The sequence below is a fragment of the Acinonyx jubatus genome, chromosome B4, assembly GCF_027475565.1.
Source record: "Acinonyx jubatus isolate Ajub_Pintada_27869175 chromosome B4, VMU_Ajub_asm_v1.0, whole genome shotgun sequence".
Lineage (NCBI taxonomy): Eukaryota > Metazoa > Chordata > Mammalia > Carnivora > Felidae > Acinonyx > Acinonyx jubatus.
Window position 1 is genome coordinate 29331549 of NC_069387.1, and position 131785 is coordinate 29463333.

The 131785-nt window shown below is 37.4% G+C and overlaps 1 protein-coding gene and 1 long non-coding RNA gene across 5 annotated transcripts; one reads left to right on the forward strand and one right to left on the reverse strand.

Moving 5' to 3' along the window:
* Window positions 1–44013: 44013 nt before the first annotated feature.
* On the reverse strand, window positions 44014–90513 carry ITGB1 (integrin subunit beta 1). 3 transcript variants are annotated; one of them, XM_027073767.2, is made up of 17 exons: window positions 90248–90513; window positions 72930–72996; window positions 69891–69976; window positions 66926–67148; window positions 65039–65209; window positions 64294–64532; window positions 61412–61567; window positions 60541–60636; window positions 60114–60203; window positions 58277–58417; window positions 57892–58091; window positions 55951–56189; window positions 55508–55730; window positions 54661–54893; window positions 52360–52526; window positions 51339–51419; window positions 44014–45217 (listed from the first exon to the last, which is right to left on the reverse strand). In XM_027073767.2, the coding sequence occupies exons 2-16, from the start codon at window positions 72994–72996 to the stop codon at window positions 51345–51347; spliced, it is 2406 nt and encodes an 801-aa protein (XP_026929568.1). In that variant the 5' UTR covers window positions 90248–90513; the 3' UTR covers window positions 44014–45217; window positions 51339–51344. The 3 variants fall into 3 exon arrangements, with proteins under 3 accessions (XP_026929568.1, XP_053081486.1, XP_026929569.1); XM_053225511.1 differs by lacking the exon at window positions 90248–90513 and adding an exon at window positions 89788–89810; XM_027073768.2 differs by lacking the exon at window positions 51339–51419 and having other exon boundaries at window positions 90248–90511.
* Window positions 74708–83861, forward strand: LOC106967347 (uncharacterized). Of its 2 annotated transcripts, none has more exons than XR_003425309.2 (3): window positions 74708–75463; window positions 77942–78085; window positions 82010–83861. It is a non-coding gene; the product is annotated as an uncharacterized LOC106967347 (long non-coding RNA). The 2 variants fall into 2 exon arrangements; XR_001428926.3 differs by having other exon boundaries at window positions 74715–75463; window positions 82084–83861.
* Window positions 90514–131785: the final 41272 nt, after the last annotated feature.

Below are 131785 nucleotides of genomic sequence, written 5' to 3' on the forward strand. Positions count from 1 at the left end.
GAACAAAAATGTCATATTCCATCTCATTTGTATACTCCTACAGCATGAATGTCCTTTTAGTGTAAACTTGGAAGTTATAATATTAACATTAACTCCTCAAAATGATTTAAGTTTTTATAAAAAGATCACATTGTAGGGGTGCCTAGGTGGCTCAGTCAGTGCAGCATCCGATATTTGATTTCAGCTCAGGTCATGAACCCAGGGTCATGGGATCTAGCCCCATGTTGGGCTCTGCGCTGAGCATGGAGCTTACTTAAGATTCTCTCTCTCTCTCTCTCTCTCTCTCTCTCTCTCTCTCTCTCTCTTCTTCCCTCCCTCTGCCCCTCTCCCCCTTTCACATGCTCTCTCTCTTTTCTAAAAAAGAAAAATTAAAAATAGTTTTTTAAAAAAGATAGCCTTGTGTAGAAAAAGCACTGGTTAAGGGATTATTCAGTGTCAGTTGTGCCTCAGTTTTATCAGGTTTTCATCATCCTGACTTTTTTCTCGATCAAATCCCTAAGCATTTCATTATAATGAGGCTTATATAATTGCTTTAGCCATGCAAATTCTATGAAATTTTTGATTGTACAATTCAGACATTGTGTTTTTCTCTTTTACTATAATAACAAATGCTAATTAAATTCATACTACACACACAAACAACCACACATTAATGTTTACCTTTTAAAGTGTTTGGGGATTTTTTTTTTTCTATAGAGAATGATGTAGGACACTTGACATATAATGTTGGAAGAGAAAAAATAATTGATAAAATCAAGATACAACATAAAAGTCACCCTGGTGACAAGTATTTTTCAAGTCTAATATTTATAGTTTATGTCTTTTTTTTGGATTTTATTATGTATGGATCATTAATGACAACAGTAAGTATATATTATTACATGGGTAAAAATCTTCATGAATTCCCTCTTATAATTAATTAAACTTTAGTATTTGCTATCAATAGAAAATCAGCTAGATATTATTAATTTTAAAACTCATTCACTTAGAAAGTGAACCATAATATCCAGTGCTTTAGTGACCTTAGAATATACTCAGTGTAGTATTTCTCACTGCTAGTCTACTCACTTTCTGTTGCTGGTTTGGAAAGGAAAGTTGCTTTAAACTGGAAAAAACAGTAAGGGCTAGTTGATGAGTGTTATGAGAGGATTATAACAGTTATTTCATTGGTTAGCAATTCCCTGTACATAATTAAGTTGGTATGTGAACTTACATCTCTATTAGAGTAGTTGTCTACTCACAGATTACACTACTGCTTCTAATCCTGGAGTAACACTATTAGATACGTTTCTCTCTGGTGCAAGAAATATTGTAGTCATGACTTTTGCAGAAACAATGCTGAAATATAGCATTTGGAAATAGTTGAATCTCAAATATAAGCACCAAAATATGTGTTCTTAGTGAAATTTAAGATTAAGGCAAGATTTCTGAAACTTTGCTTTTGAATGCTTTATTTATTTCATTATATCACACATTTATTTCTGAAAAAAAACTAGTTAAAATAGTCAAATATCTTCTCCCACTCAGTATATTGCATTTAATTTATTGATTTTTTTTTGTTTTTGTTTGTTTGTTTTTGCTGTGCAGAAGAATTTTATTTTGATATAGTTACAATAGTTTATTTTTGCTTTCCCTTGCCTCAGGAGACATACCTAGAAAAATGTTGCCTCAGCCAATGTCAGAAACATTATTTCCTGAGCTCTCTTCTAGGATATTTGTGGTTTCAGCCTTCACATTTAAGTTTTTAATCCATTTTAAGTTCCATATGCCATGAGATGGATGGAGCTAGAGAATATAATGCTAAGTGGAAAAAGTCGGTCAGAGAAAGACAAAAACCATGTGATTCTGCTCATATGTGGAATGTAAGAAACAAAACAAATGAGCAATGGAAAAAAAGAGAAAGAGAAAGACAAACCAAGAAATAGACTCTTAACTACAGGGAACAAACTGATAGTTACCAGAGGGGAAGTATGTGGGGGATGGGTGAAATAGATGATGGGAATTAATGAGGCACTTGTGATGAGCACTGGGTGGTATATGGAATTGTCGAATCACTATATTTATTGTACACTTGAAAGTAACATAACATTGTATGGAAACTAACTGGAATTAAAATTTAAAAAATGAAGCAAATAAATTTTTTTAATGTTTTATTTTTGTTTTTGAGAGAGAGAGAGAGAGAGAGAGAGAGCATGAGCGGGGGAAAGGGCAGAGACTTTGGGCGGGGGGCTGCGGGGAACAGAAGATCTAAAGCAGGCTCTGCACTGACAGCAGCAAACCCAATTCAGGGCTCAAACTCATGAACCTGAAATCATGACCTGAGCTGAAGTCAGATGCTCAAGTCACTGAGCCACCCAGGCGCCCCACAAATAAAAATGACCAACTCAAACAGCTTATGACTAAGGCATTATAAAAATGAAACTGTTTGAATCAAGCAGTTAAATTTGTTTCGTGCTTTACTCTAGCAAATTTGATAAAGTATGAAGAGTAATTTTTCTGTCTTTAATTTTCAGACTATTTTTGTTTTGGTACTTTCAATTACTATTTTCTTCAATGTTCCTTATTATTAGGAGTCCTTGTCAATTTCAAATAATAACCTTTGGCAAAGCAATGAAGTACTCTTACCTACATTTAGTCAATTTAAAATACCATATCCTTTAAGAACAAAATTTATTTAGCTAATTAATCTATGCTTATTTACTAATTGTGAATTTATAATTAAATGTTCTAAGCAAAATTTGGAAGAAATTGCTAAGAGGAAAGGAGTTAAAACAAGACTATAGCTCAAATATAGAAATGAATATTCATGTTTAAGGTAAAGTGAGTTTGGGTTAAAGGTCAAGATTAAGAAAGATGTTACCTAAAAGTACAGAACAAAAAAAGGGAGGGAAAATGAAAAAGTAGTTTATAGAAATTGGAATGATAGACAAGTGACCACTCAGATATGAAAAGAAGGGACCCCTGGGTGGTTCAGTCAGTTAAGTGTCTGACTCTTGATTTTGGCTAAGGTCATGATCTCAGGGTCATGAGATCCAGCCCCATGTAGAAGCCAGCTGGGATTCTCTCTCTCCCTCTGTCTGCACTCCCCCACTTGTTCTCTCTCTATCCCTGTCCCTCTCTCAAAATAAATAAATAAACATTTAAAAATATGAAAAGAAAAATTACAAATGCAAAAATAAAAACTAATACATGGAGACTAGGGAGTAGTATGCAAATATTTGCAATGTCTTTGTGAAATTTTTTTCATTTTATTTTAGGTGTGAATTTATTCAAAAACAGATATATGTCCACACAACATCAAGAAGATTTTTTTAACAGTCACATTGCACCACGTAAATTCTCTACAAACAGGATCAGTTTTTCAACCTTTGACACTCAAGGTAAAATATATAACAATGTAAAATAACTAATTACCTGGAATACTTTTTGTAGCATGATTTTTCATTTCACTTTTTATGAAATGTTTTAAGCATTCATAAAGTATGTAAAACTAATATATAGTTTTTAAAAAAGTCATTCTAATGGTTCCTACTCTGTGCTGTTATAATCCCATTCCCTTCTTTCCCAGCTTTCACATCTGCCACCATAAGCCATATATAATAATGATGTTCTATACCAGTACTTTCCAAAATACTTGATTATGCCCTCTTTTTTATTTCCCTTTATTGTGAAATTACCCACCTTGTCTTCTCCCCCACCTCCCACATTATTCCAGGACATCCACTTTATAAAATTATGTACAACACACACACACACACATTTTTAGCATAAATCTGCAAGTTAAATGCTTTTACTTCTTCTCTTTTTGTTTGTGTTGCTTTCCTGAGCATATTTTATGCCATCTCAGCAATAGTTTTTAAAATGCATTTTTAGGGTCACCTGGGTGGCTCAGTCAGTTAAGCGTCTGACTTCACCTCAGGTCATGATGTCGCGGTTTGTGAGTTCAAGCCCAGCATTGGGCTCTGTGCTGACAGCTCAGAGCTTGGAGCCTGCTTCAGATTCTGTGTCTCCCTCTCTCTCTGCCCCTCCCCCACTCATGCTCTGTCTCTCTGTCTCTCAAAAATAAATGTTAAAAATTAAAAAAAAAATAAAATGCGTTTTTTAAATGTAGCATTTTAGTTAGAATTAGGTCATTAGGATAGCTAGTCTTCTGTACTACCTGCATCCAAAATTATATTCAGTATTTAATACCAAGATGTACCAAAATATTTTCATACAATCTAGTCTTGATACTTTCATGAAAATAAGGTGAAGAATAAACATAAATTTCACAGTATGGGGCCATTACCCTAACATGCACTAAGGTTTTTATCTTTAGTGACTTGATCCCCCCCAGCTTTTGTTCATATTTGACAAATGTTAATGACTAGTTTAGAATTATGGCTTGAAATAAATAATGTCAACAGTATTTTATTTTCTCACTTACAAACTCTTGCTAAGCCTCTCAGCCTGTGGCTTCAGTTTAATTCTAGCCAATGAGTAAATAATATAAGGCTTATACTTATTTGTTTAAATGAAAGTGTTCTGCAACAGCACGTTACTTTTAAAATCAGTAGGATTTGTAAAAAAAAATCTAATAAACTTTAACTGAATTAGTGAGGGGAAACTAATGGTTTATGCCTATAGTTCAGATTGTCAAAGATATCCTTATGGATGCATCCTTCTAAATTAGATTACATATCAAATACAAAAATGAGTATTCTGGTCCCAAATAAAACAGCATTTGGATAAAGGACAAAATTAAGGAAGATGCTGAGAATAAGAAACTCTATCCTTCTAACAAAAACTGTGTATGCCACCCTCTATAGCAGGTAAAAAACAGTGAAGGCTGTACTGCTAATTATTCTGATTTACATAGGAAAAGGAAGAAGAGCTTTTGTACATCTATATTTGCAAATACTAAAAGCACTACTGCATTAAAATGCTACAAAAGAAAAGAAAACCTTTCTCAATGAGAAGGGAGAAAGCTTTCTAAAAAGCACTTTGATATAATTAGATATATCAGAGAACTAAAAACAATAAGTGACATTTCCTGTAAAATATTTGGCAAGAGAGAAGGAGGATCACAGTGATGACATCAACATTGCAGGGGTTTTGTTTCTTTTTTTCTTTTTTTGCCATCTCCCCTCCCCCTGTCCCACACAAGGAAAACCAAGTTGATGATCATCCACAGATGAGAGACGGTTTGTTGAGCCCAGGAGTCCATGGAAGTAGTTCCAAGCACACTGTTGGAACAACAACAAAATCTGATATTGGATACATTGTAGAGGGCAAAAGGAACATTTTGACTTTACTGCACCACTCCTTCAGGACAGCCATACTTCATTGTCAAGAGAGCCCTTTTCATCCCGGGATTTCTTGCATGGGAAAGAGTGAGAGCATGTAAGTACCCAGCTTCTTTAGGTATGCAGGATACTGTCAAAAAGACCCATTTCTCTCCTGTCTTATCCAGAGAACTGAGTCATGAGCTGCATGACCAGAGGGCAGAGAACGGCTGAGAGAACGGCAGCCAAGGCTCAGAACTAAATGTATAAAAGGATTGTGACTGCTGAGTGGGTCAAGGACTCAATCAGGAGGCCCACACATCAGCTGCTGAAAATACCTCACCTGTGGATCCCCCACACCTGACCCACAGGCACCTCCAGCACTTCATGTGTCTCACCCACACAAACTCCACCCTGTGACTGGCTCCCTGAGCATGCTCCCAACCACAAGAGTGAGCTTTGACAGACAGTGGACACCCACAAAAAGCAGACCTGGAAGAAACCATAAAGTTGAGCAGTCAGCACTGCCATAAGGAAAACAAAAAGGAGGACTTGAGCAACCAGTCTGTCTTTATAGCACAGAAACAAGGCTTAAGAATTCTCCCACAAAAGAGAGCAAAAGGTATGGAACAGGCATACCCATAAAAATGGTCTGAAAAACCTTAAGAAACCCTAGCAGGGCTGACAGAAGGGATTTCTCTCTGGAAGCCAGTCAATTAGCCTGGAGGAGGTGACTACTTTTAAAAATGTAATGACAGCAGAGAGCACACTTAGGAACATGAAAAATCAAGGAAACATGTTACCATGAAAGAAATACAATAATTTTCCAATAACTCAAAAAAAATGAGATTGGCAATTTAACTGATAAAGAATTCAAAATAGCTGTTTTAAGGAATCTCAGTGAGCTACAAGAAAACACAGAAAGGGGCACCTGGGTGGCTCAGTTGGTTAAGCATCTGACTCTTGATTTCAGCTCAGATCATGATTTCACAGTCCTAAGACTGAGCTCCATATTTGGAGGCTGGGGGGCTCTTTCTCTCTTAAGATTCTCTCTCTCCCTCTCCCTCTGCCCCTCCCCTGCTCACACATGTGTGTATGTGCTCTCAAAAAAAAAAAGTTAAAAAAAAAACACAGAAAGCATCTCAATGACAGCAGGAAAAGAATATACAAAGAAAATGAGAAGTTTAATGGAGAAATAGAGATCATAAAAAGAATCAAACAGAAATTCCAGAGTTAGTAGCAAATCCAGCATAAGACAGAATTTGTAAAGTAGAAGACAGTATTAAGATTATACAAAGAAGAGAAAATAAACGAATGAAGACTATATGAACTATGGAACACCAATAATCTGACTAATATATGGATGATTAGAATAGCAGAAGAAGAGGAGAGGGACAAAGCTTATGTAAAGAAATAATGGCTGAGAACTTCCCAAATCTAGGGAGATATTTGAATATCCAAGTTCACAAAAGTAATAAATCAGTACAAAACTTCAATCCACAATAATATTGGCCAATACACATTATAATAAAACTGTCTAAAATCAAATACAATGAGAGAATTTTAAAAACAGTAAGAGGAAAATATTTCTTGCATACATGGGAATCCTCTTAGGCATTAGAAGCAATGTCTGCAAAAACATTGCAGGCCAAAAAACAGTGGGATGATATATCAAAGTGTTGAAAAAAACAACTACCCAAAAAGAATACCAGGCAAAGTTGCCTACCAGAAATGAAGGTGTAATAAAACTCAAAAACAAAGAGAAGCTGAATTGGTTTATCACCACTAGAAAGGCCTTACAATAAATGCTGAAAGGAGTTCTTTAGGCTGAAATGAAAGGACACTAATTATGACATGAAAACATACAGTAAAATAGTAAAGACAAATATATAGTTAAATTCAGAAAACTCTAATGCTGCAGTATGGTAAAATATTAACCTTTTAACTGTAAAGGTTAAGGGGAAAAGGTATTGAAAATAACCACAGCTATAGTAATTTGTTAATGGATACACAAAATAAACAAAGGTAAATTATGACATCAAAAACATAAAAGGTAGGAGGAAGAGTGGCATACCAAAATTGTAACAAATGTCATTCCTGACTGTACTTCCTCAAAGAAGAAGAAAAACTAAAATCTATTCATGGACAGGACACCACTGAGAAAATCCTAGAACATTGGGGTGAAGGTGAAGCACCACTGTCTCCACATCATAGAGACCAAGACCAATTGCATTAGAAAGATAGGAAAAGTGGCTACACACTGACCATATTGCCTCTTCCCCATGCCCATTGGAGAACTACATTGAGAGATTTCCCCTGAGCCCCATTTCTCCAGTTGGAAAAGAGAGCCCAGGATGAACATTCAGCTCCTATAGCATTGTGTCACCTGTTGGGAGCCCCCACTCTGGTCTCACACCATGAGGATTGTGGGGTAATCCAGGGGACTTGGCCACTGGGAATCTGTGACAGGGAAGGGAGAAATTGCTTGCAAAAACCTGCACTCAGACCTTGGCAGATTGAGTTCCTACCTGTAGTACCAAAGTAGTATCCTTACCACAGGTTTGCTCATCTGCAGAGCCAAGACAGTGACATAATCTCACCAGGGAACTTGGTGAGGAACAGGTCTGTATGACTTGGGTTCTTAAAAGAGGAATCTTGCTAGCCCTGGAGCTTGGTCTACCACTGCCCAGAGAGGGGAGCTAAGTCATAGCATCGTTCACCATTGAGTATATCTCTTGCCCCACCTGACGAGGAAGACTGGTAAAACACCTGGAAGCTGTGTGGTTCAACACCAACTGAGCAGAAAATGACAGACAGAACTGATTATTTGCAGAGCAAAGCCAGCGGTAAATTTGGCCAGGGAACATGGGGAACAGTCATCTTGAGTCAAGATCACAAAGATCTGGACTTGAAGTCAGTTTCCCTATTTTGCCTAGAAAAGGGAACTAATTTGTAGCCCCACCAACGACCATGCCCAGCCCATTCCAACTAGAAAACCTGATTGGGAACACTAGGAAGGCTGTTTGGAGCAGGTCTGCCCATTCTGCCTAGGCAAGGGAGCTCATTCATAAACCCTGCCCACTGCTGAGTGTAGCTCTTAGACCAACCTAACCAGAAAGCCTAGATAGAACAACTAGAGGCTCTGTAGCCCAGACACACTTGAACAGAGGATACAGCAGGCATAACTGGTCTTTGGCAGAGCAAAGCCAGTAGCACTATTTGGCCAGGGAAATGGGCACAATTTACTTGAGTCAAGACCACAAAAAAGACCCTTGCCACTTATGGAGCCAGTTCTGCTCCAGCCAGGCAGGGAGACTATTCTTTGTTAAAAAATCTATCAAAAAACAAAACAAACAAAAAACACCAAAGCTATATCCAATCAATGAATTCAGTAAAGTTGCAGGGTGCAAAATTAACATGCAAAAGTCAGTAGCATTTCTACACTTTAACAACAAATTATCTGAAAAAGAAATAAAATGATCCCATTTACAATAGCATCAAAAAAATTAAATAGTTAGGAAGAAGTGTAACCCTGGAGGTAAAATACGTCCACACTAAAAACTACAAAACATTAATGAAAGAAACTGAAAAAAAAAAAGAAAAGTATCCCATGTTCATTAATTGGAAGAATTAATATTGTCAAAATATCCATACTACCCAAAGTCATCTATAGGTTCAATGCAATTCCTATTAAGATTCCAATGGCATTTTTTTACAGTATTAGGGAAAACAACCCTAAAATTTATATAGAATCACAAAGACCCTAATTAGTCAAAGCAATCCTGAGAAAGAACAAAGCAAGAGGCATCACACTTCCTTATTTCAAGCTCTATTATAAAGCTATAGTAATGAAAACAGTTGGCATAAAAACAGATACACCAACCAAACAGAATTGAGAGCCAAAAAATTAACACATTCATATATGGCCAACTACTATTTGACAGAGGAGCCAAGAATACTCAAGGACACATGTAGGGTCAAAGTGAAGGAAAAAGATATTGGTGGAAACCAAATGAAAGCAACGTAGCTATACTTGTATCAGGCAAAATAGACTTAAATTCAGAAGCAGTAACAAGAAGACAGAATGATAATTATATATTTATAAAATTGCAAATTCATCAGGAGAATGTAACAATCATAAATTTTTATTCACCCAACATCAAACACCTAAATATATCCAGCAAGTATTAACAGATATGAAGGGAGAAATAGACAATAATATAATAATAGTATGAGAATTCAATACCTCACTTTCAACATCATACACCCATAGATCATCCAGACAGAAAATCAATAAGGAGACATTGAACTTGAGCTGTACTTTAAACCAAATAGACCTAACTGACATATAGAGAATTCCGTACAATAGCTGCACAACACACATTCTCATATCCTTCCCAAATACACACACAGCAGTCTCCAGAAGAGATCATATGATAAGTCATAAAACAAGTCTTAGACTATCTAAGAAGATTGAAAATTACCAAGAATTTTTTTCTGACTGCAGTGGTATGGAATGAAAAATCAATAACTGAGTGAAAACTAGTAGATTCACAGATATGTGTAAAGTAAACAACACATTCCCAAACAACCAATCAAAGAACAAACAAAATGTAAAATGAATAAATAACTTGGAACAAATGAAAATAGAAATACAACACACCAAAACTTAAGCATGAATCAAAAGCAGTTCTAAGAGGTAAGTTTATAGGGGTAAACATCTGCATTACAAAAAAAGGAAAGAAAGATATCAAGTAAAAAACTTTTTACCACAAGGAACTACAAAAGAAGAAAATGCTAAGCCCAAAGTTAGCACAAATAAAGAAATAGCAAAGATCAGAGTGGAAATAAAGACCATAAAAATAATAAAAAGATCAATGATGATAAGAAATGGGTTTTTTTGAAAAGGTAAAGAAAATTGACAAAACTTTAGCTAGACTAAGTATTTTTTCTACAAAAAGAAAGACTCAAAGGTCAGAAATGAAAGAGTAGACATTAAAATGATACTATAGAGATTCAAAGATTATGAGATACAATGAATAATTATAAGCCAAAAAATTGTACAACCTAGAAGAAATGGATAAATTCCTAGAAACATATCATCTACAAAGACTGAATTGTAAAGAAATAGAAAATCTAAGTAGACCAATAATGATAATATTGAATCAGTAACCAAAAACAACCCATCAAAGAAAAGTCCACACCTAGATGGTTTCACTGGTGAATTCTACCAAACATTTAAAGAATAATTAATGCCAGTCTTTCTCAAACACTTCCCAAAAATTGAAGAGAAAGACATTCTCTCAAGCTCATTTTACAAGGTTAGCATTACCCTCATACCAAAGGACACTACAAGAAAAGAAAATTATGACCCTGAGAAATAATATCCCTGAAGAAAATTGAAGCAAAAATTCTCAACACAATTCCAGCAAAACAAACTCAACAGTACACTGAAAGGATAATATTCTGTGACGAATTGGGATTTATCCATAAGGTGCAAAGATGGATCTACATACATCAATCATTATATGTGATACACCACATTAACAAAATAAGGTAAAAATCACATGATCACCTCAATAAATTCAGAAGAGACATTTGACAAATTTAACATCTTTTCATGATAAAAACTCTCCATAGGTATGGAAGGAACATATCTCAACATAATAAAGGTCATTATGACAAGCGCACAGGTGAAAGATTGAAAGGTTTTCAGCTAAGATCAGGAAAAGGTGCCCATTCTCATCATTACTATTCAACTTAGTACTGGAAATTTTAGAGCAATTAAGCAATAAAAAGAAATAAAAGGCATCCAAATCAGAAAAAGTGAAGTTTGTAAATGATATGATATTATATAGAGAAAATCCTAAAGATTCTACCATAAAAGTGTTAGGACTGATAAGTGAAGGCAGTAAAGTCGAAGGATACAAAATCAATATACACAAATGAATTGCATTTCTATGCACTAAAAATGAAATATCTGAAATAGAAATAAGGAAAACAGTCTCATTCACAGTAACATCAAAACAAATAAGTATTCGGAATACTTTATTCAAAATAAATTATTTATTCTTAATAAATTTAAACAAGGTTGATAATAATCTAAGCATAACAACGATAACATTTTAACGAAAGAAATTGAAGAAGCACAAATAAATGGGATGATACCCTAGGTTTGTGGATTGGAAGTTAATGTTTTTAAAATGTTTATACTATCCGGAGCACCTGGGTGGCTCAGTTGGTTGGGCGACTGACTTCAGCTCAGGTCATGATCTCACAGTTTATGAGTGCGAGCCCCACGTCAGGCTCTGTGCTGACAGCTCAGAGCCTGGAGCCTATTTCAGATTCTGTTTCTACCCCTCTCTCTACCCCTCCCCTGCTCATAATCTGTGTCTCTCTGTCTCTCAATAATAAATAAACATTAAAAAAATTTTAATGTTTATACTATTCCAAAAAGTCATCTATAGATTCAATGCAATCTCTATTAATACTTCAATGGAATTTTTCTGAAAATAGAGAAAACTATCTTAAAATTTGTTTGGAACCACAAAAGACCCTGAAGAGCCAAAACAATCCTGAGAGAGAGCAAGCTAGAGGCATTACACTTCTTTATTTCAAACTATATTACAAAGCTATAATAATCAAAACAGGATAGTACTGACATAAAAACAGACCATATACCAAAGGAACAGAATCAAGAGCCTGGATAAATCTTCATATATATTAATATTTGACAGGGAGATAAGAATACTTAATGGGAAATAATAGTGTCTTAAGTGAATGATGTTGGAAAATTGGTTATCAATATGCAAGAACAAAAAACCATATTTTATATCATTAACAAAAATTAATTTGAAATAGATTAAAGATTTATGTGGGATCTGAAACCTCAATACTCCTAGAAGAAAACAGGTAAAAAGCTCCTTGACATATACGTTGGCAATGATATTTTTGACATTACACCAATAGCACAAGCAACAAAAACAAAAGCAGGTGGAACATCAAACTAAAATTTCTGCTCAGCAAAAGGAACCATCAACAAAATGAAAAGGCAACCTACAGAATGTGAGAAAATATTTGAAACCATCTATCTGATAATAACTTAAAACCCAAAGTATGTAAGGAACTCTTACAACTCAGTAGCAAAAAAAGGAGTAGGAGGGACAGGGGGGAGGAGAAGGAAAAACCCTAAAACTAAACAATGCTATCATAAATGGTGAGAGGATGTAAATAGACATTTTTCAAAGAAGACATACAAAGAAGCCAATGGGTACATAAAAAAGTGCTTGACATCACTAATCAAGGAAATGCAAATCAAAGCTACAATGAAATATCATTTCACACCCATTAGAATGGTTATCAGCAACAAGATAAATGATAAAAAAATGTTGGTGAACATGTAGGGAAATGGTAACATTTGCACATTGTTGGTGGGATTGTAAATTGGTGCTACTATGGAAAACAGTATAGATGTTCCTTCTAAGATTGGCATGTGGAAAAGCCCAATGTACAAGCAATTTTGAAGTCTCTGTTTGCATTTGTTAGCTTTTGTTCCATTTACTAAAGTTATATAGCCAAGATCAGAGTTTTATGAGAGGATATGAATACCAGTAGTCAAGAACACATCAAGGCCATTATTGAAACCAATCCACCATAGTATGTCCTCTGATTGCAAATATTATTGATACCCCTCCCATGCAAAATACATGTGCTCTTCCCAAAACCCCACAAATTTGTATTAAAATTTTGCACTAGGGCCAAAGATCACTTTTTTTTTATCTATAATCATTTTCAGAGGCAGCTCCTCTGATGTGACTCCCTGCAAAACACACACACACACACACACACACACACACACACACACACACTTACACACAAATACAGTAACAATACAGGGATAGGCCCTTCAGTAGCCAGTCCTCTACAAAAAGGTGGCTCCCCCCAAAAAAAAACAAACACGCACATAGCAGTCAATGATCCATACAGCATACAGTTATGTTGCCTTTTCCATCATTCAATTATACTATATTTTAATTATATTGTAATTTTCTCAACAAAAATATGCATGCAAAAAAGAAGAGAACCAGGGTATTGGGAGATCCTAGGATGAAATGCAGACTGGAACATATGGAACATACAAGTATATGACAATTGATGTCACCATCATGATAGCATAACATGTCCCTTCTTTCGTGCCCCCATTCTCAACGACAAAAATTTGGCACCCATTCATGAACAAAAGTACAACTGAAGTTATGGGACCCAGCATCATACACCAAGGGACCTGGAAAAGCCTTGCCCACCTGTGCATCAGGTAATAGGCAGACAAACCTCCATCTTGGCTGTGGACTCTGAGGTAGCTCATGAATGGTTCCAACCCCTCTTGGCCACAGTCAGGGAGCATCTGAAGAACACCGACTTGACCAGTCACCCACAGACAAGAGAGCTTTGTGGAAGTCCTGGTTTCTAGATAAGAAATTCCATTACTTTGTTGGAGCAAAAAATAAGATTTTGGACACATTGGATTGGATAAGAAGAATAGTTTGACTCTGCCTGCATCACATGTCCCCCAACATGGTACAGCTAAGGCCAAGTGAGACTTTCTCATCCCATGATTTCTCCCACTGTGAGGGAAGGGAGAATAGGTTAGTTGTGCAGGACACAAAGCATCCAGCATACTAAATTATGGGGTGAGAGGAGATCAGGAGAGTGGCAGATACGATTCTCAGAAAGCATTAAAGGGATATAGTTATGCTGTCTTGTGGATTCCCATCAGGAAATCCACCCATGAGATGCTGGGAAAGCCTCACTTGCAGATCCCCCCAACTAGTTGCAGGCATCCCCAGTAACAACCTTATCTCACCCACATCTCCCCCAACTCTGCAGCCCACTCTCTGTGCATGCTCCTGAAAGTGCTTTGTTGAACAGCTAGGAGCACTTGCAGAAAACAAGCCAGGTTCTGTGGGCTAGAGAAAAACTACAACTTGAGCTGTAGGGAAACAACTTGGCCTTAGGGAAAACAAAAGGGAAACTAAACTGGCAGCGCTTGGTCTGGTCTGTTGCAAGATCCAGAGAAAATATACAAGTTTAGGAATTCTGCCACAGGAGGGAGCGAGAAGTATGGAGTGGGGTTGTGCAGTCAAGATGGGAGAAAGCCTCTGGATTTCTAGCAGAGCTGATGAAAGGCAGTCCTTCCCTGAAGGCAGTTAGTAATGGAGAAGGTGACTACTACTTCAAATGTAAGACAGCAACACAAAACTCCAAGGTATATGAAAAATCAAGGAAACACGATACCACCAAAGGATTACAATAATCTTCCACTACCAAACCCAAAGACACAGAGATCTAAAATTTACCATATAAAGAATTCAAAATAGTGGTTTTATTATATAAGTATATATGGGAAATAAATTCTATATAAAATATAATTATATATTATTTGTATATAAAATATAATGTTCATAATAGAATTGAATATATATAATGGAATACTATTCAGCTATAAAAAAGGAAATCCTGCCATTTTCAGCAACATGGATGGACCTTGAAGGAATTATGTTAAAGTGAAACAAGTCACACAGAGAAAGACATACAATATGATCTCATTTATATGTGGAATCTAAAAAAAAAAAAAGCTGAACTCATGGAAACAGAGAATAGAATGGTGGTTACCAGAGGCTATAGGTTGGGGAAATGAGGAGATGTTGGTCAAAGAGTACAAACTTCCAAGTTAGAAGATGAATAAGTTCTGGATATTTAATGCACATCATGTACAAAACAGATGAACATAAAGGAAGGGAAGCAAAAGTAATATAAAAACAAGTAGGGAGACAAAACATAAAGGACTCTTAAATATAAAGAACAGAGGGTTGCTGGAGGGGTTGTGGGAGGAGGGATGGGCTAAATGGGTAAGGGGCATCAAGGAATCTACTCCTGAAATCATTGTTGCACTATATGCTAACTTGGATGTAAATTAAACAATAAAATAAAATAAAATAAAATAAAATAAAATAAAATAAGTAAATAAATAAATAAAGCACATCGTGATGATTATAGTTAACAATACTGTATTATATGCTTGAAAGTTGCTAGAAGAGTAAGTGTTAAATGTTCTCACTACAAAAAGATATGGTAATTATGTGATGTAATAGAGGAATTAGCTAATGCTATGGTAGTAATCATTTTGCAATAGATAACTGTGTCAAACCAACACATTGTACACCTTCAACTTATGCTATATTATATGTCAAACATATCTCAATAAAGCTTGAAAAAAACAACAAACGCATGACATAACCTTACTGAGAGAAGTAGAGAAAAATGAGTGCTCAAAGGAACTGGAAAAGAGTGCTTTGAGTGGATACTGTAAGGCTAAAGACACAAACAACTGCATAAATATTGTACTCTAGTTGGTAAATTTGTTTCTCAGAGAGGTACAGGTTAGCAACTATATAAAAAAAAACACTTGAATGAGGCACAAATTGCATATCAGAAAATCTATCCCATCTTAATTGTATGAGTCAAGGATTTTAGTAGATTTATCTAGGTATGCAGTCACCATCTTAATTCAGTTTTAGAACATTTTTGCCATTCCCACAGGATCCCTAATGATAGTTAAGTTAGTTCTCACTCCCCGTCCCAGGCAAACCACTAATCTGCTTTTGGTGCCTATCAATTTGCCTTTTCTGGACATTTCATATGAATGGAATCAAAGAATACATGGTGTTTTGTATGTAGCTTCTTTCAGTGAGCATGATTTTGAAGTTCACCCATATAGTAACATGCATCATTTTTATTGCTGAATAGTATTCCTTTCTATGGCTGTAGCACATTTTTTCCCTCAGCATTATTGCCACTTTTATTTTATTTTATTTTTAATTTTTTTAACGTTTATTTATTTTTGAGACAGAGAGAGACAGAGCATGAACGGGGGAGGGGTAGAGAGAGAGGGAGACACAGAATCTGAAACAGGCTCCGAGCTGTCAGCACAGAGCCCGACGCGGGGCTCGAACTCACGGACCACGAGATCATGACCTGAGCTGAAGTCGGACGCTTAACCGACCGAGCCACCCAGGCGCCCCTTATTGCCACTTTTAATGACAATTTGAAAAAGTAAAATTAGGATTATTACATCTTACCTCTGTATCTCAAACTTTAAAAAAAATTTTTTTATGTTTATTTTTGAGACAAAGAGAGACAGTATATGAGCAGGGGAGGGGCAGAGAGAGAGGGAGACACAGAATCCTTATCAGGCTCCAAGCTCTGAGCTGTCAGCACAGAGCCCGATGCAGGACTCAAACCCATGAACCATGAGATCATGACCTGAGCCAAAGTCGGATGCTTAACTGACTGAGGCACCCAGGCATCCCTGTATCTCAAACTTTTAATTATTATTTCTGAAAGAGATATTTGAAAGGTTAAGAGAAACATTGAGATGAAACATATACTTAATTTTCAAAGCCTTAAACAAATAATTGAGTTAAATTTGGTTCCTAGTGATACAAATGAAATACTGTAACATTGTTCTCCAAGTACACTGAAGTGTAGCACATATTCTTTATCCATTCTTAGGCTGATGGACATTTAGGTTCATTTCACTTTTTGGCTATAATGAATGTTGCTCTCAATATTCCTATGTTGGTCTTTGTGAAGACGTAAGTTTTCATTTCTCTTAGGTGGATATCTAGGAGTAGAGTTGCCATGTTGTATGGTAAATTTATGTTTAACTATTTTTTAATGTCAAACTTTTCTAAAGTGGCTGTACAATTTTACCTACAGACAAGCAAGGTATGAATGAATTTATTTCTTCATAGTCTTTCCATCATTTGGCTATTGTCCATCCTTTTGATTATAGACATTCTGTTGGATGCGAAATGGCATTTTATTGTGGTTTTCATTTACATTTTCCTGAAAAATTATTTTGGGAATCTTTTCATGTATTTAGTACCCATTTGTATATGTCTTTGGTGAAATGTCTTTTAAAACTTTTTAATTTTTGCCCATTTGTAAAGTTTAATCTTTTAAGTTCTTAAAATGTTAAGAGTTCTTTATATATTCTGGATGCAACTTCTTTATTGGATACATAATATGAAATTATTTTCTTTTAGTCTGCAGCTTGTCTTAACTTTCTTTATTACATATATATATGTAATACATATATATGTATATATATATATACACACACACATGTATACACATATACACATGTATATGTATATATATATACATATATATGTAATACATGTAATACATGTATATATATATATACATGTATATGTATTATATATATATATGTGATTACTTTGAGAGAGAGAGAGAACATGAATGGGGGAAAGTTGTAAAGGGAAAGAGAGAGAATCTTAAGCAGGCTCCATACTCAGCACAGAACCTGACGTGTGGCTCAATCCCACAACCCTGGGATCATGGCCTGGGCCAAAATCAAGAGTCAGGCACTCAACCGACTGAGCCACCAAGGCATCTCTCATTTTAACTTTTTAAAAAAGGTTTTATTTATTTTTGATAGAGAGAGACAGAGCATGAGCAGGGCAGGGGCAGAGAGAGGGTGAGACACAGAATCCAAAGCAGGATCCAGGCTCTGAGCTGACAGCACAGAGCCTGATGTGGAGCTTGAACTCAAGAACCATGAGATCATGACCTAGCTTAAGTCAGACCCTTAATCCACTGAGCCACCCAGGCACCCCCCTCATCTTAACTTTCTTAATGGCAGTCAAAAGTTTTAAATTTTTATGAGGCCCAATGTATTAAATTTTCTTTTATGAATCATGCTTTTAAACTTGTATTTAAAAAACATTGTCTAATTAAAATCTCAAGATTTTCTATTTTTCTAAGACATTTATAGTATAACTATAACATTCAGGGATGTAATTTACTTTGAGTCAATTTTTATATATAATGAGAAGTTACTACCTAGTGTCATTTTGTATCAGCCTGAAGTATTCTATTTAGCATTTCTTCTAAGACATTTTTGCTAATATAATAAGAAATATTGTTAGTTTTTTTTTAATCTAGGAATGTTTTCATTGTATCTTGAATAATAATTTTGCTGGGTATTAAATTCTTGGTTGTGAATTTTTGTTTTCAGTACTTGTTTTTTAACATTTATTTATTTCAGAAAGAGAGAGACAGAACACAAGCAGGGAAGGGGCAGACAGAGAGGGAGACACATATTCTGAAACAGGCTCCAGGCTCTGAACTGTCAGCACAGAGCCTGACACAAGGTTCAAACCCGCAAATTGTAAGATCATGACCTGAGCCCATACTCAGCCTGGCCCGTGCCACCCAGGCGCCCCTTGTAGCACTTTTAATATGTCATTCCACTGAGTTCTGTCCTCCATTGTTTGTGATAGAAAGTCAGATGTCGATCTACTTAATAGTTTTATTGATATATAAGCCACATACCATTCATTTCACTCATGTACAGTGTGTAAATCAATGGCTTTTAGTACATTCACAGAGTTGTGCTTCCATTACCATGTTCAATTTTAGAACATTTTCATTATGTGGAAAAGAAATATTCATACTCCAAGTCATCACCCACCAATCTAATTTCTGTCTCTATAAAATTTCCCTACACTGGCCATTTCAAAGAAATGGAATTTATATAGATGGTTTTTTGTGACTTGTTTTTTTTATAACTTAGCTCTGATCTCTAAAACTATCCTTCTTGGGGCGCCTGGGTGGCTCAGTCGGTTGAGCGCCCGACTTCAGCTCAGGTCATGATCTCAGGGACCGTGAGTTCGAGCCCCGCGTGGGGCTCTGGGCTGATGGCTCAGAGCCTGGAGCCTGCTTCCGGTTCTGTGTCTCCCTCTCTCTCTGCCCCTCCCCCGTTCATGCTCTGTCTCTCTCTGTCTCAAAAATAAACGTTAAAAAAAATTAAAAAAAAAATAAAACTATCCTTCTTAATGTATATTTCTTTACTAATTAATCATCTCAAAAATTTAGTTATTTCAATTTTATTGGCAAGTGTATCAAAATTAGTTACAAATGTAATCTAACAGTTAATATATTTTCTAATATTTCTAGAAAGATCTGAGTACATTTCACCCCATGTGAATAAACCTCCAAAAGCATATCACAGAACATCTAGGGCTGGGTCAACCATTTATAAAACCATCCAGTTTCCTTCACTAAATAAAGAACCTTCAGGTAATTTTAATTCTTAGTGTACAATGTGATTTTTTTTTAATTAGTAAAGCATTAATTATATGGAAATAACCAGATTGTACCAGTCTTAGTCATATAACCAGCTTAGCAAAACATAAGTGAAAGTAAACACTGATTAAGCTCATCTAACATATATGCATTTTTATATATCTCTTCCTTCCCTGTCACCACTAAATTGGAGTTCCATTTTTTTTCAACCTTCTTTTCTTGCTCACTATTATAGATTCTGCAGATGGCTGAGATAAATGCATCTTATAATCCTCCTTTTTATATTTATACATTTTCCTTTTGTCCAACCCCAGGCAGGATCTGCAACAGAGAAACTCAACATGAGGGTAAATTGGAAGGAAAATAAACATTATTTTTACTTTTCCCTTTTCCTTCATTACTATCTCCCCAGCCAATATCTAGGAACTAATTTATAGATGCCATTTCTTATTATGGCTCCAGAGGCATTATATAATCATCATCTTAGTATATTTCCTATAGATACTGAGTTTAAAGGTTTTTTTTTTTTTAAATGTAGACTATTTTTATTTGGTCTATTATATTTTTCTAAAGTCCCAAGTAATTATACATACTACCAATACTTTGGCCAGTTTTTCTTTCTCACTGTGCATCTTTATCTCAACATTTGTCCATTGGCTACTTTTTACCATTCTATGGGTATGTAATTCAGAGATAAAATAAATTTGACTATTAAGTAAGGCATGATTAGCCAAACAAGAATTCTGTAAATTCAGAAAAATTAATTATAATATGCTTTTTAGATTCAGATAAGCTCTCCTCTTCTTAACTGCCAGACAATGAGATCAGTAGTTTTATAGTATATGTACATTTTAGACAAATGTAATTTCTTTTAGATTCACCTGCTACTTCATATAACCTACAATACTGCTTTCCATTTATTAGCTCCTACTTTACCAACAATTTGGGTTTTCTCTCCTAAGCTAAAGCTTTCCCTTTGATAGAGGCATTAATTATAAGCAGTTATATTGCCTTAAGAAACAAGAAAGAGAAAGAGAATAGCAACTAACAAATAGTCTGAATAATTCACTATCTAAATTTCTATTCCATAATTAGAGAAAAATAATAGTAGTTTTCTTTTATGGATAGAATAGAAATGATTCTATTATAAATGTTTTTATTTTCTATCAAACTATCAAGGCTTTTAATCTAAAAATAATAACAGATAGACATTTTTAGAGCAAACACCTGCCTTAAGGAAATGAAAAAATTAAAAATGTTTTATTTCTTTGTACAACATATATTGTAGAAACTCAATGCATTAACTTAGTAAATTTTTCCCACTAACTTTGAGAAAATACCATCTAAATACCCCACATTCTGTTTATTTTAGTGTATTTTTCTTGAAATGAGCAACCTGATACTATTTTCCTTATACATAGTTTTGTTTTTAACTGTTGAAAGTATGTATCTTAATAACAGTATTTGTAAATGTCTGTTTCCATTAACACTAGATCTTTCACTGTAGTAATATAAAACTTTTTAATAAAGATATACTGTTTTATATAGAGATAAAAACTTTATATGAGAATTTATCAATTTAATTGTTTAAGTATTTTTTACTGTCATACTGAAAAAAACTCTTCTAGCATTTTTTTAAAAGTTTATTTATTTTAAAAGAGAGACAGTGTGCATGCATCCATGTGAGTTGGGGAGGAGCAGAGAGAGAGAGAGAGAAAATCCAAAGCAGGCTCCACACTCTCAGCTCAGAGTCTGATGCGGGGTTCAGACTCACAAACTGTGAGAGCATGACTTGAGCTGAAATCACGAGTTGGATGCTAAACCAGTTGAACCACCCAGGTGCCCCTCTTCCTCTGGCATTTCTGTATACAATATTTCTAATATTTCTTGATTTGTACTCTTACTGTTTTTTGTTTTGTTTTGTTTTCAAGTATTTATTTATTTATTTATTTATTTATTTTGAGAGAGAGAGAGCATGAGTGGGGTAGGGGCAGAGGGAAAGGGAGAGAGAATCTCAAGCAGGCTCCATACTGCCAGTGTGAAGCCTGAAGTGGGGCTTGAACTTACCAACCTTGAGATCATGACATGATTGGAAATCAAGAGTTGGCCACTTAACTGACTGAGCCACCCAAGAGCCCTGGTTTTGTTTTTAAATATCAAATACCCAGCAAGGAAAAACCAGAGAGAAAATATTTGTGTTAGGAAAGCTGCTTTAAATTATTTTTAAAATTTAAGGAAGCTGTGTTTTAGAAGTGGATTAAGATTTATTTTAAATTTTTAAAAGTTGAAATCAGATCATTTATAAGCTAATTTAGTAATATTATTTTCATCTTCTAGGGCATCCAAAAAATTCTATCTTAAACAAAAAAAATGTTGAATTTACAAATACTCTGCTTGCTGTGATGTCTACTACTAAAAAACCTATCTATGAAGGTAAAAAAAAAAAAAACAACAACACTGCTTTACAAAGACAAATGAAATAAAACTTTGTATTATGTTTCCATTGTTTTTATTTACCAATCACCTTAAACCAATGGACCCCCTTCTCCAGAAAAACAAATGTTATGAACCAAGTATATTTTTCTAAACCTTTCTTCAAACGTGTGTTTGACATACACACACACACACACACACACACACACAATCTATATATATATATGATATATATATATCATATATATATATATATGATATATATATCATATATATATATATATGAGTTTGCTGGTTCTGTACATAATAGAATCATTTGTATAGATCCTTCTTGCTTCCAATCCAGATAAACTGATAATATATATCTCTTTTATATCTCATACCTTTAAGTTGCTACATGATATTCTATAATGTGAATGTGCTATACTTTATTCAACCATTCTTCTACTAAATGACATTTAGATTCTTCTCAAATCGGGTTTTTTACTACTATAGGCAATGGTACAATAAATATCACTGTACATATTTATCTATGTTACGGTGATTGTATTTCTATAAAAGAGAGCATGTAAACATGTATTACATTAAAGATATACATGTTTTTTATTTTAATATATGTTTCCAAATTACTTTTCAAATGATAATAATTAATAATTCTGATAGCAATTTCATGAATGACTTATTTCTCAGTATGTTAATAAGCCCTAGACTTTTCATACATTGGAAAACTTAATACTGTTAAGCTATCAATACTATGTAATCTACAGTTTGAGTGTGATAAGTATCAAAAATCCCAGCAATGTATTTTTAAGGAAATAGAAAAATCCATCCTAAAATTCATATGGAATTTTAGAGATCCTAAACAGTCAAAATGATCTTGAAAAAAACAAAGTTGGAGAACACACAGTTCATTATTTTGAAACTCACTACAAAGCGACAGTAGTCAAAACAGTATGGTACTGACATAAAGACAGACATACAAACTAAGGCAATAGAATAGAGGACCCAGAAATAAACCATCACATTTATGGTCAAATGACTTTGACAAGGAGACCAAGACCATTTAATGGGAAAAGGAGAATTGTAAAACATATGGTGTTGAAGAAACTGGATGTCCACATGCAAAAGAGTGAAATTAGATCCCTACCTTATGCCTTACCTTACAGCTTAAAATAGATCAAAGACCTAAAACTAAGTGCTAAACTATAAAACTCTTGGAAGAAAACATAGGGTGAAATCGTAAAGACATTGTATTTGACAATAACTTCTTGGGTATGACACCAAAGGCACAGTCCAACAAAGAAAAAATGGACAGGTTTTATCACAATTTTAAAATTATTCATCAAAAGACAAGGCTAATAAAGTAAAAAGGAAACCGACAGAATGGGAGAAAAATATTTGCAAATCATATATCTGAATAGCAGTTAACAACCAGAATATACAGAGAACTCTTAAGCTCAACAATGAAAACAAAAAACTTGATATAACAGTGAGCAGAGGACTTTGATAGACATTTCTCCCAAGAAGATATAAAATAGCCAATAGACACATGAAAATATGGTAAATATCACTATTCATCAAGGAAATGCAAATCAAAACCACAATGAGATATCACTTTACATCCAGAAAGGTAGCTATTATGAAGGGAAAAAGAGGAAAAAAGAAAGAAATATTGGTGAGGATGTGGAGAAATTGGGACTCTTATGCATTACTGTTGGAAATGTGAAATGATGTAACTGCTATGTAAAGCAGTATGGTGGTTCCTCAAAATATTAAATATGGCATTACCATATGATTCAACGATTCCATTCCAGATATATACCCAAAAGAATGAAAGCAAGGACACGAAATGATCTTTGTTTATAGCAGCATCATTCATGATAGGTAAAAGAAGACTTTCAAACGTCCAACAGTGGTTAATGGACTAAAAAAAAAAATGTGGCATATGTGTGCAATGGAATATTATTCAGCCTGAAAGAGGAAAGAAAACCTGATACAGCATGGTTTAGCATATAACATGGATGAATATGAAAGACATTATACTAAGTGGAATAAACCAAACACAAAAGGACAAACACTGTATGATTGCACTTACATGAAGTATCTTAACATGGTCAAATTCATAGAGATAGTAAGTATAATGATGGTTTCCAGGAGCTGGAGGAAATGGGAATGGAGAATTATTTTTTAATGGGTAGAGTTTCAGTTTTATAAAATGAAAAATTCCTGAAGATGGATAGTGGTGATGGCTGCACAGTGTGAATATACTTAATGCCACTGAAGTATATACTTAAAAATGGTTTAAAGGGTAAATTATATATTATGTAGATTTTACTGCAATTTTTAAAATAAATAATTAAAAAATAAAAATAAATGCATACTAAAAATGTTTTAAATTATGGTTATTTACATTTAATGAGAACTAAGCATATTTTAATATTGTTATTATTAGATATTTTAATTTTCTCCAAGAATCACCTACTTATTATATTTCTGGTAGTTGCTTTTGTTATTGCAGAAATTTTTTTGTGTAATAGGATTTAATATTTTTAAAATTTTCTCTCAATTCAAATTTACAGAGAAATTGAAGGACTTCCAGAAGGAATTCTCATATAGCCTATACCCAGATTCATCAATTGTTTATATTCTGTATTTTTGTCTTATCATTTTCTCTATGTTCATATATATATGATATAGATAGATTAGATAGATATAAATGTGTGTCTATCACAAACATATTATTTTCTCTGAAATGTATAAAGGTAACTTGGAAGAAAGTGACCATGTTCTCATCTCCATACCTTCAAATCTAAGCACACAATAAACACTATAAAAATAAATGAAAATTAAATATCAATGTAGTGATTAGTTAACTCACCACACTCAGGGTCAGGGAGGAAACACTGACCACAGGAAGCAAGGAGAGCCTCTGCAGACAACTGGCCTAAAGGATAGAGCAGCGAGAACACAAAGCAGAGCACATGCAGCACACACCAGAGATATCCCCCTGAAGTGTCAGGCCCTGGGCACTACATGACCTATTCATAAGGCCATTACTTTCAGGAGCAGAAGACATGACTGGCTTTTCTAACACAGAGAAGAAGGCAGAGGCCTTGACAATGCAAAGATGGAGGAATTTATCACAAATGAAGGAAAAAGATAAAGCTACAGCCAGATATCTAAGTGAAACAGATATAAGTAACACGCCTGATGGAGAATGCAAAACAGCAATCATAAGGATACTCACTGAGCTTTAGACAAGAAAAGAAGACACCAGTTGAGACCCTTACGGCAGAGATTGAAGAGTTAAAATGGAATCAGAAATGAAGAATACTATGAATGAGATTAGAAACAGGCTTGATGCGATTTTGGCAAGGAAAAGGGCAGAAGATGGCGGTGTAGGAGGACGCTGGCTTTACCCCGCGTCCTGCTGATCACTTAGATTCCACCTACACCTGCCTAAATAACCCAGAAAACCACCAGAAGACTAGCAGAACGGAGTCTCCGGAGCCAAGCGCAGACGAGAGGCCCACGGAAGAGGGTAGGAAGGACGGCGAGGCGGTGCGCGCTCCACGACTGGCGGGAGGGAGCCGGGGTGGAGGGGCGGCTCGCTGGCCAAGCAGAGCCCCCCGAGTCTGGCTGGCAAAAGCGGAGGGGCCTGACAGACTGTGTTCCGACAGCAAGCGCGACTTAGCGTCTGGGAGGTCATAAGTTAACAGCTCTGCTCGGAAAGCGGGAAGGCTGGAGGACAAAGGGAGGGAGAGTTGCTGAGCCCCCAGACGACAGAGCTCAGTTTGTTGGGAAACAAAGGCACTCTCCAGCGCCATCTCCCTCGCCCATCCCCCAGCCAAAATCCCAAAGGGAACCAGTTCCTGCCAGGGAACTTGCTTGCTCGGGCAAACACCCAACGCTGTGCTTCTGTGGAGCCACCCCTCCAGCAGCGGGTCTGACTCCCTCCCGCTACCACAGGCCCCCTCCTGAAGTGGATCACCTAAGGAGAAACGATCTAAGACTGCCCCTCCTGCCCCCATGCACCTTGCCTACCCGCCCCAGCTAATACGCCAGATCCCCAGCACTACAAGCCTGGCACTGTACAAGTAGCCCAGACGGGACACACCACAACACAGTGAATCCCGCCCCTAGGAGAGGGGAAGAGAAGGCACACACCAGTCTGACTGTGGCCCTAGCAGTGGGCTGGGGGCAGACATCAGGTCTCAATGCGGCCCCACCCACCAACTCCAGTTATACACCACAGCACAGGGGAAGTCCCCAGCAGGTCCTCACCACTCCAGGGACTATCCAAAATGACCAAACGGAAGAATTCCCCTCAAAATAATCTCCAGGAAATAACAACAGCTAATGAACTGATCAAAAAGGATTTAAATAATATAACAGAAAATGAATTTGGAATAATAGTCATAAAATTAATCGCTGGGCTTGAAAACAGTATAGAGGAGAGCAGAGATCTATTGCTACAGAGATCAAGGGACTAAGGAATACTCATGAGGAGCTGAAAACGCTTTAAACGAGCTGCAGAATAAAATGGAAACGACCACGGCTCAGAATGAAGAGGCAGAGGAATAGGTGAAGTAGAAGATAAAGTTATGGAAAAAGAGGAAGCTGAGAAAAAGAGAGATAAAAAAATCCAGGAGTATGAGGAGAAAATTAGAGAACTAAGTGATCCACTAAAAAGAAATAATATACGCATAATTGGTATCCCAGAGGAGGAAGAGAGAGGGAAAGGTGCTGAAGGGGTACTTGAAGAAATTATAGCTGAGAACTTCCCTGAACTGGGGAAGGAAAAAGGCATTGAAATCCAAGAGGCACAGAGAACTCCCTTCAGAAGTAACTTGAATCGATCTTCTGCACGACATATCATAGTGAAACTGGCAAAATACTAGGATAAAGAGAAAATTCTGAAAGCAGCAAGGGATAAACGTGCTCTAACATATAAAGGGAGACCTATAAGACTCGGGAATGATCTCTCTTTTGAAACTTGGCAGGCCAGTAAGAATTGGCACGAGATCTTCAACGTGTTGAATAGAAAAAATATGCAGCCGAGAATCCTTTATCCAGCAAGTCTGTCATTTAGAATAGAAGGAGAGATAAAGGTCTTCCCAAACAAAAACTGACGGAATTTGTCACCACTAAACCAGCCCTACAAGAGATACTAAGGGGGATCCTGTGAGACAAAGTACCAGAGACATCGCTACAAGCATAAAACATACAGACATCACAATGACTCTAAACCCGTATCTTTCTATAATAACACTGAATGTAAATGGGATTAAATGCACCAACCAAAAGACATAGGGTATCAGAATGGATAAAAAAACAAGACCCATCTATTTGCTGTCCACAAGAGACTCATTTTAGACCTGAGGACACCTTTAGATTGAGAGTGAGGGGATGGAGAACTATTTATCATGCTACTGGAAGCCAAAAGAAAGCTGGAGTAGCCATACTTATATCAGAAAAACTGGACTTTAAATTAAAGGCTGTAACAAGAGATGAAGAAGGACATTATATAATAATTACAGGGTCTATCCATCAGGAAGAGCTAACAATTATAAATGTCTATGCGCCAAATACAGGAGCCCCCAAATATATAAAACAATTACTCATAAACATAAGCAACCTTATTGATAAGAATGTGGTAATTGCAGGGGACTTTAACACTCCCCTTACAGAAATGGATAGATCATCTAGACACACAGTCAATAAAGAAACAAGGGCCCTGAATGATACATTGGATCAGATGGACTTGACAGATATATTTAGAACTCTGCATCCCAGGCAACACAATATACTTTCTTCTCAAGTGCACATGGAACATTCTCCAAGATAGATCATATACTGGGTCACAAAACAGCCCTTCATAAGTTTACAAGAATTGAAATTATACCACGCATACTTTCAGACCACAATGCTATGAACCTTGAAATCAACCACAAGAAAAAGTCTGGAAAACCTCCAAAAGCATGGAGGTTAAAGAACACCCTACTAAAGAATGAGTGGGTCAACCAGGCAATTAGAGAAGAAATTTAAAAATATATGGAAACAAACGAAAATGAAAATACAACAATCCAAAGACTTTGGGATGCAGCGAAGGCAGTCCTGAGAGGAAAATACATTGCAATCCAGGCCTATCTCAAGAAACAAAAATCCCAAATACAAAATCTAACAGCACACCTAAAGGAAATAGAAGCAGAACAGCAAAGGCAGCCTAAATCCAGCAGAAGAGGAGACATAATAAAGATCAGAGCAGAAATAAACAATATAGAATCTAAAAAAACTGTAGAGCAGATCAATGAAACCAAGAGTTGTGTTTTTGAAAAAATAAACAAAATTGACAAACCTCCAGCCAGGCTTCTCAAAAAGAAAAGGGAGATGACCCAAATAGATAAAATCATGAATGAAAATGGAATTATTACAACCAATCCCTCAGAGATACAAAACAATTATCAGCGAATACTATGAAAAATTATATGCCAACAAATTGGACAACCTGGAAGAAATGGACAAATTCCTAAACACCCACACACTTCCAAAACTCAATCAGGAGGAAATAGAAAGCTTGAACAGACCCATAACCAGCGAAGAAATTGAATCGGTTATCAAAAATCTCCCAACAAATAAGAGTCCAGGACCAGATGGCTTCCCAGGGGAGTTCTACCAGACGTTTAAAGCAGAGATAATACCTATCCTTCTCAAGCTATTCCAACAAATAGAAAGGGAAGGAAAACTTCCAGACTCATTCTATGAAGCCAATATTACTTTGATTCCTAAACCAGACAGAGATCCAGTAAAAAAAGAGAATTTCAGGCCAATATCCCTGATGAATATGGATGCAAAAATTCTCAATAAGATACTAGCAAATCGAATTCAACAGCATATAAGAAGAATTATTCACCGTGATCAAGTGGAATTCATTCCTGGGATGCAGGACTGGTTCAACATTCACAAATCAATCAACGTGATACATCACATTAATAAAATAAAAGAACCATATGATCCTGTCAATCAATGCAGAAAAGGCCTTTGACAAAATTCAGCACCCTTTCTTGATAAAAACCCTTGAGAAAGTCAGGATAGAAGGAACATACTTAAAGATCATAAAAGCCATTTATGAAAAGCCCACAACTAACATCATCCTCAATGGGGAAAAACTGAGAGCTTTTTCCCTGAGATCAGGAACACGACAGGGATACCCACTCTCACCGCTGTTGTTTAACATAGTGTTGGAAGTGCTAGCATCAGCAATCAGACAACAAAAGGATATCAAAGGCATCAAAATTGGCAAAGATGAAGTTAAGCTTTCACTTTTTGCAGATGATATGATACTATACATGGAAAATCCAATAGACTCCACCAGAGGTCTGCTAGAACTGATACATGAATTCAGCAAAGTTGCAGGATACAAAATCAATATACAGATATCAGTCGCATTCCTATACACTAATAATGAAGCAACAGAAAGACAAATAAAGAAACTGATCCCATTCGCAATTGCACCAAGAAGCATAAAATACCTAGGAATAAATCTTACCAAAGATGTAACAGATCTGTATGCGGAAAACTATAGAAAGCTTATGAAGGTAATTGAAAAAGATACAAAGAAATGGAAAGACATTCCCTGCTCATGGATTGGAAGAATAAATATAGTCAAAATGTCAATACTACCCAAAGCTATCTACACATTCAATGGAATCCCAATCAAAATTGCACCAGCATTATTCTCGAAACTAGAACAAGCAATCCTAAAATTCTTATGGAACCACAAAAGGCCCCGAATAGCCAAAGTAATTTTGAAGAAGACCAAAGCAGGAGGCATCACGATCCCAGACTTTAGCCTCTACTACAAAGCTGTAATCATCAAGACAGCATGGTATTGGCACAAAAACAGACACATAGACCAATGGAATAGAATAGAAACCCCAGAACTAGACCCACAAACGTATGGCCAACTAATCTTTGACAAAGCAGGAAAGAACATCCAGTGGAAAAAAGACAGTCTCTTTAACAAATGGTGCTGGGAGAACTAGACAGCAACATGCAGAAGATTGAAACACTTTCTGACACCATTCACAAAAATAAACTCAAAATGGATAAAGGACCTGAATGTGAGACAGGAAACCATCAAAACCCTAGAGGAGAAAGCAGGAAAAGACCTCTCTGACCTCAGCCGCAGCAATTTCTTACTCGACACATCCCCAAAGGCAAGGGAATTAAAAGCAAAAATGAACTACTGGGACCTTATGAAGATAAAAAGCTTCTGCACAGCAAAGAAAACAACCAACAAAACTAAAAGGCAACGAACGGAATGGGACAAGATCTTTGCAAATGACATATCGGACAAAGGACTAGTATCCAAAATCTGTAAAGAGCTCACCAAACTCCACACCCGAAAAACAAATAACCCAGTGAAGAAATGGGCAGAAAACATGAATAGACACTTCTCTAAAGGAGACATCCGGATGGCCAACAGGCACATTAAAAGATGCTCAACGTCGCTCCTCATCAGGGAAATACAAATCAAAACCACACTCAGATATCACCTCACGCCAGTCAGAGTGGCCAAAATGAACAAATCAGGAGACTATAGATGCTGCCGAGGATGTGGAGAAACGGGAACCCTCTTGCACTATTGGTGCGAATGCAAACTGGTGCAGCCACTCTGGAAAACAGTGTGGAGGTTCCTCAGAAAATTAAAAATAGACCTACCCTATGACCCAGCAATAGCACTGCTAGGAATTTACCCAAGGGATACGGGAGTACTGATGCATAAGGGCACTTGTACCCCAATGTTTATAGCAGCACTCTCAACAATAGCCAAATTATGGAAAGAGCCTAAATGCCCATCAACTGATGAATGGATAAAGGAATTGTGGTTTATATACACAATGGAGTACTATGGGGCAATGAGAAAGAATGAAATATGGCCCTTTGTAGCAACGTTGATGGAACTGGAGAGTGTGATGCTAAGCAAAATAAGCCATACAGGGAAAGACAGATACCATATGTTTTCACTCTTATGTGGATCCTGAGAAACTTAACAGAAACCCATGGGGGAGGGGAAGGAAAAAAAAAAAAGAGGTTAGAGAGGGAGAGAGCCAAAGCATAAGAGACTGTTAAAAACTGAGAACAAACTGAGGGTTGATGGGGGGTGGGAGGGAGGGGAGGGTGGGTGATGGGTATTGAGGAGGGCACCTTTTGGGATGAGCACTGGGTGTTGTAAGGAAACCAATTTGACAATAAATTTCATATATTGAAAAAAAAATAAAGTCAATTAGTGACTATCAAAAAAAATAAACTATTTGAACTACATGAAAATAAAAAGGTCTTTTCACAGAGAAGGAAACCATCATCAACAAAACTAAAAGGCAACCTATTAAATGGGAGAAAATATTTGCAAATAATGTGTCAGATAAGGGTTCATATCCAAAATATATAAAGAATTTATACAATTCAACACCAAAGAAACAAATAATCCAATTTAAAGAATGGGCAGAGGACATAAATTGACATTTTTCCAAAATGACATGCAGATAGTCAACAGATACATGAAAAGATGTTCATCACTCATCATCAGGGAAATGCAAATCAAAACCACAATGAGGTATCAGTTTACACTTGTCAGAATGACTAAAATCAACAACACAAGAAACAACAGGTATTGTCAAGGATGTAGAGAAACAGGAGTCCTTGTGCATTGTTGAGAATATAAGTTGGTACAGCCACTCTGGAAAACAGTATGGAAGCTTCTATAAAAAAAGGAAAGAAAAAAAATACCATATAATCCAGTAATCCCACTACTGGTTGTTTATCCGAAGAAAATACAAACATTAAATCAAAAAGGGATTGCTTTCTTAATTTCCCTGATGTTTTATTTTGGTTTATAAAATGTTACTGATTTCTGTATGTCAATTTGGATCCTGAAATTTACTGAATTCCTTTGTTAGTTCTAACATTTTTTGGTGTAGTCTTTTGGGTTTTCTATATATAATATAATCTGAAAACAACATTTTACTTCTTCCTGTCTAATTTGGATGAATTTTTGTTTCTGTTTTTTCTATAATTGCTATGACTAGAAGAACTTCCAGGACTCTTTTAAATAGAAATGATGAAAGGGGTATTCTTGTCTTGTTCCTGATCACTGATAAAAGTTTTGTGTTGTTGTTGTTTTTCATTGAGTATGTTAGCTGTTGGCTTGTCATATCTGGCCTTTATTATGTTTAGGTACATTCCTTCTATACCCAATTTGTTGAGAACTTTTATCATGAACGAGTGTTGAATTTCTCAAATGCCTTTTCTTTATCTCTTGAGATGATTATAATCTTTCATTTTGTTAATGTGGTGTATCACATTTATTGATAGGCTACGTTAAATCATCCTTGCATCCCTGAGATGAATCCCAGTTGGTCATTGTGTATAATCCTTTTAATGTGCTCTTGAATTCTATTCTAGTATTTTGTTGAGGCTTTTTGCATGTATGTCCATCAGGGATATTGGCCTGCAATTCTCTCCCTCCTTTCTTCCCTCCCTCTTCCTTCCTTCCTTCCTTCCTTCCTTCCTCCCTCCCTGCTCTCTTTTCTTTCTTTCTTTCTTTCTTTCTCTCTTTCTTTCTTTCTTTCTTTCTTTCTTTCCTTCCTTCCTTCCTTCCTTTCTTTCTTTCTTTTCTTTCTTTCTTTCTTTCTTTCTTTCTTCTTTCTTTCTTTCTCCTTGTCTGGCTTTAGTATCAGTAATGCTGGCCTCACACAATGAGTTTGAAAGTATTCCCTTCTCTCCTATTTTTTGCAAGAGTTTGAGAAGCATTAGTATTAACTCTTATTTAAATGTTTAGTAGAGGGGCACCTGGGTGGCTCAGCAGGTTAAGTGTCTGACTTCGGCTTAGGTCATGATCTCACAGTCCGTGAGTTCGAGCCCCATGTTGGGCTCTGTGCTGACAGCTCAGAGCCTGGAGCCTGTTTTGGATTCTGTGTCTCCCTCTCTCTCTGCCCCTCCCCTGCTCATGCTCTGTCTCTCTCTGTCTCAAAAATAAATAAAAACATTAAAAAAATTAAAAAAAAAATGTTTAGTAGAATACATTCATGCAGTCATCTGGTCCTAGGGTTTTATTCATTGGGAGATTTTTTGATTCCTGATTTAATTTCATTGCTGTTATTACTCTGTTCATATTCTTTATTTCTTTGTGATTGTCTTGTTAGGTTGTGTGTTTCAATTTATCTATTTCTCCTAAGTTACTTAAATGATAGTAGAGTCTTATGATCATTTGTATTTCTGTTGTATCAGTATTGTCTACTCTGCATTTAATAAATTTAATAAATTTAATAAATTTTTATTAATTTAAGTCATTTCTCCTTTTTTCTTAGTCAAGGCAAATGTTCAATTTTGTCTATGTTTTCAAGAAATCAACTCTTCATTTTGTTGACTTTCTACTCTCTATTTCTTTTATTTTTCTCTAATCTTTATTATTTGCTTCCTTCTGCTAATGTCAGATTAATTTATTGTTCCTTTACTTTTCCTTGAGGTGTAAAGTTAGATTCTTTATTAGAGAGTTTTCTTGTTTCTTAATGTAGTCATTTATTGCTAAAACCTTAGCAATTAGGACCGCTTTTGCTGCATACCATAAAGTTTGGTATGTTATGTTTCCATTTTTCTTTGTTACTAGGAATTTTTAAATTTCCTTTTTGATTTTTTTTCTTTGGTCTATTGGCTGTTCAGAAATGTGTTGTTTAATTTCCACATATGTGTGAATTTTCTACCTTTCCTTCCACTATTGATTTCTAGTTTTATGCCATTGTGGTTGGAAAACATGCCTGATATGATTTTAATCTTCTCAAATTTTTAAGACTTATTTTGACCTAACATATAATCTAATCTGTGGAATGTTCCATGTGCACTTGAAGAGAATGTGTATTCTTCTGCTACTGTATGAAATGTTCTGTATATGTGTCTGTTAGGTCTAGTCCAAAGTTTAATTCAAGTTCATCATTTCCTAATGGGTTTTCTACCTGAATTATCTATCCATTGTTAAGAATGAGATATTAAACACTGTTGAAGTGAGATATGAAGTTCCCTGACATTATTGCATTACTGTCTATTTTGCCTTCAGATCTGTATATTTAGGTGATCCAATATGGGATAGGTAGATTTACAATGGTTATATTCTCTTAATGAAATGATCCTGTTATCATCAAAGACTGATTTTGTCTTTTTTGATAATTCTTAAAGTTTAGTTTGTCTGTTAAAATTGTAGCTACCCCTGTTCTCTTATGGTTTTCATTTGCATGGAATATCTTTTTCCATCTCTTCACTTTCAGTCTATCAGTGCCCTTAAAGTCTAAGGGAGTCTATAGTAGGCTGAATATGGTTGAGTCTTATTTATTTTTTAATCCTTTTAAGTCCTCTGTATTTTTAATTGGAGAATTTAAACCATTTATATTTAGTATAATTATTGATGGATAAGGACTTAGATCACCATTTTGTTAATTGCTGATTGTTTTATTTTTCCTCTCTTCCTCTCTTGCTGTCTTTCTTTGTGAATTGATGATTTTTTGTAGTGATATGTTTTACTTTCTTATCATTTGTGTATCTATTAATAGATTTTTGCTTTGTTATTATCATAATACATTTATAATACATCCTATAGCAGTTTATTTTAAGCTGATAACAACCTAAATTCCATAAAAAGTTCTACACGTTTACTTGTACTCCCAATTTTATTTTGTTGATGTCTCAATTTATATCTATTATATTGTTTACATTAGCAAAATATTGTATCTATAGTTATTTTAACATTTTTGCCTTTTAACATATATGCTAGAGTTCAGCCTAAATTATACATCATCATTACAGTACTATTTTGATTTTGACTACATATTTGCATGTTACTAATTAGCATCCTTTCATTTCAGCTTGAAGGACTCCCTTTAGCAATTCTTGTAGGGCAGGTGTGGTGGTGTTAATTGTAAGGCAGGGTGAAGCATCTCCAATTGCTGGGAGGTACAGCAGTAGAGGTCTATGTTGGGGAATACTGTGGGTGTCTCTGTGGCCAAGATTGTGGAGTTCATATGGTTGGCAGTAGCAGCTGGGCTCTCAGGGTCCTCAGGAGTGAAGGCTGCTGGAGTCTTCCTGTTCTTTTTTGCCTGTGGAAGAGGTTCTAGCTGAATGAATCCCTCTTGGTGCCAGTTCTGATGTACTGGCACTCATATTAGCACTAGAGCCAGCCTTGGGAGCAGTTACATGTGGAACTACCACAGCAATTGGATCCTGGGACACAGTGCACTTGCTGTGGCAGGGGCACTAGTGTTTGAGGTGTGGGATGTGCAGATTTCCTGTGGAACTGAGATACAGGTCTCTGGGTAGTGTTTGGAGGAAGGGAGTATGCAACAACATCATGGGCCCTGTGGTAGCAGGGTATGGTGGTGATTTGGCCCAGGGAGCTGGGTGCAGTAGCACCATGGCCTGGGGATGGTAGGTCAAAATCCTAACTCTGGCCCCACAGAGTAGTCTGTAAACAGCAGCAGTACGTCCAGGTGATATAATGTTAAAGTCCTATGGCAGAACCTAGAGGGTCGAGTGAAGAGTAGTGATTTCTTCTATTAATGGCAAGTCAAAGCCACAACCTCTGGGACCTGGGGCAGAGGACAGAGCAGTGGCAGCTCCTTTGGTTCCATAGATGATGAGGTGTTGTGGTTTCTCAACTGGAGTAGCAATGACTGGGGTGCCTGGGGGCAGGTCCCACCACAGCAACAGCTTCAGTCCTGGACAGATGGGGGTAGTTGGGAGGGGGAACTCCAAGCAGCTCTGTCAGCTGGAATTAGTGTTGGTGCATACTGTGGGAGTAGCAAAAGGGCAAACATCCATGGCAGTGAAGCTTGCTGGAGCTCTTCTGTTCTCCTTTTCCCCAAGGGGTGATATCCCTCCAAGGAAACTTGTCCTGGATGCCCTAGCATGGAGGATGAGGTGACTCAGGTAAAGTGTATCCTCCACTTTTCTATGTGGTCATCCTTGGTTTTTGAGCTCTGCAGGATTTCTTCTGCTTTTTCCTTGTAGTGCAGAGTTTTTCTAGAGCTATTTTCATTGGTTTATATTTTATTCTTGTTGTTTTGCTGGGAAAACAAGCATTGGGATCTTCTAGATCCCCATCTTGTTGATATCACCTCTATCATTATTTATTCAAAGGAATCATGCATCTTTTTGCTCCTTTACTTTTTAACATGTAATAATATATCTTGAAAATCTTTCCATATCAGCACATTCAAATCAACCTAATTTTTTTTAAGTCCTTTATATTTGAGAATACCATAGTTTATTTAACCAGGCCTCTGGTTAAATGGGCACTTTGGTTGTTTTCAGTTTTCTCTCTAACAAACAATGTTGCAACAAACATCATTTGAATAAACAGATGTTTTATAATCCATTTTTGGTTTCTATCAGCTCAAAGATGAGTCTTCTACCTAAACGAAATTGCCACTATTTCCTCTGTAACACTAATTTTATGATCCTTTTCTTTCACAGTACACAAATTGTCTCTCACTTAAAACTGATTTTTTGAAGAACCATAAATATAGTAAGCATATATATTATATGTATTCCAACCAAAACCCATCATTCCAGTGTTTGAACTTTTAAAATTTCTCTATGAATGCTTCTCAAATTGTGTCCTCTAGACTAGTAACCTAGGCATCAACTGGGAATTTGTTAGTAATACAAATTATTGGATCCTACCTCAGACCTACAGAATCAGCTTTGGAGTTCAAGTCCAGCAATCTGCTTTAATAAGTTTTCAGGGTGATTCTGACATCAGCTAAATTTGGGGAACAATTGTACTATATTTATACTACTCTATGTTAAGGATGTCCCAGTATCATTTCTATAGAAACATAGAAAATTAAATTTATGTACTGCTTTTAAATTTCCAATTCCACTGTTACTATTATTCATGTATAATAATCTGTTTTCCCTATGTAACATATGATAAAAATTATATCAATTATAATGAAATCAATTTTTTAAATCACAGTAACTTTTCTTTAAAATGCCTGAAAATCTCTACCCCACCATACTTTTGAGAATAAATGAATTCTTGTCAAGATAACATGAGCAAATTCATGGAGATAGCAATGAACATTTCAAGTGTGGAAGCCTTATGAAAATAACACTGACTTGAAAGAATGGTGCTTATTGAACAATAGTGTGCAACACCCTGGATAAATAGGGTAGGTCCATATCATAGAGGAGCTTAATTGGAAACAGGTGAGTTTGAATGTTTGCAATTCTTTTTTCTAATTTAAAAAATGTTAGTTATATTTTAAATCACAAATGATGAAAATACTCACCCTATTCAAATTGTTAATGTTTAAACACTACACAAGAAATTTCAAAAAAGAAGGAAACATAAATGCCTCATGACATGACAATAACGTGACTGATATGTATTAGAGCATATTTTGTAGAATTAGTAATGGCATAAAATATAAGTGCTAATAATTTTTTTAAAAAATTTAATGTTTATTTTTTTAATTTTATTTTGTTTTTCCTCCAAAATGACAAAACGAGGGAATTCACCCCAAAAGAAAGAACAGGAAGAAATGACAGCCAGGGGCTTAATCAACACAGATATTAGTAAGATGTCTGAACTAGAATTTAGAACCACAATAATAAGAATACTAGCTGGGGTTGAAGAAAGCATAGAATCCCTTTCTGTGGAGATATAATAAGTAAAATCTAGTCAGGACAAAATTAAAAGTGCTATAACTAAGATGCACTCTCAAGTGGATGCCATGATGGCAAAGATGGAGGAAGCAGAGCAGGGAATGTGATATATAAAATAAAATTATGGAGAATAAGTAAGCAGATAAAAAGGGGAAACAAAGGCAAAAGAGCACACTACAGGACTTAAAGAACTCAGTGACTTATTAAAAAGGAATAACATCCAAATCATAAGAGTCCCCAAAGATGAAGAGAGAGAAAAAGAAGCAGAAGTTTTATGTGAGGATATTAGAGCAGAAAGCTTTCTTAATCTGGGGAAGGACACAAACATCAAAATCCAAAAAGGACAGAGAACTCCCATTAGATTCAACAAAAACCAACCATCAACAGGTATGTCATAGTCAAATTCACAAAATACATAGAAAGGAAAGAATTATGAAAGCAGCAAGGGGAAAAAAGTCTTTAACCAATAAGGGAAGACAGGTCAGGTTCACAGCAGACCTATCCACAACTTCGTAGGCCAGAAAGAAGTGGCAGGATATATTCAACGTGCTGAACAGAAAGAATACGCAGCCAATATCCAGCAAGGCTGTCTTTCAAAATAGGAGAGATAAAGTGTTTTCCAGACAAACAAATAATAAAGGAGTCCATGACCACTAAACCATCCCTGCAAGTTATTTTAAGGGGAACCCTTTAAGCTAAGAAAAGACAAAAACAAACAAAACAAAACAAAAAGCAACAAAGACCAGCCAAAAACACCAACAGGCAACACAACGGCACTAAATTCATATCTCTTAGTACTCACTCTAAATGTCAGTGGATTACATGCTCCAATCAAAAGGTATGGTGTATCAGAATGAATAAGAAAACAAGACCCATCTATATGCTGCTTATAAGAGACTCATTTTAGACCTAAAGACACCTGTAGATTGAAAGTAAGAGGATGGAGAACCATCTATCATTCTAATGGTTTTCAAAAGAAAGGTGGAGTAGCCATACTTATATTAGATAAACTAGATTTTAAAATAAAGATTGTAACAAGAGATGAAAGACATTATAATTAAGGGGTCTATACACCAAGAAGATCTAATAATTGTAAATATTTATGCCCCCAACATGATAGCACCCAAATACATAAATCAATAACAAGCATAAATAAACTCATTGATAATAATACCATAAGAGTAGGGGACTTCAACACCCCACTTACAACAATGGACAGATCACGTAAGCAGAAAATCAACAAAGAAACAATGGCTTCAAATGATACACTGGACTGGATGGACTTAACAGATATATTCAGAACATTTCATCCTAAAACAGCAGAATACACATTCTTCTCAAGTGCACATGGAACATTCTCCAGAACAGATCACATACTGGGACACAAAATCAGCCCTCAACAAGTACAAAAAGATTGTGATCATACCTTGCATATTTTCAGACCACAATGCCATGAAAATCAAAATCAGCCACAAGAAAAAATTTGTAAAGACCATGAATACTTGGAGATTAAAGAACATCATACTAAAGAACACATGGGTTAACAAAGAAATTTAGACCTCAAAAAACTTAAAATTTCATCTTCTCAATAATTCTGTTCCAAGCCAAGAAGCCAAATTTAAAACAGATCAAATGAAAGAGTTTTCAGCACTTTGGGCATTCCTGAGAGATGGAAAACAAAAGAAGTGATTTCTAGACTTGTCCCAAATTACAGTCTTTAAAGTCATGTTCCAAGACACGACTCAAGGAAGGTGTGCCAAGGCAGAGCTTAGCAAACTCCCTGGAGCTGAGCATCCAAGCAGGCTAGAATACACAGGGCAGGGTAAAAGAAGAGCTGTGCACAGAAAGAACACTAGAGATCTGCTAAGCGTCCCTGTAAGTATTCAGTAGACTACTGATTACTGTATTTGTGTGAGGAAACTGAGGAAGTATCAACCCAAAATGGTTAAAGGCTTGCAAATAGCCAGGAATAATTAATCCTACCAGATTAGAGGACCTCAGAATCCCAAAACCATGTGTAGAGTACCCAGAAGGATCTTGCTTAAATAAATGTGGGCTAACCCTGAATTAAACACTGCTCTGGTTCTTTGTGGTGTCAACCCCCACCTATTGATAGTAATGCTGTTGGCTAGGAATGCCTGAGGCACACATCCTGCCCCATATAACTCCTAGTGAGGCCCCACAAGACATCTCCCCCACTAGGGCCAAAGTTATGGCTGCACGGGCCATCGTGGTTCTTATTATGATTGCAGAACACACTTAAGAAACCATCAGGTAACTTTAAGAAACAAGATTTATTACTCATAGTTCTCAGTGGGCACATGGCCTGACCGAAGATCACACAATGAGGTCGGGAATGGGGGTAGAGAGAGGCTGCGTATCAACTTGGGTCTCTGCCTTCATTATGGTCTGGGGGTGGTGTGCCTTAAGTTTCCTGCATTCACTCTTTATTGGCCAGTTTAAAGCACAGGAGCAAGAGCTACAGATCAGGAAGTGTGAGGTGGGGTCACTCAAGCAGTTATGTAGGTTACCCAGGGCTTTCTGAAGGAGGGACCTTCATGGGTTGGAGGGTGACCTAACGTCTTATCTGGTCCTTTAGGGTGTAGCAAAACAACTTGGGTTGTTTCTGCTTTTTGGCTATTGTGAATAATGTTGCAATGAATACTGGCACACAAGTATCTGTTTCAGTGACTGCTGTCAGTTCTCTTGGGTATTAACCTGAAATGCTGGGTCATATGGTAATTTTCTGTTGAGCTTTTTGAGAAACAACCAATATATTTTCCATAGCTGTTGCACCATTTTACATTCCCACCAGCAAGGTACAAGTTTTCTAAATTCTCATCAACACATTATTTCCCACTTCTTAAAATTATTGCCATCCTAGTACATGTGAAGTGGTATTTAATTGTGGGTTGAATTTGCATTTCTCTGATGGCTAATGATGTTGTGGATCTTTTCATGTGCTTATTGATCATTTGTGTTTCTTCTTTGGAGAAATATTTATTCAAATCCTTTGTCCATTTTTAATTTTGTTGTCTTTTTATTGAGTTGTAGTTCTTTATTTATATTCACCCCTTACCAGATATGCAATTTTCAAATATTTTCTCCCATTCTGTAGGCTTTCTTGTTACTCTCTTGATAATGTCCTTTAATGCACAAAAGTTTTCAATTCTGATGAAGTCCAACTCCTACATTTTTTTGTTGTTGTTGCTCATGCTTCCAAGTCTTGTCTAAGAATGCATGGCCAAAACCAAGGTCATAAGGAATTACCATGTAATTCACGTAAAAACTCTTCTAAAAGTTTTATGGTTTTAGCCCTTAGGTCACTGATCTATTGTGAGATAATTTTTGTACATGGTGTGAGGTGTGGGGTCCAATGTCATTCTTTCCCATGCAGAAATCCAGTTACCCAGCACCATCTGTTGAAGAGACTTTTCTTTCCTCCTTAACATCTTTGTTAAAAATCAATTGGCCATAGGTGTATGCATTAAATAACTCTTTTGGGTTATAAAGGGAATAGAAAAACAGAAAAGGTAGCGATAGCAGGTTTGTTATTGATGGAAATAATCTAGAAGAGAGGGGAAAACAGTGATGCAGTGATGCTTGTCTTAGTAGGCAAGAGATAACAGCATCTAAAATAAAGTGGAAGGACTGGCCCAGGGGGATAGAGTCCACCTACAAGAACTGGCAGGAAGGTCGATAAGCTCACTGCAGATGATACTAGGTAGGTAGATACAGATACAAATCCATCTATTCAACAAATACTTATTAGTCACCTATCACTGTGCCAGACATTGCTCTAGGGATACAATGATGAATCAAAACACACAGATGGCTGTATTCACAGACCTATCAAATCTAGGGATAAGACAGAAACATCAAGTACAAAGGACACATATTAACCTTGAGGATCTGAAACTGGAACTGGAATGCAGGTGTTGAGATCAAATTCATGTTTTAAATTGTTGCCCAGAGGCCACTTAGCTGTTGGAGGAGACCCGAATGCTGATATTATCCCCCAGGAATAATCTTGGTCAGTATGCAGTATTAATATAACATTGCTATCAATGAGTAAAGTCAACAACATATCAAATACTACACATGAAATTGAAGGTAACTCTGTCTTCTGTAAACTATTACGATAAAGTAATGGATTAAATAATGGGATTTAAATATTCTGATAGTGTTTCCACTCACAAAGTGATCCATAATTAACTCTTGTTTAATATTAGTCTATTTTAGAATTAGTCCTAATAATAAACCCAAAGTAGAAAGTCCAATAAAATTGTATGAAATATCACTAGTAGCCTTTTATGAACTCTATCCCCTTGAAAAATTCATATAAGATCTTTAATATAGTTAAAATCTAGTGAACACTTAGAGAAATTATAGAAGGAAATGAATATATGGATTGTCATTATCGGTGGACTTAAGAGAGTAATACTTGCCTCATACTTCATCCAGCATTTTTGTACTCCAAACATTCTAGTTGAGAAAACATGTCACCATCACAGTGGTAACGGCTTAATGGGCTATTTCATCTGAATCTAATTCAGCCTCAAAATCTGCTCGTACCTATCAGTCAGAAGCCACTTTTACCTATCCCTAAATTCTTAGAAGAATCCTAGAACATGATAGAGATTCTAAAGAGCCACTGAAGTCTCTTTATATGCTCAGTAGTATCCTGGAGATACTATTTCTGAACTCCTTTGAGCAGATCAGGTCAGAAATATTCAAGTCTTCAAGGGGACAGGCAATAAACCTGGCAATAAAGACAAATGGCCTCTATTCAAGGTTCTCTCTCAAACTCCAGCAAGCAACAGAAGGAAAAGAGGCCAATTCCTGGTTAAAATAGTTGACCATGGTAACTTTTTTAAGTAGTATGATGAACTGTTCTTGTGGCTTAAGGTCTTATCTGGGTATCTTATCAAATAAATTCATAAGGTTATATATTGCAAAAAATGAGAAAACTTTGTAGAATGTCAGAATCACTGCAACAAATGTGACTATTGACATTTGACATCCACAAATAATTTGTGAATGATATGTAACATTTTGCACATTTTCATAATAGTGTTTAAATAAAAGAAACCTTATAACTGTTACTTTACTTTCAGGGCTCTTACTTTTTGGCAAGTGTTTCATTGGAGGTTTCACTGGAAAATAAACATTTTCATGACAAAGTTCTATGTGGCTTCAATCAAAGCTAATTTCCCATCTCTTAGATTGTACTTTGAAATTGCCAATTTTAAGACTGAATTATTCAACACTCTTACAGTCAGTATGAGAAATAAACAACTCCAGCTTCCAAATAAAAGGATTTCAATAGAAAATCTTCTTATAAATTGTAATGGAAATCTAAAAATTCACCATATTTCAGTCTCAAGGAACTGTCCGGAAAAAATACATATATATAGAAGAATGAGTTTGTTCCTCATTATAAAAGCAAACTCCTGGAGTAGAAATATGTAATTCAATCGATTATGCCTACAGCATAGGGAAATGACCTGAGGAGTATGTGTGGTGGGAAAGAGAAAATGAACAAGATAGTTTCTCTCATGAAGCTTACAATCTAGTAAAAATGTATGATTCTAAACTGAAATAAGCAAAGAAGGATAACTATTTTTAAAAAAGTTTAAAAGTTAAAAGTTTAAAAGTAAAAAAGTTTAAAAGTTTCAACACAATTCTCTCCCCCAAATCTTTCTGCAATTTGTTGTATCTCTAAGAAGGAATATATATTTTTTAATATGCTTTACACAAGTATTTTTTTAATGGGTATATACACTTCTCTGACAAATAAACCAAAGCCAAATGAAATTAAGATTTCCAGGGCACCTGGGTGGCTCAGTCGGTTAAGCGTCTTGACTTCAGCTCAGGTCATGATCTCGCCGTTCATGACTTCGAGACCCACGTCAGGCTCTGTGCTGACAACACAAAGCCTGGAGCCTGCTTCACATTCTGTGTCTCCCTCTCTTTCTCTACCCTCCCCTACTTGTGCTCTCTCTCTCTCAAAAATAAACATTAAAAAAATTTACAAAAAAAAAAAAAAAAAAAGAAGATAACAATCCTGTCAAATCTTAAATAAAATGACGTAATTTCAAGCTTCTAGTCACCAGTTCTAAAACATTCAGTTATTCTGCTTGATGTAGGGATGAAAGCTATCTGCCACTGTAGGGACAGAGTGGCATGGAGGAGGGAGGGATGAGGATCTATACAATATTATCTAAAGAGCCGAAAGATAGTCTGACAAATCTATTTAAGCACACCACTTTCCTTATGCCCGTGGCACATCTTTTTTTTTAAGAAATAGATTTTAGTTTCTTAAGTGAAATATCTATTAACCAGAAATATTGTCAGCCTAAGCTATAAAAATTTCACGCACAGAAATTGATAAAATATATCAATACAGAGCAAAAACATCCAATTTAAATATTTTAGGCATTTTTATTTAATAAATAACTTCAGTAAACAGCATGTAAAAAGTGAACTGTTAAAATTAAAAGGCACAACACAAGAACGTGAATCGCATGAAACAACATGGGCAAATGGTGAGAAGGAACTATACAGTGGTCTGTTACAGCGCTGAAAGTAAGACGTGCGTAAGTGATAGCTGTTGCGAAAGTCACAGGACAACTTCACATGTTCATTAAAAAGGCAAATTTACAGCTGGAACATCAAAGAAAAAGTATTGGTTAAAAAAAAAAAGTCTTGCCCCAAATTGCAAACAAATACATTAAATGATTAGAAGAGGTGATAAAAAAGCACCAGGCTTTAAACAAAATAAAATGAATAAATTCACCCAAAGGTCCTCAATTCGGCAATTATGTAAAGTAAGGCCTTTATGTAAATAATGCTAAATTAAGGACTTTTCTGCAGAAAATTTCCCGATACTTTTATCCAAGGCTTGATTTTCTAAAGAGAAGGCGTAAGAGTTACCAAGATTAAGTAACTCTTAAAATGGCACACAGGTTTTAAAGCTATGTTTTCCCTTCCTAATTGTGACTTTTTCCAATGGCCTCTGTAGATCAAATATTCCAAAAGTATTTTACATCAGGAATTCCCAACATACTCACGTGTCATCAGTCTCATCTAATAGGCAAATAGCAAAATAACAAATTTAAAACAATTCTAGTTAAGTAGGATATTTACTTTGGATTCTGTATAACTAAAACCTGACATGTCTGTAAAGCTAAAAATCAATTTTAATACTTGATTAATAGAAACTCTCATCATACTCATTACTTTACTCTCTTTCAATCGCTCTAGAAATATCATTTCATCCAGGAAGAGCCTGATTTCAATAGTCCAGGAGGAAAAGGTCGAAAAGGCACAATGTGACCTTAGCTGACAAGGATAGCCATCCTGTCTCAAGTTTTTTGTCAGTCCCTGGCATTATTACATTATTTTCAAAATAATAAAAAAATTTTTAAATTATACATATTGTACATTTTCAAAACCTGCACATGAGAAAAACCATGGTGATACTGCCCTAGCTCTACCTTACTGTGACTATGAAAACTACGACTTTGCATTCAGTGCTGTGAAATTTGCATGGGTAGTGCTCATTTTCCCTCATATTTCGGATTGACAACAGTTGTCACGGCACTCTTATAAATAGGATTTTCACCCTAAAAAAAAAAAAAAGAAAGAAAGAAAAATTACCACTCTACTAAAATCATGCAATATTATTTTATAAGACAATGTTGAAAGTTATGGTCATTTTCAGAAGTCGTTCATACCACACTCCACTTTTTAAAAGGACAATAATAAAAAGTTTACACAAAAATGAAACATGAAATCTTTGCTCTCTACAAATCGAAAGGTGACCCTGTAAATTTGGCATTATTTCATTTCTGAGTCCTTCCTACACAGGGACTGATTTCAGAATGTCCTCCACAGCAGAGAATGTGCTGTTATGGCTTCTCTCCTTTAAACTAGTTTTGAATGCCCTTAAAGAAGTAGTAACTCTTTTGTCATTAACTGTCTGATTCTTAACCCTTTATTGTGGTGAAGAAGGTTCTTGATAATTACTAGGAATCCCTGGCTGTCAACTGTGAGGGAAGTGTTCTCCAGAGGCTCTTCCACCACAGAAGTTATTGACATGGAGAGTTGTGGGATAAGGTTGTCGTACTGTCACTGAGGGTACTGTGCCTCCACAAGGCACTGCGTTGCCAAATTTACTTAGAATGTTAACAAAGATAATTACCATTTTCCATTATTTTTTAGTATCATATTGATGAAGTGTTTCATTTTTATTGCAATACTGAATTTTAGTAAAGAGTACTGAAATCAAGCCCAGCAAATGACTCTAAGCCACAAACCCAAGAATTCTTTCAAGATCCAAAAATAGCCTGAGATTGATGTTTTAAGCAGGAAAATAACATACAATTGCACACTACCAATTTCTTAAAAAAAAAAAATCTTATGCTAAGTGATACATTTAAATATCTACTATAACATTTTATTTCTCCTATCCTTATGAACTGAAAGTAGGCTTGAAAGCCAAGTAAGAAATACAGCCAAATAATCTATATCAGAGGAAATTTACAGTGAGCACAAATCAGTAAATGTTAAATTAAAACTTAAAATACTACATTTTTAGACAAAAATTAAGATTTTGGAATGTGTTTGGTTTATATTGTACTATAGAGAAATTTGTGGTGATTTTAAAAAATATTTATAGGAAGCATGTAAATAGTAATTTTTACTTTTAAATTTTATTTACACTTACTTCACTGCAGGTTATATTTGGATATGGCTTGTATTGCCACAATTTCTGCCCTCTAGGAGGGTACAGTTTGGTGGATGACAGACATGCAAATAAGTTAAGGCACTCTGATAGAGCACAAAATAGAATTATGTACACAGTATGGGAACAGTGTAAAAAAAGGAATGCACTTTGAGAAGATCAGGGGTATTTTCAGAGAAATTGACTATAGATAAAATATTAAAAGATGAGTAGAAACACGTGCAAAGTCAAAGGTCATGTGCAAAGTTAAGCTCTAGGGAAAAGAATGGCACATTTATGTAGAAATATATATAGGGGCACCTGGGTGGCTCAGTCAGTTAAGTGTCTGACTTCAGCTCAGGTCATGATCTCACTCATCGTGGGTTCAAGCCCTGTGTCGGACTCTGTGCTGACAGCTCAGAGCCTGGAGCCTGCTTTGGATTCTGTGTCTCCCTCTCCCTCAGCCTCCACCACCACCCACCCTCCACTCACGCTCTCTTTCTCTCTCAAAAATAAACATTTATACACACACACACACACACACACACACACAGTTTTGAAGTTTTTAAGGGTGCATGTGTGAGTGTATGTTTTGAAGTGTGAGCAAGGGAGGGGGACATAAGACAGAAGAAAGAGCCAAATCATAAAAGATCCTGTATGCCATGCTAAAAAGACTGAATTTTATGCTGTAGATGGGAAATCACTGAGAAAAAGCTGAGCATGAAAAGGGCGGAGTGGTCCTGAAACACACCAAGTAAACTATTATGATTTCAGCTCAGCAATTAGTCTGAATTCTAATTAAGACATGACAATATGTCCTAGCCCTACCCCAACCCCATCCCATAGTATACAACTCTGTCATTTTAGAACCAGTCATTTCAGAACCATGGAGGAACTCAGGATCCCTCAGAGACATACATATAGGAGAAAAAAAAAAAAATCAATTTCTGATCTCTAGTCCAACTGAAGCAAATATATAGACATTACAGGAGACATTTCATAAGAAACAGGAAACTGCATCCTAGCAACTACATTCTTAACAAGTTATACAGCACAAATAAGTTACTCTTTATTTCCATCTTCCTCGTCAGCATAAGAGGCTAGAACTTGCATTCTTTCAAATATACTGAGAAAACAAATTACCATTTAAGTTTAAAACAATACATTAGATATATATTTAATACTTAAGAATTATAAGGGAAGTAAACACATACACACAACACCCCTACCCCCAGAAAACAAAACAAAACAAAACAAAAAACAAAAGAAGAAAAAAATACCCAAATTATTGATGATTCCAAAGTATGTAAGGCAGAAACTTACCTTGGGAGAAGTTTGCCATTTCATATACACAAACATTTATATTCATTATTACATCCAAGCAAAATTTTAACATGCAAGGTTAGAGGTAAAGTTAAACTATCTGTGCCAGGCATCATTTTAAATGGAGGTAAACTAAAATAAATCAGATTAGTTTCCATTGTACAGAGTGCAACCCCACCCCTATCTCTAGGAAAAAAATCAAAGCATATTTAAATCAAGAGAACAGGGTTATATTCAGAAATGAAGTCCTCTGTATTCAGTAAAACATCATCTTTGTGCTTACTCTGGAATCACGGACAATGGTGGCTACAGAATCATCTCTATAACATTTTAGATATACAACACACAACTGTTAGATTAGAAATCCACATTTAAGTGTGCATAACAGCAGGGAAATTAGACAATTTTTTAATCTACCTTAAAATTATAAAGTTGATAATTTGATTTTTTAAATGTACCTACATGATAGTCTTATGCAGTAAAATAATTACAGTGCCTGCTCATTACCCAAAATATGTTAATGACATAACTTACTGACTGGCAAATCCTGGTCTCATGTCAGAAAAGTGTTTTATGAGCCATAATTTGTTTTTTCATTTCTTGATGCTCATTCATTAATGTCTATTATTTATTTCTACTTTAATTTTTGTGAGAAAACATCTCAGACTAACCTGTAGCTATTAATTTGCCTGGATTTCACTAATGAATAATAAAATTTTAACCAAACTCATGCTTCTCGAGTTACCCAAAAGGCTTTTATTTTGGCTGAGGAAGTAACATTTCAACTAGAAATTAATTTGATGATATAAACATTAAGTTTCACTGTTAATTATTGATCATTTCCTTCAAAGTACAATTAAATGTATAGTAAAGGTGTAAATTTCACCTTTCAATAGAATACATAGAAATTCATGTCATTTGAGAAGTAACCGTATGGAACTGCCAATGTTTGTTTCTGAGAGAGAGAGAGAGAGAGAGAGAGAGAGAGAGAGAGAGAGAGAGAGAAAGAAAGAAAGAAAGAAAGAAAGAAAGAAAGAAAGAAAGGGAAAGGAGGAGGAGGAGGAGGAGGGAAGGAGGGAAGGAAGGTAGGTAGGAAGGCAGGAAGGCAGAAGTCAGGCCCTAGCAAGTCAGTTTCTTTCTAAAAATACTGTGGTAATGTCCATCAACAGAAGAATGGAAAAAGAAGATGTGGTATATATATATATATATATACAATGGAGTATTACTTGGTAATCAAAAAGAATAAAATGTGGCTGTGTGCAACTACGTGGGTGGAACTAGAAGGTATTATGCTAAGTGAAATTAGTCAGAGAAAGACAAATATCATATGACTTCACTCATATGTGGAATTTAAGATACAAAACAGATGAACATAAGGGAAGGGAGGCAAAAATAATATAAAAACAAGGAGGGGGACAAAACATAAGAGACTCTTAAATACAGAGAAGAAATTGAGGGTTGCTGGAGGGGCTGTGGGTGGGAGGATATGCTAAATGGGTAAGGGGCAGTAAGGAAGATGCTTGATGGTATGAGCACTCGGTGTTATAGGGGATGAATCACTGGAATCTACTCCTGAAGTTATTATTGTACTATACACTAATTAACTTGGATGTAAATTAAAAAATTAAATAAATAAATAAACTACTCTGGTAAGGATTAGGTGAGGTGAGAAAATGAAAGATGCATCAAGTCTCAGACTAATTCAAAACCATAACAGCCTGCCCATATATGAGTGTAACTGTAATCTTCTGCCATCAAATTTAATTTTGCCATTGCCAAAGTCTTAACCTGCTCAGAAATAAAAGGAAAATCTGACAAGTAATGGTTTCTATTATTGGGCCTTCCTACCTCTTAAAAATATTAAACATTCCTATATTTTAAGTACACTCCCACTAAATGAGAAAAACAGTAGTGTTGGTTTCTAGGTCATGAAGTGGTAACTCTGTTACAATGTTTGTCCAATGCGGTAATACTACTCTAAGTTACTACAAATGTCAAAAAGCCTTAATTCTCTATAGAGAATGAGCTACCTCTTCTTAACCACTAACAGTCCCCTGAAGACATGTGATCGCTTCCAGCATACCGCAGTGGGTAAGAAAACAGACTCTGGAGTCGAAACTGCCTGAGTCTACATCTGAGCTCTTCCACTCCCTAGTCAAGTTACCTACTCCTTCTGTGCCTCAGTTTTCTAATGTGTGAAATAAAAATAAAAGTTGTGGGGAAAGGAAAGAGGAATTCTAGATCACCAGCCAGGAAAATGTGTTCTTATCTTAACCTTTTCAATCAGCTTTAGGGACTTACATGATTATATTAAAATATGCTAAAAGCATTTCATGAAAATTCAGATATAAGGTAGAATCCCGTCCACTAGTAAAAGACAATAAATTTGTCATTCAGGTAAAATAAACATTCAACAAATAGCTTATCCTAGCTTAGTGAAGAGTGATCGGCAAGCCTCATTACAGCTCTGAAATTTTCAACGAAGTTTTTATTGAAAACTGTAAATAGGACTTTCTCTTTAAAGTCTGTTATCTTTTTTTAAAAGTTCAATGTTAGATTTGAATATCAGAATCATTCTATAACCAGAAAAAAAAATAAATGTAAAAGATATTCTAGGTTTTTTTATTTTTTAAATTTATTTGAGAGAGAGAGAGAGAGAGAGAGAGAGAGAGTGAAAAAGAGCACAAGTGGGGGAGGGACTCTGCACTGGTAATGGGGAAGCCCACTGTGGGGCCCAAACACACCAACCATGAGATCATGACCCGAGATGAAATCAAGAATCGGACGCTTAACTAAATGAGCTACCCAGGCACCTAAGTCTTCTGTTTTTAATGGAATTTCAACTTAAATCAAGAACTAAAGAATCTCAAAATAGTTCTAGAAGCAGTAACAATGATACTGGAGTTGTATAATATATAAATGTTTCACCAGGTTACATTTATTTTTCTATTTTGCAATTTAGATTTCACTTTTCCCTATTTCACCCTAAAATCTGCATACAATAATTTGTATATAAAGATAATACCATTTAAAACACAGGACTGTAGTGAAAATTAAAACTGACAGGCTGATATCATACACTGTAGTTCATCAGCCAAAACACCCAGACCCACACCACAGATATTATTAATAACACCCTATTAAAGATATGAAAAACTAGGGACGCCTGGCTGGCTCAGTCAGTTAAGTTTCCGACTTCGGCTCAGGTCATGATCTTGTGGTTTGTGAGTTTGACCTCCACGTCAGGCTCTGTGCTGACAGCTCAGAGCCTGGAGTCTGCTTGAAAATTCTGTGTCTCCCCCTCTCTCTCTGTCCCTCCCCTGCTTGAGCTCTCTCTGTCTCTCAAAAATGAGTAAATGTTAAAAAAAATAATTAAAAATATGAACAACTAAAAGGTCTAAACAGGGAAGTGAGTCAGTGCTGTTGAAGAGCTGGGATCTGACCCTAGGTCTGTCTGACCACAAAGCACATCCTCTTTTTTACTACAAACCAGCTGCTGCTTCTTTACCATAAAGCCTGTTTTAAAGCCCTTCTAAACACTCTAAATTAACACACGCATACACACACAAAAGCCATGGTATGGCCATATAAATAAAGCCAGACTTAAAAAAAACAGCAGTTGTGATAAAGGACACACAGTGCAGGTAAAAGGGATAAAAGTTCACATGCAAACACAGAAAATGAAAGAAAATACGAACGGCAACTTAGAGACCAGCTTTACGTCCATAGTTTGGATTCTTGAAATTATTAATAGGACTCTTGTAAATCGGATTTTCTTGCTAAAGTAAAAGAAATAGTTTCTAATGATTTCTTCAAGAAAAAACTGACATGTATAGTGTTTAAACACTGTAAGAGAATTTTTACTATTTTTGCACTTCTGAATATCATGTTTTTAAAAAAAAAACCCAAGCCAACTGTACTAAAATGCAAACGACTAAATTCATTTACAATTTAAAAATAGCGAAGACTGCCTTGTTGCATCAAAAGATAATACATGAAGGCCAACATTTGGCTAGTCTACCCTTGGACTTTGTATTTCAAAGCACATTAAATGCTATTACATTTCACTTTCAGCTTTTAAAAATTTTTACAAAGCAAATTTTATTGAGTTATAATTTGCAGAGAATTAAAAATACCCTTTTTAAGTAGAAAGTTGTATAAACATGCCCACAATCAAGATCATCCCAAGAAGATCCCTCAATGCTCTCCTCCCCCCACTCCAGCCTCTGGAAACCACAATTTCTGCCCCTATAGTTTTGCCTTTTCCAGAATGTCATATAAATGGTGTCATACAATATGTAGCCTTTTGAGTATGGCTCCTTTTGACTTAAGGTTCTTTGTGGAATAAAACAAAAAAACAAAAAAAACAAAAAAGAGAGAGAGATGTTTTCCACTGAGTATCTTGCTATACGGACAATATTTAGAATTGTATTTTACATTAGAAGAAAAGGCAGAAGAGCAGATTCAAGATCAAAATTAAGGAAATAAAAACACCGACCACAGTATCCAACGGATACTTTCTTATAATGTTTTATTTTAATGGGACATATTTAAGATGTCTTCTGTTTTTTGCTAAATGCATGTTCTCTGGATAGTGAACTTGTGGGGAAATAAAATATTTAAAGAGGACTTTAATAACTTTAGAGTTAACAGATGAGTCTTAGAAGTGTTACATTTACTCTGTGAACCATCTTGCTTTTTACATGTTTTTCAACTTACCGTGTCCCATTTGGCATTCATCTTTTCCTTTTCAAATTTGGCAAATTCCCTTCTGTCATGAATTATCATTAAAAGCTTCCAAATAAGCAGTAATGCAAGGCCAATAAGAACAATTCCAGCAACCACACCAGCTACAATTGGAATGATGTCTGGACCAGTGGGGCACTCTGTAAAGTTAAAGTTGAAAGGAAAGAATGAGCACACAAGGGATTGATATAAGCAAAGTAGGGCCCAAACTACAAAGTCCTGGTTAGTCTCTTAGCAAAACATATAGGAATAAAAACCCAAGATAAGTAAATGCATACTATCCAAAAGTATAAAAAAGAGACTAGAACTAACAAGATAGGATATATAACCAATAAACAAAAATCATATGTATTTCTATATATTATACAGAAGTTTATTTCTACATATTGGAAACTGAAATTTAGAAAATAGTACCTTCTACAATAGCATCAAAAATCATTAAATACTTATGCATAAATCTAACAAAATATGTGCAAGATTCACATGCTAAAAATTACTAAACACTGATGAAAGAAACCAATGAAAACCTGAAAAAATGGAGAGGTATTCCATGTTCATGGGTTGGAAGGCTCAATATTATTAAGATGTCAATTTTCCTCCAATTTGATCTATTTAAACTCAATGCATTACCAATCAAAATGCTGGCAAGATTTTTGTAGATATCAGCAAGTTAATTCAAAATGTATAAGGAAGGCAGAGAACTAGGCAAGTGTTTCAAAAACACTTTGGAAAAGATCAAAGTTGGACATTTTACATTATCAGATTTCAAGACTAGCTGTAAAGTGACAGTAATTGAGACAGTGTGGTATACTGGCTATAAAGGACAGATGCACAGAGTAATGGAACAGAATAAAAAGAAATAATTTTAGAAAGTATTGGAATTAGAAATAACATAAGATCACCTGATTTTCAGCAAAGGTAGGGAAAGGTCAGTCTTTTCCACAAATGGTGCTAGAACTCCAGGACATCCATATGCAAAAAACTGAACCTTATTCCACATTCTAAGAATAACTCAAAATGGGCTATGAACCTAAGTGGAAAACCAGAAACTAAAAAACCTCTGGAATACAGGAGAAAGAGCTTTATGAAACTGAGTTAGGCAAGAAATTCTAGATATAATAAAAGTAAAAGCAATATCCATAAAAGAAAAACCTGGTAAATTCTAGTTCATCAAAATTAAAGCTTCGATACTCTTTAAGAAAACACTGTTAAGGAGCGCCTGGGTGGCTCAGTCAGTTAAGTGTCCAACTCTTGATTTCAGCTCAGGTCATGCTCTCACGAATTTGAGCCCTGCATTGGGCTGTGTGCTCTCTCTCTTGCTCTCTCTCTCTCCCTCTCTGCCCCTTTCCCATTTGCATTCTCTCTTGCAAAATACCTAAATACACTTAAAAGATGTATACTTTAAAAAACACTTAAAAAAGTGAAAAGATGTTGGTTAAGCATCCAACTCAGCTCAGGTCATGATCTTGCGGGTTCACGAGTTCAAGCCCCACGTAGGGCTCTATGCTGACAGCTCAGAGCCTAGAGCCTGCTTCAGATTCTATGTCTCCCTCTCTCTCTGCCCCTCCCATGCCCATGCTCTGTCTCAAAACTAAACACTAAAAATAATAATAATTTTAAAAAAGGGGAAAAGACAAGGAAGCATAAACCAGGAAACAATATTTGCCAAACATGTTATCTGAAACAATAGAGACTTCAAAACAGCATTTTGGCTATTTCTTTAAAGTTAAATACATGCTTACCAGATGCCCCTAAATCCATTCCTACTATATATCCAAAAGAAATGAAAACTTACATTCCCACAAAAATCTGTACACAAATGTAGAAAATTTCAAAGAATATATAAAAAGGCGCCTAGAAAAACCAAATTAATTTCTGAGAAGCTGAGCAAATTCATGCCTTATAATATCCTTTAACAAGTTATTTTTCCCAATGTCCAAGCCTAAATCAAGCTCAAACTTAAATATTATCAATAATGATATAACTCTTAGTATCTGTTTAAATAACTGTCAGGCAGAATGCCAAGTGTTTTGTGTGTATTCACACATTTAATTTTCAAACTCTCCACTCATAGAACTCAAAACTTGTTTTCTCTTTTCCTTATTTCTTATACAGTCAACTAAATACTATTTTAAGCTTTGAGACTAAAAATGCCCTAACTTGAATGCTGGAGGCTGTTTCTGGGTGTCCGGGAAACTGCCAAGAGGCCTAAGTAGTAGTAAAAACAAGACATAAAAGAAAATGTAAAGAATTTTGAAATGATCAGATTTTTACCTGGAGTCTCTACAACATGAACAATGGCCTCGTTGTTCCCATTCACTGAATACGTGAAATAAAACCAGCAATCATCAACATCTTTCTCCTTACAATGGGACAGGGGATCGACCTGGCCTGGCTGTGGTAATTTGTCTCGATTTTCAACCTTGGTAATGTTGAAATGTGAACATTCCTGTGCGCATGTGTCTTTCTTTTCTCCTTTATTGAAGGCTCTGCACTGAACACATTCTCTGTTAAAACACAAATTATATTAAAAATTTATTTAAAAATTAAGTATTTGCTTAAAGATTATTTTGTGTGAATAAATGGAGAGGCATGACACTTCTAGATGGGAAAACTAAATGTAAAGATGCAGTTTCCCATGTGAAATTATAGATTTAGTACAGTTCAAACTAAAATCCAAAAAGAAAAAGAAAACAGAGTAGTAAAATAAAACTAGCCCTATCAAACATTATAAATATAAAACACAAAATCAAAAGAATTTAAACAACGTGTTGTTGGTACAATAGTTCTTCAGAAGGCAAAAACCTTCAATTTTGCTTAGTTTAGTGAAAAGATAATAATTAAACAGCTAGAACACTAATTTAACAAAGGTTACCATGTGGATTCAATTATACAGAAAATTCAGACCAAAATAATGGTACCAACTATTTTCATATGACACACGTTAAGTATCATATGACAAACACTCCCTAATGAGAAAGAATTTCTAAGATTTAGAGTGGGCTACAGTGTCAGATATTTACACTGTAACTTACTATCAGTACTGTTCTGGTTGTAGAGAGAAAACCTAGTTAGGCCAACAGACAGTATCAACTACTTCAAGCAACTAGGAAATACTTACTTATGCTCAGCACAGACACCAAGGCAGGTCTGACACATCTCACAAGTTGGCCCTTGAAACTTCGGATCTGTACACTTACAGGCGCCACACTCACAGATGCCCCTGCCATTGCAGATCTGTCCATTTGTGGCCATGCATGAAGTGGTATCCAAAGAACAGTCACAGGCGCTGCCGGTGTAGTTGGGATTGCATTCACATACACGACACTTGCAAACGCCATTTCCTGTGATTAAAAATATCGTTTGTCATAACAATGGTCAAAATATAAAATTGCAGCACTGACTTAATAGTAAAAATCAGCAGTAATGTGGAAGAAAATGTAGCTAGGATGGACAGACCCCTCAATGCTGTCCTTTTCTACTTATTCATCAAGAAACTCTTAGACGTTTCTTACTGCATTAGATAGGATCACATTTTATGACCATTCTTAGACCCTTTCTCACCTCCACAAATTAAGCCATTGGATCTATCACAGTTGAAATTATCACATTCGCAGAATTTGCCAGAATAAATTTCATTTGTATTATCCCTCTTCCTACAAACACACTGTCCACAGACACACTCTCCATTGTTACTACAGATTTCTGAACTGTTTTCTTTCCTGCAGTAAGCATCCATATCTTCACTGTTAACTTCATCTGTGCTACATTCACAATGTCTACCAACACGTCCCTCGTTGCACCTAAAGAAAGAATCCAAAATTTCAATCACATAAAATAACAAGTCATACTGTGAGAAAGAATGGGAGAGGAAATAAGACTATGAACAGTATCTTCAAACTACAATTCTATTACATGGGAGTGTTCATGCCACATGTCACAGACGTGTACAAAAGTGTACCTATATGCGCATACACACATGGGTGCACCAGTCAAGTTCATATGGAATATATGCAAAGGCATGGGAAAAAACCTGTCTTCAGAAAAATAACCATTTTGATCAAGATGAAAATATAATCTAGCACTGAAAAGGTAAACAAAACATTTGGAAACACAGGATCAACTTACTTTAAAAGAGTGTAACAGTGGTATTCAAATGATATGCTATTACATTTGGTAGTATAGGTGAAGTAACTCTAAATTTAAAGCAATGGTCCAATTGTTAATCTAAAAAAGTACAATAAGGGGTGCCAGGCTGGCTCAGTCCAAAGAACATGCCAATTCTGGATCTCGGGGTCAAGTTCAAGTCCCATGTTGGGTGTAGAGATTACTTAAATAAATATTTTTAAAAAAGTACCAGAAACACACCCCAAAAAGATCATGGAAGGCGAAGAAAAACATACTGAACATACCATTTAAAAATATCATTTAAAAATAAAACAAATTTACATGACTCAATCAGGATATGTGCAACATAAAAAATTAAAATATAACATTTTAATTATTACTTAGACAACTAATAACTGATGGTGAAATACAGTATTTTTCACAATTGAAAACTCTTCAAAGTCAAGTCATTTGGGGCTGACATTTAGATCAAAATACTCTCTCCTTCCTCCTATCCTTTAAGGAGAAAGCTGTATTCAGAGAATACTCAATTTTAATTTTTAGATAAGAGGTAAATATCATAGTCTAAAAAAAAATTAAAATAATTTGATTAAAGTTTTGTTAGTAATAGATCTATGTTCAGAAAATAGTGTTCTTTGCAAATACATTTTTTAAAAAATTATTCCAACAATGCAGAGGTACATGCACAAGGTGAACACACTTTACTGCTTCCTAGTTCCATTTCCTGGATAAAACCACCATTGTTAAGTTTGATATATTTTCCTAAAACATTTTTTTTTTTTTAATTTTTTTTTTTTCAACGTTTATTTTTATTTTTGGGACAGAGAGAGACAGAGCATGAACGGGGGAGGGGCAGAGAGAGAGGGAGACACAGAATCGGAAACAGACTCCAGGCTCTGAGCCGTCAGCCCAGAGCCTGACGCGGGGCTCGAACTCACGGACCGCGAGATCGTGACCTGGCTGAAGTCAGACGCTTAACCAATTGCGCCACCCAGGCGCCCCCTAAAACATTTTTCTGTAAACATATTTTATTTGAGCTTATTTAGCTCTAGAAAATACAGGCTGCTATGCTATTATATGAGGGAAAAACCCAAAGGCTACCTTAACAATTTGTTAAATATATGTCTTAGATGGCTATAAAACCTTTTATTTCAAAGAGCAGTATTCTTAAGGAAAAAAAGGGGGGGGGGCAGCGAAGAACTTTCTAGAAATATCACACAGGACTGTCAAACTGATAACGTGATGAGCAACAGTGGTTGGAACAAAGAATTTATTTCCTCCAAATAGAGATTTTTCTCCTGGAGGTCTCAAAGCAGCCTGTCCATAACTTTCTAAACCTAGATCTTTCTCTGTCACTCTCCAACAACCTCAGCTCACCTGCAAGCTCCACACTCGAACGTTCCATTTCCTTCATGACACTTTGGACTGCTAGGGATGCCTTCATTTTGGCACTCACATTCACAGATGAACTGAAGAATAATTTCTACTTCTTCAGTAAAGCCCAGAGGCTTAATTTTAATGATTTCAGAATTCTTATTTGGACATTTATTTGAAGTTATGCTAATTTCAAATTGAACCTTGAAGGAAAAAAAAACAATTAAATTAACAACTAACTAAGCAATCTGAATCTGCTAAAAAGTATTTCAAAAAAGCTACTAATTTCTTTTACTGTTTCTCAAATTATAAACCGTTTCTCAAATCTATAACTAGATTATAAACAAGCAATTTTTTCTTTCCTTCAGAAAATGCTTATACAACATACCTCATCTCCAATGGAAATATTGGAACATTTTCTTCCATTTTCCCCTGTTCCATTCACCCCATTCTTGCAGTAAGATTTGTAATTTATTGTTACTCCTTCTGGCAATTTGCTGTTTTCCAAAATGACTTCTGAGGAAAGGGACTAAAAGAAAGACTAATCACACACAGGAAAGGCAAACAAAATGCTACTATAAAGTACAATGACTGCGTAAAACCAATGGGCAAAATGAACTTAAGAAAATAGTATCATTTAAATAAAAGACTTGGAGCCAAATTCTGAGTGACTAGAAAACACAGACTCCAAAGAAACAGGCTCTAATTAAAATTTTTCAAAATAATGTACATGATTAAAAAGTAAGAGTACTGGGGCATCCAGGTAGTTCAGTCGGTTAAGCATCCAACCCCTGATTTCGGCTTGGGTCATGATCTCACGGTTCATGAGTTCAAGCCCTGCATCAGGCTTTGCACTGACAATGTGGAGCCTGCTTGGGATTCTCTCTCTCTCCTCCTTCCCTGCTTGCACACTCTCTCTCTCTCAAAATAAATAAATAAACTAAAAAAATATAATAAGATTATTTGTGCTTTAATTATTGATGATCATACAGTGCAGAAAAAGCCTAATATAAATTATGAAAAGTCCTAAGACCTCAGAACAAACATTTTCTGTCCCCATTTGGCAATATGGCTCTTCTCTGGCCCTACCACTTCCAGCCAACTAGGGACTAAGGTAAACAACTGATTATACACAGTCTGGGAACACATATGCTTAAGAGCCATTATAGATCAGGCCAAAAAAACCAAACAAACAAAAAACAAAAAACAAAAACATCACCAAACTCAAAACCCCAAGTATGAAGAATTCAAGCCAATGTTTTTGGTTTTTTTAGAATATCAGAATGCTCAGGACAAAGAGAAGACTCAGCGGTAAGCTGTCTCTTGTTCACATGCCTACATGCATGTGTCTAAGGAAAATATTAAAATATTCTGTTGGGTGGAGAACTATGGGGAAGACATGAACCAAAAGGAATCTTGAAAATCTCTGTAATACAAAAACCTGTCTCTTTGCGTAGGGTCTTTCCAAAACATTTTAGGAAATCTTAACATGAGGTAAAAAGTATCTTAAATTCAACCTGTCAAAAGGTTGAGGGTGGACACACATTGATTACCATAATGTTAGAAATGTCTCCTGACTACTTAAAATGATTATTCATCAATGCTTAAGCATCAGAATTAGCTGTAGACAATTCAACTTCCTTTCATGTGTGGGGAAAAAAATCTTATAAATCTTTTTAAAACAGTTAAAGCATATATATATGTATATATATATATATACACACACACACACACATATATATATTTATATATGTAGATATTTTATGGTACATATATATGTGAGTGTCTGTGTATCCCTTGAGAACATAAAACTGCATCTCTGAATACATGGCAAGAGAAGAACTGGCAAAAAACTTTTCCAGAATAATTCATCACAACCAATCTACAAAGGATTGAGAAAGGGGAAGAGAAGACTGAAGTAATCCTGTAAATCTAAATGTAAGTTATGTTCCACTTGTTTTCCGACAAGGAAACCTATTTAATGACATTGAATATTTAGAATCTTTCCCACATGTCTTCATCATATTTTTGTTTTGTTGAGGCTATGTAAATAATTATGCTTTAGCAAGAGAATATAAGATGTTTTCCTCCAGATACACAGAATGTTAGTTTTGTGTTGTCTTCTGGGCTTGCTAAATTGCATATGAAGAGAGTTTTACCTTCTTTGAGCAAAGTATTCTCAATAGGGTATTGTCTAAAACAGAGCTTATTTAATATGTACTTACATTGTATGCATCAATAATCAACTGAATTACATTGCTGGAATTTGCAGATAAAGTTCCTACTGCTGACTTAGGGATCAAATTTTTCAGTTCCTGAAATTAAAAGATAAAACACATGAGATACAAATACTATTCATTCAACCAATCAGCATCTACTGAGTATACAGTATTTATTTTTAATGAGTTCCCTATTCATTTCCTAAATAACATAAGGGGTCAGACCAGAAAAAACAACTCATTTTATATGTGATTAAAACTTAATATAAACCACTTATGTAAAATCCAGCCAGTCTGGCTAGTGACACTTTCCCACATTTCAACTCAGACATATGATTTTGCCTCTAATGACTAAACTTAAAGGGTCTAGAAACTGGTTCTTCTTTTTAACCCATATATGCATATATATATATATATACAGATAGATAGTTACCTTGTAAACGGGCTGAAATTCTTCAGTAACTGCAAAAATTGTCTGAATGTTATTTTCACTTAGTTTCTGGACAAGGTGAGCAATAGAAGGATAATCCTAAGAAATTAATAAAATTTGTAAGTAATTACATCCAATGTATTCCAGTTTTCCAATACTTTTGAAAGTAATAATGATCTGCATATATAACTGGATTACTTACACAAGACTGCTTGAAATAACACAAACAACTGCAGACATGGGAGATGTGTGCACATGGGTTTCTAATTTTCTATCTTTATGTATGTATAAAAACTTCAATAAAAAGAATTTAAAAAGCAAGGCCTATGTGTATTAAATGTTAGAACAATTAAATTGAAGAATTGTCAACAATTAAAGGCTGTATCATAAATCACTTAAGAAAAAGACCAAATTTCGCCAGGGTTTAGATTTCTTCTAGAACTTGAATAACTTGACAATCTTTGTTTTCAGTAAAAATAGAGTGCCTACTTTCAAAAATCTTATAGAAATAAGATGAGAAGTATATGATTATACAAATTATTTGCTTAGGAATAATATCAACTTTGCTACCAAATGATATGAGCAACTGAGAAAAGCCACAGCAACAGGTTGAGGCATGGAAAAAAAAAATAGTGTTCAAGCAGCTCCTTTCACAGGTGGAGGCCCTTGGCTCAGCAGCAGGAAGCAAGCACAAAGCCACATCTTCAGAACAGCAACACTAGCTTCCTTGCACATTAGGTTAGAGCCCACACTTACCAAAATAACAAACCCCCAAACCTAGTAAAACCTACAAGCTTAATCACCCACAATACTCTTAGTATTAAACACTAAAATTCCATGAGTTCATTCAATGTATAAGGAATTCAGCACTTACATAATAATGGCTCATTGTGTACACATCATTTTCCAGGTGACACTGTCCATCATTTGGTAAAACAATGCCACCAAGTTTCCCATCTCCAGCAAAGTGAAACCCAGCATCCGTGGAAAACACCAGCAGCCGTGTAACATTCCTCCAGCCAATCAATGACTTGAAAAGAAAATGATTTCAATTTAAAAATACTATCCACGATCACTGCACATAAATCTTTAACCCCCATATAGGCTGCCATTGTACTTTTAACCTAATTCTGTATCTTTTTAGCTTCTTTTTTTTTGCAGTGCTAATACTCTTGCCAATAAATGCACAGAGCCCACGCATTAAAGGCCCTCCACCCCATTGGAAAACTGTGTCTTGCCTGGTTGCCCATTTCTCTCAGCTAGTTTTTGAAAACTATCTTTGGGGCGTCTGGATGGCTCAGTCAGTTAAGCATACGACTCTTGATTTTGGCTCAGGTCATGATCTCACAGTTGTGGGATCAAGCCCTGCGTCGGGCTCTGTACTGACAGTGTGAGCCTACTTGGGATTCTCTCTCTTTGCCCCTCCCCAACTTGTGCATGCTCTCTCAAAATAAATAAATATTTAAAAAATAAAATAGTAAAAATAAAAAACTGTATCTTTTAAAATCAACGTCTCCCTCCCCCACTAGAAGGTAGGCTAACTCTATGGGGGGGGGCAGGGAGCACATCTGCTTCTCCAGGAGCAAGCACAGGGCCCGGCACACAGTAGGTACCTAATGAATATTTGCTGGGGAAACAGAAATGTCTCAGCCCATTCTGTCCTTTACCTACTGCTGCTGCCTTGTTCTCATCCATCCTTCCATCCTTGCTCCCACCTTCTATAGTATATGCCTCCTTTATCAGCCCTCTGTATTAGGCCTTCCTTTTTTTAACTACAGAAGAAATCATCTTCTCCAAACACCTGTCCTACCTAATTCCAGCCAGTCTACCTCATAGGTACTATTTGTTCATTTATTTTATTCTCTTCTTTATTCAACAAAGAATTTAAAGTAGCAATAAAGGGGCACCTGGCTGGCTCAGCCTGTGGAGTGTGTAACTCTTGATCTCAGGGTTGTAAGTTCGAGCCCCAGGCGGAGTGTAGAGATTACTTAAAAAATAAAATTTAAAAAAAAGCAGCAATGAAATCCTCTTCTATGGTAAATTTGTAAATACATTTGCCTAAATTTACTCAATACATCTTGTATATATCCTCATAAAGCTGTAAATTCCTTGAAGATATGAATTCAGTTTACTAATGCTGGCAATCCAAGTGTCTCTTGCATCTAGGGAAGTTGGTGGAACAGTTACTCTCAGTCAGCATGATAACCATGGAAAGACAGTAGAGGCCATGGATGCTATGGCTTGCTCTAATCCCACAGGCTGAGGCACAGCTGGAGGCAGCCCAAAGAATGTTCTCTCCACAGGGAGCTGCCAACAGGATCACAAATAAATGATTGTGAGAAAGGGTGGCAGGCTAGGCACTACCTGGAATATTAATCTTTCTTCCCCTTTAAAAGCCGAGACTATCTTTAAATTACAACTGCCCCAGGGAGAAATCAAAAGTAACAACAATATAGTACTTAATATTTGCTGAGTGCTTACTGCCACTTTATATGGATTACTGTATTTGTATTTCCTAACAGTCCTATCAGGTATATCTACTACTGTCCCTTCATACTGAGAAGGATACAGTCCTCGAGTGTGGCTAAGTAAATTGTCTAGCATCAGTAGCGATGGGAAAATGTGAAACCACGTTCGAACAGTCTATTCTCTTAAACACTATACCATACTGCTACACCATATCATTATCTTGGATACCTTGGATATAAGATATAGCACCTTAGCAAAAACTGGTCGAAAAATAACCATTAGGAAGCTTCAGGAATCAAGGAACAGGGAACATATATGAGTGTTCTAGGGAACAGGGGTACTATAAGGAAAAAAAAGAGGAAAAATGAGACAGAAGTAGGTCTTAAGACAAATCTTATTTAATACCTCACAATGCTTACTGGTTTCAGCTTCAGCCATGTCATGAAAATGTCATCTCAAAATCTTCAGCTGCTAAATGGGTCATAGAATTCTATCACTAGTCTAATGGAGATGAGCTTACTAAAAACCTTACAATTAAAATTATTAATAAGGGCGCCTGGGTGGCTCAGTCAGTTAAACATCTTATTCACTCTTGATTTTGGCTCACAGGATCTCACAGTTGTGGATTGAGCCCTACAGTGGGTTCCAGCTGAGCATGGGACCTACTTAAGATTCTCTCTCTCTCCCCCCCTCATGTGTTCTCTCTCTCAAAAATAAATTCAAAAAATAAATACAATTATTAATATTGTAGGGCTTCTCCAAATATATATGTTCATATAGATTACAAAGCAGAATTTAAAAAGTTCTTTTTGAATTACTAAGACACAGGAAGGCATCTTTCAAAGACAATGAGAAGAAAACTGATCAAAGGAAAATGGTATTGGAGATACAATTCCATTTGAGCTCTTTTCATTCTCCTGGTGATAACTTGGACAAGATCAATTCCATCTCTGGCACAAGCCAGAAAGTCAGGACACCTGTGCCTCTTCTAAACACCTAGAATGCTAGCCAAGCATAGCTAAACTGCCCCACTGTTTCACATGGTGAGCATTCTGGCTTTTAAAATCCCGTATAAAAGAAGTAATTGCCTGGTTGAAATAAGGACGTAATGATTAAATATGCTTTTACAAAACACTTGTGTAGCTGGAGGGAATTTAAGGGATCCAATTCTGTACTTCTCTGGGATAATGAAGGATGATTTGATACGTAGGTAATGTTTCTGTACTGAGAGTAAAATCACACCTAAAATTCATACAATAGCCCTTTGCAGGAAATGAATGCACTTACTCCGCAAACTGCAACTTGCATGATTGCATCAAAGCCACCTTCTGGAGAATCCAAATTTCCAGATATGCGCTGTTTACCAACAAGTTCATTAAATACTTCCCCTTTATCAGTAAGACTGAGCACATTTTTGTAGCTAAATGGGCTGGTGCAGTTTTGTTCACTTGTGCAAGGGTTCCTGAGCTTGGCTGGTGTTGTACTAATGTAAGGCATCACGGTCTTCTCCACAAATGAGCCAAATCCTGTAAAGGAAAAATGCATGTAGAGAGAAGGATAGATGGCTGGACAGACACGAACTTGCATTAAAAAGAATAAAGTATGTTACCACATAGAAGTCAACCTTTTTCTTTAATGAGAAATAAGGTTTTAATAATAAAGTTTGGAAAGGAGATCATTCTAACACAAAAAATCCAGGTGTAAAATGAGATTAGGCTGTACTGACAGGTGTAGTCATTAATTAGTAACGAATTACAATTTGAGTACTCAACATGTTTATAATACAACACATGAATGGAATAAGTCCCTGTTTCATTATCTATGGTGGTATAATGTGTGTTAAGTAACATGGTAGCATAAAGTAACAGAGGAACAAGAAGGGACAAAGATTACTAGATATGTGACAGGATTAGGTTTCCTTTCAGACAGAAAAGGCTAAAAACTGGCCTGTTTATTTCATAAGTATGTGATGAAGAACAAAATTGCCAAGACTTAGACAAATGAAAATTATTAGTTTTCTTGATATCCCTACCAATCCGGAAATCTGAAGTAATCCTTCTCATTTCATTCATCAGATCCGTTCCAAGACTTTTGACATTCTCCAAATCGTCTTTCATAGAGTAGGAGAGGTCCATAAGGTAGTAGAGATCGATAGGATAGTCTTCAGCTCTCTTGAATTTTAATGTGAATGTCTGCGGCTCCCCTAATTAAACAGAGATTAGAAAACGAAGTTAGTTTCCAGCAATCAAAAGCAAATGAGAAAAACCAAATTGGATTCAAAAAATAAACACTATAAAATGAAATGTATTACTGCCATAATCTTTTTTTTGAATTTTTTTTTCAATGTTTATTTTATTTTTGAGAGAGAGAGAGACAGAGCATGAGCAGGGGAGGGGCAGACACAGAATCTGAAGCAGGCTCCAGGCTCCGAGCTGTCAGCACAGAACCCAACGCAGGGCTCGAACTCACGAGCCATGAGATCATGACCTGAGCCGAAGTCGGAAGCTCAACCGACTGAGCCACCCAGACACCCCACTGCCATAATCTTTACAAAAACCTGGGAATTTCACTGGTTAACTAAATGAGTGTATACTCCATTTCATTCAACAAATACTTACCATGCTAAGCACTGGGCATTCAAGATGAAAAAGACAATACTCCCATGGGCAAGACAGACAAACAGTAGATTTATAACTATGACCAAGGACAAGAGATAGATGAAACTGCATAAATTAAACTGGGGTGGGTAAGGCAGGGCACATTAGAGAGTATACCTGACTTCTAGAGGGTGAAGTTGTAAGACATTCTGTACTCTGTTTATATGTTAAGTAAACATCATCTGATTTTTACTTCAGAAAACCTGGCAAAAAAAAAAGTTTTAAAAATGAACTGTAGAGACAAATAGCCTTGTTAAGAAACTACTGCAAAAATCCTTGAGGAAGACATGAAGATCTGAACTGAAACCATGAGGAAGAAGAAGAGGCGAGGGATAAAAGAGGCAGAAGGTAAAATGCATTTAGAAAACACAGAAGAAAGAGAAGGTTTGGGTGAAAACTCATTGTTTGTTAACTTGTGGATGTTCTCTATACAGATTTCTAGTAGGCAGCTGAGTAAATGTGTTTGGGGCTTAGGAGAAATGCTGTGTTACAGCACACAAATGGCTTTAAAGTTACGAGGGAAAAGCAACAATTAACTGTACTACAAAGAGGAAGGAAGAAAAAAGACACAAAAAGGAGACTGGAAAGTAATGTTAAGAGATCAAAACTAGGAGTGCTACTGCTGAAGCCAAGAGGAGAGCATTTCAAGAAGTTTCAAGGAACGGTACAGAAAGGTTAAAAGAAGAAAAAAGGCCCTGACAGGGATCCACTAGGTTTGGTGGTTCAAAGTGATGGTAGAGCTTTGCCAAAACAGGTAGAGAAGCAGACTGAAAAGTGCTCAAGAGGGGAAGTCATGGAGACCACAAGTGTGCACCGTTCTGTTGAGAGAAAAGGGACGGAAACTGGGAAGTGGAGGAAGAAGGCTTTTTTCTTCTTTTTTCAGATGCAGGACTGCCACAAATTCTCATAAAAACTTACTATTTTCACAACATTAAACACATACAAGGAAAAACACAGGTTAGAATGTTGTCTGTATATTAAGTAATTATACCTCAGGATGGATACTTTTATTTTTAAAACCCATTAAATATAATACTTTCTGACTCTTTAACAGAATTTGCTTTGAACATGAGGCAACCTTTATTATTTCAAGTATATGTGACTTGCAGATTGCTATGTCTGCTACAAATTTCTAAACTTTGACACATTCCACATTTCTATGTGAGTACCAGTCCATATGTGAAAACCCCTTGATGGAAAATATAAAGTTGTCAAAAAGCTCCTGTTGAAATAAAGGTATTCATGCAATTAGATTTCTGTACCTGATCGCAACTGCAAAACCAACTGCTGAGGCTGGATTTGAGTAATATCTTCCGGCTGGAGCTTCTCTGCCGTTCCTTTGCTACGGTTCGTTACATTTTTATTTTTCTTTACATCTTTGGAGCCTCTGGGATTTTCTATGTCATCTGGATGGCAACCTTTCTTTTTCAAAGCTTCTAAATCATCACATCGCGCAGACGTAGGCATTCCTTCTTGTAAAAATGTCTAAGTGACATACAAAATATAGGTATAAATAGTAAGTATAATAGCCAAACATTCTGTTTAATCATAATTGCAAACATGCAATATTTAAATGCAAAAATCAAGTGACACAACTAACACACTTCATTTTTTTTTTTTTTTTTAACGTTTATTTATTTTTGAGACAGAGAGAGACAGAGCATGAACGGGGGAGGGCAGAGAGAGAGGGAGACACAGAATCGGAAGCAGGCTCCAGGCTCTGAGCCAACAGCCCAGAGCCCGACGCGGGGCTCGAACTCACAGACCGTGAGATTGTGACCTGAGCTGAAGTCGGATGCTCAACCGACTGAGCCACCCAGGTGCCCCTCATTTTTGGTTTTTAAACAAAATACCCTCTTCACCCAAATCATATGCTCTTGTTTAAAAACAAACAAACTCATTCTCTAGAAAAGTAATACCTTTGTTAATATATTATTAAAAATTTATTACTTTGGTAATATTTAGGACTGACTTAAATGTACATTTTAACTGTCCCACTTTCAAATTATAAGTATTTAATCAAAGGAATTTCTTCAGTGAAATCACTTATTCAGAATGCTTAATGGCCACTAATAATGTATATACCCAAACACTGGATAAGTATTTTTTTCCCAAAATTTCCCTTAGAAAAATCTTATATAAGTCTCTCATTAGCCTGAAGATGTCTCAATTAATGATACAATTTTTAAAAATGAGACCAAGAAACTTAACACAGAATTAGTAAGTATTCCTAGAGGTTTGAAAAAATTTCAAGTATTGGCTAGTATTTTAAATAAGCCTTTTAAAATTTATTTTTAAAAACAATAATCACGGTGGTGATTATGTGACAATACAAAACAATAATCGCAGTAAAATTTGATTACCTGACAAGGTCATGAATATATTTCCACAGAGTGCATTTTAAAAGAATAAAAATAAAAAAGGTCTGAATGGTATATAAATGGTACTTGTGGCTTGGGGTAAAATTTCCAGTAGTGATATGACCTCAAAATGTGTTATACCTCAAACAAATTAGATGGAAATAAAAATATTATCAGATGACTGAAGAAGTATCTCAGTGAAAGCAAAAACACTGCTGTTAAGATGCACGTAAAATCTCTGAATGAAAGTTTTTCATGAAATCTGAGAGAGGAGAAAAACAATGACCTTAGTGTATGGGTGGGTATGTGTCACTTCAAAATGTGTACCTATAACAATCAATTATTATAATAGACATTTGACTATTTCACATATATCCCTAAAAATTGTATATAATTGTACTAGGCCAGAGTTGTTTGTTTTTTTTGTTTTTTAATTTTGACACTGGGAAAATGAGGAAATGCCTTTTATTTTGGGTCACTTTATCTTCAATTTCATATGGTATTTGTTTACTATCTACAAATCTCACAGTGCTGTGTAATGAGGATATTTAAATACAAAGAATATACAATGGTTTCGATCAGTTACTTTTTTTGATCAGTTACATAAAGAGCATTTATGTAACTAGAAAAGCACCTGGAAGGGAATACCAAAGGTCAGATAATTCAAAGCTGAACTACTTTCTTGTATTATCAAACCTAAAATACTACCAAAGCACAGGAGCCTAGCGTGGAAAACTTAAGACTGTAACACTCAAAGTTTCACTAAACACATTCTGAAATACCCTTTAATAATTTAAGAATTATGCCACAAATATCAAAGGCTTAAGAACAGTTTGGCAAGCAAGCCTTACCTGAGACAAAACTCAGAGCACTCCCTATTTCTTCCACTGTCTCCAACTGAATTCCAGAATACCATTTTTATGAGAACAGAAAGTGTCACTAGGAAAACTTTGAAATAACAAAACAAAAACCTCTGATTTTCCCTTTCATATGGTTAAACCATACAAAATATCTGATATTTGACCAGTTACGTACAGCTACAAACAGGCAGTTGAAATGTGTGGGGTCAAATGTCTGACTAAAATCAAGCAATTAACCGTTGACCTTCTGATATTATTTACCCTTGAATAAATTATAAATCCTCAAAATGACTTCCCTTTATTCTGTTTTGATTCATTCATTCATACATTTACTTTTTCATTTAACATTAGTAAGCTTTCTGAAAGGTATCAAGTAAGCACTGTACAGAGATGACCACTGAATAAAATTTAAACCCTAACCTCAATGGGCTTTTATTAGGATGCAAATCAATTCTATTTTAGTTTTAATTCAAATATAATTAGGAAGGTTAATTTCTACCTCTCCTGTCAAAAAAAGAGAAAAATCTACAACAGTCAAATTAAATGGCTAGGGATTTATGGGAGGCTATTCAATAGAAATATAATGCATGCCACAAAGGCGAGCTACCAACGTACTTTAAAATTATCTAGTAGCCACACAAAAAGAAAAAATAAAAAGAAACAGGAAACTAATTTTAACAATATATACAAAATATTATCATTTCAACATTATTAATGTTTTTTTAAATCATTAAGTCTTCAAACTTTGGGATGTATCTGGGGCTTACAGTAATTCTCAATTTGGAACATCTTGGAGCATATTTAAAGTGCTCAATAGCTACATGTGCCTAGTGGCTACTGTGTTTAAATAGCACACCTCCAGACCATCACATAGTGTTAGACACAGAATTGATACTTATTCGATAAACACTGATTTAAGTGAAAATCATATCTAACATTTCATAAGGGTACAAAATTGGGCAACAGTAAATGACTAGACAGTAAATGCCTTGAGCAATCTTACTTACTGAATTTACACACCATCCACAATTTGGCCCTGCTTGTATACATTCTCCACAGGATTTGGCATTTGCTTTTAAACATCTATTTTCATCTGTCAGGAGAAACAAAGAACAGACAATTTTACTTGAAGTTTCAAGAGAGAAAATAATGAAAAATGATTAAAATGCAACATATATAAATATTAAATATGAATAACAAAATATGTCATATATTGTTACATATTATAGTACTATATATTATATTATATCATATCATATCACATCATGTTACCTTACGTTATGTTATGTTATGTTATGTTATGTTATGTTATGTTATGTTATGTTACATAATAGTTACTGAACTGATCCAGATGTACTCCAAAGACTGGTGATTTCAGATTACCTTGGCATAGAGAGCCATGAAAAAATAGTGATCTTTTTCTTGTCTTCTAGAGCAGACTACGTACCAGTAATCTATACGCTTATTCTTTTCCTCAAAGGCATAATTTCAGGATCTATTGTTTGATGGTCATAATTGTCAGTTTTCTTACAACTGGGTAAGATATTATTTATTTTCAATTAACTCATACTACCATATCCATACCTCCAGAAGCATCTGCAACTGCTTTCCTTTTATTTTTAGTATGTAAATACTTGAAAAGCCCAATTCATCCAGTCCACAATCTCATGATTTTTCAAGCTCTATGTCCAAAGTATGTCTCACATTTCTTTGACCCTACCTAAGGATCAGCATGCCTTTCTTGTGGTAAGCACTAACATGGTCTGTCTCCAATGTGTATTCTCTAATTATAAACCTAACATATACCCATAATAGAAAATTTGGAAAATATATAAAAGCATAAAAAACAAAAAAATCACCCATAATCTACTCCCTAAGAGATAACTACTGGTAACACTTTTGTATATTTCTTTCCAGTATTTTTTCTATAAAGACAGATTTAAAAAAAAAAATAGCAAGGAACCACACATAGAGACATTATTTATATAGAGAATACATATTTTGCATACTACTTTTTATACTTTATCCTGTTTCATTTCCAGTTCTTTGGAACTGGAAGCCTGGGTGGCTCAGTCGGTTAAGTGTCCAACTGTTGATTTTGGCTCAGGTCATGATCTCATAGTTCATAAGATTGAGCCCTATCATGGGCTGTGCACTGACAGCATGGGGCCTGCTTGGGATTCTCTCTCTCTCCTCTCTCTCTCTGCTTCTACCCCGCTCAGGTACTCATGTTCTCTCTCAAAATAAACTTTAAAAAAAAAATCTTCAAAAATATGCCTTTTAATGGTTATATATTACACTATATTAATGTACCCTATTTAATGGTGGACAAATTTAGATTTTTTTCAATTGCATAAGTGCATCATTCACACACTTGCTCACGTGCACACACAAATTCTCCAAACACAAATATAAACATATATGCACATATATGTACCCACTGTGGTGACCATTCTCACAATGTAAAACTCTAATGATTTCCTTATCACAGATGAAAAACAATAGAAACACTGAGTGGAAAACTATTAATGTTTTTAATATTCTTTTTTTTTTAATTTTTTTTTTAACGTTTATTTATTTTGAGACAGAGAGAGACAGAGCATGAACGGGGAGGGTCAGAGAGAGGGAGACACAGAATCTGAAACAGGCTCCAGGCTCTGAGCTGTCAGCACAGAGCCTGACGTAGGGCTCAAACTCACGGACTGCGAGATCATGACCTGAGCTGAAGTCGGCCACTCAACCAACTGAGCCATGCAGGCGCCCCTAATATTCTTAATATACACTAACTTCTATCCAAAAGTAATATTCTAATTTATAATCCCACAAACAGTATACAAAATACCATGTTCACCAAACCGTCAGCAAGCACCAAGTACTTTTTTAAAAAACTGTTTTTAATGTTTACTTATGTTTTTCAGAGACAGAGAGAAAGAGTGTGCAGGAGCAGGGAGGAGCAGAGAGCGAAGGAGACACAGAATCCGAAGCAGGCTCCAGGCTCCAAGCTGTCATCAAAGAGCCTGATGAGAGACTCGAACTCATGAACCAAAAGATCATGACTTGAGTCTAAGTCGGCTGCTCAACCGACTGAACCACCCAGGCGCCTCCAAGTACTTTTTTAATATAAAAAATCTTTTACTCATTTAATCCATATAACTTAGAGTATCAATTCACTTGTCACTTATTTAAGGTTTCATTCTTACCATATTTTACTGACCATTTGTTTTGTAAATTTTGTTTGCAAATGATTCCTCTATGGCATTCATCTGTTTTTATTAGGTCTCTACACATGCTAATGAAATTAAACCTTTATTGAGTTTCTCATCTTGTTGAGAAGATGATGGTGTTCTGACATCTACACACTTTGAGATTTTATGTTGTTGTTGGTTTTAAGTAAATCAACATTATCATTAATTTCCTTTAAAGTTTCTTCCTTCATTTTTCCATGTAGTAACTCCTTCCTGTCCTGAGATCAAATAAATGTCACATGTAATGTATGTTTTGAGATTTGGAGGAGGGAACTACACATCCATTATTCCAGAGGTGGGTGCACCATGGTTTGTAAGAGGATTAAATACATTTTCAGCTTTACTTTTTATTCATCTTCTAGATAATGCCAACATTTTGCCAAGATTTTATGATCAAAGAGGGAGAACATCTTCTAGAACATCAGTTGTGATAGTAATGGCTTGTTCATAATCCATCATCCTACACATTTACTTTATTTTCTAATACATTACACACCTTTGCTTTCTCTCTGCTCACTTAAACCTCTGTTACAATCTTAAAAGACCTTTCTGTAGCGTACTGTATTCCTGTCGCTTCGGCATTTCCTTAGCCAACTGGCCTTATCTCTATTCTGGGTGGTAGCAGCGAGAGGAGCCGGATGCCGAAGGGCCTTGCAGGCCCCTGTGAGAACACTGCCTGTCACCCTGAGTGAGATGGGGCGCTGCAGGGCTTTCAGAAGGAGCAGCATGATGGAATCTAACTGATCAAGAAGTAATACAAGACACTGAAACGAAAAGATAACCAGAAAACTTTTTTTTTACCTGCTTGGCCAAACACACAGCAAATTGAACTGAACAGTCCAATCCAGAAAATCAGTTGTAAATTCATCTGAAATACAAAATGTACATGGCTAAATATTAAGAAAATAACAAAAAAGATAACACGTTAAACACAAAACATTCCCAGTCACCTTATCTTCTGTTGATTTCATAAATATAATACCTCTCAGACCATTTCTTCTGCCATCCTTCTTTATATCCTTTTTCCCACCACCTCCCCTTCCCAGTTACCTCATCTTTCACTTACTCTACAATAGTTTCCGTGCCAGATCCCTGAATCCATTCTTGCCTTTCTCCCTATCAAATATATTTTAACATCTAATTAACAGTGCTCAAAAAAGTGCCAAGTATTCGCTAACACCATAAAAGCTATTAACAGTCTTTGTTCCATGGAATCTCTCTCTATGCCTATTACCTTCTGTGGCTCCTATGGGGGCCACACAGCCAGCCACATCAGATGCCTCCGTTACCTCAATACTGAATTTTGAGTGAACCGGTCGAAATCCTCACGGTTCACCCCCTTGATTACAACTTTTCAATAATTTCCATTTCTCCTCAGGCTAAGACCAACATCCTATACAAGGAAGGCCTGACTTAATTTTTGAGTCTGATCTCCTAGAATTAGTTATCTTTTTAAATAAATCAACTTCTATGCATGGGATTAGTGAAATATTCCATTCAATTCCCTGTAATTTCTAGATCTACAAATGAGACCTAAAAAGAAAAAGTTTGGGAGGGTAGCTTAAGAAGACCTGACAGAGGCTTAAATGTCTCCCAGAATCTCCAAAGATAAATTAAGTATTATCCTGTATATTATTCAGAATTATCCCAACCTGCACCCATTAGGTATAGGACTATTTTCCATTTTCATAATATTAATCTACACTTTAGCAGAGCTGGTCAAAGATGGGTCTCGCCACAGGTCACTAACCCTATCCTTTAACTGTTTACTGTTCTTGGACCAGGAGCCAATTATGCATGAATATCTGCCTCTCCCACAAGAATACAAAAACCAAATACAGTATAGACCAAAAATGTTTTTAAAATGATTTTGAATGTAAAGTACATATTCAGATGACATGTATGTAAAAATTACAGTGTACAAACATAAAGTACATACACATAATATAAAAATAATAGGTTTCTTTGTCTTAAAACTGTCATAGTGTTTTCTTCTTTTCACTTTCTTCATAAAAACAATTATGGCTGCGTAACTGTGTTGGATTTTCTTCTGTCTTGGTAAATTTCCTTTAGTAGGAAAAACATTTCTTAAAAAACAAACAAACAAACAAACAAACCTCTAGCTTCAAAAGCTTCTATTCTAGGATGCTATTCCCACTGCTCTGGGAGAGTGCTTCAAAATTGTGCTCAGAGCACCCCAGGATTCCTGTGCCTCTTCTGCTGTTAAATGCTGTTTAAGCTTTCTCTGTTGGCTTCCCAGAGAAGAGCAGTAAGAATAACTTGCGTAGCTACATACTCTACACTGTGCTCAGACCAGAAAGTTCTGCTGTGCCACGAGCTTATAGTTTTGCTTACATATCACTTGTAACTGCATCCGAAAGACCGACAGAGGCAGAGTGTCATGGAAACAGGCCATGCCTGCAGTTTGCCTTCTGTGGCCTATCCAACAGGTTTATGTGCCATAAATCCACATAGACTAAAATTCTAAGCAATTTGCATAATGTTATCAATTCCAAAGTTATGACAAAAAGGGCCTGGAACATTAAGACTGTGATGAATGGACCATCTGGGCAGTTTCTACACAAAGTGAACAGAACAAATATTTGTTCCATATATGGGCTGATATGTGTTTCCTCAGGATATTCCTCAGGCTACTTCATGACCACTAGACTGCTTTGAAAAACCTTTTAAAATATTACACAATTCAGAGGGTTACCACTAAGCTAAAGTTACTAGGTCACAGAAACATTCTATTATTAGTCAGCCTCGCAACCTTATGCTATGTACCTTTAAAATATTACTTTAACCACCCTGTCCTTTTCCTTCTGCAAACCTTGACAAGCCAGAGATCAGCCTTCTGGAAGAGCTCCAGACCCAGAAGGCAGAACAAGGCTTTAGTGTTGAAGAGCAGCTGAGAGAACAGGACAGGAGCTGAGAACAGTTTCAAGGACACTTGTCAACTCTCCTGTGACTGGTCAGCACACTCACAAGACACAGAGAGGCACTGTCATTGGCTGGTTACGCCTGTAAAAGGCCAGTCTTTCCCTCAAGGAAACAGAGAAGCCACTGGAGACAGAAGAAGGCAGCAATGAAGAGTAAAGAGCAGTGAGGACAAGGCTGAGAAGAGACCGGGTTAGAAGTGGCCAGGAAGAAAGTGCGCCACAGAGAGCAGGACATGCGGAGGAAATGGCACAGAAGATTCAGCAGCCTCCCCGTCAATCCAGCTCTTGAAGGTACTAGATACTCCTGCATGGGTGGGGAGAAGAAGGACACCCCAAGAGCTTCCTGCAGCATTTCAGAACCTCCTCAGGAAGCACTTCTCCAAGTGTGGCCTTGTAAGTATCCACTTTAGATTTACCTGGATGCCCACCAGGGCCTAAAACCACAAGCTCGGTAGGTGAGGCTTGTGCTCCACTGATTCGCAAGCAAAGGAGTTTCCTACCAAAGGCATTCCATGCAGAACAGTTCAGTATGAGGGGCCAACAGGGAGAGATGCCTCCAGGCATTATCCTGATCCTATCTTTTGTCTCCTGTTTGAAATCAAAGGCCTAGAAATAGTTATCTACACTGTTCTCCATTCTGTAATCCCCTACTCCCTCCTCAACCAGCTGTAACTGGTGTCCATTTCCTACCATGCATGTGAAACTGCTCTTGCAAAAGAGAACCCTCCAGGACTTATCTTACTGTCTGCATTCATTTATTCATTCACTCAAAAATGTCTTGACTGCCTATAATACGTATTCTGCAAGATACATCAGTTTGCCACCCACAGAATTCACACAAAGCACTTAATACACATCGCCATTCTTTCTTAATGCACTCTAGTCCTCGGGCTCTCCTAGTTTCTCCCCCACTGCTCTGGAAGTTCCTCCTCTGCCAACTATGTCCGGTTTTGTGCCATATATGGAGATACAAAATTTGCTGTCTCAGGAATTTTCCATTCCAAGACAAAAATACAAATGATTACAATATGATATGATGGTTTCTGTAATGAAAATAAGGACAAAGTGCACTGAGGACACCAAAATCTGCCTAGCCACGTTCAGTGGCTTCATGAGTTTGGCAACACTAGAAATGCAGACATATGGGAACCAGGCAGGCAAATGGAGAGAAGTGTTCGAGGCAAGAGGTTAGTACGTGCAAAGTCATGGAGTCCCGAGAAGAATTAGATAACTTCTTTCCAATCTTATTTCTAAACATACATGTTTGGGTGACTCCCCAACCCTCACCACCCAACTGGGATTGTCTCGCTCTAGCTTTACAGAAGAAAGACTAGAAAACATGTATCTATATGCTATTTGTAAGCTAAATCTAGTCTGTGGGAAGGAATATTTTTATCCCTGTAATTTTCTAAACTACAAATTATGTTAAAATCTTAAAAAATCATAAAGGCCAAAAAGAATCTTAACACACTTATGCATTTCTGAAACTTAAGTTATGAGATGGGAAAAAGAGAAACCGAGGACAGCAAGGCAGGAGGAGTTAGGTTGCAGCCAGCCAGCCATGCCCAGTTGAGATACTACCCGATACACAGCAGGGAGACACCACAGGATGGAGCAGCACATGCCACACACATACACTCACACACACACACACACACACACACACACACACACACAAAACACACTCATGGCAGAAAATCAGCGAGGGAGGGGAGGAGGGTCAAGACAAGAGCTACAAACGGGCACCACTCTCACTGCTGAGGTTGGGCCTAAATGAACTCACACGGTAGTGATGAACAAGAAGACAAACGTGCGATTAGGATGTAGCCCAGTGGGGCCTGACAGTTGCTTAGAAAAGGAAGTGTGAGAAAGAAAAGAATCACCATTTTTGAAAAAGAAGGCAGAAGGAGAATGAATTTAGAGGAGCAAAAATGTCTTAGCTACAGATCTGCGAAAGGTGAGAAGCCTGAGGGGAAGCAAGGGAGGACGACACCTACGGGGAAGTTAAGACACAGATCCTCATCTCAGGAGGTAGGTCAGGGTCAGAGATGATTACCCAACAGTGGATGGCATAGAGGCACAACCGAAACTAGGAAACAGAGGAGACTGTGAAGGAAAGAACACTCCAGAAAAGAGGCGAGCTGGAGAGGTGAAGACACAGGAGAGGGTAACTGATGGTATGGAGAGGGCGAGCATCCAGAGTGTGGGTGAGTGTAGGAGCCCAAGGAGAGGGGCTTCTTTCAGTCAGTGCAGAGCAGGGCAGCCTAGGTCCCTTCTGCAGGAGGGGCAGGGCAGGAGTAGGTGGGGCTGAAGGCTGGAGGACACTAGGAATGCGTATAGCAGCATCACAGAGCTGAGGGCTTACAAAGGCCCATCTGCAACACTCGAAACTACCTGCTCACACCCATCTTTCCTGATGGGCTCCGGGCTCCAAGAAGACAGAGGCTTGGTGTGTCTTATTCAGCTTTAGTACCTAGAAGCACCTGGCACAAAGTCAATGCTCAAAAAGTTTTGCAGAACTATATTAAATTGTATGACATTTTTCTCTGACATTACTCAGAAGCCCAGAAGAGTTCTCAGAATTAATGTGCAGATCCTCTCTAAATAGAAAATAGTTACTGTAGACACCCTAGTGATACCAATTTTCAATTCATTTAAGTATATACAGCCAACTTAAAGCTAGATATAAAATGCTTCGTAGTCCTGGCTCTCACACATTATGAACCAAAATTTACATATGCAAATACAAACTAGGCACTAAAATAATAATTACTCTGTTACAAGGTAGTCAACCAGATAATCCAGATGTTGGTTGCATACTGTTACAATTATTAGCACAAAAGCACAACATTGTTTTACAAATTCTTACAGCTCAAATCACTGAGACTACTTCCCTTGGGTTCTCAGACTTCACTTCGAAATCACTGCATTAATCCATTGGTTTACAGAACAAGTGCAGGCACTGAGGAGGCCTTGGCATTGCTGACAAAGAGTTAACAACAAAGAGCACAACAGGTAGGTGAGAGAAAAGGGGCTCATGTAAACAGGGGAGGGAAGAGAGCTGGAAAATAAGGACAGGTTTATCATTTCAGAGACAGGCAGTCTTAGGTAAAAAGGTCTAAGTGATGCTACAGCTTTGGGCAATTGTTTTGGCCAGAGTTCCTTCTGAAAGTAGAGGTTGAGACAAAAACAGGAGTGCAGGCGATTATTATTACCGAGGTGACCCCAGGGAAAGACACAGATACTAAAAAGAGTGAACGGAGACAGCCAATTCAGGAGACTTATTTACCATGGGGGTGCCTGGGGGCTTGATCTGGCTGAGAAGTTTTGAGAAGCATACAGAAACTGTGTCCAGAAGAGGGTCAATGTGGAGAAGTACATTAATTAATTCTAGTCCCCACAGGTAAAAGTTTGCCCCAAGGAGTATTAATTCCCCCACACTTCCAAGAACTACAGTGCATCTGCCCAGAAGGCTACACCAGCTTCTCACCCCACAGACAGACAAGGGAGGTCCCAAGAGGAACCTGAGGCATGCTGCAGTCAACCAAAAGTGAGTCATAAAACGAACTGTTCCCAGAAGCACTGGCTGCAATCAGAGAAGAGGCCAGGAGGAGGTGAGGACAGACGGGGTCTCTAATTCAGTGCTCAAAGGCCACTGGAGTCGAAAGACTCAAGAGAACAGCTAGAAAAGAGTGTGAGTTTTATCTGCATGAACTCTTGAAGACCCTGATGATGGCAAGAACTGTGGAGGGTTTTTAAGTCAGACACACATGCATGTACTAAATCAAATATAAACAATCTGTTTTAAAAATTTAGTATTGAAGGGGTGCCTATGTGGCTCAGTGAGTTAAGCATCAGAGTCTTGAGCTTGGCTCAGGTCATGATCTTGAGGTTTGTGCAATCGAGCCCCGAATAGGGCTCCCTGCTTGGAATTCCCTTTCTCCCCCTCTCCCTCCCTCCCCAAATGGCACACATGTGCACTCTCTCTCAAAATAAATAAATAAATTAAAAAAAAACAACACTGTAATTTAGTATTTAAGATACATGTAGCTCTTATCCATCTACTAGCTGTGTGAAGCTAACCTGTCTGTCTTATAAATACCCATCTCCTGGAAGTCAGTGCTTGGCGTTCTTTGTATGAAGTGCAGTATCTTCATATTTAGTAAAGAAACTAAAGGTAAAGGTAACTGAAAATATTGAGGTACCCAAAAACCAAAAACAAAACCCAAACCAGTTAAGCTTAAGGAGGGCAAGGAGTGTGTTATGCCCAGCACTTCACTAACAGGATAGCACAGAGTTAAGAGAATGGACACAATGCCTAGCTCCAAATTTCTGAACTATGTTTGAAGATTTTGCTTTTTTTCATTCATAATTATAACCAGAAAAATTTTGACTGATCCACATTAGGGGGGAAACAAGATTTGGAAGAAAGGATAAGAGTTGGAAATAACACGACTGCCAAGAACAGATAAATGTTCATTATTATATCCAGAGACTTATCAAAACCTTTCTATGCTGTTTAACAATAAGGTTTAATCAGAAGCTTTAATATTAGATACTAATTATCATATTAATTAAATATAACTAGATGACTTATTTTAGGTTCCACATCTAAGGATTATTCTACTAAATACATGTTCTAACACTTGGATTCCTAACAATTTATATGTAAAATAATAAAAGCAGCAAAATCTCAATTTTTGTATTACATTAGGCAAAATACAGGTTATTTATGAACATCAGTATCACAGATTACCTTACACAAGATCAGGGTAGGAGAGAACATACCTAATACAAATAGAAGACTTGAGGCTTCTGTCAAGGAGAAGCAAACCTAGGAGAGGCTGAAAGAAGGAAACTTCCCTGAAAAGACATCTTACCAGTAGAAACATGAATCTGAATGCTCTACACCAGTGGGATTTCATTCATGGACTGTTTGTAGTCCTGTTTGTAGTTCCACAAAAGGAAGATCTATTTGTTCATTTACAGGGCCAGAGTAGGTATACAGCAGGCACAGACAAGAATAACACAATACACTGAGTTTTGATGATTTAGGGTAATTTGTAGCAAAGTTATCTCACTTTTAATTCACCTTCAAATGATTATAATAATAATAATGATAAAAAATAATAACAGCTATCTGTCCCAAGAGACTCTGTGGTTGGCAATGATATTACCTTTGCTTTACAGATGAGGAAACCAAACCACAGAGAGGTTAAATAACTTCTCCAGAGTCACACAGGTATAATGGAGATCAGACTGTCTGAATCACAAGCTGTGAGATTGGATTTGTGCTTCATGAAACTAAGTTTTTGAAGGCCTACTCAAGTCATTATTGAAAAAAAAAAAAAAAAAAAAGAATATCTGTCCAGTGCGAGAACTGACTCAAAGCATAGAAATGGAAAGGATTTATAATGTTCTGTGAGTTTATTTCTCAGTGCTTCAAACTGAATGGAGGCTAACAAGTTATTTTAATTGTCAAATTTCATGAGTGTACCCACAGGTTTTGCATCTTATTTCTGTGGAGACATTTTACCCTAGTATTATTTTTTTTACCATATTCAAGTTTATCTAAGGGGTCATAATTCATTCCTTAAACAATAAATCATCTTAAACATCTCCCCCAAACAATAACATTTTCGTGGTTAATAGCCTGAACTGCATACATTGTCAAAAACTGCACATAATTATTTTAATCTCCACTCTAAACTCACCTTTATCCACCAAATTAAGTGTGATTTTATGTTCTATTCAAACTTCTAAATATATACTTAATGTTTTTAACATTGTCACAAATAAATCATTTGGCATTTGTATTTACATATAACATCTTCAGTAACTTTTTATGTACTAAATTTATAGAAATTAAACAATTACATTTTACAGAAAAATTACTTTAAAAAATACGGTGAGTTACAGTTATTTCAAGTTTTAAAATAGGTGCCCAAAGCCAACTAGTACAAAAAGAAGTCATCCACAAAAGATTTCTTCCTATAAAATATTTGCAAAGGGTACATTTTTATTCAATACAACCAATAAAATTCAAGTCAGCAAGTATTTATTACATATCTACTATACCAGATAAAGCTAGACACAGCTGGAATATGAACCTAGGTCTGATTCAAAAGCTCAAGCTTTCAATATAAGTAGGTTTCTAATAAGAAAAGTTAAGAGTGGGGTGCTTGGGTGGCTCAGTTGGTTAATCTCACAGTTGGGGAGTTCAAGCCTCACTTCAAGCTCCACACTGAATGCACAGTCTGCTGGGATTCTCTCCCTCTCTCTCTCTCTGCCCCTCCCCTACATATGCACTCTCTCAAAATAAATAAATAAAACTTAAAAAGTTAAGGGTTTTCACTTTTCAAATGCTCTTTCAGACAATAGAATTTACTTCCTTTTTTATGTCCTAACTTTTTTTTTATGTATTGAAAGAGAGAAAGCACACATGTGAGCCAGGGAGAGGCAGAGGGTGAGTCCCAAGCAGGCTCTGCTGTCAGCACAGAACCCAACATGGGCCTCGACACAGGGATCGGTCCCACAAACCATGAGATTGGTGAGATTATGACCTGAGCCAAAATCAAGAGTAGGATGCTCAACCAACTAAGTCACCTAGGCGCCCCTATGCCTAGGTGCATTTTAAAATCTTTTCCCCTTAATGGTAGAAAAGATGAGGATACCTACATTATGGTATATCATAAATCTCTCTTAAAAACATAAGAAAGTTGTATTCATCAAGTCTCTCCCACCATCATTATTTTCTGTATCTGCTTTTTAAAAGGGAAAAAATAAATATTTTTCTAAAATCTAAATCTAGATTTTTCTAAAATCTAAAATATTCTAAAAGAATAGTATTAAATATCAATGTAGACCATAAAAACAACACAGAGCCAAACTGCAAGCCTCAGAGAATTCACATACAGCTCTTCCCACTTCTCCCCACAGAGAGCAGACAGATGGGCAAGTCCACATGGAAGGTGCTCAGAAATGCTACTGATCTCTATTCCATCAAATTTCAGGGTGAGAGGGAGGATGCATTCCTCCGAGGCAAGAGCATCTTTCCCCTACAAGAAGAACATTGAAAGTCAACATTTTACTTCCCTTTGTCTGGCAGGAAGATGTATGTGCTGGTGACTATGAAAGTGTTTATGACCCAAACAATAAGCCAAAATTAATGATCAACAAAAACTTAGCAGAAAGGATAAAAAAGAAAAAAAGAAAGAGAGAGAAAATAGGAAAGAGAAAAGGCTAAAAACTCCAATGTGAAGATGCAACTAATACCTCACTAGAAGTCTTTTTCTGCCTAATGCGGAGAAATAGAACAGTAGTCTCAACTAGAAACCTTTCTATAATTCACTACTCCTGCCCAGAATAAAAGAGTGCTTTTTATGAGCACTGACCCCTTCTTACCCAAAGGTGGCATCAACCTGAAGATAATGAGCTCCAACAACAAAGGTTAGTCTGCTCCAAAGCTACAGGCTCACAAAATGATTTGAAACCTGAGAACGGTTCATGACGGGACTAGATGCTTTAAGAAAATGACAATAACTGAATAGACTGAAGCAAAATTCATCACTAGTAAGTACTCTACCCACCTTCTCCAAGGCAACATGAATATCGAAGATGGATCACCATCACCTACCACCCAGTCCACAAGTGCACAGGAAAGATAAAGAATGGATATACTGCATGTTGGCACATAAAGAGCCTCAAAGATAAATCAGCTGGCGGGGGGTGGGGGCTGGGCAGGTAAGGGCATGGAACTTATTCAAGAAAAACTTCTACAGAAGAAAAGTTAAAGGAAGTGAAGAATCTTCCAGGAGAAAATCTAGATGAATTCATTATATTCTTGAAGAGACTTAGAAAATCTTAAATAGGTCTTCTAGCAATCAGTCAAAAACAGTTAAGAACAAAACTAGAGGAAAAGCATAGAGAACTCAGGGAGGAAATTTAAGTTGAAATCCCTACAGAACTCTTAAATATGAGCAACAGAATCAACATGGCAGGCAAAGCATGGACGAGAAAAACCACACCGAATTCAAAATAATTCAAGCCAATCAGACACATTATGATAGAGCCAATAGTGATCTAGGAAACAGGTAACTGGTAGACTACCACCACCCTTCCAAAAGGAGAGCCTATGTGAGAATGAAAAAAAAAAAAAAGAATTCAGAGCTTTCAGGTTGGTAAACTGTGGAGATTTAGGGAGAGGGCATGGAAGAAGCTCCCTGCCCCTTCCCTATTTCCTGCCCTACGCATCTCTTCCACCTGGCTGTTTATGAGTTATATCCTTTTATAATAAACTGTTAACCTGGTAAGGGCAAAACAAGCAAACAAAAAACAATCAAGCATTAAACTAAAAAAAAACTGCTGAGGGGGCATGTAATAAACTCGAAGACTGAAGAAGGACAAACTTAAACACAAGCAGGAAACTAAAGACTTTAACAAAACTGTTAAGCCGTATTATTAAAGGCTGATCCAAAAGGAGCATGGAAAGTTGCCTGAAATGAATTGTTCCAAGATCCTCCTTGCACTCAAAAGAGAAAACATTACCTAGCAATTGATATTTTTCAAACCTGGGGCGCCTGGGTGGCTCAGTCGGTTAAGCAGCCGACTTCGGCTCAGGTCATGATCTCACGGTCCGTGAGTTCAAGCCCCGCTTCAGGCTCTGTGCTGACAGCTCAGAGCCTGGAGCCTGTTTCGGATTCTGTGTCTCCCTCTCTCTGACCCTCCCCTGTTCATGCTCTGTCTCTCCCTGTCTCAAAAATAAATAAAACGTTAAAAAAAAAAAAAAAAAGATATTTTTCAAACCAGCCTAGTAAGCTGTTCCTTCTCTACACTCCCTGTGGCTATAGATTTGGCCCTTCCCTGGGAGGAGAAAGGAGTAAGTTAGTAAGAGTTTTGTTTGAGAATTTAACTATGGGGCAAGTTTACAAAGATAATTGTGAACGCAGCTAGCGAAAAGTGAAATGTTAACCATCCTGTTATAATAGCATCAATAAACACTGAAAGTAACAGTTGTTCCACATTATTTTCATTAAGGGGAATTGTAAATGATGTTCCCAAATTGTGTAATTTTACCTACTTTTAGGTAGATCACTCTAAAATTCTTTCTTGATCAAAACTCTAATAAATTTTGACCATATCTTTTGCCACAGCTCATCTCTGCCCTGTAGTGGAGTGGAACAAGAACAGCACTACAAATATTTTAAATATATAACACATGTTTTAAAACAAACTATACAAAGGGAGAAATCAATTTCCCATTGTACTCAGCACTAGGTGGGAATAATATCTAAATACAATGATCAATGTAAAAGCTCTTAGCAACACACATCATTACGATTATCTGTAGATTACATTTTACTTAATTTCTGAATTTTCTTCTTGCTCTCCAACACATTCACTAGTCATAGGCATCTAAACATAAGAACCTGAGTGACTACTTAATAAACAGTTTTCAATCTTTTTAAATCCATGCTTCTTTAGCAAGTACAAATCCATTCCTATTGTGTTTTTTGTTGTTGTTTTTCCTAATATAATGCTGAATGCACTTTTTCAAACTGCAATCTCCTTCTCCAACAATCAAATATGACCTACCATGACCCCTTTTAGGAAGCACTGAAATCATAATATGAAGTAAGTCATACAGTGGTGCCTGGGTGGCTCAGCTGGTTACCTGACCGACTCCAGATTTCAGCTCAGGTCACAATCTCATGGTCATGAGATCAAGCCATGCTTAAGATTCCCTCCCTCCCTCTCTCTCTCTCTCTCTCTCTCTCTCTCTCTCTCTGCCCCTCTCCCGCTTATGCTCACTCTCTTTCTCTCTCTAAAAAAAAGAAAAATCGTACATTAACTGTAAGATATTGGAGAGCTAATTATTATTCTGAATTTCACAAAGAGTACAAAAGCTTAAGTTACTCACATTCAATAAACATTTATACACTCAAATGTGACTTCTCTACTTCAAATGGTACATTCCCAGTAAGTTTTTCATGTAAATACTTTCCTCATCCACTGAAACTATATTCCCTACAACAAAATAAAATGCTAATTTTTTTTTTTTTTGGCCTTCATTGGCTCTTCATCTCTTCACACCACAATAAGCAGAACTACTCCTTTTCTGATTCTTTATTTAAGTTTCTAGCACAGCAAATAACAAACCTTCAGTGATGCTCAATATCATGTTGTTTTAATTCAAACGTCTATTATAACTATACTCACGTCTGTGAACCACACCAGACAAAAGTTGGAGGACAAAATCCAGGCCTTCAACAGATACACACACACACACACACACACACACACACACACACACACTTTGCTAAATTAAACTGAATTCTGCCTTATACCTGCAGTGTCCTTGGAATATGTCACCCATCTGTCACCCATTTCTGTGCTCATACCATTCCAAGCTCCTTTATAAAGCCTTCCAAAACCACTTAAGCCAATGCTGATCTTTTCCCAAAATCTATTACAGAAAATTATCTGGTACAGTACAATGAGTAAAGTATTCTTTGGTATTTGTTATGTTTCCCTAGAATAAACACAACTTGTCCTAACTAGACAATACACTCAACAGCAAAGTCCACGTCAACTACTTGTTCCACCTCCACTCAGCACAGCATTTTCCAGGTAACTGGCTCTCCATACACAGATAGATTAAAACGTAACATACTACAGAGTTACATCCCACAAAGAACTAACAGTCATAGATTTGGCTGGTCAACACTGGCAGGTTTTCTTAAAGCAATAATTTGGCACAGTACCTGTCCTCTCTGGTTATGATACAAGAAAATGGCTGCTCACGGGAGGAGAGCTGCCCTCCACACTGCTTGGGTGACTCACAGAATGACAGAATGATGGAAACATACTGACCACTTCTGTATGGTGCAGCTGTAGAAACCAAAGCCCTGGAAGGTGAAGGTGAAGTATTCCAACAAAGGTCATAGAGGGATTCAGTGGCAGAGCTTGTACCGAAACCCAAGTTTCCCACCTCTCAATTACAAAGCCTTTATTACATCAAACTGCCCTTCCAATATGAGTCTAAAATGACTACTAAGTCATTTTGTCTTTACCTCAAAAATGTCAACCACAGGAAAAACTTGTGAATTCTCAAGTCACTCACTAAACTGTCACACAAAAAGAATTAGGAATTAAGAGAAGAAACAGGACAGGAAATGCTTTCCTGGATTCCTTTTCCTCCACCCAGCCCTGGACAGTTTGTAAGTGTTCCCAAGCTTTCTGTCCAGCCCCTTTTCACTCTACACACTCTCCTTTGGTAGTCTCATCTGCAGGCCATCGCTTCAACTAGCCCTTGTAGACTAAGAATTCCAGAATCTGAAGCCCCCAGCCAGACTTCTTACTTTGAGCTCCCAATCTGTGTGTTCAACTACGCTCTTAGACATCTCTACCAACGTCCCATAGTCACTTATAAAAACACTCGGCATTATAATTCATCATTTCCTCTCCCTCCAGTCAACCTGTACCACCCCCTTGTGATCATACTGCCTATCTTGGCAAATGACACCACCTACCCAAAAACCCATGTCACTTTGGGTTTCTTTCACCTCTCTTACCTTGAAAACCAAATCTCAATTCCCCCTCCTGAATACAGTAGCGCTTGTACCCCATCCACATCATTCCCTATGCCAATGATCTCCAAAGCTTTTCCATCACTCACTTTTATTACTGAAAAGATTTTTGAACAAACATATGCCTAAAATATGTACATATTTATTTATATATTAAAATTCATGTACTTCTACAGCAGTGCAGTTAAGATTGTAATTCATGATAAAAATTTTAAACTTTAAATAAAAAATATATATATATATATATATGAAATATTAAATCTAATATGTTCTTCCCACGCTCCAGTAAGTTATTTTACACATCCCCAGAGTCTAGGAAACTGCACTTTGGAGACTACATGAGACTAGTCCAATAAGTAAGATATATATATATATCCATGTGTGTATGTGTTTATATAGGTATGCAGTAGGCATTTGAAGCCCTTTCTTTTTACTCACACATACATATTTCAAGATGATATACAAATGCTTTAGCATACTGCTAAATATGGTTAACCTTACTAAAGGCCACAAACCAAAAAGTTTAAAGGTAGCCGACTTCTAAACACCCACTCGATATTATTTCATAAATAAAACAATTCTGTAAGTCTTATAATATCCATCTTTAAAAAGACAAGAAATTGACAAAGCATAATTTGGCTCCTTTTGCACATGGCTCCTGGAGGAGAGATACCACATTTTTTTCACCTACCCACTGAAATACGCTAAGGCTGCTCATGTTCCGGGCTTTATGCACTGTACCTCCCTTAACCCAAGTACATACTGAAATATTTTTTCAGCTTTCTACATCTCTAGATACTGCTACCATTCACGATCCTGAAGAATAATGCACTCTCCCTTACTCTTATCCCTGTCAATCCATCCACCCCACTACAACAAAAAAGGACAAAATCCCACAATATATAACCAAAGTTAGAATAGACCTGCTAATACAAGAGATATTTACATATTTGCACAATAGAATCTTGTAGGATTCTACCCACAACCTGACACATCCTAACTTTCCACACAGAGTGGGGAAACCTAAAATTTAACAAGGGCCTGTATAAATCCTCAGATAAATTCAACTTGTTACACATTCAGAAACTGAAAATCTCCAATTCAAAAGTTCTGCAACTTTCACCAAGTAGAAGATGTTTCATCTTATCATTCTAGCAGTATAGTTAAGAGCAAACCAGTGCACTAACAGAATATTAATGAGAAAATATTTTCTGGAGGTAGAAAATTACACTACCCTACCCCCCCCCCCCCACTAATGTTGTAAGCCACAATTTATCTGGCAAGAAGTCAAACAATAAAGCTATTATGTGGCAAGCATCCCATTCAAATTATCACATTAAACTGATTAATTCTATTACAAAGTGACAAGATGTCCCCAGAGAAGCTCCTGGTATTAGGAATTTATGGGTAACAATATAGAGAACTATATATCCATTTAGTGATGGAAATTTGAGCCAGATTTTAATTATACTGACCAGAAAATTAAGAAAAAAGGCACCTGATTGTTAAAATTACTATATCTAGCACTTTTCAGTATTGTTGATTCTCTACTTGTTCATGTACAGAATGTTGAGAGTCTTACAAAATGATAATAATATAGAATTTAGCATTCTTTTTAAAAAGAGTCAACATTACAAAAACTTAAAATTTTAGATCTGTGAAGTCAACACAGATGCCTTAATTTGGAGTTGATTTGCTTTCCATTTGCAGAAGTATTAACCACATCCCCTGTCTTCTTAACCAGCATTCTAATAACATCTTCCATTTTACACCAAATTCTAGAGGATAAGTAAATGGCTTTTTCCTCAAAGACCTGTCCCCAAAATACTGACTTGTTTCCTCTGTTTTCTATGTACCACTTCATTATCTTACGTCACTCATTTAATACTGATCAATGAACTCAAAGTATTTAAAAATATGAACACTGCAGTGGAACGCTTAAGTTAGTCCTACCCCTCTGAGCCTAGCTCTCCACAAATGCAGAAGAGGTAAACTGCAACTAAAATTTCCTAATCATTTCTAAAAGCGGTCTGTTAATATAACCTAAAGGCTGTGTGTAGTTTAAGAAAAACACCTAATCAAAATTCATTTTGCATTGTTATTTCTGTACCATCAAAACAACAAAAAATAACAACCCAGTAATTCTACTCACATTAGTATCTATGTGGAATGTGACCCAAAGAAACCTTGCTAATTATGTTATTAATTACATCCCCAGATTTAAAAAAATATATATATTTTTAATACACCAAGAAGAGATGAAAAGGAGTTGTATTTATTATCTACTCTAAATTGTTTTCCATACTACATTTGATTTTCACAACTATATTGTAGTTATGGAAAGTTACCTGTGGCTCAAACATGGGCTCTGGAGCTAGACCCCCTTGGGTTCTCTACTTGCTAGCTGGATGATCACAGGCAAATTACTTATGCTCCCTGTGCCTCGGTTTCTTCACTTGTAAAATGGGGGTGAAAATGGCACCTACCTCACTGCATCGGTTCCAGGATAAAATGAGAAAATAGACTTAAAGTGCTTACAGGTAAGCATGGCTGACACTGTCGTTATTATAATAATAGTTACTTTTATTATAGTGTAGGTATTCTTGTATCCCATTTACAGATGGGAAAAGCTTAAAGAGGGTAATTTACTGGTGCTAGGTTTTGACTCAAAAGCACAAATTTGGTGAAATAAAAACTACTTGGGCATAAAATATTGATATTCTTAAAACTACAACTCGTTAGGAAGCAAAGGAACTGACACGTAGTAAGACAGGCACCAGGGGCAGGTCGGGCACTCAAACTTGCGGAGCGGCAGGGAGCCCGGGCCCAGGACTCTCACTGCAGAGGGAGCCGACACTCAAGTGCGGCCTTCATAAAAACGAAGTGGAAAAAAATATATGCCAACACTGCGCCTTCTTCTCCTAGCGGCTCCACGATGCCAACTTTGTTTGGGCCCACCCGGCAATTCATCCCGGGCCACAGGCCCTGAAGGCCACGGCCCAACTTCTGAAGTTGGAAGCGAATTACTAAACCGAACGCTGAAATCCAGACAAAGGGGAACCGTCAAGGACTGTTCAAAGTCCTAAAGCGTCGAGTCGCTGGGAGGCCTGCCCCCATTCGCCGTCTCACCTGCACGCGCCCAAGGCGGCGGACGGAAACCCGGGCACCGCGTGGGGTCAGTTCGTTCAACGGGGTCCGGGCCACGAATCAGACAAGGGTTGCTACGAATGGCATGTGTCCGAGGGGCCGGTCGCGGGCCCCGGTCCTCCGCGGACTCCAGCCCCGACGTGACAGCGCCCAGGCCGACGACCCTCCCACTCGCCGCGCCGCTGGGTCGACTCAGCGCCCTGGGGGCGCCCGGGCCGGGGGAAGGGAGGAAGGGCCCCGGGAGGAGCCGGGAGCGCGGCCGCCGGCCCAGACTTCCTCTCCGGCCCCGGGCAGGATTCCGCTCGCACCCCCGCCCCGGCCTCCGCGGCCCACTCGGCCCCAACGTCCCACACGCAGGGCCGGCGCGCGGCGGACCGCCCGAGGTCCGGCCGCGCTCGGGAGCCCGGAGGCCGCCGCCCGCCCCGCCCCCCAAGGCGCCTACCTTCTCCGGGCGGCGTCCAGGCCCCGGCGCGGTCTGCTCGGGCCTGCTGCTCCACGGCTCCCGCAGGGTCTCTCCCGAGGGCTGGCGCGGCCTCCCGGGTCTCGGGCGCGGCGGGCGGCGGCGGCTGCGGCTCCTCCTCCTCCTGGGGGCGGGAGGAGGAGACTCGGCGGCCCAGAGCCGCCCCCTGGCAGGAAACGACCCCCGCGGCACCTCCTTCTCTGCGCGGCTGATCCTGCTCCTCCAAGCCGCTGCCTCCGTCCTCTCCCTCCGGAAACGCATTCCTACCCCGCCGCGTCAGCCGCGCCCGAGGCGAGGAGGCGGCGGCGGAGGCGGTGGAGGAGGCAGGAAGACCGCGGCCCAGGACAAAGGAGCTGGCAGAGCGGGGCGGGAGCGGGCCTGGGGGAGCCGCGGGGGCGGGGCGGGGCGGAGGACTCGGCCGGGCCTTTGCTGTGCCTCAGTTTCCTTTTATGCCTAGGGACGGAGGCGTTGGTGTTGCACCAAAGCTCTGCGCGGCCCCGGCAAGCCGTAATACTTTACCATGAGGGAGGGCTGGATGGGCCGCAGGGAACCTGCGGCTGGACTCCTTTTCGGCCTTAGGTTCTGCTTCCCCCAGGACACACCCAAGGGTCCCTTTTGCCCTGGATTGTCCCGGCATCCCCTTCAGCCTCAGGCAAATCGAGACAGTCACCCACCCTACAAGGCTTCGTGGGGCCAAAAACGTTTAACTTTTGGAATGCAGTTAACTAAAACCAATACTGTTTTCTGGAGTGATAGTTTGCTTGACTTGGGTCTTTGAGAAGGTGAAGACGGGAAGGAGTTCAATGCCAAGAAAGATGGATTTTAGGAAGGTTTTAGAAAAAAAAAAAACTGGTAAGTTGGGGATCTGCTTTTGTTAGATTAATCTGGAGGTCCGTTTATGGGGAACAGGAATAAGGAGGGAAAGTTCCATCCATAAGAATACAGTGTCTGTTTCTCTTCACTTTTTTTTAGTAGGTGGCGAGGAGGGCTGGAGGAGGAACATTTAAAATGGAAGGGAAACATTCATTGTGAGAATGGCTGGACACATTTTGATAAGAGGCTTGGAACTTGTACCAACCAACATCATATTGAAACCTAGTAATTCAGAGTGTGCTGCTGGCAGGCCGCCATCCTGTTAACAGAAAATGTCACAGCCATGCCGCCCGGCCAGCTGCAACACCACCCTGTTGGGAATAGAGTTCAAATGAGATTTATGAAACTGAGTAATGTTTCACTTGGGGGAAATTAGAAGCTGATATGCCCATTTGGCTGTGAATTTTATAGTCTTAAAAAAAAAAAAAGGTTTATTTTGAGAGAGAGTGTGTGTGCGCGAATGGGGAAGGGGCAGAGAGAGAGAGAGAGGGAATCTCAAGCAGGGTCTGTGCTGCCAGCACAGAGCCTGTCAAGGGTCTAGAACCACAAACCAGAAGATCATGACCTGAGCTGAAATCCAGGGTCAGATGCTTAACAGACTCAGCCACCAGGTGCCCCTTGGCTGCCAATTTTAAATAAGATAAAATAAGATAATTCTACTTATGGAAAGTTTGCATATTGCTCACCAGCAAATTCAAATCTGTTGATTAGATAATCTCTGAAGACCTCGAAGGGATGAGGTTGATTTTTCCCACTTAATGGATGAGGCTAAATGATGTTTATTGTTATCCCAAGAGTAAAGCTGCTACAAGACCTCAACATTCTTGGATTTAAAGAATCTTGGATTCTTGGTTATACCAGTGTTCAAAATTACTAAGAATTGGCCTAGTCTCAACATGGGAGACTGAAGTTCAAAGATAAAGCATAATTGATAATGCCTGATTTTGCACTACATTTCCCAGAATTTTCTTTCTTATGTGATTTGAGGAAGCACTCTTTGCCACAAGAATATTATGAGATTTAGGGGCGTCTGGATAGCTCAGTCAGTTGAGTGTCTGACTTGTGATTTCAGCTCAGATCATGATCCCAGGGTTGTGGGATCAAGCCCCCTCGTTCAGCTCCCTGCTGAGAATGGAGCCTGCTTAAGATTCTCTATCCTTCTGCCCCTCTCCCTCACTCATGCTTTCTCTCTCTCTCTGTCTCTCTAAAATAAAAATTAAAAAAAAAAAAAATTACGAGGTTTAGATTTGTACAACCCTAAACTAAATGAGTTCAAGGGCAGTTTAATCATCTCTCTAATCCCAGGGTCAAACATTATTCCAGGACACATAATAGTGGCTCAGCTAATGTATGATAAATGAATAAATAAAAAGGTCCTTTTTCTCCCTTGGAATAGGTTAGACCATTTGGCTAAACTGAAGTGTGAGTAGCAATTTATGTACAGAAGTCATGAGCCCTGAAGAGGAGAAATTAAAGAAATATGGTAATTGAGAAAAGCAGTGATTGGTCAAGAGTATGGCTCTACTTGTGATTTCATAAAATATTAATCAATTGATAGCTAACTATAAAATTTATGATTACTCTACGAAAGGGTTGGTCAGTCTTACCATCCTGAACAGGAAATCCTAGTAAGTAGGAATAGTGCAAGTCACATTGCCAGATCAAATCATGATAGAACATCTATTGGTAGCTTATGTTTCAAATTATATTGTGCCTATACTGTCTCCCAATTATTGTGAATTGTCTTCTATCTCATAAGTCATTATGTCAGATAATTAAAAGTTGGCCTTTTCTTTAGTTTTGCCACCACACTACTATATGTTCTTTGAAATGTATCTTTATTCACCCTGTTTTCCAAAGTGAAGTTTCAGTGTTGCTCACCAGCAAAGACTATTGGATACTCAGGTTCCTTTCAATCAGCATTTAATCCTACTTCTATGTATAATTAAAGGATAGGCTTACATAAATGAAAGGAACCACTAATATTTAGTGAGGCACAAAAGAAACTAAAGGTTCTCTAGGAACTTGATTATCTCTTTTAAGCAGCAGGATCACAATTTGATTACTGACCTTTAGAACTAGCAGGTTGTATTTAATCCCGTGATTATAAAGTACAGGATTGGGAGTGAGTAAGCCGATGTTGGCTTCAGGAGTGGATAGCTGTCTTTCCCTTGCAGTTTGAGCAGTCTTGGGACTTACCCTCTCACATATGAATGTGTTTAGTAGGCATCCCATGATAACTTGACAGCTTTTCAATCTTTGAGAGTAGAAATAACCCTAAATAGTATAAACTTTTGTGGGCTAATAGTTTAGTACATGTTCATCGATAAATCATTTTCAACGTGCAATAATCATCACTTTCAACGTGCATCTAATCATTCTGCGGGATTAGAACAAAGGATGAATACCTGCATTGTAGGAATAGAAGTATACCTAAGACCAAATTTTTCTTGGTGTTGGCTACTGACTGGCACACTCTCACACAATATACCAGATTGCCTCTATTTTTAAATTTTTTAGAGAGAGTGAGCAGCACATGTGGGAGAGCCAGGGAGGGGCAGAAGGAGAGGAAGAGAGAATCTTAAGCAGGCACAGGGCTGGACACGGGGCTCCATTGATCTCAGAATGGTGAGATCACGACTTAAACTGAAATGAGCTGGATGCTTAACCAGCTGAGGCACCCAGGCAACACCCCCCCCCCCCCCCGCCAACCCCAGATCACTTTTAAATAAGCAGGGAGACTTTGTGTCCTGGTGTGCCCAAGATAGTCACAGTTTGTTGTCCATGCATAATTCCCAAAAGTACATCCAAGATATGGATGATAGATTCTGTGGTTGCCCAATAAATAAGAATGTCCAGACAATAAGGAATGAGAAATAGTTTTAGAAATTCAAAGAGGATACATAGGGACACATTGCAAATCACGTTCCAGGTTTATAGGTGAAAACCAATTCTAACATTAATGATACGGAGGGAAAATTGTGTAGGGATGAGTGTGGTAAATGAAGCAGTTTGTATTGATGAAAATGCCGTACTAGTAACTTTAATTGAGGAAAATCTTTGACAGTAACCTGGTTGATCAACAAGACTTGTGTTTTAAATACCATGATAAATGTATGTGGTGGCTTCTGGAACAAATGGACAACGGCTAGGTGAGTCTTCATTTACTTTTCTAAGAACTGTTTCTACAGAGTGACCTAGGTATATTTTCCTCATTTGTCATCTCCAGCCACTTAGATCGTAACTTCTCTTTAAACATTAAAAAAACAAAAGGACAAAGATGAGTGGATGGGGAGAGAAGGAATAAAAAGTCTCTGATAATGTCTTAAAATGCTAATGTGGAAGTGCTTTAAAAAAAAAAAACACCTTTATTTTGAGAGAGAGAAGAGAAAGAGAGCATGAGCAGAGAAGGAGGGAGGGAGAGAGACAGAGAAAGAGAGAGAGAGCACCCCAAGTAGGCTCTGTGCTGTCAGCACCAAGCCCAATACCAGGCTCAATCCCATGAACTATGAGGTCATGACCTGAGCCAAAATCGAGTCAGATGCTTAACCGACTGAGCCACCCACGCTCCCCTGGGTTAATCACAAATAACTCCATTTCTTTTCCTAGGAAACTAAAATCTCTCTATTAAAATGTGAATCTGTGTGCTTTGGTTCAAAACAAAACAAAACAAAACAGCCATGGGAATTACTGGCTTTTTGAAAAATAAGAAAGGGTGAGACAGACCTTCCAGTTCCTTCTTTTTCTGTCTCCAAATATATAAATAACATGCAAATAATCGTATAATGCAGAGAAACTGGAAGTTCATTTATTTTGCAACTTGTATTTTTGGCTTTGGGACTTTGATTTCATCAACACTCCTCAGTACCCTAATTGCCAGAGCAACCATGAAGCAAGACAGCTACCATCAGTATACATGGTGTGTGTGTATTTGACTGTCCTGTCCTGAGGCTTTACTTAGTTCTTTACTTTTTGCTTATTTAAAAGTAGGGTGGAACATGTCAGAACAGTCTGGCCTGATTTTCAATGTGTCCCTTATAACCTAGGCTAGCTATTAAAGCTTTTCCTTTTCTAAAAAAAAAAAATTTAACCTTTATTTATTTTTGAGACAGAGGGAGACAGAGCATGAATGGGGGAGGGTCAGAGAGAAGGAGACACAGAATCTGAAACAGGCTCCAGGCTCTGAGCTGTCAGCACAGAGCCCGACGCGGGGCTCAAACTAACGGACTGCGAGATCACAACCTAAGCCGAAGTCGGACGCTTAACCGACTGAGCCACCCAGGCACCCCAAGCTTTTCCTTTTCTAGATAACAGTTGCTGGGTCATGACTGTAAAGATGGGTCACTTATGAGTGAGTCTTCCTCAACTAGTTCTGCTTCCTGTCTTCCATATATAGCATCCCCATTTTTCTCTTGCTCAGTCCATCCAGTATTGCCTCTGCTGGGTGTGAGCATTCTCTCCCAGCATTCAGATGCTGAACATTTTTAAGAGCCCAGAGGGAGCAGTGTTTTTAAGCAGTTCTTTTCATGAGTTTCTTCAGCTGGAGAAGGGAATGTGCTTTCCCAAATAAGAATGAAGAATATGCCAAATATAAGCAGTTGAACAGCACTGGAGTTATTTTTAGGAACCGGGGTCATTCAGTGCGGGGAAATGGTGGTGCTACCAGTGAGTTATGGCAAGTGACTATAAAAGTGTTATTTTCTTTATTTAATTACTTTTGAGTATCGAGAAAATTTGCTATTTTGAGTTAAGAATAGCTTGATTTTAGGCCAGATTCATTAGGGGTAGAAAGGTATATAAGGTATATTTGTTTGGAAGTAAAAGCACCCTCCTCCCCCAGATTAATCCCCATAACATATTATTTAAGACAGAGTTGTTGATATGTCAACACAGGCAACCCATTAATACATTAACTCCCAAAATTGTAGATAGAATTTCACTTATACAGCTCTGTATTTTTGCAGATATTTCTTGTTTTAATGGGATCTTAACCTCAAAACATTAAGAATCAGTTTTTTAATCCCAGATGCAATCAGTCCCTTTTACAGACCAAGAGACTAATTTTTTTTTTTTTGCCCTAGATTTTTGAGTTGAATATTGGTTAGTCTTATCTAATTTTTAAATCATCAGATAAATGTCCAAATATTTTGTTATAACAAGATATTCACTGCAGTGTTATCTAACCTGTAAGAAGTAGAACAGAAAAAGTAGAATCATTTGTGACCAAACCATACAACTAAAGAGTGTTTGTATTTAATTTTTAAGGTAAAATGATCCTTCAAAGAGAAACTAGAACCTTGTTATTTCAAATCTCCAATTTATTTACTGGGACTTAAATGCCTTCAAATTATATCTAAAAATTTTCCTAATCAAAAATCATAAATTTTTAATTAGATAACAATTCTAAATAAACTTTAATTATATTTCCTAGGAATATTTTCCATATAACATTCAGAAGAATAAGCCCTGTGGCTTTTCTACTTCAGGATTTCTGCATTGTTTCTGGCTGATGTCATAGGCTTTTCACTCTATGATCACAAGAATTCCCTATTTAGAACTGCTTATGGCTGCCACATGCCTAAAATGTCAACTAAACTGTTTTTCTTCTGTACTCAGATCATTGGCTCTGGAAATGAAACACTTCAATTTCACCAGCAGGGAGAAAATACATACAAAATACATATCTGATAAAGGACTGTTATCCAAAATATATGAAGAACCCTTAAAACTTAACAGTAAGGAAACAAACAACCTGATTAAAAATAGGCCAGGGGCGCCTAGGTGGCTCAGTTGGTTAAGCATCCAAGTCTTGATTTTGGCTCGGGTCATGATCCCAGGGTTGTGGGATGGAGCCCTAATATTGGGGTCTGTGTTGAGTATGGAGCCTTCTTAAGATTCTCTCTCTCTCTTCCTCTGCCCCTCTCCCCCACTAGTGCACTCTCTCTCTCTAAAATAAAATTTGTTTTAATATATAAAAAAATAAAATTAGACCAAAGACCTTAACAGATACCTCACCAAAGGATATATAGAGAAGGCGAATAAGCATATGAAAAAGATGTTCCATGTCATATGTCTTTAGGGAATTGCAAATTACAACAAGTCCCAACTATGCACCTATTAGAATAGCCAAAATCCAAACACTGATAACACCAAACTCTGGTGAGGATATAGAACAATAGGAACTTCCATTCATTGCTGGTGAGAATGCAAAATGGTATAGCCACTTTGGAGAAACAATTTGGTGGTTTCATACAAAACTAAACATACTCTGCCCATATCACCCTCCTTGGTGTCTACCAAAGAGGTAAAAGGAGGTAAAAACTTATGTCAAGACAAAAATCTGCACACAAATGTTTTATAATCACTCTTTGTAATTGCCCAAACCAGGAAGCAACAAAGATATCCTTCAGTAGATGAATGGATAAATAAACTGTGATCCATCCAGACAATGAAATATTATTCAGTGTTAAAAAGAAATGAACTATCAAGCCAAGGAAACTTAAATGCAAATTCTAAGTGAAAGAAGCCAGTCTAAAAAGGTTACCTCCAGTATGATCCTGACTATGTAACATTCAGGAAAAGACAAAATTCATTAACTAAATTCTAATATATCCATGGAATATAACAATCAGCAGCATAGAAAAAAAAACTGCGTTGGGGGCGCCTGGGTGGCTCAGTTGGTTTAGCATCCGACTTTGGCTCAGGTCATGATCTCACAGTTCGCAGGTTCAAGCCCCACGTTGGGCTCTGTGCTAACAGCTCAGAGCCTGGAGCCTATTTCAGATTCTGTGTCTTCCTCTCTCTCTGATCCTCCTCTGCTTGTACTTTGTTTCTCTCTCTCTCTCAAAAATAAATAAACTTAAAAAAAAAATAATGCATTGGACCTGAATGTATGGATATGTAAAGATATTTGATATAGATTATGTGTGCATTATTAACAAGATGCAGAACATATTATGGCATAATCCCTTATAAGAAGTAACATTAGTATTTTCCACATTTTATAGGTGAGGAAATGGAAGCAAGTGGTTGCACTGAAACACTAGAAAGTTAGAGCACCGAGACTGGAACCTGGGCAGTCTGGCTCTAGGATTCACATGTTTGTTCATTGTACTTTACTGTCTCTGATCCCTTGTGTAACTTTATAGAGATATTGTCTTCCCTGTTACATCTCTGCTGTGACCAGGCAGATAAGTCTGTAATTCTAGATATAAGCCATGTTCTTCAATACCAGCATTTTCAATAATAGTAAGGTGACATTTTCACTTCCCTCTGTTACTTGTTTATCTCTTTATATGTATAAGTATAAATAATATATATTTGTATAATATATGAGTATTATATTTATATAAATATATATCAAATATACATATTTGATATGTACATATCAAAAAGGAAAGGGTGACATGAGATTCTAATTGTTATATATCAATGTAAACAAGCATATAAGCATAGCTTATCTAAGCATAGCTAAGATTATTCAAACACATTCCAATATTGGTCTGTTACATATTTTTTATTAGAGACCTTATAAGATTCTAACTTTCTTAAGGGCAGTGAGTATATCTTAAGTGCTTTTGTGTTTAACATAGGGCTTTACATATATGATTATATTGCTTCTGTTTACATTTAAGGTAAAATAACTACCACTCTTCTCTGACCTCATCTTAAACCATCTCCCCTTTGCTCATTGTACTTTGATCACATTGATCTTCTCTGTTTCGTGAAGTCTGACTTCACCAGGTGTGTTCTTATCTTGGAGTTTCTGTCTTTGTCATTCTGAAATGCTTTCTCTTCATATGTCTACTTCCTTCTTATCAGGTTTCAGTTTAACTATCACCTCTTTAGAAGGTCTTCCCTACCTTAAAATTTAGAATAGTCTCCCCCCGACCCTCTCCATCACATTGCCATATTTTAATTCTCCACATGGCACCAGTCACTATCTGATATTTTTCTATTTATTTTTTTCTTTGATTATTTTCTATATTCCTCCCCTAAAGTCCTAACTCCATGAGAGTAACTGCTTTGTCTACCTCACCCAGTTCCCAGAAGTACTTGACACATGCAGAGAGTAAACAATTGAATGAATGAGTAAATGCTTGTTTACTATTAACAACAAATATTATGGTTATTTCAATACCTTGTGAAGATTACAAAGCAACATTAAAATAACATCTTAAAAAGCAATTATTTAGTGTAGCTTTCATCCTTAATCTTATTCCTTAAAATATTCCATGTGATTCTTGATAAAAACACTCAACAAACTAGGGATAGAAGGAAATCGTCTCAAAATAAAGGCAATTTGTGAAAAACCCATACTCAGTGGTAAAAAACTGAAAACTTTTCCCTTTAGATCACAAGATAAGAATGCTCAGGGGAGCGTTCTTTTCCACCACATCTATTCAATACAGTCCTGGAAGTTCCAGACAGAGTAATTAAGCAAGAAAAAGAAATAAAATGTATCCAAAATGAAAGGAGGAAGTAAAATTAGGATTGTGCGAAGAGGTCATGATCTTATTTGTAGAAAACATTAAAGATCTCTTTCTCTCTCTCACTCATGCACACACACACACACACACACACACACACACACACACACACCTGTTAGAACTACAAATAAATCCAGGAAAGTTGTAGGATACAAAATCAATGCACAAAAACCAGTTGTATGTTTTTTGTATGTTGTATCTTTTTTGTATGTATATGCATTAATCCAAAAGAGGAAATTAAGAAATCAATTCCATTTACAATAGCTTTAAAAAGAATAAACTACTCAGGAGTAAACTTAATCAAGGAGGTAAAAGGCTTATACACTGAAAACTGTAAAACATTGCTGAATTAAAGAAGACACAACTAAATTTTAGGACATCCCTTGTTCATGTATTGGAAGACTTAATATTGTAAAAATGTCAACCCAAAGTAATCTATAGATTCAACAAAATGTATATCAAAATCCCAATGGCAATTTTTATATAGAAAAATTCATCCTAAAGTATTGGATTTCAAGGGAGTCTGAATAGCCAACATAACCTTGGAAAAGAAGAACAAAGTTGAAGATTCAAATTTCCTGATTTCAAAATAGTGTGGTGCTGACATAAAGACAGACATATATAGATCAATGGAACAGACTAGAGAGACCATAAGTCCTCATATATATGGCCAAATGATTTTTGACAAGGGTGCCAAGACTATTCAATGGGGAAGGGACAGTATCTTCAACCAATAGTATTTGGAAATTTGGATAGCCACATGGAAGAGAATGAAGTTGGATCCTTACTTTACACTATATAAAAAATTAACTCAAAATGGATCAAAGATTCATAAACATAAGACCCCAAACTATAAAACTCTAAGAAGAAAACATAGGGGAAAAACTTCATGACATTGGATTTGGCAAAGACTAGTTGGACAAAAAAACAAAACAAAACCCCACATAGGCAATAAGAGTAAAAGTAGACAAATTGCACAACATCAGTATTAAAAACTTTTGTGCATCAAAGGACACAATCAGCAGAATGAAGGGCAACCTATGGAATGGGAGAAAATATTTTCAAATCATATATCTGATAAGGGAGTAATATTCAGAATATATCAAGAACTTCCAGGGGCTCCTGGGTGGCTCAGTTAGTGAAGCATCCAACTTTGGCTCAAGTCATGATCTCACAGTTTGTGAGTTTGAGCCCCACGCTGGGCTCTGTGCTGACAGCTCAGAGCCTGGAGATTTGGTCTCCCACTCTCTCTGACCCTCTCCTTCCCCTGCTCATGCTGTCTCTCTGTCGTTCTCAAAAATAAACATCAGAAAAAAAAAAAAAGAACTTCCACAACTCGACAAAAGTAAAAGCAAGCCAATAAAAAATGGGCAAAGAGATCAAATAGACATTTCTCCAAAGAAGATATACAAATGTCCAACAAACATATGAAAACGTGCTCAGCATCACTAATCATTAAGGAAATGTAAATCAAACCACAATGAGATACCACCTTATACCCATTAGGATGACTATTACTAAAAAAGAAAAATAAGTATTGGCAAGGAGGTGGAAAAATTGGAAACTTTGTGACTGTTGACAGGAATGTAAAATGGTGCAGCTGCTATGGAAAAAGTATGGTGGTTTCTTTGAAAATGGACAATAGATGCTCAGTCGGTTAAGCGTCAGACTTGATTTGGCCCAGGTCATGATCTTGTTCATGAGCTCAAGCCCTGCATCAGGCTCCACGCTGATGGTGCAGAGCCTGCTTGTGATTCTGTCTCTCCCTCTCTGCTCCGTCAGCGCTCTCTCTCTCTCAAAATAAATAAATGAAATTTTTAAAAAGTGGAAAATAGAATTACCATATAATCCAGTGATTCCACTTCTGGGTATATATCTATATATCTAAAGGAACAGAAAGCAGAATCTCCAAAAGCTGTTTGTACACCTATGTTAAAAGCATTATTCACAACAGGCTAATGGGGAGGCAACCCAGCTGTCCATCGGTGAATGAATGAGTAAACAAAATATGGTATATAATACATAATACAGTGGGAATATTAATTCAGTCCTAAGAGGAAGGGAATTCTGACACATGCTACAACAGGGATGGACCTGAGGGACATCATGCTAGATGAAAGAAACCAGTCACAAAGAAACCAAATGTTGTATGAGGTACCTAGAGTAAAATTTATGAGACAGAAAATAGAAATGTGGTTGCCAGGGGCTAGGAGGCTGGAGAAATGGGGAGTTTAAACAACAAATGAACAGAGTTTCAGGTTTGCAAGATAATGAGAGTTCTGGAGGTTGGTTATGCAACAATATGAATGAACTTAATACTGTTGAACTATACACTTCAAAATAGTTAAGGGGTAGGGTACCTGGGCTGGGTCAGTCAGTTAAGTGTCTTACTTTGGCTTGAGGTTGTGATATCGGGGTCTGTGTGTTTGAGCCCTGAGTCAGGCTCTGTGCTGACAGCTGAGCCTGCTTCAGATTCTGTGTCTCCCTCCCTCTCTGCCGCTCCCCAGATTGTGCGCTCTCTCTCTCTCTCTCTCTCTCTCTAATAAATAAATAAACTTAAAACATTTAAAAAAATAGTTAAGGGGCACCTGGGTGGCTTAGTCGGTTGAGTGTTCAACTTCAGCTTAGGTCGTGGTCTCACACTTCATGGGTTCAAGCCCCATGTTGGGCTCTGTGCTGACAGCTTGGAGTCTGGAGCCTGCTTTGGTTTCTGTGTGTGTATCTCTCTCTCTGCTTCTCCCCCACTTGTGCTCTCTCTCTCTGTCAAAAATAAATAAATAAACATTAGGAAAAAAATTTTTTTAATTGTTAAAACGGTCAATTTTATATGTATTTTATCACAATTATTTATTTTTTTTAATTTTTTTTTTTTAACGTTTATTTATTTTGAGACAGAGACAGAGCATGAACGGGGGAGGGGCAGAGAGAGAGGGAGACACAGAACCGGAAGCAGGCTCCAGGCTCTGAGCCATCAGCCCAGAGCCCGACGCAGGGCTCGAACTCACGGAACGTGAGATCGTAATCTGAGCTGAAGTCGGCCGCTTAATCAACTGAGCCACCCAGGCGCCCCATCACAATTTTTTAAATGTGTATTTCCTACTTCAATACACTGGACATGCCTAGAAACAGTAATAAGTTGGAAGCAAGGAATACTTCCGGTATCCAAATTGTTATCTACTGGAAATTCCCAACCAGTTAGAAGCTTGGAAAATGATTGATTACAAACCTGAAATAGCAAATATAGGAGATGAATTGAGACTGTTTGTGTGTGCGTGCACTTGTGTGCATACCAGAAACCAAAGAAACTATCAAGCATTAGTTGGGTTTTTTCAAAAGGACATAGGAGCCAGATTAAAAAGGCCCTTCCAACTGTTACAAATGGGACAATTTGATCATCAAAGGAAAAGTGACTACTTGATTCAAACACACTGAATTTATAAAAATTTATGAGTTCATTATTTTTAAAAAAGAAAAAAAACAGGAAAGTTAAAAAACTGAACAAACAAGAATTTTTTTTAAAAAAAGAAAAGGCCATTGGAGGTGGCTAGAGAACTAACTTCTTAGTCTGGAAACGTAATTAGAACAAAAGGCTTAATCATTTATCCTCCCTTTCCTGTATAAATTAATTGACAAGGTATCTAAATTGATGTGTTTATTAAGCAAAGCTCTTTTTAAAGAAGAATGACAGCTGAGAACTACAGAGGAATGATAAAAGTAGAAAACTACTATTTGACAATCTCTATTGAAATAATTGATTCTTCTAAGAACTATTAGGGTAACGTTTAACGGAGAGCTACACACTGGAAGCATTGACTGCTTTCATCTGAACTCAGAGGTCCATCTTAGCATCACTAAAAGTGTGTCGACCAGACATGTGCTCCTTAATGGGATATATTGTGAAGTACAGAGCACTATCTGTAAAATATTTATGCCAAAAAAAAAGAGAAAAAAAATGATGCAGAATCTAATCACATTTAGATATTACTTTAAGTTAATAGGAAATACAGGGGAGGGAAAAACAATTTAGATGACACTACAAGAAAGCATCAGAAAAATCTTTGATTGTGGTATATTCTACAGGACGACTGATCTGAGTTTTATAAGGAAAGATCTTGAAAAGAAAACCTAAAAAGGTGAAGGGATTTAAGAAACCTAACTATCAAATTCAGAGTGGAACTTATTTGGATCCTGATGAACAAACCAAGTATAAAAAGATATTTCTAAGATAACTGGGGGAACTTTGAATATAGACTGAGGATTATATTAAAGAATTAATATTTCTTTTGATGGCATGTTACTGCTATTGTGATTATGTAAGAAACTTTTTTTAGGGAAATATTTAAGAGTGACAGGACATGAAAAAATGGTGAAATAATAGAATATCTCAGGGATTTGTCTTAAAATACAAGAAAAGAAAGAAAAAGATGGATGAAGTAAGCATGACAAAGATTACTAATTATTGAACCTAGGTAGTACACACATTATTATTCAAAATAGTAGGCTTGCTTTTGTGCGTGTTTATAAATTTAGAGTTATCATATATTACAAATGCTGTATTATTAAATTGAAACATGTAATTACACCATTTTAACAAATAAAACTCCCCTTATTTTCCTGGATTTTCTTCCAATCTTATTCTAACTTTATGCCTTGAGTAGATTTGTCCACTGCACTTCATCTTTTCTGTTGTTTTTCTTTAAATTAATGGACACACCAAAGAGCTTTAATTTTAATTTAACCATAATCAGAGTAAATAAATATTAATGAAAATAATAAGAAAGGCAATTTTTATACTTTAAATTTAGTTATTAAAATTATACATTCATAAAAATATAAATTGATCACTTCATCTTCTTCCTCCCACCCAAACTGAATATAAGTACCTACTTCAAAATAAATTTCCTCTTTCAAGAGAGTAAATTCTGATATCTCTGGGAAAAAAACTTATTCTCTCAAATACCCTGGCTTTTGGACTGAAGCAAATCAATGCAGCACCAATTGTACCCTTCTGGACATTAAATAATATCTGGTGATTATAATGACATCCTTATAAAATATAAGTTTTTGGAAAAAAGAGACTACATTTTATGGTGTATAAACTATGAGTTATGTACACAATTAGTGGAAAATTGTTTTTTAAAAATGTTGAAAGCCTCCAGTTAAGGAAAGACTAAGTCATGGGGTGAAGGGTACAGCGTAGGGAATACAGTACAGTGTAGGGAATACAGTCAGCAGTATTGTAATAGTGTTGTATGGTGACAAATGGTAGCCACACTTGTGAGCATGGCATAACATGTAGTTGTGGAATCACTGTGTTGTACACCTGAAACTAATGTAACATTGTGTGCCAACTATACTGTAATTAAAAAAAAAAATGTTGAATTTCCTTCTGTGAGGAGGGATTCAGTCAACCAGATAGATGTAAATGTTTTTACAAGAGTCAAACTGAGGCAGTACTGAAGATTCATTTTCAATTTATAGGTAATCTGTGTAGATAGCTAACATTGTGGAAAACAGGATTGATCTCAAAATCATATTGATGTATTAGAAAGTGAGGGAAAAATTATAATAAAAAAGGAAAGAATAAATGAAAACATCAGCATAAGATAATTTATATAAACTCAAGACAGAGAGCATTTGTTTACAGATTTGATAGAGATGGGTGAATAGTGGTAGTGTAGAGCCATTGATAAATGCAATCTGAAAATGGCATGCCTATACACTCTATTAATATAGAAACTGCAGCCAAATCTTTCTATAATCAAGATTTCTAAGTTTTGAAAACCACATGGACAAGTTACTAATTCGAATATAGCCTCCTAGAAATCCCATTCATGCATCTCAAAATTATTTTCAAAAATAATTCTGCTTTATATCTTTGGTACCATATCAATTTTCTCTCTTCCTTGTCGTGTATTTTCATTCCCCTCTCCCACGCTCCCAAGTGATACTAAACTGGGGAAGCAGAGGTAAAATAGAAGCTGTGGGTTTCTGCAAAGTTATGGGGATTCATATACCATGTCGATAATTTAAGTAGGACACCAGAGTACCCCAGTGGGCTGTTTCTGGGGTGGAAAAGTCTTTCCTTGCCCACTGTAGAATGCAATACAGCATGATTTAGTATGAAAGCTTGCACTCTGAAGTCAGACGAAGCTGGACTCTCATTCTGATTTTTAACACCCCCTCTCTAAGCCTTAGCTTTTTCATCTGTTAAATGAAGAGAATAATGACCTCCTTCTCAAGGTTCTTATGGACAGTAAATGAAATGAGATAATATGTGTAATGTAATCATTAAATGAAATACTGTGTGTAATGAATATAGTAATGCTGGCACATTTTTAAGCTCCCTTTATTTTATTTTTTTAATTGTTTATTTATTTATGAGAGAGAAAGAACACAAGCAGCGGAGGAGCAGAGAGAGAGAGGGAGACACAGAATCCAAAGCAGGCTCCAGACCCTGAGCTATCAGCACAGAGCTCAATGTGAGGCACGAACTCATGAACTGTGAGATCATGACCTGAGCCGAAGTTGGACGCTTAACCGACTGAGCCACCCAAGCATCCCAAACTCCTTTCTTTTTAAAACTTCTTGGAATATTGGGGTGCCTGGGTGGCTCAGTTGGTTGAGTGTCAGACTTTAGCTCAGGTCATGGTCTCACGGTTGGTGGGTCAAGCCCCACATCGGGATCGTGGGTTCGAGCCCCAAGTCGGGCTCTGTGGTGACAGCCCAGAGCCTGGAGCCTGCTTTGGGTTCTGTGTCTCCCACTTTCTCTTGGCCCCTCCTCCGCTCGTGCTCTGTCTCTCTCTCAAAAATAAATAAACATTAAATTTTTTGTTTGTTTGTTTTTTTGTTAAATCCTCTTGGAATACCACAAATGTACCTCGCTTCCAGTCTCATTGACCTGGTTGGGCAGTGGCAACCATCTTTGGGCATTGTTCAGTACCGTGAATGCTGAAGAGGTCTTTGTTTTGTCCTGTAATGACTTGTGTGTATGGTCTGGTTAGGTCCTTTCAGAAAGCTATCTATAACACTGATCAGGTCAGAGCAGTGGGACCCAGTTAACTTGGTGAAAGTTCAGATAGGATCCACTGGGAAGGTTAAAGGACTAAAAGCTAAATGAAAAACAGAGCAAATGGGTTTATTGAACCAGGGAGAGTGGAGGCTGGTTACTGACAATACTTGTCAAGTTCCACTGGGCTGTTATGTAAAGTAGAGGCACTCAACCATTTTGGTGCTGTGTAAAATGATACATATGCCATACTGTCCCTGGGGACCACGCCCTACACACCGAAATTGGCACATGAGGAGCATATCTTTCAAGAGATTATACTTGAATATAATCAGGAAGCAAAAATAGGAGAGAGGTGAGAAAAAAATGGGAATACATCAAATCGGGGTCTTAGTGGCTGTCTTTGCTCTTTAGAGCCTGCCTCAGTTGTGAGGAAATTTGACTCCAGAGATATCAGAGTCACTTACTGGTGTTCCCAGTTTAACATTCACAATTTTCATTGATGTTTAGCCACTAGACTAGAAACTGGAGTAAGCTTTACTGAGGTGAAATTTGGATTCCTGCAGGCAAGTGTTCAGGACTGAGTCAGCAGCCGCAGCTCAGCACAGTCTGAGTGTTGTTCTCCCTTTGTCACTGAAAACAGTAACTTCAGTAAAAGGCAAAAATATATATATATATTTTTTACAGAAAGTGGAAGTTTACAATAAATTAAACATTCTGATGTAAAATTGTTGGTGTGTGAGGGGGAAGGTAGTTCTGTAGGGAAGAAAGTAAAAGCAAATGCCCTAGCCAGTTAAAATTGCTCAAGTGAGAGAGAAAGCTTCAGGGATAGTTAAATGGCTGGTGATTTTGTGTGTCTATGGCCAGAAAACACCCAACACCTGATGAAAATTAAATGCTTTAGTGCTACTGGAATACCCAGATCATCTCTGACATACATCTCGTGAATGTCAAGTCTACTGCAGTGATGTCCAGGGTGATGTACAGTTCGGCTGCTTCCCAGTGGGGAAGCACAGTATAAACCCAGCCCTTGGATTCTGGTTAAAGAAAACAAAGAATTGTTGAGTAGTGTTAAAAACAAGGCAACAGGCCCCCAAATAGAGTCACTTATGCTAAGCCCCACGTCACCAAACCCAGATTTGACTTGATTACAGTTTTGGCTTTCCCAGAAATGGAATCTTAAACCACTCAATCAAAAATCACCACATCACCAGTAGTTAGGTAATCTGCCCAAGAGACCCCTGCCATGTCCTAAAGAAAAGTGACCTTGCCATAACCAGTCTGCTTTTTTGTCTCGCGTAACTTCCCTGCTCCCATCTGCCTATAAAAGTCTTTCATTTTGTACAGCTTATTCAAGCTCTGTTCTATCTGCTCACGTGAATGCTGCCTGGTTCATGAATTCTTCTATAAAGCCACTAAGATCTTAAAATTTACTCCTGTGAATTTTGTTTAACAATAGGAATTAGTCACTGAAGTGAAATAATCATCTCTGGAGATCTTTACAAACAGGCTATATTCTTATTTGCCTCCAAGCAGTCAATTCATACTTCAAGCCTGAGGCACAAGTTAAATGGTTTCTTATCCCTCCCTAGGCCTTTTGATTTTCAGAAGTATGGGTGCTCTTTCCCTTGGGCTATTAAAAAGAAACATTTTGGCTAGCACTAGGATGGCAAAGCAGAAAGCTTTTTTTCAGATGTTACAAGAAATAATGACTATTTTTGTAAAAGATTACATGTATTTGAGCCCACAGCATTATCAACAGGTTGACTAATCTGAGACAGCCCTGTGATGTAAATTACAACTGCTGTCTCAAGCATGTTAAAAGTCTTGCAGCTGGTAAATCAGGATGTTATGCAAAAATAGGTAGGAAGGAAATAGCTTTGTTGCTATTCCACTTTGATTATATTTTGATTAGATGTGATTAGATTTTGATGTTACCAGTGTCAGGTTAACCTGCACTTATATTTTGAAATTGTGAACCTTCTGTAACTAGTGGAAAAAAATTCCTTCCCTGCACTCTGTAATCATAATGTCATTTGTAAAATAAGATGATATTGACTCTATTTACAGGTAGATTTGCAGTTTGGTTTTGAGCTTGCCACACTGCCAGTAGAGATTTAAAAGAATTTTCAACTCCAAATTTTATATTTGGATATTATTGTATGTTTGCTTAGAAAATGCAATCTACATCACCTAGTTTTTTTCTCCTTAAAGGACTTTTAATAATATTTTGTTTTATAAACTAAAAATATAGATATACTGGTAACTCTTCTTTTTTCCAACTTATGAAACTTGGAAGACTTGAAAGTCAACTATGAGAGGCAGAGAAATTAGGCTGGAGAAAGGGGAAATTAATATAGAGGTGATTCAAAAGGGGTAATGAGAGTGACAGGCAAAACCCAAAGCACAAAAGACATACAGGATGGCTCAAAAGGAAACAACCAGAAGGTGAAAAGCAACATTTCTACACGAAAGGACAAAGGAAAAAGTAATAGCTTTTAAAGAGCTGCTTAGACTTGAGATCCGTGGTTATGACTTGAGACCAACCTACAGCGTCATCTTTATGTAGGGGCTGTAAGAGAGGGCCTGGCTAGATTTAGTTAAAAAAATTTTTTTAATGTTTACTTTATTATTTTTTTTTTGAGAGAGAGAAAGACAGAGCATTCGTGGGGGAGGGTCAGACTGAGAGGGAGACACAGAATCTGAATGAAGCAGGCTCCAGGCTCTGAGCTGTCAGCACAGAGCCTGACGTGGGGCTTGAACTCACAAACCGTGAGATCTTAGCTGAAGTCAGACTTCATATCGAAATGTTTTTAGGTCTTATTTGACAGAAATATCTCAGATGCTCTTCAATATTGTAGCTTTCCATGTCAGAACTGAAAGGTAAAATACTACTTTCATTAAGATTTATTTATTTATTTATTTATTTATTTATTTATTTATTTATTTTGAAAGAGAGAGAGAAAGAGAGAGGGAGGGAGAGAATGAGCGGGGGAGGGGCAGAGAGAGGAAGAAAGAGAATCCCAAACAGGTTCCACACTGTCATCATGGAGCCTGAACTGGAACCTACGAACCATGAGCTAAAATCAAAAGTTGGACACCTAACTGACTGAGACACCCAGGTGCCCCAGGATTTCTTATCTAATATAAATAATCCATGGAAAGTGTTTTAAATATTTAGCAATGTAACAAATATTATTAGATTAAATAATATTTAATATTTATTATTGGATATAGTTTGATATAAACTTAATTTTTATATAAATCTGGATTCTGAGAGCTCACTTTTACTCTGATATTTTAGGCAAGCCTCAACTGCTTTTTTCATGAAGTTACTTTTCTTCATAATTGTGGGGATATTACTCAGGCCTTGAGTCATCAGACAAATGTTGGAGATATTTGTCATCTTCCTTTTTTATGTTTTTTTTATTTATTTTTTTTTTCTTTTTGGTGCTTTGATCACAGCTTGTGTCAGCTTCAGTTAAATACCACGAGCAAGGAGACCTTGTCCTATTTCATGTTGGCACCACGATTTGAACACTTAGAGACCGAGCCTTTGAATGTTGCCTGGAGGCTGCTGACAATTGTTGCTGTGATTCAGCTGTACTTCCTAATCTTCCTATTATTGTACATTATATGAATTGTCCTGCTAGGTGGCATTATAGGGCAGCACCAGCTCCTCCCCAGCCCTTTTGGGACCTCTAGTTATCCCACTCCTAAAGCCAAATGGATACCACCAAGGGAGTAATTACCCAGTTATTAAATATGTTACTTCAACAGTATTTTCTCAATTTAATTTAGCTGGGCATTACAGGGAGAGCTATTTAACTTCTGAGCCACAATTGAAATCCTGATCATAATGCACTTGCTTTTGGACAGCATATTGATGTCCATACTGCTTATTTTTAGCGATGTTCCAGGGTTAATGTTTATACTGAGCAACACAGGCAGCAGGCTGACAGTTCAGATTGGACAAGCCTTTGGCATGACTCAGGGCTTAGCCCAGGCTAGTCACTTTACCCCTTTTAAAATATCATGAGAAGAACTGGATTTGTGGGATATATCTCCCAAAGAGAGATTGGGCTGCCCAAAGAGATAAGGAGAAAATTAACTCGTAGTTAAGTTTTGAGGTGTCTACTTTTTTTTTTTAAAGTAGGCTCTATGCCCAATGTAGGGCTCCAACTCACAACCCTAAGATCAAGAGCCTCATGCTCTACCAACTGAGTCAGCCAGGTACCGTCGAGGTGTCCACTTTTTATAGCCCTCTCCTGTGCCTCTCTATTCCTGTTTCTGGCACAGGCCAGGATTATGAGCTCCTAGAGAGTCCCAATTCTTCACCGCTCATGATATGCCAGGCACATATGTTCTAAGCAATTTATCTACATTATTTCATTTCATTTTTTTTTTCATAATAACCACATGATGGGGCGTCTGGATGGCTCAGTAGGTTAAGCATCTGACTTCGGCTCAGGTCATGATATCACGGTTTGTGGGTTCAAACCCCGTGTCGGACTCTGTGCTGACAGCTCAGAGCCTGAAGCCTGCTTCAGATTCTGTGTCTTCTTCTCTCTCTGCCCCTCCCCTACTCATGCTCTGTCTTTCAAAAATAACTAAATGTTAAAAAAAATTTTTTTTAAATAACCACATGAAATAAATATTAGTGTCCCAATTTCATAGATTGTGAAACAAAAACTTAGAGTAGCATGATTCAGAGTGAGGTCTGCAAACTGTTCATGGTCCTCAGTGAAGTTAGGACAGAAATTAGGAGCTGGCATTTAGGAATGTTCATAGCAATTTGACATTGCTAAGATATTTCTGTTGTATTTTGCAAAAGGATTGGTCCACAATGGATTGGACATTACAAGGAAGGAAGGAAGAAAGAAGGAAAGGAAGGGAAGAAAGGAAGAAAGGAGAGAGGGAAGGAAGGAAAGGAAAAGAAAAAAATGGATTCTTCTCCATAAACAGCTTGAGAAATATGGGTTTAGACATTTCTTTTTTTTTTTAATTATTTTAACGTTTATTTATTTTTGAGACAGAGAGAGACAGAGCATGAGTGGGGGAGGGGCAGAGAGAGAGGGAGACATAGAATCTGAAACAGGCTCCAGGCTCCGAGCTGTCAGCACAGAGCCTGACGCGGGGCTCGAACTCACGGACTGTCACAGATCATGACCTGAGCTGAAGTCGGACGCTTAACCGACCAAGCCACCCAGGCGCCCCTAGACATTTCATGATTAGTCCAAAGTTGCACATCAGGTAAGTGTCAGGACCAAGATTTATACCTTACCTAGGCTTCAGAGCCCTTGCTCTTTAGCATGGGTTAAAGAACATGGGCTCTTTTGCATGACATTGCCGTCTCCTGATTTGATAATGGTGATGGTGAGTGAAGAAAGAAACTGGTAATCTGATGACAGTATGACATTATTCTTAGGACCTCAGACTTCAGAATTGGTGGGGGGGGGGGGTGGTGGAAATAAGAGACTTTTCTCAACAGGCAAGGTTCTGGCTCTTGTGTAGTCACCACCACCATCATCTTTTTGCCCATAGTCATCATGGTTAATATTAATCAAGATGTAAAAGCCAGGAATTGTTTCATGCACTTAACATCATTATTTTGTAATTGCCAGGTAAGCTCAGTGAGGTGGATGCTATTGGCTCTGTAGCAGCAGGACCAGGAGGCAAAGCACATGTGCTTGACACCAAAGCCTGGATATTTAACCATTACACTATGCTTTTCCCACCTATGGTACCCGACAGAGTCCCAAGGATGTCTGTGGAGGCATGGGAGCTTATTTGTAAAAAAATGGGAACATGAGAATCAGACTAACTGGATTTGAATTTGATTCTAGGGCTGTGTAATCTTAGACATGTTTCTTAACCCCTCTGTGCTTCAATTATCATGTCTGTACAATGCGGATACCAAGATCTGCCACCTCAAAAGCTTATGGTAAGGATTACATTTTTAAAAATGCATGTTAGCACAATGTTTGGCACATAGTGTTTTGTAAATTGTAGCTATTGGTAATATTATTAAAGTTATATACTAGTAAGTTTTTACACTAACACAAGGCTTAGAAAATGTGGAGGGGCCCCTGAGTGACTCAGTCGGATAAGCATCTAGCTCTTGGTTTGGGCCCAGGTCCTGCTCTCACGGCTGGTGAGTTCAAGCTCCCTGTCAGGCTCTGCTCTGACAGTGCGGAGCCTGCTTGGAATTCTCTCTCTCTCTCCCTCCTGTGTGTTCTCTCTCTCTCTCTCCCTTGCACACACGCTCTCTCGCTCTCTCTCAAAATAAACAAATAAATCTGAAAGAAAGTTTCTAGAAAATGTGGAGTATTATAGTTTGTGGATTTTGCTTCTCAGACTACTAAGTTTTGCTTTTCACAATGATAATGTGTGGCTTTAAGGCATTGTAACTTGCCACACAAGAGTGAAAATAACCTAATACATCCTTCCTATTTGCTAGAATGACACGATCTTATTGCAGGTATCCTCATTTGATGAAATTGCTTCTCTTTTAAATATTAAAGAGACTTCAATAAACATCAAGAAGCCCTTACTCCAGAAAAAGTTTATACTTGTTCATTAATTACCAAGAGAGTTTTGATTTCCCTTCTACAAGTGTAAGCTCCAGAAACCACTGCCCAGGAGAACTCAATTCCAGCAACTTATCCTCCTTATGAATCATATTTAAGACTGACTTTTAGGGGCGCCTGGGTGGCTCAGTCGGTTAAGCATCCGACTTCAGCTCAGGTCGTGATCTCATGGTCCGTGAATTCGAGCCCTGCGTCAGGCTTTGTGCTCTCAGTTCAGAGCCTGGAGCTTGCTTCAGATTCTGCCTCCCTCTCTCTCTGCCCCTCCTCCATTCACTCTCTGTCTCTACCAAAAAAATGAATAAACGGTAAAAAAAAAAAAAAAAAAAAAAAAAAGACTGACTTTTAAAAAATGTGCCTGGGCACCTGGGTGGCTCAGTGGGTTAAGTGTCTGACAGGGCAGAGATCCTCTTCTCCCTGACAGCAGGGATTCTCTCTCTCCCTTTTCTTTGCACCTCCCCCACTCTCAAAATAAATAAAGAATTGTTTTTTAAAAATGTGCATTAATATAATTCGTCCTCTGCTGATTTTCTACTAAAAAAAGCAGCCTCACGCTGGAGGTGGGGTGGGGGCAAGGATTACACCAGGGTCTGTGTGTAAATGCACAAAATAGAAAAGAGCAGCCGGAAGCTACCGGCCTGAGCTCCAGCTGTGGGTGTGTCTCCTCCGGCGCAGCGTTTCCACCAGCCCTGGGCTGCTCTCTGGTACTGCCTTCTGGGAGTGCTGAGCTGGGAGCACTGTGGGGAGCGTACAGTCGCTGTTACAAAGTCATGAGTCAGATTCTCTTGGCAGCGGACTGATTCATCAGATCCTGCCTCCATATCATGACTTGACAGTCCAGCTTATCCCATTCGCAGGCGCTCTTCCAGCTCTGCAGTGCTGTGCAAGGGAAGGAGGGGGGTGGAGCGGGAGCGGAGCTGGGGTGGGGTTGATGGGGTGGGTGGCTTGTCCTGGAGCAGCACCGGTGAGCCCAGACAACCCCCCGCCCCTCCTCGACCTCTACTGACCATTTCCTTGAGAGATTCTGCAGAATTTGTTCTTGCTTTTTCCCCTCTGCTGTTCATTATTGACCTCTCATCTTTTTACAAGGATTTAAAAGATTCCCAGGAGTGCCTCTCCCCCGTCTTCACTGACCTTTTTTGGGTAATAAACTAAAGCAAGTTGATGTTTGAATGAACAAAATGTGTTATACTTCTTGCCATAATCTGACTGTGTGACTCTAGACTATTCTTTGGTTCAAAACCTCCTCATCTGTGAAACGAGAGGTTTGGACCAATGTGTTTTGGCTGGGGGCCCCCATACCCTGAGAATCTGATTCAGTTGGGTGGGTGGGAATCTATATTCTGAAAAACTCCCCATGTCATTTGGATGGGCACCAGGTTTGACTATCATCAGACTGCACAATTTTCAAGGGCCCTTCTAACTCTAAAATTCCACATCTCATGATCTTTTTTGTTCAACCAACTTGCTTTGAGCCAAAATAGGAATTTATTAATCGTATAGCTTTAGGTGGACTACAAAAGGGTACAAAGAGTCTTATAATTTTATTTCGTTAAAAATGAAATGTTTATATCTTTTATTTATTTTGAGAGAGTGAGAAAGAGAGAGAAAGAGAGAGAGAGAATGAATCTTAAGCAGGCTCCACTCACAGCTTGGAGTGGAGATGGGTCTCAGTCTCACCACCTTGAGATCATGGCCTGAGCTGAAATCAAGAGTCTGACGCTTAACTGACTGAGCCACCCAGGTGCCCTGTATCTTTTATTTTTTAATCAGGTTCAATTGGGCCACTGCAGAACTGTTTACATTTAAATTCCCATTTACAAGGATGAAATTCTATCCTGAAAAATTCCAAACTGACCAGAAGACCCAAGCCAGAGCCTAGTTCTCTGTGGCCTCTCATGACCAAGTATAGCTAGAGTCCCCAGAGAATGCCTGGGTCAGCAGCACTCAAATGCTCCCTTGTCATTCACAACCACAGCCAGAAAAATTCGCAGGGAGCAGCAGCACTTCCTGCCTTGTGTGTGAGCTACAAACTGCATCAGGAAATACAGTTTGTCAAATTATATTTTCTGGCAGAGCCCTTTGTTGAAATAGCCACATTATCTATGACATCAGTGACAAGGCCAAAGGTGAGAAAATACACATGAATTTATTCCTCCGAATATTCAGAAAAAGGCAGGGAGGCCAGATGTTTCCTTTCCAAGTGACAAAGGGCCTGGGAACAAAAGGTAGGAGCAACAATTTTGAAAGATCCACTTGGACTTCTTTCTCAGTACCTAAGAATATTCCTAAGTTTAATGAGGGCATCCTCTGGATCCTAGAACAGGGCCTGGCACATCATAAGTAATAAATACCAGACAAATACATGGATCAGAGAGTTCTGATAATCTGAAGATCTTTACCTGCTGAGAGTTAACCTGGGAAAAACTTACTTGCAAGCTCAGAAAGGCAGACATTGGATCTTATTCATTCCATGAGGCTTGACAAAATTATCAGTAAATATTTGTTGAAATAAATTGGCCAAGAGTGCTGCTAGTTAGAGGAAAAAGTGAGGCAACATAGCAGCAACTATAAAGGCTAAAAGAGTCTATATATATTACAAATCCAGAATTTCTTTTTTTTTAAGTTTATTTATTTTGAGAGAGAGAGAGAGAGAGAGAGAGAGCGAGCGCGCAAGTGGGGGAGGGGCAGAGAGAGAGGAAGAGAGAATCCTAAGCAGGCTCCCCATGTCACTGCAGAGCCCAAAGCAGGGCTTGAACTCATGAACCATTGAGATCATGACCTGAACCAAAGTTGGACGTGTAACCAGCTAAGCCACCCAGGCATCACAAAAAACCTATTTCTTGAACAATCATTTACTGAATCATTGATGACATGTGACTAAATGTAAGGGCATCTTTAACTGTAAGTGATAATACTTCAGTAAGAGGAACAGCATTATTTAAGGCAATGGGTTTATACGGATTAAATTGACAGGACTAAGAACTGAGTGATTTATAATAGTGAAAAATTGAATTGCCCTAAATGTCTAACAATAGGGTAAGGAACTTGTTAAATAAACTATGATATTTTCATACGGTTATGTTTTCAGTTAAAATCAGGTCTTCAATCTATTCGTTGTCATGGGGAAATTAATGTATGTTAAATAAAAAAGATGTGGTAGCAGAAACCATTGATTTCCTACTCATACCATTTCCCTGTTTCCTAACAACACAAGTTTGTTGAGCTTTCTATCCTTCTCTGCATTGCTGTGTGCTTCAGGGGAGGCAGGTGCCAGCCCTACCCAAAGGAAAGAATCCTCAACGGTGGCTGTGAATTCCCTTGGCTGCAATTGGTTGAGCACAGGTAGGTATGTGGTTCATTTTGGCCCAGTGAGGTGGTTTGAAGGTAGGGAGGCTTCTGGAAAGGCTTTCCTCCATCTTGAAAAGAGACACCAGAAACCAAGATCCTTCTATAACATGTTCGTGAGTCTGCAAATGATGAGTGTACTGTGGCAGCCACCGTGTCTGGGGCTGAGCTGACATGCCAGGAGAACACAGGAAGATGGAAAGGCCCTAGAGATAGCAGCACTGCTGATCTGCTGATCAGTCAGCCTTGGCGTCATTAGCTGTAGGTCAGTGGCCGAACGGCAGTTCACCAAATGCCCACCCTCTATAATCAGTTCCCCATGTGGCCAATTTGCTGAATTTATTCACTTATTTTAACTCTTTAGATATAGTTGACTGCTTTTCATTCTGTCTTCATAATAGCACTTAAGGAATATTAAATTTGTCCTGGTTCCGGTTCCTTGTTGCTCTAACTTGAAACTACTTTCAATAGTTATTGATGAATAGTCCTGCTGTGGGACCCAAGGAATTTAACAAAAATCCCCTATCCCTGGACAAGCAGAGCAAGACTAACTCCATTTTGTGCTACACCCACCATCTCATGTATAACCCCCACATGACCTACTTATTGCTTAGGACGCTCCCCCACCCTAGTCAAGCCGCTGAGCACACCCTTACTGGAAACCGGCTCATATAGGAATGCGGAACCCCTAACCGCCAAAGAATGTAAACCCTGCCTTTTGCCCGCCAAACTTGCATGCCAATTCTGACCAGAGTGATAGGCTAGTTCAAACAGTTACTATAGGATAAATTGTAATTCAATTGGCCACCTGTGTGTGGACTGACATGACTGTGCAACTTTCTGTGTGTGTTACAATCTCATTGGCCACCGGCCCCTATAAAACTGCTACGCCTCTTAGCCTAGGGGTCCAAGTCCCTGCTCCGCTGTGTCGGGTATACTTGGGCCCAAGCTTGAGCTTGCAAGTAAACCCTCGTGCATTTGCATCGGTATCGGCTCCTTGGTGGTCTCTCGGATTCGAAATCGGGGGCATTACACTGCCTAAGAAGTCACCTTATCTCTGGATTTGTGTGAGCCAATTATTTCATATTCTTTAAGACAAATGAATATTGAGTCCAGATTTTTTCTGACTTGTCACTAAAAGCACACTAATACATGTAGGTTCAGAGAGAGGGAGAGAGAGGAAGGGGAGGAATTATTTCTCACTTATTTCTGGCTTGTAAGAATGGGAAGTGGCTGACTTGTTCATTTATTATATTCATTTTTGTACTTTTCTACATTTTCCATATTTTTAGTAATGAACATGTACTGCTGTTTTGAATAAAGTGAAAAGTTATTCTTAAGGGCTATAAATAGTATTAAGTGCTAATCTCAGAGGGTTATAAGATCACTGGGAATTGGCATCTTGCTTAGTAAAGTGGTGGGTAGCAGGAAGACTCCTCAGATGCAATTGAATTAATTCTAGAAGAATGAGTATGCTTAGGATAAGTAGGAAGAAGTAAGTCCATGAGTCCTGATTTGGTTGAGGAGAAGAACTGGACGAACACTTTTATCATATTTATTGTTTCTTCTCTTCCTGATGCTTTACAAATACATAATTGCCTTTCATCATTGCAATGGTCTTGAAAGCATGTATTATTGTCTCTGTTTTATAGAGGTAGGAACTGAAGATCAAAGGTCACAGGATTAACAAATATTGGAACTGAGATTTAAATGCAGATCTCATGTTAAATACCATGTGTCACACCCACGTAGATGACCTTTCTGGAGTGAAAAATCACAAAATGTTAGAGCTGAAGAGACCATTCAGACAAAGCATTGTTTTGATGATAAGCATTGTTTTGATGATAAAACCCAACCCAAAGTAGGAGCATAAAACAGAACTGATTGGCTTACGAAGCGAGTAAGGAAGAGAGCAGACCAGCATCACACTTGGTTAGATCCAGGGGCCAAGGCGTCAGCCTGTACAGGAGGTATTAAACCATTTCTTCTACAAAAGGAGAGCGTGTCGCAAGGCTGCAAAGAGGGGGGACATAGGCAATATGCCTCGATAATACCCCTGCAAACCTCCTGTAGTCTCAAAACCTGAGGTCCGAAGGAAGCAACTTCTCAGGATAAAAGTGGTAGTCAGTCCAAAAACCCATCCAAAAATTTGTGGCAAAGATATACATCATTTTGGTTTCTGTTGTTTATATATCATTGTTTTTTGCATATTACTGTTGTCCTTTAAAAAAATCATATTGCTTAAGAAATCTGGACACAGTGGGGTGCGTGGGTGGCTCAGTCGGTTAAGGGTCTGACTTCAGCTCAGGTCATGATCTCATGGTTCATTGGTTCTAGTCCCTCATCGGGCTCTGTGCTGACAGCTCAGAGCCTGGAGCCTGCATCAGATTCTGCATTCTCCCTCTTTGCCCCTCCCCTGCTCACGCTTTGTCTCTCTCAAAAATAAATGAAAACCTTAAAAAGAAAAAATAAAAGTAAAAGAAATCTGAACAGAGCTACTCGTTCTTTTTTCCCATAGACAGAGGAACCTAACTCTCACTTCCTGTCATCCAGCAGTAAAGAACACCGACAACAGGGTGACCTTTAAGGCTTTAATTAGCATTAGGCTGGACCCTGTTTTCCAACTCAGTACAAAATATATTTTAGAAGCTTCTGATTATACATTTACTACAGGAAAGGAGAGAACCTACTTTCTTTTTCCTCACTTAGTCCCCAGATCAGGAGTGGGTAAATTTTTTCTATAAAGTGTCCACTAGGAAATATTTCTGGCTTTGCAACCATATGGTTTCTGAAGCAACTACTCCCCTGTGGTCGAAGTGCAAAAGCGCTTGTGGACAATATGTAAACAATGAGCATGGCTGTGTTCCAATACCATTTTATTTTTAAAAACAGGAAGCAGGCCAGATTTACTTGGCAGTTCTTGGTTTGCCAATCCCTGTCTTGGATCACTGTTTTTTGTGGTTTTTTTTGTTTGTTTGTTTTTTGTTTTTTTTTTTTAAATTTCTGATTACAGGCATTTTTTTTCCCACACCCATGACAAAGCAAGAGAATTTCACATTTTATATGAGTGTATTCTATGTTGATTATTTTGATGGTTACAAAAGCAATCAGTATGAAATAGGAATTATTTTTGCCTGTTTTGTGCGTCTGTTCACTCTAGAAAAGGAATAAACTTTTCAAGGCATGCAGCTTAAAACTTTTAAGTTAATAAAACTACTTCAATAAAAAAATCATTTAATGTTTTAAAACCTTGGATTTCAAATACAAATTTGGTTAAGAAAAAAGAGCTATGCAATCTGAACTGTGACAAGTAGGCAGGATCATAAATTTGAGGAACCACTAAATTATCTTTTCCTGACTGTGGAAATTAAATGGTATTTCCCTGACTAATGAGATAATAGAGTAGCTGCTATTTTTATTTATTTAGATTTTTTTATTCTTAAGAAATCTCTACACCCAATGTGGGTCTCAAACTCACAGCCCTGAGATCAAGTGTTGCATGTTCTATTGACTAAGGCAGCCAGGCTCCCCAGGTAGTTGTTATTTTAAATCTGTAGGAATTCCTGCCGAGTGAACCTGCTGACAGATTGTACTTGACTAGTTTTTGGGGGAAGGAGGGAGCACTTTTTTCTATAAATTAAAAACACCTGGGCTAATAAAATTTGAACATTTATTAACATAAAGCTTTAGATGTACATACCATATTACTGAAACTCAAACTCAGTTTAGTGATAGCTATTATCACTCAAAATATTATTGTCAAAAATAGGAGCCTAACTTACTTTTTTAAATATAATGTTTATTTGAGAGAGAGAGTGTGTGTGAGCAGTCGAGAGGCAGCCAGAGAGGGAGAGAGAAAGAATCCCAAGCAGGCTCCACACTCAACATGGAGCCTGATGTGGGGCTTGATCCCACCACCCTGGGATCATGAACTGAGCCAAAATCAAGAATCAGATGCTTAACCAACTGAGTCACCCAGTTACTCCTACTCACTATCTTTTACTTTTTTTTTTTTTTTTAAATTTTTTTAACGTTTATTTATTTTTGAGACAGAGAGAGACAGAGCGTGAATGGGGGAGGGTCAGAGAGAGAGGGAGACACAGAATCTGAAACAGGCTCCAGGCTCCAAGCCATCAGCACAGAGCCTAACGTGGGGCTCGAACTCACCGACCGCGAGATCATGACCTGAACCGAAGTTGGACGCCCGACCGGCTGAGCCACCCAGCCGCCCCTCTTTACTTTCAAACATAACACAACATGGAGATCAGAGAGGTTACCTGATTCTTCCTAAGTTACATATCTTGTGACCAACAGAGCTAGAACTAGAATCTAGATTTTTGGACTCCAAGTTCATAGTCTTGTACCATATTTACCATACCGCCCTCATAGACATGTAGACTTTTCCAGTTCTCAAGATTTAAAACATTGTGAATAAAGGAACAAACTATCAAGTTTTCAGTTGTAACCTAGAACTACTTTTTGAAAATCACAATGAAAAAACTTGTGTTTTGGGCACAGATCACTTAAATATGTAGAATGAAGGGGTAGGAGTATATATGGATTTTGAAGCTGTGCTCTGAATTCCTAGAAGCTCAGGTGAACCTCAGAAGTCAGGGGCATGAATATGCTTAAATCTTCCACCATGGATATGTCTTTGGCCCAATTATGAAAATTTAGACTATACAAGAAGGCAGTGTACCAGTTTTAATATTTTCTTATGTTAGTGACCTCTGTAGAATTATATTTGAAAACAAAATTGTCTTGCTAAATAATTTACTAGGTTAGATCATTTAGCTAGTTTTTAAAATTTGTGGCACTTTAAGAATGAAATCTCGACCTGAATGTGAAAAATCTGAATGAGGATAGCAAATAATTACACTGTTTTAATAGAAAAGCAATTTCAATTATTCCTATTCATTGATGATTTTAGTAAGATCTATACTGCATCTGACCTATAATCAATAGTTTCCAACTCTTTCAGTTTTAGAGTGACTTAAACTCTTGTGTGTGTTTAATAAACATTAAACATGGGTTGAATGAATGAATGAGTGAGTGAATGACTACAGATTTAAGGTCCTAGAAGGGAAAATCCAAAGACCCCACAGCTAAATGTCAAGTAAGAACAGCCAGATATGGCTTTGGAAGCCAGGTGTCCATTCCCACTGCCCAATCTTCTTTCCTTTTATTTATTTATTTTTTATTGTGGCAAAATGTGCAGAACACAAAAGTTAGCACTTTAAGTTTTTGTAAGTGTGCATGTCAGTGGCATTAAGTATATAAACATTTGTGCAATCATCACCACATCCATGACCAGAACTTTGGCTTCTTCCCAAACTGAAACATTGTACTTATCAAATAATAACTACATGGACCTCCCTCCCCAGCACTTGGGAACCACCATTCTATTTTCTGTCCCTATGAATGTGACCACTCTAGGTGTCTCATACAAATAATAATACAATGATACAATAATTGTCCTTTTGTGTCTGGCTTATTTCACTCAGCATATTGTCTTCAAGGTTCATCCATGGTATAGTCTGTGATAGAATTACTTTTTGGAGCTGAATAATATTCCACTGTATGCCATTATACATGTATACCATTCTTTTTGTGTCTCCATAATTTTGCTTTTTCCAGAATGTCATATTATTGGCATGAGACAGCTTGTAGCTTTTTTCAACTAGCACTTATTCACTTAGCATATTCACTTAGCAATATGCATTTAAATTTTTTCCGTGTCTTTTAATGGCTTGATAGCTCATTCTTTTTGTGTGGAAATAAGTTTTAAACTCTTTGCTACCAAAGAGTATGATTCTTAGATCGTATGGTAGGAATATGTTGAGTTTTGTAAGAAATTTCCAAACTGTCTTCCAAACTGGCTATACTATTTTGCATTCCTACCAGCAATGAATGACAGTTCCTGTTGTACTTCCTTACCAGCATTTGGTGATATGTATTGGCATCTCATTATTTTAATTTGTGATTCCCTCCTGACATATATGTAGAGCACCTTTTCATATGCTTATATATCTTCTATATATCTTTGGTGAGGTGTCTGTTCAAGTTTTTTTGCCTATTTTTTAACTGGATTGGTTTGTTTTATTAATGTTGATTATTAAGAGTTCTTTGTTCATTTTGGGTAATAGTCCTTTATCAGATAAGTCTTAAGAAATGTTTTTCTCCTAGTCCTTTCATTATCTTGACAGCGTTTTTTAAAAGAGCATTCTCAAGATAATTTTATTTCTGAAAACACATTGTCTTTCTGTACCACTAGATTTTGATATGGACCAAAATTGGTATTATTACCAAAACTGCTCTTTGTCTTGGAATTCCCTTCTCAAAGATTGTGTTCTTCTTAAACACACTGAAATACATCATGCCTAGTAATCAGTTTGAATAGCATCAATCTCAGGCCAACCTCTGTGCAGGCACAGAAGTCTCTTGTTATACCCTACCTAGCCCATGACATGGCTGTCTGTACACCCTATGTTTGCCTAAAATGGTCAGAAAGGTCACACAGGACAAAAATCTGATTTAAAATAAAAATTATTAAAAAATACAACACTGAGGGTCATCTCGGTGGGTCAGTTGGTTAAGTGTCCGAGTTCGGCTCAGGTCATGATCTCACAGTTGGTGAGTTTGAGCTCCATGCTGGCTCTGCGCGGACAGCTCGGAGCCTAGAGCCTGCTTCAGATTCTGTGTCTCCCTCTCTCTCTGTTCCTCCATGGCTCACGGTCTTTCTCTCAAAAATAAATAAACATTAATATATACATATATATATATATATATATATATATATGGCACTGAAAGTGTTCTGTATGATATTTAATAATAGATACATGTCAGGTATGTGCATACGTGTTAAATGCTTATTATGCGTTTGGCAAAACCAAGAGTAAACCCTAATGTAAACTATGGACTTTAGTCAATAATAAATGTATCAGTATTGGCCCATCAACTGCAACAAATGTACCACACTACTAATTTGAGATGTTAGGAAAACTGTGTGTGTGTTTGTGCATGTACTGGAGCAGAGTGGTAAATACAAGGGTATATGGGAACTCTGTACTTTATGCTGGATTTTCTGTAAACCTAAAACTGATCTAAAAATTAAGCCTATTAATTAGGACAAATATACTGCTTCAGGTTTCTCAGGTGATTTTATTTACATTACAAATTAGTTGAAATGTATGAAGAACATTTTTTAAAAGGTAAAAACAATAACAAAAGTTAAAGACATCAATTCATAAGGTAGAAAGCTAAGATAATTATTTGGATAATTTAATATGATGTTGAATACACACCTTGACAACTGGCCTTTCCCCTACCCCCTACAATCCTGTTCTTTACTAAAATGACTCAACTAACATAGAAGGAGAAATGTCATCCCCTCCAGTGGAAACTGGAAAGGATTCTTACATGTCTGAGATAGTGAAAGGCAGAATTCTAAGAGGGTTTCCCCCTAAGAGTCCCACCTTTGGTATACATGGCTTGGATAATCCCTACTCTTTTGGAATGTGGAATGAACCTTTGCATATGATGGGTAGTTACTCCCTTGGTTAAATGATGCCATATGGCAAATGGTGATGGAAGAGTCACTCCGTTGATTGCATTACATTTTATAAGGCCCTCTTATAGAGACTGGAAGGAGACTGGAAGTCAGAGAAACGTGCTTCTGCGGGCCTGGAGAAATGCAGATAGCCAGGTTGTGAACTGCCTTTTGGGGCTATGCGACAAGAGACCACAAGGGGCTTTATGAACTGAGAGTGCTTCCCAGCAAGAAAATAGGAACCTCAGTCATATGGCTGCAAGGAGCAGAATGATGCCAAAAACTCGACTAAGCTTGTGGGAGGACCGAGAGCCCTATATGAGAACGGCAGTTGTGGCCAACATCGTAATTGTGGCTTTGTGAGACCAGCAGAGGATCCACCTAAGCCATGACCTGAATCCTGACCCATGGAAACTATGAGATAATGGGATGTGTTAATTTAAGGCATTAAGTTTGTGGCAATTTGTTATGTAGTAATAGAAAACTAATACAGAGTTTGCACACGGGAGAGTCAGGTTACAAGAAAGACCATCTGGTTTTGTTCACCTCTCCTATGGGAAGCCTTTGGACTCCGTGGTCAGAAGCATTGTCTAAAGGAGTGCCCTCAACGGTCTGAATCTCTCCAGTTGGCCAGAAGAATAGATCCAATTCCAGTTGTCACCTTGACCCCATTGCTTCCTGTCTTGATAGAAAAGAATCAGCATGCCAGACCAGTTTGCTCTGTACACTTAGAAGGCAAACCACCTGCACCTTGCCGTCATCACCAATCCATCTAACGAAAGGCTCAATTACTCTGATTTGTCAACTCTCAGACCATTTCCTCCTCGGAAATCCCAGAAGCACATTTCTCTGACTTTTAATCTTGCAATCTGCTGTAAGAATTATGAAAGTACCAGAGACTCATACCAGCTAACAATACTAAATAAGCTAGACAATAGCACCAAATCGCTAACTACATAAGTAGAATCATCTGGTCAAAAGGAAAGCACCAAGGTGATTGTTTAGAACAAATGAACCTCTATGAAAGAACCAGGAGAGAGTCTGGAAGAAACATTCTTATTCATATTCACAGTGAAACTGGAGAGGATATCACATCAATTACAACAAACACACCAGGGCACCTGGCTGACTCGGTTGGTAAAGCACACAACTCTTGTTCTCAGGGCTCTTGGTTCAAGCCCCACGTTGGGCATGGAGCCTACATACATACTTACATGCGTACATCTATCAAACCAACCACGCTTTCCTGAAAAAGAAAAGCTCTGAAATCAAGAAATAATTCTTTGAGAGGCACTTGGGTGGCTTAGTCATTTAAGCATCAGACTCTTGGTTTCCGCTCAGATCGTGGACTCAGGGTTTGTGAGCTCAAGCCCCGAGTTGGGCTCTGTGCTGACAGGGCGGATCCTGCCTGGTATTCTCTCTCTCTCTCTCTCTCTGACCCTCCCCTGCTCACACTCTCAAACTCAAAAATAAATAAACTTAAAAAAAAAATAGTTCTTTGAAAAAAATTTCAACCATAATTAACAAAGTGAAAATCTGAATGACACTGAAGAAACAATTCCAAAAACCAAATGACGTTGACAGAGCACACACATAAGGAGAAAGATCACGAGAAAAGAGGAGCATCTTGGAGAACAGATTTGGAAGTCTAATTTAAAAATAATCAGAGTTCTAAATGCAAGGAAAGGAAGCAAGGGAAAATGAGTAATTAATGAACTAATAAAATATAATTCTTCAGAGCTGGAGAAAGGATTGTGTTTGCAGACTGAAAATGTTCACCAACCAAAGATGGAATTGTTTTTCAAAAGCTCATTTTTAATATCAGGAACTATGAGGGATGCCAGGTTTTACCAGGGCTACAAGTTAACAAGGAAAAGAATTATAATTCAGAATCCTAGATATTCAGAGATTCACAATGTAATAGTATACCAACCAGGTACACTTTTTGGATAAATAAAAACTGAATCACAGTAAAAATCCCAGGAAATAAAAAAGTTACAATATACAAGAAAGGGCAGCACTAGGACAAATTCAATAAAACTCAAATCTAAAAAAAAATTTATTATTACATTTTTATTTATTTTTGAGAGAGAGAGGGTGCAAGTGAGCAAGGGGCAGAAAAGGAGAATCCCACTAGGGGCAGAGAAAGAGAGAGAGGATCCCACACAGCCTCCACACCCTCAGCATGGAGCCCAAAATGGGGCTCAAGCTCACCTGATGTGGGGCTCGAACTCACGAACTGTGAGATCATGACCTGAGCTGAAGTCAGATGCTTAACTGACTGAGCCACCCAGGTGCTCCAAATCTAAATTTTTGATAAATGAAGTATGTTGCAATTAAAGTAATCTTGAAAAATAAGTCATGCTGTAAAATAATTATTAAAGCATCTGGAAAATTGGGCAGATTATTCAGTAAAGCCTGGAAAAGGAAAATGTAAGGGAGGGAGGGAAAAGTGAAAGCTTGCAAAATGTCCCAACTGAGGTCTCCAAGTAGGAGAGAACATAATTCTGATGTGATGTTAGAATCTGACAGAGAAATGTGGGCCCACATTTCTTTGTTAAAATATAATAATGATTACTAGTAGAATTAAAATAACATGTAGAACTGCTAGCCAATAAAAAGAGAAAAAGAACACATGAAACCTGGTCTAACAAAGAATCAATCAAGAGAGGAGGAGGAGGAAGCAACGTTAACGGAGGGGGGATTTCTGCAGTGCTCCCTCGGGTTGACCTGCTGTCAACCATGGCCTTCCTAGCTTCCTCTCCAGAAGAGTTGTCTGTGCCAAATGTACTTGTGGACAGAGGAAGCACTGGCTGTTAGATGAACAAATGGTTGACTTCATCTCATCCACGTTATCTTTTTCCTGCATCTGGTAGGGAACCTGACTCCAGGCCTGAGGAGGCCCTGCCAGCCTTCTCTCTGCATGCTTGTTACTGCTTCAGCACAGTCAGAAAAGCGGGTGGGAACCCCACTATTCAGATTTGGGTGCGAGGAGGGTGGCTCATGTCTAAACTACGCTCTGGATACCAACCAGCTTTTCCAGAGTTCTGTATTTAGGTGCTTGTGTAGCAAATAGCAAAGGGAACACTGTTTTCCATTTGCCTGCTAGGGGAAGCCCATGGAAAGGGAACTGATTGGCTGGATCAGATGATTCATTTGGGGAGGGGTCTTTGATCATAAGAACATAATGCTAAATGGTTAAAATGTCAATCATACCTTAACCAGAATGGCTCCAGGAGCAGAAACAACAGCTACAGAAAACAGACACATACAATGTAGTACGTGGGTACATGAAATATTTTTGAAGGGAGGAAGAGCAATTGAAACTATAACAGTATTTTTAAAGTGTATAAACTTTGACCCAGAAATTTCTCTTATGTAATTTACCTTTGCGGGGATAGTTAGTCCTGGGTAAGCAAAAATTCAAAGATGTTCACAGCAGCATTTCCCACAGCAGGGAAACCACTGAGGAGACTCTTAAAACTTCAAGAGGAGACAGATTAAATACATTGTGGTGTATTCTGTCAATGGCTGCAGTCAATACAAGGGATGGGGTTGATCTATATATATTACTCTATAAAGTTACATAAAATTCATTGCAGAACATTATCTTATGACCATACGGAAATGTACATGCATGTGTGTGGGGGAGTGTGTGTCTATCCTTAGAAAGAGGTCTGGCAGGATATTCTCTCTCTGGTCTCCCAGGAGAGTGGAACTATAAAGTGATACTCACATTTATCTTTGTGCCTTTCTGAATTGTTTAAAATTTCCACAATGAGAATGTTAACTTCTGTTTAAAAAATTAAAGATAGTCTATGTAGTGGAAAAATATTGTTTCAGAGGAAAACATTTTTTTCCTCCCTATTTTATGCAAAAAAAGATGCTCACTGGGTGATTATTTGGCTTCCTATGTATGTCACCTTACTCAGTCTTATCAGCGGTTTAGAAGGATTTTTCTAGTTGATTTGCACAGAATAAATACTCCTTTTTCCCCAGCTTTATGGAATCCAAGAATAAACCCATGGGCTCATGCTGGCTATTTAGTATGATGTTTAAACTTCCCATGTGACAGACTTATTATAATCTGATAATCAATATAGCCATATAAATATGTATATGCAACCTGTATATTAATTATTATCACTTGATAATATAACTATATGTAAGTTTTAAAAATGAGAATTTATTGCTTCCAAGGGGTTCAAAAAACCCTAGGGGCATAATTACATATTTTAATAGAGTGCTAAAAAATAAGTAGAGACAGATGTTACCACCATTTTATGAGTGGAAAAGTGAGGTAGTGTGAGGTACGCACATGCTTGCAAAACAGAAGAGTCAGGAACAGACAGACATAAAAGCTTTCTACTCTTTTCCAAACATTCATCCAAAAGTCCTTTCCCTCCTCTTGAGAACATTCTGGTCAAAATCCTTGGTAGTTCTAGATTTTGGTTTGCCAGTAACTATCACCTCACAAACATCAAAGCCATTACTATACATATTTATAATAAACGTTTGGACTTGCCAGCAAGGTTGTTTTAGGGCTATATTTGCATTATTTTTATACGTATAGCAATGCTTCAAAGGCACAGACATTTTGTCGTAGATCATAAGCTGGAATGCTCCTATTTAGAATATTTCTTTTTTTTTTTTTCAATAAAAAGTGAAACGAACATAGGGATAAAGGTAGTAACAATTATCATTTTTAAAAACCAAGGTTGAGCAAAGTCTATCTTTCAAGTTCTCCAGAATTTTAGTAACTTTAACTGACTGTTTTATAACTCATGCCAGTTGGATTTCCCTGAGTGCGCTGGCATTTGCAACACTTCCGTTTTCTGATCTGTCTTTTGAATCATCTGCAGACTTAACACGGTTAGTAATCATGTCTGCTGAAGGGCAGATTTCGCCCTGTCCCTCCCAGCAGGCACTCCTACTTAATGCCACTGACTCAGGCTTCTCTGGAGCTCTTTTTTTCACCAGACACTTTTCTCCCTATATATGGTAATACTGCTCACACAGATGATCTTGCCTTGCTAGGAAAGCTGGAAAGTGAAATCACACCAAAACTTGAGACGACCGTAGGCCACGGTAGTTTGTCTTCTAATAACGGTGAGAGTCGGTTACGAAAGCAGGGAGACTGACCCCGAGTTCCCCGGAAAGCCGCGTGCCCCGGCCGCGGTCCCGGGAGGGCGCGCGAACGGCGGGTGGCGGGGCGCGGCCGAGCAGCGCGCGTTCAGGGGCCGAGCTGCGCTCCGGATCCAAGCCGGGTCGCGCGAGCTCTGAAGTGTCACAGCGGGCTGGGCGGTTCTCTTCTCAGCGAGCTTGCTGTCACTCCGTGCTGCCTGTTAGTAGGGCCTCATGGCACTGCCTTCATCTAAGAAACAGCCATTCCACTTGAAATAGAGCACAAAGAGGAAGTTCAAAGGGGGACAGCAAGCATGTGGAGGTCCCATTGCGTGCAGGCATAACTTGAAATAACCTGGAGGCTTTTTCCTAGTAGAGTTGGTCAGGAAAAAGCTATTTATTCACAACGACCAGAGATTTTAGGAAATGCGTAGAAATAAGTCTTCAATAGGAGCTTATTAGCTTTAAATAGCTGTCTCTTCCTTGACTTTTTTGGAGGAAAAACTGGATAACTAAAAATATCATTAGGAGCTTTTTCACCCGAATTTTATGCTAAATAAAATATTTATTTTACTTTCTAGATACAGTTAGAAAACATGCAGGAGGACATTGAATGTTCTTCAACTATTGAAAAATATGTAGATGTCTCACAGGCTTCAGTGGATTTTAAGTTCCTTTGGGGTAGATGTGATAGCTACTATACAATGTAAAGGTACGACTCACTGTATAGTGTGTTGCACAAAATAGACACAAAGGATGTTGGCTAAACCTAGTTTTACAAAGGATGTTGACTAAAGCCACTTTTCCAAGTGATTTAAAATTAGGTTTGAAGTTCACTGTTAGTTTCTTTCTACTAAGTTGATTAAGTACAGTTGTATCCAGGAGCAGAAAGATAACCTAAATGTCTCCTTAAAGTAACTTTTGATAATGTTTCTCAACCCTGGGGTGTCTGGGCACTTTTGAATGGCTGGCAAAGGTTCTTTGGTGGTGATGGTGTGTGGCTTTTGATAATAATCTCATTGCTATTCATCATGATCGTGTGTACCTTCCACCTATAAATTCCCACTGTGCCCTTCCTACCCGATCTCCCTCTACCCTGCCCTGCAAAAATTAATAAAATTAATAAATTAATAAATAATGCATTATAATCAATATGGTCTCACTTCATAATGTCTTCATTACCACTTTCATTATCTGTTCCCTCCACCATTTCCTACATGGACAAAATAAAACAAAGTTAATTAAACAGAAAACTTGAAAAAACAAAAACAAAAACCACCAAAACCACCAAACCCCAAAAAAGCAAAGCATACTTATTCAGATCTGAGTATACTGAACCCCTCGCTCCCCCAATCACTTTCAGTGGAATGTGGATAGCTGTTATGTATAAAAGTTGAGTTTTCTTATATAAGCTTTGAGGACAAACAGAAATATGTGAGCCATAATGCTTCTTTTTTTCCATACTGTGGCTTTCATTTTTTTTTTTTTTTAATGGGATGGAGAGAAAGTAGTTATTCTCTGCCATCTAGTGTACTAAGTTGGAATTGTGTTTTGCCACTAAGATCCAGTAACTAAAATTCATAAAGATCGTATACTGATTCAAAAAAAGATGGATGGATTCTACAAACAATTGTGCTTCCAAGCTTCAGAGATCCACATATTAGGAAAAAACACACAGAAAAAGGACACAATGATAAACATTTATTGCAAAACTGGAGAGCAGGAGTTGATGCTGGAAAGAATTAAAAAAACCCACTTACAGAACCATGTAATGAATAGCTGTTTGTGGTGAGGAAATATTGTTGTAATTGATGAATTGATAGCATTCAGAATTCTCTGTGGAACAATTACTTGAAATGATCCTCCGATAAATTTGTCAGTGTATACTGTCTTTCAAAGACCCATGACTTTGCTGACCACTTGCATGAGCTTTAATCCCTTGTATCTCTATAAGCATGCACCTGTATCCCTTGTATCCAGTCAGCTAGTCTTTCCAGTTTCTTCCTTCATGTTTCCATTACCACTACTAAGAGTGGGTAATAGAATCTTTTCCATATTACTTTCCATCTTCTTAGCTCTTGCCAGCTTACATAATAATTGCTATACAATCTTCCTTAAACACTGGGTCACTGTTGCTTGAAAAGCCCCTGGACCCCTATTTCTCTTTTTGCTTACATACCTCCTTCACCTGGTTGCATTGTTGCGTTAATCAGATCTCTTCCTACCTGCAAATTTCTTTTCCCTTTCTTCTTGAACATTTGTGCCAATCTCTTCATGGACCCTTGAATAGCCCTGCTCATTGTTCCAGTCTTCACTGGTGCAGTTTCTCTAATGGGGAACGCCTGTCCTTCCTTTCTTTCTCCAGCCAACTTTGCTTCATCTTTCAGGATCCAGCCCAGCCGTAGCCCCTCCATGGATACCCTCCCTTGCCTGTGAAACCTTAGGGGAATTATAGGTTATATTCTGTAACTGAACACTTGTGCAAATACTACGCTATGGTTTACCATTATTTCACAGGTTTTAGTTCCAATTCTTCCAAAA

Coding starts and splice junctions, on each gene's coding strand:
- ITGB1 (XM_027073767.2), bottom strand. CDS start 72,996: ATGAATTTACAACTGATTTTCTGGATTGGACTGTTCAGTTCAATTTGC. Junction 61,568..64,293: donor TGCAAGTTGCAGTTTGCGGA/GTAAGTGCATTC, acceptor TTTCTTTTCAAG/TCATTGATTGGCTGGAGGAA. Junction 55,731..55,950: donor CAATGGCTTAATTTGTGGAG/GTGAGAAAGGGT, acceptor TTTTAATCACAG/GAAATGGCGTTTGCAAGTGT.